This window comes from Perca fluviatilis, chromosome 17 (assembly GCF_010015445.1).
Source record: "Perca fluviatilis chromosome 17, GENO_Pfluv_1.0, whole genome shotgun sequence".
In the NCBI taxonomy this organism is placed as follows: Eukaryota; Metazoa; Chordata; class Actinopteri; order Perciformes; family Percidae; genus Perca; species Perca fluviatilis.
In genome coordinates, this window is record NC_053128.1 from 26,551,277 (window position 1) to 26,676,415 (window position 125,139).

Sequence of the window (125,139 nt, forward strand, 5' to 3'; positions counted from 1 at the left end):
ACAGACTCTCAGTCTAGTCAGTTATCTGGCTTCTGAGGAGCGCATCTCCTAAAAACCAGCCGCTGTCAGCAGAACACAGGATACTAAGGCAGGAAGGACGTCCTTCCTCTGTCCCTATCTCTGTCATTCTTAGATCGCAACCAGTGTACAGTGTACTGTACATCTCTTAAACATCAGAAATTGTTTGGGGTGTCAGAACTATATATATATTTATAATAGATATGAGATATATGGGTTGAAGTAATAGGTGCAGATGTGAGTGTTACATCTGGATGGTTGGCTCTGTGATGGTTTCAGTCTTTATAGCACCAACAGGTTTATAAAAGTTGGCAGAGTTGCTATGAATTCGAAAATGCATGCTCATGTGTGCAAGTGTAATCTCCAACAGCCTGTACAGGGGGATGAGATGAAGTCAGATTTGCGATGAGAAGTAAAAAAAATAAGCAGCAGGATAACTCTTAGTTTTAGTTTTCCTGTAAAATATCTGATTTTATTTATTAATTTGACTTTGCTTGGGGTTGAGGTTAGAAGAGCAAGTGTTTTTACTCTTTTGTAGGCAGCTTGGCATGGTGAACCACTTTCATTGATAAAGCCACCTTTTGTCTCCTAACTCACCAAAGGAAACATGGGGAGGGGAGGGTGGGACCACATCTCACCCCTAGGAGTGTCTGACCATGCTCATAGTTTTGATTATGAGTGCACAAATGTCGAGATTTCTTAAAGAATGTAAAAATTAATATTGATGCAATTATGCTGCTCCAACACCACTTCCTATACACACCAATGGATTAGAATTCATCAGCCTATAGGGAATGCTTTTTGTTGTTTAATCTAACAGTAACATTATCACAAAACCAATAGTGTTGTTAGGCCATCAGCTGAGCTTTCAATAAACTGCAGTCAAACAGACGCCACAGTATCAGCCGTGGGATGTTCATCTGGTGTTTAGGTTACCATCAGTCATTTAAAAGTTGCCTGCTATTTAAATTATAATTTATTGTTAGGTAATGGCTCTCTATAGTTAGAAAAACACACATTTACAGAAGTTAAACCTACCGTTCTACAGGAAAAAGCGACATGGACCTCACTTCTCATGTTAGTGCATATCTCACTGTTGATGTATACTTTAGCTATACAGATGGTCGATCTCCTTTCCCAATAATTTGTTTCTATTTCTTTGGTTTTTCTGTTGAAGAAGCTTCTTTGTCTTTTTCACTGTGGCTGTCCCTGCTTTAACTAAGCCCCCGGTTCTTCTCTTAATTATCCAAAACAAACATCTATTAATGCTTCTGCAAACATGGAACAAAACATTTCCTGTGTGACTTGAGGATTTTCTTCCTGGGAATATCATAACTGGCACTCAGTGCTTAGAACAGCAAATATAAAAACGGTCATTACACGTCTGAATCACTACATGGTATCAAAAAGCAAAATAGACATTTATACTGTACTAACCCATTTTCAGCCATCAGTTGACAGTAATTGTAATAACACTTGTGCATGGCAAAGGAAATGTAGTGCATGGTCTTCCAAAAAATGTGCTGTGTTAGCAACAGTGGAGCTTTCCTCTCTGGTTTGGACTCTTCTTTCCCCTCACTCTGTCTACACTTAGAATATGTACTCCTCAGTGTACATAACATTTAGATGATATGAATGACCTTTTTAATTTGAAAGTCATCCAATACTGTGGACCCAGACCCACCATGTTGAGGAAAGGTGGGATGTATTAATGGGTTTCTGGTTACCAAGCACAAATGTTGAGCAACAAGGAATCCTTGCTTCATCTCATCTTCAGCATTTGCCATTTTCTAGCCATTCTGACCCCTTACACAAGAGTCATACGTGCTGTCTTGAATATAACAATTTAAAATGAAAAAGCTAACTGCATATTTTTAGACATTACTTAAAGTAATATGCACCTTTTTTTCTATTGACCTATTTGCCATACCCAAATGGAAAAGCTTATAACAAAAGAACTGCAAGGCCAAAATGCATAAACAAGGCTGCATTTGAATCATAAATTCTTTTAGTTTCTGACATTGTGATTGCTTAGCATATGATTAAAACACTACATCAGTTCGCACATGGTTCAGAATGGTTTTTGGTCCTCAAAAACAAGCGTACCCAGTAACCCGGTGCAGGAAGAGGAGTCGGAACAAGTTCGCAGACAGTTAGCAATGGACTCCATAGACGTTATTCAGAACTTGGATTCATTCTTATGAAAAACCCTTTCGATTCTTTTGATTGGTGGACACATACGACTAGATGAATATAAATTAGGCAGCAATGGACCCAGATTTAGCATTTAGGACTAGGTCACAGGTAGCCTTGCTTCGCCCTCCTACGTACTTCCGCTCAATTTTCATTTTCCTTCAGTACTACATCTGGGTTTGTGGTATATTCTTGGGTTTTCTCCAGTCAAATCTTTACCGGTTCAATCAGCGAACAGAGGGAGTGGCTGAGAACGATGATGTTGAGGTTGTGCGCTAGTTTGAGTAGTTCCGTAACGGCGGCGGAGAAAGATGCGAGCGAAGCCATTCGATCCGTTGTGGCAACGCTGCAGAATATCCAGAAGTTAAAGCCCGAGCAAGAACAATCTTTGCTGAGTTTTGTTGGTGGCCATGATGTTGTGGCCCTCCTCCCCACTGGGTTCGGGAAAAGTTTGATTTTCCAGCTCGCTCCATTAGTGGAGAATGAGTTGGCTAAGGCGAACACTAGCAATGCTAAGGCGAACGCTAGCGATGCTATGCCGACATCACGACCAAACGTTAGCGATTGGTTATGGCAGATCCAGAGTGGCTCTGGGCAGATCCAATAGTTTTAAACTTCAACAGAGTACCCGCCTTCAAGGAAGTTAACACTTGTCAATGGAGAGTGGCCAGACTCTCTGTACAAATGAAATGTACGAAAGTGTGGTAGAACCAGGCTAGCTCACAGGTAGGGAATTATCATGATTTCTAGTCGGAGAAGCTAAACGGTCTAACAATGTGTAACAGTTAGCATGTCCACATTGAAACAAGTTTTACACTTTTTTCTTTTAAAGTGTTCATATTGTGCTTTTTGGCTTTTCCCCTTTCCTTTATTGTGTTATATACATTTTTGTACACATTTTTGCCTAGCTGCTAGCATGGCACTCCCTCTTACTCTGCAACTGACAAGCTAGCAGTACTTACTGCGCATGTGCGACTCCCAAAAATGGTGGTACAGAAGTGAGATGTCTCACTCTGTAGCTAAAACAGACAGCTCAACACACAGGGTGAAAAGAGGAGCTGCAGCAATGTGGGTACAACAAAAATATGGTGTTTTCTGAAAATTAAACCACATAAACCTATTCTTGTACAACCTCTAAATACAATTATGAACCTGAAAATTAGCATAATATGAGCACTTTAATACTTTACTGTACTTTACTTCACTCACACACACACACACACACACACACACACACACACACACAACACACATCTTATTTATAATGCACAAATTAATTAACTAGCTGGATTCCATTTCACTGGTTCAAAATTGCGTTATATTTTATGATTAATGTTACATGTGCCAAATACAATTGATTGTTTGATCTGTTGTTATATGTATTTTTGCTGCTTAAATTTGTGATGTCAAATCTCTTAAACATCTCTTTTTTTAATTTAGTAATGAGACCACTGTCTTGATGAAACCCAACATTTTAAAATGTTTTAAAAAGTGCAAAAATCGTAGGAAAGCAGAGGTTGAAGTGGGGATGGAAACAGGCCAGAATCGTTTAATAGTGTGTTGTTTAAAATAAAATAAAAAAGCAAATGAATCAGATCTATTTTTTTATGACACAACATTTTTCATGACCCACTTACTGTGTAACGTTAGGCTATATGACCGATGGTGATATTCTCTGACTAAAACGTGAAGAGCCCGCCCCTCTTCCAGTTGAAATCTGCAGTGAATTAGGTCTGTCAGCCAGTGAAGGGTTAAACTGGGAGTTTGCAGCAGTTTCTCCTTTCTGTCCACGGCAGTTAGCGGAAAACATCTGACTGCTGCTCGTTTTCCGAAAGCTGTGTTTGGTTTTACTCGTTTGGTGCCGGAGCCGCGGAGGCATCACGGGAACAAAAATCACTGTTTCGAAAGCAGGATTTCAACATCTTACTGCGCGCTTTCAAACAGGTAGGTCCCTGTGTTGGTAAGATTTTCCATCCATGCATTAATTAAGGATCCACCAAAGGATTACAGGTAGTCTCTTTTTAAAGTAGAGCTACAAAAATGCTGGTATTTGAGTTCGCCCATAAAAGCCACAATAAAAATGAGTTTTAGGTTTGTGGGAGTTTCTCTTCAGTCTAAAACAAATCTACAAATCTATTGGTTTTTCAGTAACTGTACCTTCCTACACATCTCTGTGGGAGGTAAAACTTCACTCCATGTTTTCATGTGTACTCATTTCCTTTCCTGTCTCAACTGTTGGGATAACAAACAATATAAATCACTTTTCTCCCCCTAAGTTTTCTTTCCAGAACACACTCTTCTAGCTGCAACCATGTTAACAAACATGGTTTTATTTTTTATTTTGAGAAAATATATGATGCAGTATGTTTTTAAGTTGCATATATACCTATCCTAGTTTTAGTGCAAAGCATTTTTCATTTAGTATGAAAGTGTTTGCATGGCCTTTGTGTTCATAGTTGGCCATTTGGTATTTCACCATCTCATTCACTTGCAGACTGAGTCATTCCCTGATTTCCTCCAGATGTGCACTAGTTTACGTTTCCTGACGGCCCAGGATTGTGACATTTCTGCTCTTGCACTGCAGTTATTCTGCTGACAAATATGAATTTACACTTGTGCTCTGTGGTTAAATGTTATTTGTGCCGTGACACTGGTGGATGCTGTAAAAAGCTCTTCTTCTCATCCTTGATCTGGTGGTAGTGACTTCCTTTTGAGTAAGTTGTTAAAATGTAATCCTTTATCTCAAATCTGCAATGAACTGCTGACATTTGAAACCTTTTTTTTTTTTTATTAGCCTGTCCTGCAGCTAGTGTGACTGTGACACCACCGTTTACTGGACAAGTGCAGTCATGTGTCACACTCGTGTAAATGGAGCATCAACAAGTGTTTAGGCTTATGTCTGGTTTTTCTACACTTCTTCGCACAGCAACAAAAACCGCATGCGTGTCTCTGTGCAGTTGCAGGAGTTTAAATGTCATCATGACGAACCAAACATACAAGGGCTTACTCACCCTGCTTGTTTCCTTGACTTCAAAACTGGTACTGGTGGAGGAAAGGACGTTTTTATTGGTTTACAGCTGCACAGTACAGTAGCTCTTGTGGTGCAACCCTCATTCCAACAGCAATTAAAATCATTTCTTGAATAAAATCCAACTTTCCCTTCTATTTTAAATAGCCTTTTTTTTATTGTTTTGTTTTTTAAATAGAATCTCTGTAGAGGCAACATGTGTCACTCTCTGTTATGGTCAATGTGATGTGATTTATAGAGAGGTAACACAAACCTTGAACAAACTCCGTGACCTGAAAGTTCCTATCTGTTATCTCATCCTGTATGGCTCTCATTTCCTTTATGGATCAAACAAATGACCTGCCTGATTGATTTCATCATAAACAGTGCCTTCTTACTGTCTTAAGATGCAAACTAATGAATTTGCATCATCACTCAGTTTTTTTTGGGGGATTGTTGTCCTTGTTGTTGTGGATCATTTTGACTGATTCCACATCATCAGTATATTAAGTGTAGGTTTTTTAAGTCGCTTGAAAGCACTCTGGGTAAATGATCATTCCATTTCCAAAAGGCTGCAATTTCCGTTTGTAGTTACTTTGCTGGGCATCACAAGATCTTTTGCGTTGCTAGCGTAAGATTAACCTCAGGTAATTGCTCAACCTTTGCCCACTTTCAACCTTTGGTCTGTCCTACAATACACAGCCTCTTTACACTGTTAGTGCAGCCAGTGTAGCCTCTGGTACTCTTTCCGAAAGGTATGTACGTATGTCCCATGCAAAGCCATGTTTGTGATGGTTGTATTCCAATTGTTGTGCAGAGCAGGAGTACTTAATTGCCTTTTTTGTATGTCTGAATGGTTGTTGATGCTGTTGTTGTTGTCGTTGCCACTTTGTTGTGATCGTTTGATTCATTGAGTGACTATATTGTGGTAAAAGAAGTTTGTTAGTTGAGGAGATGTGGGTGAATCTCGGCTGCTGTGGCGTCCGCTTCACTACTGTCCACTGCGATGTTGTTTTTGCCTCATGTGGCATTTGAATGGGTGTGACAACAAATCACGTGTGTCAAAAAAAATTGTCTTTCTTTGTCCATCTGTGCAGTTATAGTGGTACGTAGTTATTATCCACCCTTAATAAAGCCCCCTAAATTAATATCTGGTATATTTATTTGTAAAGAGGTGACTGTGTGCAGGACCTTCTTTATATTTAGGATAATTCACTCCTTTACAGGGCTAAACAACTGACACAGCATGTGTAAAGGTGTGTGTGTGTGTGTGTGTGTGTGTGTGTGTGTGTGTGTGTGTGTGTGTGTGTGTGTGTGTGTGTGTGTGTGTGTGTGTGTGTGTGTGTGTGTGTGTGTGTGTGTGTCTGTCTGTCTGTTTTCTCGTCCTTATGGAACCATCATGTGTTATTGGTCATATGTCTTGCTATAATTCTGTGTCTCAAGGGTGTTTCTGTGGTTGTAAATGTTTACTGTGGATTGTTAACATATTTGATTCTTTATGATGTGCAAAAAAATCGTTTCAGCAGCTACGTACAAAACCTTTTTAGCACTCACTTTAAACATTTACAGTCCAATATTTTGTTTACAGTTTCACCAAGAGAGTGCGTATTGACCTTTTCATCTCCTCCTTTTTTTTGTCTCTTACCACACGCATGGTCCCACTTCACTTTTTCTGCTCCAGGCAGATACCAATGAAAGCATGTGTGGGTGTTAAGAGTCATCTGTTTGGTTGACCTTGCTGCCCCTGAACACGGAGCTGCCGCTTGCCTTACCCCCCCGACTGTCCACTTGTCCAGTGAGACTCACACCACAACATGTCTGCAGAGGTGGAGAACAGCGTGCCCGTCCCTCCCAGTCCCAGCATCGCATCCCCATCTACAGCCTCGACCAACACCCCTCCCACCTCCCCTACATCAGCCACATCCAAGGTCCCATTCAAGAAAGAGAAGAAGAAAGGTTAGTGATGGAAGACGCAATGACATGATAATGATCATGCTGGGATCTAGACATTGAGACATTGGATTGACTATATCATTTTTGGGGTCTGATCTTGTAGAAATCATAATGTTCTCGATTCCTTTTTATTTTACAGTCCCAGAGAAGACAGATGAGTACCTGCTGGGCAGGTTTCAAGGAGATGGCGTAAGGTACAAGGCCAAGCTGATTGGCATTGATGATGTTCCAGAGGCCAGAGGAGACAAGATGTGTCAGGACTCCATGATGAAACTTAAGGTGCAGCATAGGACCTCCGACTGTGCCCTGCTGTCTTTAAAACTCATTTTAAAGCTATATATCGCTAGCGTTTTTCAATTAATAATTCATCTCTGTGGTGGGTGTCATAGACACATTTGCGGCTGGGACAGGTCGTCTGCATCGCACTGCAGAGGGTGACAGTGTGCACAAACTTAAAAAATATTAGCTTTGAATCACAAGTAATGATGTGCTTACTCACAAAATAGGAATGTGCAATTAATCAAAATTGTTATTGCGGTTACTTTATTTTATTTATTTGTTTATTTAAAAGGGACAATGCACATCAATTGACATTTTTTGTTTACACTCAAAATGTAAATGTGCCAGAGTTAGCAAAAAAGCTCATTTTCATCTGTAGTCCCTTGGCAGGTCAACACATCATCATTTTACATTAATAAAAAAGAATGCAAGAAGGATAGAAAGCAAATTAAGAGAGAAAAAAATGAAATAAAAAATACTATTCCGGCTCCTAATGATGATGAAAAAGATCAATCGAAAAAAAAAAATTATTTTGCACATTATGTTTTAGTAAACTCTAATTTAGTAAACTCTAATTTTGTCTTGTGTTCTGAATGAAAAGTATGAAAGGAAATGTCCCATTTCAAGGTGTTTTCACTGTTAAGTTGTCAATAAATGCAACATCTTTCCAAAAGTCAATGAGGAATTGTGTTAAATAATAAATTTAAATATTGACCAAAGTAATCGTGATTCCATAATCGAGCAGCTCCATTACAAAAGATAGAAAATCAGAATGGTATGTATTGTATTATTTTATGTGCCACCAGGGTATGGCAGTAGCTGCTCGGACCCAAGGCAAACACAAACAGAGGATCTGGATCAACATTTCCATGTCGGGAATCAAGATCATTGATGAGAAATCGGGAGTGAGTTCTGCCTTTTTTCTTTCCATTACTGTCCCGTGACACGGTACTGTTCATTCGATTTGGTTTGGCCCGCTAATAAAGCTTTTGTCCTTATGACTCAGGTGATTGAACACGAGCATGTGGTGAATAAGATCTCCTTCATCGCCAGAGATGTAACAGACAACAGGGCGTTTGGATATGTGTGCGGAGCAGAAGGGCAGCATCAGTTCTTCGCCATAAAGACTGCACAACAGGTAACCCTCCCACATAAACAGACACGCAAACTCACACATCGGCACTCGCCAACAAAAACTGCATGAACGACAAAGACTAGTGGGCAACAATGGCAGTGTCTCTCTGTCACCATACAGGCAGAACCCCTGGTCATTGATCTGAAAGACCTCTTCCAGGTCATCTTCAACCTGAAGAAGAAAGAGGCAGAGGCCTCACAGAAGGTAACTGCTTCAGAACGAGTTGACTTTAAACTGGAAAAAGGTTTTTATTTATTTATTTATTTTTTTTTTTTCTCAAAAGTTGGACAGTGTGAACATTTTCTTTCTGAAAGAAAAGCATGTTGGTGTGGTCATCTGGCAGGGCAGACAGGGTATATACTGTACATACCTCTGAAATGTCAACACTGCCTCTTTGTGTTCTTTCAATAACTCACATCTTTAGACATTCCATTGAAATGACGCAAAATGACACATGCCTCATCGAATTAAGAAAATAAGTATAGTCATTAACAGTCTACCTCTGTTTGCAGGGGGAAAGTGGCAGCACTGTAGTTGAGGTAAGCAACTTGGAAGCACTTGTTTTCTTCACACAGCTTCTCTAACTCCTTCCTTAACCTTTTTGCTTTTCTACCTTGTTTCCAGAATGGAGGTGGTGCCTCGCTAGGTATGGACGGTGAAGTGAAAACTGCTCAAGTAAGTGTTTCTGCTCTGTTGTGTTGTGCAGCTTAACATTAAAATAACATACCACTAATTTATAGTAACTGGATAAATACAGTATGTTTCTTTTTCTCTTTGACATCCAGCCAGTGGAGCAGCTTGACCTGTTTGGAGCCATGTCGACCCCTCCAGACATCCAGGCTCCAAATGTAAGTGTGGTGCCATTAAATGTTCCCTCTATCTGGGCAACATCGTGGAATTGAACTTAGTCAATGAAGTGTAGCTGGGTATTTTACAGTATTATACTTCTAATGCATACTTTATATGCATCATAATGACTGTTAATGGACTGTTGAAGACTTATCCAAACCTTTCTTTTAATGGTTAGATTTTTTTGAAAACCGGAAAATAGTAATAATGATGAATGTAATTTGCTACATGCAGCCTCTTGTCAAACATGTTTCTAATATGTGATTTAGAAGGGGAAAAATCATCTCAGCTCCTCCCAGATAATTCTATGTGTGAACTCAATTCTAAAAAGGCCACCATTTTTGTGTTTAATTATTGTGTGTCAGATTTTTTTTTTTTTTTATATAAATTTAAAGTTTTTGACTTCAAAAGGATCTTTTAAGAATTGAGTTTGAGCTTCTTGTATACCAATCTCATTATTATTCATCAAACCTTTAAAGCTGCTACAAGTAGAATCTATAAAAGAGACCTTTACATTGGCTTTGGTGACACCTGGAGGGTCATACTGGTAGTGTTTTACAACACTGTTGCTGGGCCAGTTCACTAGCTGAGTTTCAGGTCAACGAGTTAGTGCTGACTAATGCATAGTTATGTGCCTTGCTGCTGCCAAAGGCATGTAAGAAACAACTTCATTTTTCAAGTTGGATTATGGACTGTAGACTTTGCTTCACCATAAAGTTTAATATGGCATTGATTTTTAGGTAAATATTCTACAGGTAGCAGCTTTAAATTGTCTTTTCATACCATGTGATTCATTTTTCATTTTGTTAACACGTGTGCGTCTCCTTCTGTGGAATTGATTCATAATTTTTTTTTTCTCTCTCTCTCCAACTGTCCCTCTCATGTTAACCAGGGCTCTAATGATATTCTCTTGCTGGACTTTTCTGCTGAAGTTGACAGCAATCAGAATTGCATAAAAGGAACCTCCTTTGTAACTTCCTGTGCCCCTGACCGTAGGGCATCTCCCCAGACAGAGAATCCTTTTTCCTCAACATTTGGCTACTTTCCAACCCCAGACAGTGACCCTTTCAGAGACGACCCCCTTTCTAAATCACCCACTTGGTCGGAACCCGATAATTCACAGATCTCCCTCAGCACCACCAATCACCTAAACAGCACTGCTGGCAACACTTGTAAGACAATTATTAAAGGTGGTTTGAATGGAGACTCTGAACACCTCAGTCAGCAGATAAATGACTTATCCAGTAAGACCATGATCCTCGCTCTCAGTAACGGACAGTGGCCACTAGGGGGAAAAATAACTCAGGGCAACCCAATTACCATGATGGACGGGAATGAATCTGGAACAGTTCTCTCAACCAAAAACCCATTTTTTGACTCCTCTTTGAAAACTGTTCCTGTCTCTAATGGCATAACTCATCACCCACAACCCCCAGTGACTCATAGCAAGGATTCAGTTGTCATAAGCCCGCCTCCGCAGAGCTCTAAGTCTGGACGAGGTCGAAGGAGCGCAAAGGTGAAATTCCATTGCTAGATGAACCATAGTAGAGTTGCATGCATGATGCCTAAAAATGGGTTTAATGCACATTTCCCAGAGTATAATGAGGTTGCTAACATCTCCCTTTCTGAGCGTATATGTTTTGCACTGGTGTCTGACAGGATATGCCAGAGGATGCTGTTGGTTAAGGGCCTGTTGTTTGTATCCATTCTGTCTTCATGCATGCACTGCTGGTCGCATACTTCTCTAACTAGCTTGCATAAATGGCACTTTGACTGTGCTGCTGAACAATGGACTGTACCTTCTGTCATCACTGCTCTAAATCTATTTTCTAACACCGTGCTTCAGTGATAAAAGCACTGGTAAGTGGCAAAGCATGCATATCTGTCAATGTTAATGTAATACTGTAGTAAGTATGTCTGGCTACATAATTATAGAAAAACATTGTTAAAGGTTGGTATAATTTCTAAGTACTGTGTAGTTTATTTATAGTTATGTATACATTTATGTCAAAATGTGCAACAATACAGTAATATATATTTATTGTGTATATATATATATATATATATATATATATATATATATATATATATAATATAATATTTCTGTTTTATTTTCTGTGACTAGTCCACAGCAAGTGACCTGTTTGGAGCAGAGCTATTTGCTGCTCCTGGTCATTCTGAAGGGTCACCTGCCTCAGGGGACCTTTTCAACAGTACACCTGCCAACGCCACTTCCTCCTCCATAGCTGCTCTGGGTAATACACAGGAGGGGAACTTTGTGACTTATCCAGATATTACGATGTTGTGTAGGCTTTACATTCCATTCCCACTTTCATATTCCTTTTTCTTTATATTCAGGGAATCTTCAGTTAGGTCCTCCAGCCAGCACAGGTATCCCTGCTGCAGGCATGTGGGGAGCCTCCGTCGCTGCACCTTCCATGTTCCCCATGCCAGGAGTGACCCCTCCCGCCCCTAGACCCACCTACCCACAGCCATCTGCCTTTGGTGGCCTACCCATACCGCCCACAGCCTGGGGCCAGCAGTTGCCCTCTCAGTACAGTTCCGCGCCCTTATCCCCACCCCACCTCAACTGGGTCCAGTCTCCACCAGCTGGTCCACTTGGTGCTCCAGGTTGGGGTCAGCCCGCCATGACCAATCCTTTCCAGACTGGCCAGTTCCCTGGAATGGTTGACCAGCAAGGTCCGTCGCGCCCCCCTCCTAGGCCACCTGTTAAGGAGGCCCCTCCAAAGGTGGAGAACAGTGCCTTCACAGCTTTGGATCCTCTTGGAGATAGAGAGAAGAAGACTGGAAAGGACATGTTCAAGGACTTCCAGATCGCCAAACCCCCTGCCATCCCAGCGAGGAAAGGGGAGCTGGTGTCCAACTCTGCTCCAGCCCCCAACAGCAACGAAGCCGGGGCATTTGATCAGTACTTTTCCAGTAAAGTGGGCCTGGCTCAGGATAATGCAGATCATGATGACTTTGATATCAATCAAATGTCAGCAGGTGTTAACGGTAAACCATCCACAATTATGCAAGTTGACGTGTATGTGACTGTGAGATTTGCCGCTAACAGTGTCCTCTGTCGTAATGTGCCCGTTTAGATGTTACTAAACCAGCTCCTGCTCTAGCTGCAGCCCCAGCTCCATGCTTTAACCCTGGCCTCCTCGATGCCTTCTCTTCTGCTCCCATCGCAAACAATTCGGCACCGGCCCAAAGACAAGGCCCCAATCAGGACATGTTTGATAAAGCATTTGGGGCCCCAGATTCCAGTCTTTTTGGAGTGCCACCTGTAGCCATGGTACAGAGATTCACAAAGACGCATATTTACACCATATCTAGTGTCACGGTAATCATTTGTAATTTGTGGCCTTTTTCCTCAATCTTACAGCAGACTGCTGCTGTTGGTCAGACTTCTGGTTCAACCGCTGCTTTTGGGGATCCTTTTGGAAATCCCTTTGCTTGACCATAACTTTGTCCATAAGTAAGTATTTGTTCATGTTTGTTTATTATTTTACTGACTTCTTCTAAACAGGCTAACCACTATCATTTAAAAAAAATATTTTCTCTTCTCTCTGCCCTCACAGTTGAAATGGAGCAAATGGAGATCTTCACATCAAATAACATCTTTGGGACAAGCTGCTACAACGTGCGCAAGACAATCCAAATGATGAACTTTTCTCACCCTTTTTACACCTCCACCTCTGATGCTGTTTTTTTTTTCTATCCAATCAGTAGTTCCCTTATTTTTAAAGACCACTGATCTAAGAAGTAAATGTTATGTCCTGATCTGCTGAAGAAAGAAATATGGTGTGTGAGAGAAGGCAAGTCCAAAGAGGTTCACTGCTGATACTGTCTGTGTTAAAGAAATAAAATAATTCAATTATAACACTGCAAGATGTTGACAAGTCCATTGCCTTCTTCAGACTGAGTTAGTGAATCATCAGGTGTGCAGGAGGTTCAACGGTCAAACAGATATAGATGATAGATATTTATGTCAAACACATATAGCTGATATATATTTATATGGGCTATGTCTATGATTACTAAAGTTCCATATCATTAAACTCTCTATATATAACATTATATATATATATATATATATATATATATATATATATATATATATATATATACACACACATACTGTGTATACATAAATCTGTGCAGTCAAAATATGAAGTAAAATACATTAAGTATTATCAGAAAACTGTATCAAAAGTAAAAGTAATAATAATGTGATTGATAACTGGATAAATGATTAATGTGCAACCACTAATCACTTTCATAAATTGTTCAAGTGGAGCTAATTTGAAATACTTTATATTACTAGTTTCATGTGTAACAATGCATCATATTTAATAAGCTCATCATTGATATTGTATTTACAACTTTACTCTAAAATCTGTGGAGCAAAAAGTACAATCTTTGACATAACTGAAGCAAAGTATAGGTATAAATTAGCATAAAATGGGAAAACCCAAGTAAAAGTTTAAAGTATAAAAAAAATTGCAGTAATTTAATAGTAGCTTACTTGAGTAAAATGCACTCACTTAGCATACATTCTACCACTGGTCATTATATAGGGCCTACAATCCCACACACATAAACAGACAGATGATGATTATGTTTAACTAAGGAAATAAAAATAAAAAAGTCATTGTAAAAAACACAGGAAATAATGAACAAAAAAAAAGAATGAGTACAAGTACTTGCATACAATTTTGAGGAAGATCATCTAGGCGGGGTGGTGATGGCGCAGTGGATATGACACGTGCCTTTGGTGCGGGAGATCTGGATTCAATTCCCACTGCAATACATCAACCAATGTGTCCCTGAGCAAGACACTTAACCCCTAGTTGCTCCAGAGGCGTGCGACCTCTGACATATATAGCAACTGTAAGTCGCTTTGGAGAAAAGCGTCAGCTAAATGACATGTAATGTAATGTAATCTATACGTTATACTTTATACACTCAATGGCGTTTTAAGCCCCCAACCAAGCTTTCATATACATTGCATTTCACAGAGAAATATTGTAATTTTTACTCGACAAATGTCAAACTTACTTTATCTTACATAAAAACATATGATCAGCTTATAAAATGTGATTGGTTGTTATCAATAAAACTACCTATTAGCATATCAAGAAATCCAATTTAGCTTCCCCTTGACCAGCTACAACATCACAACCCAAAATTATGCTCGTCTTGATTTATCAGTAGTGTAAGATTATTTACAATTGACGTGTTCTTCGATTTCTGAGGACGAAGGAGAGGCTAGGGTCGAATTTGAAAGATTAAGCAAGATGGTTTAATAAAACAACATGAAAAATGACAGTCAACAGAAAACACAAATATTACACTGCAGCTGACAGCGGACTGCTCTCATGCTTCTCTTGTGGAGTCACAGAAGAACAGTCCTGAATCATTCTTAAGATCACCCATTTATTCCCTATGGAATTGTGGGTGTTTCCTTGACTGAAAAGTCTCTCAGGTTAAGGACACACCTTAATTCCAGGTCACAGACAAAGGTCAATTATCATGGTAGTGCTGATTCTACTCAAGTTTACAGAGTTTGCATTTCCTTTGTTCTAACCCAGACTAGAACACCAGGAGGGTGGAGACTGAAGGAAGCAGAAGGTTATTTCATGCTGTGTGGCAAAAGGTTTCTCTTAGTTGGGTTTAACCTAATCAATTTAACCAAAGACAGGAAGAGAGGGGGAGAGAAAATCTCTGTCTTTACCTTTTGTTTACAGAGACAAAAGGTGGTGATTGTGATAATCAGGTCAGTCTGAACCTATTCTTTTCAGTCAAATAGTTTTCATTCCTATTTTCCTAACCTGACTGCAGCGTACAATTTATTATTAAAAACATAATACATAAGCATAGTTTTATCTTTTTACAACCTAACAGTAGCCTATTGTTAATTATATATATTATAATTTAACATTTGAAGTACATTTTATTGCTAATGCTCCTGTAGTTCTTCTACTTAAGTCAAATTATGAATGTTTTTACTTTTAACTGAGTGTTTTTAGATAGGCGTATTGTTGCTTGATCTTGCCTCAGCTCTTTGTAGTGAACGGACTACATTTCCCACGACCCCTTTCACTCACGAAAATATCGCGTCATGAAAAACATGGCGGATTAGTGTGTGTGCATGGGGTTCGCTACTTGTCAACCGTCGTCGATAAATGAAAGCTTATTTCTCCCAGCAAATTACATATTTTTGAAAAGGTACGTTGTTACAAGGTAAATAACATATGTAGACGTAATGAAATTATAAATGTAGCTGCCTCAGGTTCTGAACATTAACAATAGGACGGTCCAAGTTGGGAAGACTCGCATACTAAAAGTGTTGGCAGGCGAGTTTAAGCCCAGCATTGTACACTTTCCGGCTTATTTAGTCAATTATTGAAGCTTTTGTATGTCTTAAATGTGTGTTAAGGTGTTTACTTATTAAAAGTCTGGTGCTATTTTCTTTTACGGCGAGATTTAACAGATTCTCAACTGTCGAAGCCACTGGTCCTGCCAGTTCAAAAATAGCTGAGGATAGCACAACAGTATATTGCAAAAAAGAAGGTATACTTGCTAAAGTTAGTCCTACAGCAATAAGTGATAGTTCGCATTGCTAACGTTAAGCACTATGTCGCAGAACATAACGTTACACCTAAAATGGTCATTGTCAAATAAACAGTAACTAATTTTCAGCACAAGTCTGCGGTTGTCATTCTCTCAAGAAGATTATACATATGGCAGCCAGATTAAAATGTGCACATTTACGCAGAAACCTGTATTTTTTTAATGCTAAATGGTAATCTAGATAATGTAGTCTTTACACTACATCCTACATTCATAAAATGCAAAATGATGATTGGGAACGTACTTAAGGACATCAGTTCACCTTTTTCTGTTATGTATTGACTACAAAGTGTCGTTCTTATTTCCAAGACACTAAAAGTTAAGTAATCTAAAATACAGTAAACTACACGTCGTGGAGCAGAAAGGTTAAACCAGGCTCTGCTGTGATTCTGAAGAACATATAGGCCTAACATGAAACCACAATTTCCACTCCTGCAGTACTCAACGCATTGCAACCTTCTGACAGTAATAAAAGGATAGTAATTAAATTTATTTTTCTTCCAAGTGGTGGTGAAGTAATAAGCAATGATGTTGAACACATGATGCATTGATTCAGTGATCGGAATGCTTAGAAATATTGAACAGTAACATTTGTGCTGATATGATATGAGGTGTCTGTATTCTGAGGACTTGAACATATGATTAAATGTTTTGCACTCTTTATGTAAATGACATCATTTTGTGCTTAAATGTAAGCGTTTAGCAAGTCAGTTTGGCTCTTTGCATTGAGAGTTTTGCACATTGAGACTATCTTGTATGTGAAAACACATTTATAACTCCTGTCAATATCCATTCTGGGAGAATTTTTGTGTGTTTTTGTTTTGCGTTCTATCGGGTATTAAATGTTCTGGAAATATCTAAATTGAAGAAAAAATGATTAAATTACTGATGCAGTCAAATATGTTTATGATGTGTCAGTTGTACTATGTAAAGCATGTAGGTCAGACCCCTGCTGTTTTCACAGAACCGGAGTACTAAAAAAGTAATATTTCATTTGCAGCTGGTTGTCAGGTTTTGCTGTTGGAATACTGATGCAGCTTTGACTTTCTGTGTGTTTTCAGGTCAAAATGTTTCGCCGGTCAAGATTTAGCATTCGGCCTAATGTTGTTACGGCAGGGAGAACAGCAGCAGCACCTCAGGAAGCCCCTTCAGCAAATCAGGAGGCCAATGAGACCCCCAAGGACGTCAGTGAGAGCAGCAGCACTACTACTGCTGTGACAGATAACAAGTCTGTTGTGACCCCATCAGAAAAACCTGCAGCCCCAGGGTGAGTGACGAGCACTAAATGGCATGGCTGGCAATGGCAACTAGTTTTGTTATGTATAACAAAAATATAATATTCTTATATTGTTTAGGGATGGTAATGACCAAAATGGGGAAGGTACCAGCTCCTCAGCAGCAGTCCAGAGAAGGAAGCGGTTTTCCATCAAGCCTAAAGTGGCACCAGGTCGCCCCTCCACCCTTGCTCGGATGCCAAAATCCCCTCTCAAGGCAGTCTCTGAAACTCCTATTGAAATCCCTGTCTCAGACCTTGACAAGCCAACTAAATCCACCCTATCTGGGACTATAGCATCCCCTCAGAGACTCCAGTCCCCAAGGCGACGGAGGCCTTCAGAAGACAGCAAGCAACCCAAAACGCAACCTAAATCCATCATCATCCCTTCTGACAGTTCAGAACCTTCAGCTGTTCCTACAGCTAAGGACTTTCTAGAACAAATCCATCTGCCGACAGACAGTGGCAAAGAATTGGAAAGCACTTCAGGAAGTCAAGTTGAAGAAGTTCCTTCAAGACTACCGGATAAAGTCCCCCCGTCTCTCCCAGACAAAGAAGCTATTGAGATATCGGAGAAAGCCAAGAATCTAGTGTCATCTAAGACTGGGCTTTCACTGTCACAACCAGCGTTCTCCTTGAGTAGGCTCCTGAATGACCCATCAGACTTACAGAGGATAGCAAAGGCCCAAAAACTCAGAGAGTTGCTCAAACAGGAGATGCACAAAGAAAAGGTAAGCTCAGATTTACAGTAAGCATACTTCTTCTCATTTGCTTCCTCTTCATTTAGTAACATGATAATTATAATATATAATATTTTCAATTCCTTAATTCAGTGTATTAATTGATGTTGCAGAGAATCAAGAGAGCTAAGGCACGTGTAAAGGAATATACCCTAGATCCTGCTAAAATGACCATGAGGGACCTTATCCGTTATCTACCACTGTCTAACCCCATGACGTAAGTGTCTCCTCTGCAATTTAATCAAGCTTGGGTAATGTTTAATCCTTACCTCTATTGGTGCTGTTTTATATTGATTATATATTTAAGTTTTTTTTTTGTGGCTCTTTGTCTTATGTGACTATAATTTGCAATCGTTTATTTTTTTAAATTTTTTATACAGATCTAGTTTAGAAGACGCAACTCGAGAGAATGAGACGGTGGTCCCACCTTCTCCAGTAAGAGAAGAGTAAGTTTATCCCGTCATCTTTCTAGAATCTCTTTACTTTCTAGTTTTGTTGATGTTGTACTTTGTGATCATATGAATGATAGAAACAGTATTAACTTTATTCTGACTTAGAACTTAAAAATAAATGTAAATGATTTTTGATCCCAGCTGACATTGGGCGAGAGTGGACATACAGCAGTAACTTGCACATGTTTCAAAATTAACATCCACCAGCCAAACGGCTAGTGAATGTTCAAATTGTACCAGCCACTAAATAGATTACCGTTGTTTTTGGGCTGGTGAGCAAAGCAAATCTACCAACCACTATTTTTCCAGCATTTGGCTAGTAGATGTTGCTAATTTTGAACCCTGAACTTGCAATTTGAGAATTACAGTTTGCTTGTATACTAGTCTTGCGTAGCCAGACCTATCTTAGTGTTAGGGCTAGAGAAAGGTCTGGAAGTACCTTTTATCATTTTGACAGATGGGGGGGGGAGGGGGAAGAAGATATTCTGGCTTTTTCGTATTTCTTTAAATCACAATCGTCTAAGTGACGGTGCCCCTACAAAATAGATAGCGGAAGGGGAGGAGAATGCCGTCAAAGCCAGCCAATGGCGGGCTTGAACCACAGTATACATCCTGTGAGTCAGATTACTTGTATACTAGTCTTTATCCTTTGGGTTCCACTTCCGGGATTGCTCCAAATGCTATGTGGAGTAGCCAGACTCTGCTTCAGTGCGCTTTGGAGGAGAGTCTGGCAAAGCAAGACTACTTGTATACCAAACCCCTTCTTCTGGCTGATGTTTGCAATGTAATCCCTGCAGTTCCCCAGAGAGAGCACAGGAACCTGTGGTCCTCCCTAAAATAGCAAGCCCGAGGGAGGAGGCAGCGGCAGAGGCCGAGGCAGAGGAAGATGCAGATGCAGATGCAGAGGAAGAGCAGGATGATGCCGTAATGGTTCCTCAGGTCAAAGTAGCAGAGGATGGCTCACTGATCATTGATGAAGAAAGGTCAGTGGACGTCTATAGGTTATGAAATGCATACTTTCATGTTTATCTACTTCCCTTTACTTGTTTATTATAGATAACATGTTTTACGACTTGAATTTTTTAAAACATTGCTACATTATTGTAATATTGAAGACACTGGAAGCAATTGGAACTGGAATCATAACCTCTCAACCTGTGTATTAGCTTGACAGTGGAAGTCCAGCGAGCCAAAGGGCCAAACCCAGCACAGGATCGAGACCCCATCTTTGAGCGTGGCTCCACTACAACTTACTCAAGCTTCAGGAAAGGGACCTATTCGAAACCCTGGTCCAGTGAAGGTAAAACCAATATGGATTATATATATATATATATATATATATATATATATATATATATATATATGCCAAATTTATCTTTACACACATTTGCTCTGATGCTTTGTTCATATTGATTTTTAATGTCATGATTGTTTGCGGTTTTCCATCAGAGACAGACATGTTCTTCTTGGCAATTAGCATGGTGGGGACAGACTTTTCAATGATTTGTCAACTGTTTCCTCACAGAGCTCGATCAGAGATAAAGGTTAGTGATTAATACAGACGTGCATATATTTATGGAACATGATATGAAGAAGCAACACATTGCTAAACTACATACACAATAAAATGCTTGTGTTAATTGCATTGATTTAAACTTTCAGAACAAATTTAAAAAAGAAGAGCGAGAGAATGCCTGGAGGATTGACAAAGCTTTCAGTAAGTATTCAGTAGGACAGTATATTTAGCTGGTTTAATATAATCAATTATTAAAGTTCCCTGTGCAATTGTTGCGTATATTTTGATGCAACATTAAGTGCTGATTATTTTGTAGGAGAGAGGCGCAAACTGGACATAGAGTATTTTTCTAAGCTGCTAGAGAAGATTCTGGAAGTTCAAAAAACCCGGAAGAAACTAAAGTCACTCGCTGAGAAGAAATCTCCCAAGAAGAAAGAAAATAAAAAGACAAAGGGTAACTATATCCTTCCATGTGTTTTATCATGTTCAAGACTCAGTGAGTGGTGTATTATTGCTACATAGCTTCAATATTATTCTGGAGTAGAGATTTTAACAACTGTTCACCCTGAGTGTGTCTCAATTCAACAATCCTTGTGTGTTCTAATTCCCTCTACAGGCAAAAAAGCTTCAAGGAAGCTGAGTGTCGTGGAGGAGGGAGATGAGGAAGAGCAGAATGAAATTCCTGACTTGGAGGAGGAGGGAGAGAAAGAGAATGACGACCTCTGTAATGAGGGAGGAACCACTGTTGCTAAACCTCAGAAGAAACGTAAAAGAAAGAATAAACCGGATGCTTCGACTAAGGAACCAAATGACAAGAAAAATAAAACGGGTGAAAATGAACAAGGTACAGGAACATTCAGTTACTTTATCAAAATATTAATAATGAAACTTGTGGATTTAAATAAAAAAGGTATGTTTGCGCACTGACATTGCAATCTAGAATGTAGATCCATTGGAGCTGCCATTTGTTTTTGCCTGATTTAACATAAATTCCAGAAAATGAATGCATCCAATCCTATTTGCCCTTGATGATTTCTGCTTTTGTTTTGCTTTTATATGATCAGATGAGGCCTACATACCCGGAGACACTGAGGCAGCACTTCCTGAGGACTGTCCAAAATCAGACATGTAATGAAACTTAAAAAACATTTTAAGTAGAGTATTTTGCATATTCAGTTGGCATTAAAATTCCTTGGTTTGTCCTCATATTCAGGTCTGAAAAGACTGACAATGTGAATGAATCCAAGGACCACATTATCAAGCCAGCTAAACTCTCCCGAGGCAGAGCACCAAAACCACTACTACCTTTGGGCCGGAAGTGGGGTAAAAAAAAAACACCACCCTCCACAAAGACCAATGATACGGCATCAGATAAAGAGGACGAGAGTGAGATTGATGGGGCCTCTAAAGACCAGGTTATTACTTTTAGTTTCAGTTTCGAGTCATCAAATATTTTTTACATATTTTTACTTTGGCTTACTGAAAGTTATGCTAACCTTTTAGGTAAATAAAGATCCATCACCCTTAAAGCAAGCCACTAAGAGGAAGTCAGCCAATGATGACATTTCCTCTGGTGAAGAGGATGTCACAGTTCAACCTCCGAGACCTACCAGGTACAATATTTCATGTTTTCATGCAAAAACATTCCTATTCCCAAAGAAAATACTTAGGATATAATATGATAGGAGCAGTTCATCAATGTGTGATTGTGTTTTATAGGTATGGGAGAGTGCCTAAACCCACCAAACCCTTGAATTACCCTGGGAAAGAGGCTACACACTCATCTGAAACCACTCCTGCCTCACCAGCTGGGTCCACTGCTTCTGCTGCCATGCCTAAACCCAAATGCACAGCTAAGAGGGGACGATCATCAAAGCTACAACCAGCCCAAGAGTCCAAAAAGCCTAAACTAGTCACCCTCCGGGCTTCTCAGTCAGAATACAGTGATGAGGAGGATGAAAAGCAGCAAGAAGAGGAAGAGGTGGAGGAGGAGCACCCTGCATGTAGCTCCAGTAATGACAGCACTGCCCCTGTGTTTGTGCCTGCCAGCCTGCGCTCCCCACATCCTGTAATTTCAGAAGTGGAAGAGACTATGGAGGAGGTGAGAAGAGTTTCTTATCATGTATTGCACAAATGCACAATATCCTTTTTTTCTTTTTTTTTTTTTTTTTTCTTTTTTTAACACAATTCTTAAAAGCATTTTGGTGTATTTTGCATTAGTTTTCTTTGTGCATGGTTTTCCATTCCATAATTCAAACCCTCCACTCTGACTCCCCCCACCTCACACATAGCTTGATATCTTGGCCAATATGCCTGATGTGTTGGGCATCTCCCAAGATGTACTGTGCCGTGATGCCTTTTGCGAGCGGGCACAAAATGAGATAGGCACAGCTGAACCCTGTGAACATCAGCTGGACCTGCTTGTTGTAAGTGTCCTATGCATACATTTTAGAACCAATGAAATGAAATCATTATCCCCAGTTACACTTATGATTTTAATATTATTTCTAATATCTAATCTTAAAGATCTGATGTAATCTATCCACATAGTTTTATCTACAAAAGGGCCAACTTTTATAAAATGCAACCTTATTTTCCTCCAATATCTCCCTCTTTTTAGTTTAAGTGCATTTATTTTGTTTGCGGTTGGATTTGATTAGATTTTTTATTTATCTCGAACAAACAGTATGTTGTAAAAGAAAGAAACTAAGCAAAATAAAAACACAAAGATATAGACACACACTCATATTGTGTCTTGCCATTATTTCCAGCTAAGCTACACTTTAAATGAAGAAGCGGAGGACATTTGAGTTTGAACAATGTTGCATGCCATCTTCATGCATGAGCTGGATGAATTCAAAGCAACCTTTTTGTATCCAGATGTAATCAACTGACAAACACAAATGACAAAGAAGTGTAACTGGGGCTACTGTAATACATGTTTTCCACATACATCACGTCCTTTCACAACCAGTCTAGTTCATATGGGAAGCCTCTGATGTGACTTAAAATATATTTGTTTCCCTTGCAGGATGTTATCGACTTCCTTTCTGTAGAAAACACAGAAGGTATGTTGAAGAGGTATTCTAAGTAGCTCCCAGGGAAATCATTGGTCTCAAAGTCTCATACATTTTTTGTGGTCTTTTTGTTTTAGTATCTGAGGACGAGAGCTACAACGAGGCTGCTCAAACCCTGTTGACCATCGGCAACCTGGCTCACCTCTCTCAGTCAGCACAGAATCAAATAGCCACTCAAGATGACATAAAAGGTTGGAGACACAGGAGCTAAAAAAATCCTTATATTGGAATTGGGTTGCTTTCCTTGTAGATTAAATTGCAGTGCATTTAAAATTGCCATTATGTTAAATTGCAGGGACAACACCAGTCAGTGTGAATGAAACCAGCCAACATCTGGAAGAAGAGATTGCCTACTGCTCAAAGCCTGCTGCACAGGAGGAAAACAGTGCCACTCTTATGTCTGCAACTTCTGTTCATGGAGGCCCAGGAAATGTTACCACTGTGGAGCTACAAAACCGCACAACAGACACTGATGCCATCCCTGTTATTCAATCCAGTGATCAGAGGACAGGTTCTGATATGGACCCAACCCCTCAATTGCACTTAAGTCAAGAGAGCTCAAAGACCAATTCTCCACAAACCAGAAGAGGATGCTTAACCAAGGTAAAACCAAAACCTAACCTAGGCCAATCCTCAAGAACTGCTCAGTCAAAGTCCCAACCAGAGACTTCAACAGAAAGGACACCTGAAGAGAGCCACACAGTAGCTCCTGACCTTTTTCAAACCACTGAGACACTATCCGCTGCAGAGGAAATCCCTACAATAGCAGACTGTAGTAAAACAAATGTAAATGTTGAAATTTCTCATTTTGAAGTCAAACATACATCTGCATCTACAGATGAAGTAATTATTTATCATGTTGGGACAACTGAGAGTAGCTGTAATAATCAGGTGACATCCGACTCAGCACTCACAGAATCACAGATTGGACAATGGTCAAACATAGACTCTGCCCCAGTCAAAGAGAGCAGCGACCATTCTGCACCGGTAGAAGTGTTACCTGTCAGTCAGAAAGAAGAGAGTGAAGTCCCATCTACTAGCCAGACCAGGAAGAGTCGATTCCAGAAAGTCAAACCCAAACTCAACCTAGCACAGACATCAAGGACCGTACGTTCTAAACTTCAAACCACAAAAGACACTGTAAAGAAAGACTCCAACCCAACTCCAAACCTCAAATTCACTGAAAAAACAGGAGCAGATGTTGAAGCAGAGCCAACTTGCATCATCTCTTCAGAAAAACAAAGTCCAAGTCACTGTCCTGCTTCAGCTTTTATACCGTCGTTGGTTTTAGGGACTTCTTTTACACCCACAGAGGAACTGTCTACAACGGAGGAGAAAAAGACAGATGTTGGAGTTGTTGGTCAGGTAGAATCAGGTGCAGCAACATCATATCAGAGTGCTTTAGAAAACCAGAACCTCTCTGAAGCTCAGTTTGTACCCAGAAGGGAACAGGCTACCAGAGACACAACCCTAACATCTGAATCCACAGATGAAGTACTGATGTCTCATGTTGGGACAACTGAGACTAGCTGTAATAATCCGTCGCCACCAGAATCAGCAGTCACAGAATCGCAGATTGGACCAGAGTCAAACATAGACTTTGCCCCAGTCCAAGAGAGCAGCAAATATCCTGCTTCATGTGTTTTGCCTGTAGAAGTGTTACCTGTCAGTCAGAAAGAAGAAAGTGAAGTCGCATCTACTCGCCAGACCAGGAAGAGTCGATTCCAGAAAGTCAGACCCAATCTCAACCTATCACAGACATCAAGGACTGTACGTTGTAAACCTCAAACCACAAAAGAAAATGTAGAGAAAGACTCCAACCCATCTCCAAACCCCAAATTCTATGAAAAAGCAATAGCAGAGGTTGAAGCAGAGCCAACTTGCATCACCTCTGCTGAAAAACCAAGATTAAGTCCTGGTCCCACTTCAGATTTTATACCATCAATGCATTTAGGGTCTACTCTTACACCCACAGAGGAACGGTCTACAACTGAGGAGAAAAAGACAGATATTGGAGTTGTTTGTCAGGTAGAATCCAATACAGCAACATCAGATCAAAGTGCCTCAGAAAACCAGAACCTCTCTGAAACTCAGCTTGAACCCAGGAGGGAACAGGCCACCAGAGACACAATGCTAAAATCTGAGTCCATAGATGAAGTACTGATGTGTCATGTTGGGACAACAGAAAGTAGTTGTAATAATCCGCTTACATCTGACTCAGCAGTCACAGAATCACAGATTGGACAAGAGTCAAACATAGACTCTGTCCCAGTCCAAGAGAGCAGCAACTATCCTGCTTCATGTGTTACACGTGTAGAAGAGTTACCTGTCAGTCAGAAAGAAGATAGAGAAGTCGCATCTACTAGCCAGACCAAAAAGAGTCGATTCCAGAAAGTAAAACCCAATCTCAACCTAGCACAGACATCAAGGGCTGTACGTTCTAAACTTCAAACCACAAAAGGCATCGGCGAGAAAGACTCCAACGCAACTCTAAAAAAAATAGCAAAGTATGAAGGAGAGCCAACTTGCATCACCTCTCCTGAAAAACCAAGTCAAAGTCCCTGTACTGCTTCAGATTTGATACCATCGTTGGATTTAGAGACTACTTTTACACCCACAGAGGAACTGTCTACAACTGATGCAAAAAAGAGAGACGTTGGAGTTGTTGGTCAGTTAGAATCAGGTGCAACAAAATCACATCAGAGTCCCTCAGAAAGCCAGAACCTTTCTAAAGCCCATTTTGAACCCAGTAAGGAACAGGCCACCAGAGATTCAACGCAAACATTGGAGTCCAAAGATGAAAAACCGATGTCTCATGTTGGGACAACTGAGAGTAGCTGTAATAATCCGCTGACATCTGACTCCGCACTCACAGAATCACAAGTTGGACACGGGTCAAACATAGACTCTGTCCAAGAGAGCAGCGACCATCCTGCGCCATGTGTTACACCTGTAGAAGAGTTACCTGCCAGTCAGAAAGAAAAGAGTAAAGTCGTATCTACTTGCCAGACTACAAGAGGCCTATTACAAAAAGTCAAACCCATTTTACCACAGACATCAAGAACCGTGCGGTCTAAGGCTCAAACCACAAAAGACCCTTTCACTCCCTTGCAACTCCCGGAGATACGCTCGAGCCCTACATTAACGTCTGAATCCACTGACAAGACAAAAGCAGAGGTAGAAGCACAACCAACTTGCAGTACCACCCCTCCTGAAAAACCAAGCCAGCTTAAAAGTACTGGCTCTCTCTTAGTGTCAGTACCATCATTGGAATTATGTTCTACTCATAAAAGCACAGAGGAATTATGTTCAACTGAGGAGCAAAAGATAGATGTCAGATGCAGATTAGACTCCAAGTCAGAGGGCTCAGAACAAAATGTTCCTCAAAGAAGGCGACACTTTCCAAAGGTCAAACACAAACCCAATTTAGGATCCGCTCCTCGAACTACATTCACAAAACTGCCGTTAAAAGATGTCAGTAAACCTTCAGAACAGTGCCATATGGACACTTCTTTAACCTTTGAACAACGGCCTGAGGACAATAACAATGCACAAACAGAACTGGAACTCGCAGAGACAGACAGCAGGACATCAACACATTGTTCATTACATACAGAACCTCTCAGCTCAACAATGTTAGAAGGACCTGCAGAGTCAGAGAAGTCACTAGACAACACAAATTATAAGGGTACGTCCTCTGATAACGTCGTCATAGCAACATCTTGGGTTGCTGAGAATCAGTCTGTGTTGACAAACTCAGTTCTGACTCAGAGTAGTGAAAAAGCCACAGTTGAAGGGGAAACCACAGGGGGCAAAACGTCAAATAATGATGTGGTGGCTGGACCTGCTTCACAATGGGACCGCAAACAGGGCATGTCCATTAGAGATACAAATACCCAACCAACCGATGATCCAACTGCCGTTTCAGATGTCCATACTTCAGAAGATGGTTCAACAGAGTCAAAAATTGAATTTAAACCCCCGACTAACACACAGTCCACATCAGATCCAAAAATAAGCACTCAGCAGCCACTTTCAGAGAATGACTCTGAGGCACAAAGTCAAGATGCAGTCCAACTTTGTTCTGAAACCACAGATACTAATCAAACAGCTGCCCAAAGGTAAGAAAAAAAAAAAATCATGATTCATCATTATATGCTCAAAAAGACACAAGACAAGTATGCTGTTGTCATGTCTCATTTACAGCCTCATGTTCTAAATGAATTATTAAAGAATTATTAGTTTTTCTTGTAACAGAGTTTGTTTTCCACTTAAAGGACTGATGATAATCAGTCAACGCCAACTGACTCTCCCTCAAGAAAAGCTCCCCAGACTTGTAGAGGCCAGCTTATTAAACCAAAACCCAACCTGGGACGCAGCAGCCGACCTGCACAACCTCAACAAATCCAGAAAACAAAACAAGCAGAAGCAGGTTTGTTTGACATCTTGGAAGTTCCCTTACTTAAAAGAATGCTGAGCAGATATTCAGGATTACTGCCATAGAAAGCACTACAGTACCTTTGTTGATCACTAATGTATTTTTTATTTTTTTTTAACCCCCACAGATTTTGGTACTTGCTCAGAGGGTGTGGATTCTTCGGTTTGCCACAAACTTGTGTCTGAACGTCGACCTGACATCCAGGAACCAGTAGAGGGAGCTATTGAACAGTGCAGTAACCAAAATCCCTCTCCAAGTGATGCTGGGTCTTCGCTGGGATGCTTGACACAAGTTATTGAGCAACTGAGTCAAGATGACCCCCCTCCAAATGTTGCTGGATCCTCTCTGGGTTGTGTAGAAAATGTTACTCAGGTAAGATAATAATCAATATGTACAGGAGGGAGGTGTATCTATTGAGCATTACATGTCTTTTTTTGTGTTGAAATTCCTGTTAAGCTTAATAATTGGCCTTTGCCAGACATGTAACAGCATGCTCATAACATGGAGCAAGTTATGTTGTAACATGTGTCACCGAACTGAGTTTATATTGAATCGCAGTATACTTGTACCCCATTTGGTACTTCTGCAGTTCCCAGTAGGTGTTGGAAGAAATTGTAGAGTAGCTCAACTAATTGGGAAAAAAAAGAAAAGACATTGTATATAAAGTAAATACATTTATTAAGTCAACTGTAACAACTGAACACTAAATGTTGCATTTGAGAGTGCATGGAAACTAGTTAGGAAGCAAGCAGTAAGCGTAGTAAGCTAAGTAATGGATAAATGTTTGAAACGTTCAGAAACTCCAGGTGGTACGTCTGACAAGGTTGGGAACAACTGTTGTATAGTACCAGCAAAACTACTACACCAAGTTATTGCTCTGACTAAACTATCTTTGACTAAGGGTATAATGTAATCTTGGTAAAGAAGCCCTAATTTAAGGATTTATCCTGATATTTGTCACTGATTGTCTTCACATTTCCAGGATGCATCAACATCAAGTACAGGAGGGACTAAAAGTCATCCAAGTCTCAATACAATATTGCCAGACAGTAAGTCAGTTTCCAGGTGATTTTGTGCTGTAAATTATATGCAGTATTTGCACCATGGTTTTGGTTAAAACTTGTCTCACTCCCACTGTCAGTGCTGTTGCAGCAGGAGCCTTTAGATGCAGATGAACCGTTCTTCATCCTCTCTCTGACTGAGATCCCAGTCTGCTCATTAGGGGAGGTTGTGGACAGTGTGCCTGAGCCCCTCCCTTATCTTCCTGTAACAGAAGCGTCAATAGAGCAACAGAGGTTAGTGCCTACCTTTTTATCAGATGGTCATCCCGTTCGTGCAGGCGCAGATCTGTTTTGGTGTCTGATTCTACAACTTTCGCTTACCCCTCATCAGTGTTCCCGGAGAGAGTTTGGCAGCAGCTGGCGACGGGCTCCTGTCTAATGTCGCTGTGCCTGTGTTCATGGAGGAGAGTGGTGAGACAGGCCTCATCAATGCAATAGATATTGGGCCTGACCCAGCTGCAGATATAGTAAGGGAATTTCCTAGAAACCACTTGTAGTGGCAATGTGATAAAATGTCTGTTTTTGTCACACTTTTAGTTTTTTTTCTCACCCACACTAGGGTTCGATCATGGAGAATCCAGTGGATCCACATGGTAGAGTGTTAGCATTATTCTGTCATTTATTTAAGCTAATTAATAATGTCTTTCTAATGGCAAGTCTGGATTGTTTGTGTTTAGCAAACAGATATTACAGTCCATGCATCTGAATTACCAGAGAATTTTCTTTAGTCTTTATTTATTTTATTTTTTTTTGCAGAGAAAAATGATGAGACTGAAATTCCCCCTGCAAAGCAGAGACTAATGGACACTCATAGAAGAGGTATGTATTACATTAATACTTATTCATCACATGCACACTCAGCAAATTGGACAAATCTTTTTAATCATGTACTCGTCTTTCTTTCTTCCAGCCAAACTGCAGATTAAGCCCAATACTACCAAGAGGAAACAAGTCTGCAAGACCCTCGCTGCCAAGGAAGCAGAGTCGATCCCCATTCAGACAAACCCCACTCAGCACTCGGAGCTTCCTGGGCCTTCTGTGCAGCCAAAAGTCTTTGATGACGATGTCATGAAAGGAAGTGATGATCATGTGGACGTTAAAAAGGAGACTCTGACGGGTGGTGAGGACCCTGAGGATAGCAGCTCAGGAGCACAAACTACAAGGACTAGGCGGGCTAGTAGTCGGAATAGGTGAGGAAAAATGGTTAAAATAAATCCTTGGTTGAAATCCACCAATTCATCAATTTGAAGAAAATGTTCATTTTTATTTTCAAAATCTGACAGAAAAGCCAAAGGCTCCCTTTCCCTGACTTCTGAGACGAACAACGCTGCCCCTGCAAGCGATTCTCCACCTGGTAAAGAGGCTCCCAAGGGCCGTAAGGTCAAAACTCCAGGTGCAGCAGGAAAACCATCTACCCCAGCACCTGGTGCCTCAACATCGTATGATGTCGCTCCCACACCCAGTCAGACACAGCTGACCCAGGAAACCCGCTCAACATCTTCTACCACATCACCAACACAAACAGAGGTGGATGCCGAACAGACTTCTGAGCACAGCCCACTATGCTCAGACACAAGTCCTAGCACTTCTCTGTGTCCTGCTGAGGTAAGAAAGGTACAAGTACACAGGTGGATGGAGAAGCATTCTGATTCAGTGGAGATTTAACACACCTACGTAGAGTTGATAACAGCTGATCATTTGTTCTTCTTTGTTGTAGGTCTCAGCTTCTCAGCAAAGTGTGGAGAGCAGCTCTATAGAGGAGGAGCCCACCAGTGTGTCTCAGTACTTCTTAAGTGACATTTTTACAGACGTGACTACAGAGAAAAATGATGAGACTGAAATTCCCCCTGCAGCGCAGACACTAATGGAAACTCAAAGAAGAGGTATGTAGTACATTACTATTTACTCATCACATGCACACTCAGCAAGTTGAACAAATCTTTTTAATCATGTACTCGTCTTTCTTTCTTCCAGCCAAACTGCAGGTTAAGCCCAATACTACCAAGAGGAAACAAGCCTGCAAGACCCTCGCTGCCAAGGAAGCAGAGTCGATGCCCATTCAGACAAACACCACTCAGCACTCAGAGCTTCCTGGGCCTTCTGTGCAGCCAAACGTCTTTGATGACGATGTCACTGAGCCACAGAAAGGAAGTGATGGTCATGTGGACTTTAAAAAGGAGACTCTGACGGGTGGTGAGGACCCTGAGGATAGCAGCTTAGGAACACAAACTACAAGGACTAGGCGGGCTAGTAGTCGGAATAGGTGAGGAAAAACGTTTAAAAAAAATCCTTGGTTGAAATCTGAATAATTCCCCCGTGTTTTCATGTTGGCATTCATCAATTTGAAGAAAATGTTCATTTTTATTTTCCCGTATCTGACAGAAAAGCCAAAGGCTCCCTTTCCCTAACTTCTGAGATGAACAACGCTGCCCCTGCAAGCGATTCTCCACCTGGTAAAGAGGCTCCCAAGGGCCGTAAGGTCAAAACTCCAGGTGCAGCAGGAAAACCATCTACCCCAGCACCTGGTGTCTCAACATCGTATGATGTCGCTCCCACACCCAGTCAGACACAGCCGACCCAGGAAACCCGCTCAACATCTTCTACCACATCACCAACACAAACAGAGGTGGACGCCGAACAGACTTCTGAGCACAGCCCACTATGCTCAGACACAAGTCCTAGCACTTCTCTGTGTCCTGCTGAGGTAAGAAAGGTACAAGTACACAGGTGGATGGAGAAGCATTCTGATTCAGTGGAGATTTAACACACCTACGTAGAGTTGATAACCGCTGATCATTTGTTCTTCTTTGTTGTAGGTCTCAGCTTCTCAGCAAAGTGTGGAGAGCAGCTCTATAGAGGAGGAGCCCACCAGTGTGTCTCAGTACTTCTTAAGTGACATTTTTACAGACGTGACTACAGAGAAAAATGATGAGACTGAAATTCCCCCTGCAGCGCAGACAGGAATGGACACTCATAGAAGAGGTATGTAGTACATTAATACTTACTCATCACATGCACACTGAGCAAATTGGACAAATCTTTTTAATCATGTACTTGTTTTTCTTAGAACCAGACAAACTGCAGGTTAAGCCCAATACTACCAAGAGGAAACAAGCCTGCAAGACCCTCGCTGCCAAGGAAGCAGAGTCGATCCCCATTCAGACAAACACCACTCAGCACTCGGAGCTTCCTGGGCCTTCTGAGCAGCCAAACATCTTTGATGACGATGTCACTGAGCCACAGAAAGGAAGTGATGGTCATGTGGACGTTAAAAAGGAGACTCTGACGGGTGGTGAGGACCCTGAGGATAGCAGCTTAGGAACACAAACTACAAGGACTAGGTGGGCTAGTAGTCGGAACAGGTGAGGAAAAATGGTAAAAAATAAATATTTGTTTAAATCTGAATAATTCCCCTTGTTTTCATGTCGGTATCCATCAATTTGAATACAGTGTTAATTCATTTTTATTTTCCCGTATCTGACAGAAAAGCCAAAGGCTCCCTTTCCCTAACTTCTGAGATGAACAACGCTGCCCCTGCAAGCGATTCTCCACCTGGTAAAGAGGCTCCCAAGGGCCGTAAGGTCAAAACTCCAGGTGCAGCAGGAAAACCATCTACCCCAGCACCTGGTGCCTCAACATCGTATGATGTCGCTCCCACACCCAGTCAGACACAGCTGACCCAGGAAACCCGCTCAACATCTTCTACCACATCACCAACACAAACAGAGGTGGATGCCGAACAGACTTCTGAGCACAGCCCACTATGCTCAGACACAAGTCCTAGCACTTCTCTGTGTCCTGCTGAGGTAAGAAAGGTACAAGTACACAGGTGGATGGAGAAGCATTCTGATTCAGTGGAGATTTAACACACCTATGTAGAGTTGATAACAGCTGATCATTTGTTCTTCTTTGTTGTAGGTCTCAGCTTCTCAGCAAAGTGTGGAGAGCAGCTCTATAGAGGAGGAGCCCACCAGTGTGTCTCAGTACTTCTTAAGTGACATTTTTACAGAAGTGACTACAGAGAAAAATGATGAGACTGAAATTCCCCCTGCAGCGCAGACAGGAATGGACACTCATAGAAGAGGTATGTAAGGCAAGGCAAGGCAAGGCAGCTTTATTTGTATAGCACATTTCAGCAACAGGGCAATTCAAAGTGCTTTACATAAAACATTAAAGAGCAGTAAGAAAACAATTAAAAACAATTTAAAAACATGAATAAACAAATTAAAAACATTAAGACAATAATAAAATTGATAGTGCAGTATAAGAATAAAAGTTACAGTGCAGTATAAGTATAAAAGTTACAGTGCAGTATAAGAAATTAAAGTTAATAAAATAGATTATTTAAAGAAAAGCAACATATAGTACATTACTACTTACATTACTACTTACTCATCACATGCACACTCAGCAAGTTGAACAAATCTTTTTAATCATGTACTCGTCTTTCTTTCTTCCAGCCAAACTGCAGGTTAAGCCCAATACTACCAAGAGGAAACAAGCCTGCAAGACCCTCGCTGCCAAGGAAGCAGAGTCGATGCCCATTCAGACAAACACCACTCGGCACTCAGAGCTTCCTGGGCCTTCTGTGCAGCCAAAAGTCTTTGATGACGATGTCACTGAGCCACAGAAAGGAAGTGATGGTCATGTGGACTTTAAAAAGGAGACTCTGACGGGTGGTGAGGACCCTGAGGATAGCAGCTTAGGAACACAAACTACAAGGACTAGGCGGGCTAGTAGTCGGAATAGGTGAGGAAAAACGGTTAAAAAAAATCCTTGGTTGAAATCTGAATAATTCCCCTTGTTTTCATGTTGGCATTCATCAATTTGAAGAAAATGTTCATTTTTTTTTTTTTAAATCTGACAGAAAAGCCAAAGGCTCCCTTTCCCTGACTTCTGAGACGAACAACGCTGCCCCTGCAAGCGATTCTCCACCTGGTAAAGAGGCTCCCAAGGGCCGTAAGGTCAAAACTCCAGGTGCAGCAGGAAAACCATCTACCCCAGCACCTGGTGTCTCAACATCGTATGACGTCGCTCCCACACCCAGTCAGACACAGCTGACCCAGGAAACCCGCTCAACATCTTCTACCACATCACCAACACAAACAGAGGTGGATGCCGAACAGACTTCTGAGCACAGCCCACTATGCTCAGACACAAGTCCTAGCACTTCTCTGTGTCCTGCTGAGGTAAGAAAGGTACAAGTACACAGGTGGATGGAGAAGCATTCTGATTCAGTGGAGATTTAACACACCTACGTAGAGTTGATAACAGCTGATCATTTGTTCTTCTTTGTTGTAGGTCTCAGCTTCTCAGCAAAGTGTGGAGAGCAGCTCTATAGAGGAGGAGCCCACCAGTGTGTCTCAGTACTTCTTAAGTGACATTTTTACAGACGTGGAAGAGGGTTGAAATCTCTAGATAGGGAGAGGATGAATATGCGTATGGCTTGCCCTTTTTAATTCCTTGTTGTGTTAAGTTATGTCTGTAAAGGTTAATTTATAACAAAATTATTTTTTGTTTTTGCTGTCAGTTGTAATTAAGTGAAGCTAAATTGATTATACTTTTACAAGCACTTTCAATATGTCCAGGAGTTTCAATTTACTGAAATGCTTTTTTAAAAAGCCAATAATTCAAATAAGTATTAAATTGTACACATCAATAACCAAAACACTGGCAAATTACAGGTTTGATTCAACAAGGGAGCAGCATTTCCCCAATTATTCATTATGTTTAAAGCCTCAGATTCCCCAATTTGGTTATTTATTAACTGTGAGAATGTAAATATTGTACAATGGCAAAACATTTTTTCTTTTCCATATCTGTTCCATTTCAATACAGACCACAACATTGGTCTCAGGAAGAAAGAAAAACATAGCTGGATTACTTGACATCATGTACAGTTGTATGTTTAAATGTATTACCTTTTTATAATGCCTCTTCTGTGTATTTGACAATTTCTAATCATCCTTTCTAATCTGAAACTAATTTTGGTTGTCTTATTTACAAATCCAATAGACCGTAAAATTGCATCATTATATTCTGCAAATTCAGCCTATACAGAGAAGAGAAGGGTAGTCATACTTTATTGAAGGAAAATGTTATATGAGCTAGCATTTGTTGAGACATTTTGTTGTACTGTATATAGTGTTGATTAGTTCAATATTCAAAGAGTTACTTGTACAGATTTGCAGCATTCATATTATGTTTGATACTTGGAACAAAAACACGTGTTATCTTTTAAATGTTCATTAAAAGTAACATATGGAATTCTGTAAGATGTGAATAAAATGTTTTCTTCCATCACCACTTGGTTTAGTCTTCTGTCTGTGGATGCTAGTTTGCTAGTTGTTTTTTTATGTTGAGGTGACCAGTTTCCATTTTGGTACAGATTTATATACACTCTAGAAACACCAAGTACTGCATGTTTTTGTAGAGTAAAGTAAGTAATTTTATTACAATTAACTGTTCACGTTTATAGTAACTACCCATGTCATTTTAGCCTAAATACATGTTTTCTTTTAATTCCTGTGTTTTATGATGCTGTGAATATTATGTAGATATTATATAGTATTCTTATGAATCACTGTATATTTAGGAATGCATTGTTTCATGTGATACAGCTAAGAGACTAAGGTTTGAGACTCCTCTAATCCCTAAGGCTGCAACCTCTTGTAGTGAGGCTTAAGACTGTTTTGATCTCTCTGTTGAGTAACTAACTTCTCTGTCCGCAGGTCCACTCACTCGCTCAGTCAGCTGTGAGATTAGTGGCTCCACTCACTGTACTGCCTGCTGACTGCACAGAGACTGGAGCAGACCTCAGAGGCACTGCAGAGAAACAACATGAGCAATAACACCCAGGTAAGTGAAAGAGATTGATTTTTGTATTTTATACATTTCTGAATAATTCATTGCAGGTGTTCATATCATGGTTCAGTACAGGAATGTGTGCATTAGGTTTTGTTTTTATTTAAGGTAGGTACCAAATACAATTTTTTTTTTTTTTAAACATGTTCCTATCTGCAGATCACAAAGCATGAATGATTTGTTCTTTAACCTGGGTAGTTAAAAGATGCCCTTTACAATCATATCCTGTGTTTCTATGAAAAACAAATTCAGTTGATCACAAGCAATTTGTGTCATAGTCATTAGTTTGCCCATTTTATACTATTTAAAAAGGTATAATATGGCACTAATTAACAAATGTAAGGTTTTGTGAGAACAGTTGAGGGAACTTCAGGTTATGTAATTATTTTGGATCTATTCAGAATAAAATCCCAACATATGAACACGGCTTAGCCTCAGAAAACTTGACTGAACTATGCAACAACCTTCTGATCCCTAAAGCTTTACTTCACCTAAAACCTATGGCTTGTTAATGAATGGTAAACCTCAAATGATTGCCCAATTAACCAACAAGGTAACACTGTAATGATGTTCATTGTATTGAGGCTGTGTTTATTATATTAATAATGGGAAAAAATGTTATAGAATAATCACCTGAAGTATAACAACTCACTGATCTGTTAAGTCAGAGGACCACCTCAAATGCATGTCTAATAACAGATCTACCAAATTACATGCACACATCTTTTCTACGGGTCACTCATAGTGTAAAAAGACCAAAAAAAATTCTGTTATTCATCATGACAATTCGTTATATCTACATAATAATAATAGTGTATACTTTATTAATCCTGTAAGGGGAAATTGATTTGTTTTACTCGGTTATGTATTCACACACATGCCCAAATACACACATAAACAAACAGGGCACATGCACACAATACACTTGCATTATGTATAGAAGGATGTCGGAACGAGGGGGCTGCCTCACAGTGTGTTATTCAGTGTGTTTGGTGTCCAGGAGGTGAAATGGCACCTCTCCAGCTACCAGTCCCCACTCCGTACTTGATCCATAAACAGCAGTTCCAACTGGAGCTCATTAGGAAACATGCGCTAAGTGGATTATCAATAAAGAATTCCATCTAATGCATGTGGACATTGGAACTTTCCATTGCTCCAAATACAGTATTGTTTTTTACCTGGGTCAGATAACAAATCTGTTGTTTCAAGCAAAGACAATGGTAACATTGTCTATTGTGGGGAATTCATTTCCACCAACATGCACCTTGCCATGGCTCACCTGAAATGAGTTCAGTCTCAGGGCTCTGACAGCTGGACTACATCCAGGGATTAATGTGATGCACTAATTTAACACTGCCGCCCCGTGGTGGCTCGGCTCTTGCGTAACTGGTCTGGCTCAGTGTGTTTGAAGCCTGTTGCCAGAAGGATCAGCGGAGTGTTTGAAAGTTACAAGACCGATTATAGTGACTGACACCTGATAATGTGTAGTCATGTTTATTACTGTATATCATCAACAACACCCGGAAAATGGAATTACTTATCACGCTCTGTCACTTTGTGACACATCAAATACCACAGGAACCACAGATGTAAATTAGCTGTGTAGCTAACTCTGGTACAGGGCTGGAACTTTGCATGGTCCCTGACAAATAAACTAATAAACTAAAAAAAGTAAAAATAAAATAACAAGTCTAAGTCCACAGCATGCCTAGCAGTTCCAATAGGCACAGTAATGCTTTGGGCTAAATGGTAACATCCATGTGCTAACATGCCCACAGCGACAATGTTAACATGCTGATGTTCAGCAGGTATAATGTGTACCATGTACACCATCTCAGCTTTGCGTGTAGGTATGCACTTAACACAAAGTACGCCCCAGGCTGATGGGAATGTTGTTCATTGTGCCGATGTCTGGTCATAAACCAAAGTATTGGACAAGGTACATTTTTGACCTGATGATGGCATGTAGAAAAGTCAGGAGATCACCAAAGTCTTTTATAGATTAAAAATCATCCTGGGACGAACATAAATGTTTGCGTCAAATTTCATGGCAATCGGTCCAATAGTTTGTCGAGACATTTTACTAAAAACAACATGGTAAAGTTAGAGGAAAAGTCGGGGGTTCAATCCATAGGATGCATTGTCTGGGAACCATGTAAATTTAGTATTTGTTTAGTATTAGTATTTGAGCGGATACAGGAAGACATGCTGGTTGTGCTAGATGAAAAATCAGTGGACAACTGAAGTAATGAGGCTTCATCCTCTGGGGACCATGACATCAAAGTTTCATGGCAATCCATCCAATAGTTATTGAGAGATTTCAGTCTGGACCAAAGTAGGCTAAAAATGCATCAGACTTTGACTGTTTGACTCTTTTGTTCATAGACATCGGATCATTCTCAGTACCAGCTTCCAAGCACTCTATGCTGTAAATTTTTCTTTATTTTTAATCAAAATAATATGAATATTGATAGTTTTGGTAAAGAGTAATCTTCTTCCACTTATCTCGGACAGGAGGAAGAGGTGCTGAAGCAGATTGAGATGGAGGTGCGAATGCGGGAGGGAGCCAGTAAGCTACTGGCAGCTTGTTCCAGGAGAGAGCAGGCCCTGGAGGCCTCCAGGAGCCTGCTAACCTGCAATGCCCGCATTCTGGCCTTGCTCAGCCAACTACAAAGGATGAGGAAAGCTCAAATACTACAAAAAGTGGGACGCAGGTCAGATGGAGTGCGAGGATATATTGTATGTAAGGGTAAATAGACAGATACTCTATTATAAGCAGGGAGGGATAAAAGAATGTATTGCAGAGCGGAAACAAGTGCAGTCTTTGTGGACGTTGCCATGCCTCCTACCAGCCACTAGAGGTCAGACAAGTTCACTTTTTCAACCCCTGGAGTCCCTTAATTCCAAAACAAACATTAGATGTGTGGGTTTACCTGATTTGTTGTGTTTATAATGTTGTGTTTATATGTGCATACATTACACATTTGCATACAAAATTTACAACCATAGGCTATGTATGTAATGGTGGACAGGACACTTTACCTACAATATGATACAATAGAATGCACATATCTTTCAGTTGTTCTTGTTGTGTAACAGATGTGTTGATAGTGTTTTTTTTCTTCTTGAGGCTGTCATTTCTGCTTTTGTACTGGATTGCATAAGTGTTCCTGTACTGCACAGCATGTATGTATGGTGTATACATGGATAGTTGGATAGATGAACTATCTCTTTTAACTGCAGGCCATCTGAAGATGTTGTGCCATGTGTAGGAAAAGTATCCCTTTCAGGCGAGTTTTAACAAAATGTCTTGACACAGATTCATACAAATACTTGAACCTGGCTTTTATATTTCTAACTTTAATATTTTGTACTCTGTAGACTTGCGAATCCCACTGATGTGGAAAGACTCCGAGTACTTCAAAAACAAAGGAGGTAAGTCAGGATGTTGTGATCAAGGGGACCTGTTGCGCTAATGTGAATGGATGAAGTTTGATTGCATGAAAACCTTGTTGACCTCACTATAATACCTAGTCATTTAGCCAGATATCAGTTCATAAAAGTGCACTGAAAAGACTGAAATTATTGGCCACCCTCTCTGGTACCTGACTTGCATGAGTGCATATTATTACATAAGATAAATATGTGTCAGCACCTTTAGAATCAATTGCAGTTTTCACTCTATTCTTGTACTTGCAGAGCTACAGCGCTGCGCTGTTTTCTGCTTGCTTCACTGTGGTACAGAGATCTATGACACTGATCTGGTGATGGTAGACAGGACTTTAACTGACATCTGTTTTGAAGACACTATCATATTGTAAGTCACACAGTTTTTTTTTCGAGGTTCAGTTTTTGTCTGATCCCACTTTAAAGACATTTCATTCGTCCTTGTTTAAATGTGTATAAGCAGCAGCGAGGTAGGCCCAGGGTTTCAGCTTCGCGTTGAACTGTACAGCAGTTGTACGGTCGAGGATTTCTCCCCGGGGGCTCTAGGACCCAGGAGAGCGAACCGTCTGGGGGGCTCAGTGGGATGCTCCTCGGGGAAAAAGATCCGTGCTGCGTTTGAGTCTGCAGCTGTTTGTGGATCCAGTGGAGGAAATGTAGAACCTGGAAGAGTGTCCCCGCCTTTATCCCCTGACCTGTCTACACTGTGAGGATGATAATTCTCCCTAAAACACACACACAATGGAAATATTTTATTTTATAACTGGGTGTCACGTTGATTTTCCCCAATGCTTTCTCTCTGAAGGGGGCCTAAGTATAACCTGCTGGCTCACACAACACTGAGAATAGAACACGTCCAGGAAGGTTTCAAGACGCATGATTTGTCACTGGCAGCAACAGGTGAGTTACAAATCCTCTTCTTTCTTCTTCCCCCTCCTGTCCTCTTATCTTTTTGTCCTCTTCTCATCTTCTCCTGAAAGTGAATCCCTAATCTCTTTGTTTTCCAGAGAATAATCCATTCTGGTTGCCCCTATACGGCAACATGTGCTGCCGTCTAGTTGCTCAGCCGCTGTGCATGATTCAGCCAACGATAAGTGGCCAACTCAAGGTTAAGGTGACTTGATTTTCATATATTATCCTGCCTTGTAATTCCTATATTGTTATATCACATTACCATTCATTGTATCATATTATTCCCTGCTCTCATTCAGCTTGGAGAGGACCTTAATTGCTGGGAAAATGTCTATGGAGTCCTCAGGGAGCAAAGTCTTCTCTGCTATCAGAGTCAAGAAGACCTGGAGTCTGAGGACAAGCTATTACTTGTAATCCCCATCAAAAAGGTTGGTTCTAAGTTAGCAAAGTATTATGAATAAATAGATGGATTCATTTACGGTTTTGTCAATATTGATTACAATAACATGCCGAGGCTTACAGAGTGCACTTGTTAATTAATGAAAACATATTCGGAAAGGAAACCTGTTCTAATGGTGAGCATTTGAAGATTGGAATAGGATGGATGGATAGATGGATGGATGGATGGAGTCATAGACGTATTATATACTCTAGAATTAAAAAATGTCAGTTAATCCTAAAAATAAATAGTACCCCTATACTAACATTGTATTACAGATAGAGACTTTAATTCTTTTATATGAATTTATTCATGTATTTTGCTATTATTGATACAATTCTTTCCATTACATGTATCTGACAGCTATAGTAACAAGTTACTTTTTAGAGTAAGATTTTACATCAAGAACACTTAAAAAAAACAAACATCTAAAGTACAACACATTGTTAGTCATTAACCTTTTTGGCTTGTGTCACTGTACAAAAAGACAGCATCTACTCGGTGCCTCTTGTCACATATTTCAATTGTTTATTAGCAGTGATTTCCCCTCTTCACTTATCTGAATGTGTTGTTTAAATAACTGTTAAAGGCTCAAAGAGTTAAAATAATCTAATATTTCACAAAAACGTTATTCTTTCCTGCCGCATTAATCATGTCACAGAGACCCGTGTTTATCTTGTGACCTTTTGGAGAGGGTTGAGAACCATTGGATTAACTATTGATATATGAAGTAGTTGGTAGTCCGTACCACAGGGCCATATTAAAATGTACTCCCACAGCTGATTTATTTGTAGAAGGATGTTTTTTCAGCGGCAGATTTACCATGATCTTCTGTCAACTGCAGTTAAACCTGTTGGATTATTTTGTCAATAGACTGAATAACTAACATGAAAATGATTGAGTGTTTGTTTGTCCCGCAGCATACCCTTGTCTGTGTGTCAGAGAGGGATCCTGTCGATCACCAGAGTATATATATCAGCACACAGCATCAAGGAGAGGAACTAACCTTCACGCTAACCACGCACACACCTGAAGACACGCAGCGCTGGACCCAGGCCATCTGGCAGCACGTCTACAACATGGGTGAGGCCTAGATGAAAAAAACAAAATTCCCAGTCCTGTCTGTAACACCAGCTACATGCAAAATGTGTGAATTTAAGCCATGGGCCAAAGAAAAAGCAATTAGTTTTGTTGTATTGACAAGCACGGTATGTGGACATGACAGAACCAACACCCTTTTAATTATGGAGAACACTCTGAGTTAATACTTATGCTGAGGTTGGTTAGTCAGGAAATATGTTCTGATTAGTGTTATTATTTATTATAGGAACAATTTAATTGAATATTGTTCTGCCCCAGAAGATCCAGAACTTCTGGAAATCAAAATACACACCCAAGGTACAGTACAGTAGTTCATGGATATCCACCTGTTATGTTCTTGGTTTATGGATGCTCGTGAACTCCCATCAAACTGTCAAACTAGGCAGCGTTGATCAAATATGAATCAATAGTCTGTTCTGCCGTAAAATAAAAACAATTGTGCCCCGGGTTACATGTTACAAACATGCACCGCCTACCTCTATCTCATTTTTACAGCGAAAACGTACACTAAAACATGTTTCTGAAAACATTTGAGGCGGGCAATGCAGTAACAGAATCTTGATCCATATTCGACCACTGTTGCCTGGTTTGACAGATACTGACGCTGTGTTGGACAATCCTCGGCTCTGATTGGTTGTTTTTCCCCTCTGGAATCTTGCAAGTGCCATTAGGAGCACCAAGAGGTGGCAGAGGCAGACTTTTTTTTTACTTTTAATTTTTCTCAGGATCAGGATATAGTCACAGTTTAAGCAAATATGACAAAAGATTATTTTTATTAAAGTTACCAACTGTAGCTTTAAATGGATTTAAGTAGTTTGGCAAGACCCTGCCTACTGCAACTAATACTGTTACATGACAGTCACAAAATGCACCATGCATCTCCAATTTTCTTTAAACAGTCAACAGTTTTTGCAACTACAAAACAGCTGAGCAGTGTTAAAGTCATTATAAGAACAAGAGAAACAAATTGCGCTTGATTACAGCATTGACTCAAACTCCCAACCCAACCCAGTCTCTATACCTGGAAACAGTAAGGCTTTGTGACACATCAGGCTTTGTGTATGTAGGACACAAAATACACCTGCTGATACTGATACCTGCAGGACAGCATTCTTTAATGTTCGTGGCAACCGTGAACTATGCATGTCATTTTATGAGTGTGTCACAAAGAAAATATTTGTCCGTTGTCTGGCTGAGATCATGCAATGTTTATTGGTCTGTAGTGTCTGTCAACTTTATTTTTATAGCACATTTCCTATGTAATAAAATGCTACACAATTTGCTTTACATAAAAATAATAATGAAACAAGTGCCACACACACACCACACACACACACACACACACACACACACACACACACACACACACACACACACACACACACACACACACACACACAGAATATAGCCTCTCCTGCTTTGATGGATGGTTAAAAGACCTCTGCCTGTGGACCTGATGGTTCATGCTGGTTTGTGTGAATAGACCATTACAGTAGTCTAGTCTGATCGTTATAAATGCATGGATTAATTTCTCAGTCTGATTTTAATAGCAAGCCCCTTAGTTCTGAGATGTTTTTTTATAGAGGTGATCTTGTGAGATCATTGATATGGCTCTTGAAATGTAGATTACAGACTATGATTACACCCAGAATTCTAGCTTCACTTTTGCTCTCCAAAGACAATTTTCAGTCTCTAAGCCTTTGCTCCAAAGATGAGTATTTCTGCTCTTTTGAAATTTTTTAGTCTTTGTTCAATTGCAAAAAGTTCTCTGACATCCGAAGTAAGGCTGCGCAATTAATCACAATTTTATCAAAATCGCAATATGGACTACTGAAATTTCCAAATCGCAGGGGGGTGGCACAATATTTGTTAAAGGCAAAATATGTGTCAAACCATTCTGAATTAAGTATTGTCGTGCTGCAGAAACGCCCCAGTTTACAAATCGTATCCTACAGACTAAAGAAAACATCTTTGTTTGGTACAGATCCTAAAATAACACTATAATCATCAATACACTGAGTCAGGGAGCTTTCAGGGAGTGGTGTTTCCTACTTTGATTATAGAGACACCCAAAGATAATGATCTTCTAGCCAGAACTAATTTTGTACAGTCTTTTGTGGAGACATTGAGACATTCCAAAGTCCTCCAGTGGATGATTAGATTTGTCACACAACAAACTACAACAAAATGCAATAGTAAGTTGTCCCAAAGCACTATCCTTCAACAATTGTAGTGCAATGGTTTCATTCATTTCAGTTTTACTTTCCCTACAAAATGTATTCGACTTTCACCAAATTTTGCTGAGCAGCTGCTTTTGTTACAAAAAAAAATAAAAAAATTACTACCTCATAAGATAACAGACAATAAACAATATATACATTTACCTTTACTTTAATAATAATAATAATAATAATAATTTATACTTAATTAATCCCACAATGGAAATTACAATGTTTTCACTCTGTTGTTATTATACACCGTATTACACACATACTCAGTACCTATACGTGCACTAATGGAGAGATGTCAGAGTGAGAGGGCTGCAGCTTTCGGTGGACAGGCGCCCTGAGCAGTTGGGGGTTCGGTGCCTTGCTCAAGAGCACCTTGGCAGTGCACAGGAGGTGAACTGGTACCTCTCCAGCTACCAGTCCACTGCCATACTTTGGTCTGTATGGGGACTTGAACCAGTGACCCTCCGGTTCCCAACCCAACTCCCTACAGACTGCTGCCGCCCAAAAAGGTGCTAAGCAGTGAGAATGATCCAGAAGAGTGAATTTGCTGGTCGTATAAACAAAACATTGAGCTGGAAGAAAAATTGCAAAAAAAACTGCAGAATTGGGTGATAAGTAATTGTGGGATCATCGTTACGGCCGACATATTTTACATTCAAGTCTTGGGATCCATTTTAAATATAAAAATGTATTCTAGGAGCTTTAATTAAAAAGACCAAGCCCTTTCTCCCCATAATAATTGAAAAACAATATACATATTGTATTATAACTATACCATAATTACTATATAATCATTGTTTCACATTGTGCTGAAACACATACTTGTGTCAGGTGTGTTAGGTACTACGTAGTAGCACATACATCAGAATAAAAAAAGTACACAGAAAATAGATTTTATGATCAAAACCAATACATATTTTTAAAATTAGAAGTGGCAAATTCATGCTCTAGCTCCCCTTCATAGTAAGATCATTCCAATGTCATGACCAATACAATGTTCTACATTGGTGTTAGATGTCTCAGTGTTGTTAAACAAGCAAAGATGATTGAGTTAGCCAACTGTATGAATCAAAAGGATTAGTAGGTAAATTGTTTTTATTGCACACACCCCTTTACAATAATAAATTAGAAAATAATAAATGACAGCTGTGAGACTGTTACTAGATCTTTGTCTGAAGCTTATAAGATGATATAGGAACTATGTCAGGTGTTTATGTCTGTCAGTGGCCAGATCTTTGCACCGCAATTACATCACAACCGGGTAAGATATAGTCCCGTAACTTGACAGGTGTTTTGAGTCAAAATAAAGGCTGAGTTGTGAGATGGGTTTGGTCCGATCAAGGGTGCCAGAAGTACGGGGGTTAAAAGTAGGGAAGAGACCTTGGCCCCCCACTTTACACCCCTGTCCCTATAACCGTGCAAGATACAGTCACAAAACTTTACATTCGTGTATCTGGCATCAAACTGAAGGCAGAGTTTAAAGGTGTTTATGGTCTGAGCAAGGGCGCCAAAGTAAAGAGCTAAGACGTGGAGAAGGGGCTATTAGCCCCCTCCCCACCACTTTACGCCCCAGCTTGATTTGGCGTTGCAGCTGGTGTGATCCCATCGCATGGTCTCTAGTTTCAGTTAAGCAGTTAACTTTTCTGTATCCAGCATAGACAATTAATCTTTATATTGTGTAATGCATTTACAACATTTACTTTAGCCTTGCTTTGCATCAAGAAACCTGGGGCCTGTTGCACAAAAGTAGAATAAAGAAATCCAGGATAACTGAAAAAGCGCAGCTTGACTTAGTGTGATCCGCTCATCGCGGCTTAATCGGTTGCACGTTTGCCGAGCCAGGATGAGAAGGTGAAGCTATGTCAAGCCAGGTGTACATAGCTGGGATAAGTGCACGTTCATTTACTGATTTACTGATGCAGAAATGGAAAAGACGTGTGCAGCACATGTTTCACCCGCTGAGCAGCAGCTTCTAATGGAAATTTACGAGGAGGTGAAACATATAATATGCAAAAAGGGAAATATGGCTGTTATCAAACGGGAAAAAAAGCCCGAGAGACAATAGCGGACCGACTGAATACGTATGGATTTTAAAAAAAAATCTACTTAGTCACTCCACGTTTTAATTGCTTTAATATGCTTGTTTTATGTGTTGGTTTTATTGCTGTATCTGTTTTTATGCGCTGGTTTTAGTGTAAAGTGTCTTTGAGTAGCCTGTAAAGCACTATATAAATAAAAATTAAAATCTTGTTCCTGGGAAATTTATAAGGACTAGGCTTAATTTCGAAGCTTATTCATAATGCGAGAATATGTTTTACAATCATATGCACAAATCTCCATAAGCTATGTCTAATTCTAAATATCTTTCTACAATTAATGTTCATACAGAACAAGCATGACTGGACAAAAACTATAAAAAGAAGTGACTTCAATACACACTGTAAGCATATCTGTAAAACAATGTAGCCTGTTATTATTCATGTTTTTTTTTTCTCACTCCCAAGATGACAAGTGACAGCCCCAAAATGAAATGATTAAGAAGCTTTGTGGCATTCCAACACATTCTCACTCCCATTTGGTAAAAAAAAGGACGTTTGATCAGGTGCCATTGTCGTCGTTATTGATGCTAAAAGTCCGCTTTTAGAGTCCGTTGCACTAGGGCTGAACGATTAATTGCATTTGCGATAATATCGCGATATGTTAAAACGCAAAGGCTGCGATTTGGTCTCGATTTGATGACTCGCAAGAACAAATCAGTCTGCACTACGCAGAGAAAGCATCAACTTAGCACGCTAACGCTACACTGTACCTTGAGCTGATCTCTGTCATTCAAACAATTCTGAGTTGAAGTTTAAAACTTTTACAGCCATTTTAATAAAATGAAGGGTTTTGTTTGGGCTCGAGTCCATACATGCAGTTAATGGATACAGGCACGCAGAACTGAAGGCTCGGTTGGCAACGAGCTAGCTCTGATTAGCGGTTAGCTCCGGTTAGCGGTTAGCTCCGTTATAAAGATATAAAGATATGGGTGGAGGAGCTGCCACTGAGAGGGGTAACAATCAGACTGATAAATGACGGTTTGGGAGCTTTCACAGCAGCGTTCGCGCGGTGTTTCAACGGTTTTATTAGTACAGTTAATCCCACGGCAAGACCACAGCTACTAACGTAAGATACCCTCTGAGCAAGTGCAGTGTTGGACGGTGTCGGCACGCAACTTCACGAGTGGGAGGGGCTGGAGGCAGCTCCTCTCTGTGCACTGTAAAAAAATATATGTATGTGTGTGTGTGTATGTGTGTGTGTGTGTGTTTGTATGTATATATATATATATATATATATATATATATATATATATATATATATATATATGTATATATGTATATATATATATGTATATATGTATATATATATATATATATGTATATATATATATATATATATATATATATATATGTATATATGTATATATATATATATATATGTATATATGTATATATATATATATATATATATATGTATATATATATATATATATATATTATATATGTATATATATATATATATATATATATGTATATATATATATATATATATATATATATATATATGTATATATGTATATGTATATGTATGTATGTATATGTATATATATATATATATATATATGTATATATATATATATATATATATATATATATATATATATATGTATGTATGTGTTTTTACTTATTTAACTGTCTAGTGTGTAATTGTGTGTTGTTCATACTATACAATGATTTATTGTTTGTCTTTGTTGAATAATACAGAAGACAAAGAGCTTAAAAAAATAATCGAATATCGAATCGCAATCGCAATATTTGGGGAAAAAATCGCAATTAGATTATTTTCAAAAATCGTTCAGCCCTACGTTGCACGGTGTGGGAGGATCCCCCCGCCTCCCCGCATTGCACGGGCGGGGGCACATTTCACGGAGACAGCAGCGGAGGAAAAGCCCATTTCCTCCGTATCGTTCCACTTTTTACCATTACCATCTCAACAACTGCAGTAGTAGGATTTAAATCAAACTCGTGACAGCAATAGTGACAAGTAATGCATGTTAATAAAATGAAACAGAACACATTCAGAAGACAACGGAATAACTGTTAAACACATTTATTTCAGATCAGAGCGTCAGCTGATTTAACACATAAGACTCCAGGATTAATCTTAGCCTGGCTGTTAGCCTGCTCTGGACCAGGCTAGCTGCAAAGAATAAATCGCCATGGTTACTTGGCTGGGTTTAATTCAACCTGCTTTTGTGCAACCAAGTCAAAGCTAAATTAATCCAGGATAACCTGAATATCCCTGCTTAATCCCTTATCTTGGTTTTGTGCAACAGGCCCCAGGTGTGTCCCTGAATTGAATACTGTGTACCTTGGGGCTATTGTTGTAACTTATTTATGCCTTAGTGCATTTCTGAGAATTAAGATATGAAAAAAATCTTCTTTACTAAGGCAGTGTTTGCACGGAGCAATTGCAATATTTGTGGTAAAGTCCGAAAAAATGAGCTCTTGCTGTACGGAGAGAACAGGTTTGAGAATGTGTCTTTGAATGTGTCATCACAGCAATATTGTGTATGAACAAGTGAATGTGTGATGTATGCCACTCCTTGGTGTTAACAAGGGTGGGATGTTTGGCAGCAGTCTTTTGTTGCTAAATCTTGATCCTTTCACTCATCAGTTAATCTCCTGCAAAGATCACTTTTCTTGTATGACGGCGAGTATATTCCCCATTACAATGTTCCTTCATTTGAATTGATTCTCAATTAAAGGTCCCATGGCATGACAATTTCACTTTGAGGATTTTTAACATTAATATGCGTTTCCCCTGCCTGCCTATGGTCCCCCAGTGGCTAGAAATGGTGATAGGTGTAAACCGAGCCCTGGGTATCCTGCTCTGCCTTTGAGAAAATGAAAGCTCAGATGGGCCGATCTGGAATCTTGCTCCTTACGAGGTCATAAGGAGCAAGGTTACCTCCCCTTTCTCTGCTTTGCCCTCCCAGAGAATTTGGCCCACCCATGAGAGAGAGACATCATGGCTTTCAAACGAGCATAGTGGCAGTTGGTCAAGGTATTTTTACAGCTGCATACTTGCAGCATTCATTCAGGCTTAGTTGTTATTGTGAAGTCAGGGAAATTGTTTAGTTAGTTATGAGGCTGCAGAACCGCAAATATGACTCGATGACAGAAGCGCTGCACAAACACAAAGTTATTCCAGTCATTACTTCATCAAGAACCCAAGAAATGTCTTGTATTTACATACTGAGTACACATGGAACGTCATAGCAATGTCTAGAGCTTCCTGGTATTTGGTTTGACAGTTATGACACTGTATTTATTGCAGAGATGGCAAAAGTACTCACTTCCCGTACTTAAGTAGAAGTACAGATACTTGTGTTAAAAAATACTCTGGTAAAAGTAGAAGTACTGATTTAATTTCTTTACTTAAGTAAAAGTAACAAAGTACAGGCTTTGAAATGTACTTAAAGTATAAAAGTAAAAGTAGCCTTGCGAATGACAACCACTTTTTATGCAAAGCTACCTGGACCACACACGTTACTAGAGTGCAAGATGAGAAACTTCAGTGGACATAAAAACCAGGCTCTTTATATGCCATTGTCTACATTTTAAATGGATGTCTGCCAAACATCCCATATATGATTATTGTTACAGAGACTGGGACTCCAACTTAATAAGATTCTGACTGAGTAGCAAGATATGTATTCAATTGTGATTCTGTGAGAATTCACAGATCAAGTTTCTCTTTTTTTATTCGTCCCCTTAACATGTAAAGGAATCTACATGTGTGTGTGTGTGCTCAAATATAAAAAGAAAATAAAGGATACAATATGAATTACTAAACATAGATTAATTAAGAAGTTCCCCATACTTTTAGAGTTACGCAGCACATTGGTCAGGAGTCATACTTGATGCCTTCTAGCCTATCTCAAACATCTCTCTCAGATAAGGCCAGGGATGATTGGGAATGTCTTGCTGCTTGTCTGCCTAATCTCTGGGATCTCTGTTTTCTTCATTTTCAATCATGTTGCCGTCCATACTACTAGTGCTAACGTTACCACCATCAAGCTGCAATTATTTGCCGCAAATGAATGCAGAATGCGGCCGAATCTGTCGAGTCGTCTTGTAGTGGTGCGTTACATGCATACAACGTAGTATCCAATTAGATTGAATTCGGTAGCCTATTGATGACACGAAAAATAATAACGGTAACTCCAGTGAAATTATTTGAAACGTGTTAGTGAGGACTAGATTAGGACCGTATTTAAAGCTGATGCTGGTTTCCAACTACGCATATATTGTTGACATATAACAGAAAAAGACTTAATATTAAGGTCTGAATGGAACCCATTTAGGCTACCTATGCGCATTAATACATAGAGGCAGGAAGAAGTGCTTTAAACCAGCATTTATTAATTAGCCTATTATTGCAGAGATGGGGTTTGGGGCTGGGTCCGTGGGACTGTTTCTGGGGGTTACATTTTTTGTGTCCTACCTTTTGTCTTCTGCATTCTCCTTACCTTGTTCTTCCCTCAGACTCATCCCCCAGAAACAGTCCCACTGACTCAGCCCCAAACCCCATCTCTGTAATAATAATAATACTGGTTTAATACACTCAATAATCAATACTGGTTTAAAGCACTTCTTCCTGTGTATTAATTCTCATGGGTAGCCTAAATGGGTTCCATTCAGACCTTTACATTAAGTCTTTTTACTTTTACATTTTCACCTGGCTATACCCAATGTTTAGATCTGTTGTGCTATTTATGCAAATTACCACATACGTAATTATATTATGATCCGTTTATCCGTTTATTATGAATGCTATAACGCAGCTAATATTACGGAACGTTATACCTCTTACATGGGAATACTACGCATAATTAGCATTATTAATTAACGTTGCTAGTAAACCTAAAAAGGTGCAGTTACCATCCATACTAAATACAGGCTCAGTGACCACCGACCGGGTCAGACAGACAGGTCAGAGAGAGACAGGCTCAGTGACCACCAACTGGGTCAGACAGAGATGCACTTCCTCCTCCACTGGGAAAAAGTATCTTCACTAAGAGATTTACACCTTGGAAAAATAGCCCAAAACATAAAACTTCCCAAAGTTAACACCAGAAGAGAAGCTGATAGTTCTCCTAGGAGAGGGAACAGCAGCTCTACTGACAGCTAAATATGGATCTGCCTGCCACAGCCTGAGGGACTCACAACCACTTAGGATCCCAAAATTACAGATTGGTTTAGTATTTTATAGTAATTATAGTAGAATAGTATATAGGTGACACCCACATATTTAATATATGACATGTTGCTAGGCTATGGATTTCTGTAAACTGCTGAGAGAAAAAAAAAAAAAGAGAGATTGATTGATTACCTCCGCTGTCTGAAAACTCCTGTTTTCTGAACGATAGTTGACACATCAACGTACTATGTGAAGACATTTCATCATCTGCTGTCTTAGTGTGTAATCCCCTGTGTCTTCTTGCTGATAACAACTGTTTTCGTCTTCTTTGAGGTGATTTTCGACCGTTTTCGACGCACTTCCTTGACATTCTGAGCTACCGCGGAAATGTCAGAGCGCGTCACGTGACCATTCTAAGCGAATCACGTTGTCAGAAATTGGCATCAGCCAATGAGATTGCGCTTTTAGAATCAAATAATCCCCCTTTGACTTTCAAGATTGGTTGCTGATGAAAAGGAAATGACCATATTTGGTATATGAGATGACAGGGGGCAGACAGCGATCACCGGGAAAAGTGTGGGTGTTAAAACCACATCCCCACGGGTGCGACGCCCCTGGTCAGCGCTATTCTCCGACATTACGACCTGTTGTACAAAACTAAAGTAACGAGCCAATTTTTAAAATGTAAGGAGTAGAAAGTACCGATATTTGTGTTAAAATGTAAGGAGTAAAAGTAAAAAGTCGCCACAAAAAAAGTAGTAAAGTAGAAATATCCGAAAAATCTACTTAAGTACAGTAACGAAGTATTTGTACTTCGTTACTTCCCATCTCTGATTTATTGACATAGATTCTCAGGATGACATGAGTGATGAGCATGACAGTGAGATGCATCACATTGGTACTGCCAGCTTGTCAAATGTTGTATATGATAGCCGTGTTTCCCACAGGTTGAGAATTTACTTGTGGTTTTGGGTGGAGCAGGATGTGATGATGTGATGGCTGGGTTCAGTAATTAACTAGTCAAACAAAGGTTTATGAACTTATTGATAAAAATGACTACGGGGTAGCTCACCTGGTAGAGCATACACCCATGTACAAAGGCTCAGTCCTCGCCGCAGCAGCCGCTGGTTCGGTTCCAACCTGCATCCCTTTGCTGCAAGTCATTCCCTCTCTCTCTCTCTCCCCTTTCACGTCTAAGATGTCCTATCAAATAAAGGCCTACAAAAGCGCAAAATTAAAAATCATCTTTAAAATCTTGTTGGTTTGGGTGCCTGGGTAGTTTACCTGGTAGAACGTGCGCCCATTTATAGAGGTTTACTCCTCGACTTGTGGCCGTGGGTTCGACTCCGACTTGTGGCCCATTGCTGCATGTTATCCCCTCTTTCTCCCCTTTGATGTTTTAATTACTTTTATGTATTTCTTATTTTTTTTTGGTAATGTAATGTGTAGTTAACTATTGAAACTCCAACTCCACTTGGGCCACAAAAGGTAAGAAATTTATATATATATATAAATATATATATATATATATATATATATATATATAAATATATATATATATATATATATATATATATATATATATATATATAAATATATATATATATATATATATAAATATATATATATATTTTTTTTTATTTAGCCATTGCTTCGCTACTGTGAAGTAATTGTAGTTTACAAAGCTATGCTTTCAAAGTAGCTTCCCCATCACTGGCTTTGCCATTTACATGCTATGAAAATCGCTGGATATAATATTTGTTGCAGGCCAGTGGAAGCAGTGTTGTGATCACCTCATGAAGATTGAAATGCCGAGCTCCAGGAAAGCCATTCCAGTGAAGCAGGGATCGCTATACCATGAAATAGGTATTGTAACACAAGCAGAGTGAAACACTGTTACCTCTCACTGATAGAAGGAGGAAAGCAAACCAGAAAACCAGCCAAATCAGTGGTTTGTCTGGTTTCCTTCCAGTCGCCTAAATCAAAGCACATAATTTTGTACAAAAAATGATTCTGCATGTAATGTTTGCAATGGCCCTTGATTTGTTTTTATGCATTGCTGTACATATTTAAATCTACTAGCAGACTCTTGAATCTTGCTAACTGTTTGGTAATAAAACACGTCTGTAATAAAAATGCAGTGACAACTTTTCAAATCAAGCAGCACTTAAACTGCATTACTGATAAACTAAAGCTGCAATAACTGATTTATCTGGCCACTTGGGAGCAACATCAACAAGCTGTAAGCATGACATAGCAGCACCTTTTTAAGTTGATACAGTATTGTTAGCAAACAGTTGCAGAGTTACACCTTCAGCAGATACTGTGCTACATTAGCATTGTTTTGGAGTCGTGTTTGTGTCCACCTGAAACATTTAAGTCCAATATTGTCATTATGTTTTAGCTCTGTTTTGTTCAGCCTGAAGGAATTATTCAATAAAATTTTATTTATAGTATCAGATCATAACAAGAGTTACTGTATCTCAAGATACTTAACATATAGAGTAGCTCTAGCCCACACTATAATTTACAAAGACCCAACAATTTCCCACAAGTAAGCATTTGATGCAACAGTGGTGAGGAAAAACTTCCTTTTAGGGACTGTTCGTTATTTATTTAAGGGGCCACCGGGGAAGTTTTGGGACCTTTAGTCAAAATAGACCTGACCCTTCCTTCATCAGCAATATATTTTGGATGACCCTCCAACATGATCAGGAGAAAAAGGATGACCTTCCCCAACAATTTATTGTACTGATTTGCGCTTGGCAAAGCTGTACAGATTTCCATAGTTTTTTTTACAGCCATGACATAGATGTCTAAACGGCTGCATTCTCATCTGACTCATCACACTCCTCTGTTATGGTGTGGTGGCCATTTCAGTAGATTTACTCACTAACGCTGTAAACACAATAAGCATGGAAACTAAATGTACACTTCCTGCGTTACTTCAAATACTAAGTTACTCCTCTAGTAAACTAGTATTCACATGAAATAAAACAATAAAACATTGAGACCATTCATCAAAGCACACTGGGTAATTCAACACTGGTTGCTACCTCCCGTCTCATGCCTTCCCGGCTGCCGGCTGGTGCTATCCGCGGCGCGAGTTTTGACTTTTTAAAATAAAAGCTTGCGTCTGTTCGTACGGTGTTTTGGATGTTTTTGAACTAAGCAGTACGGCAATCATGCTAATGAATACAATTATTTTTTTCAGCAGACAACAGTTACAACACAATTGAGCTAACAAAGCAGTTTTGTGTTTATATGTGCCAGCGGAATTTATTCAGTTTGGGAAATCCCACGGTCTCTAAGCTACAGGTCTGGCTGACTAAATAGGGAGGGACCCATCTGCTAGCGATAGGGGCCGAGACTGAGAGAGCTACATGGAGCTACATGGATAAATATGCACCAAACAAGCCACTTTGAAATTTTGCTCTTCTCATGAATACAAAAGTTAGGAGACCCTCCCCTGTAGACAAAAAAAATTGGATGACCCTCCCATCAACAAAGAATAACAACACATGACCCTCCCCTATTTTCCTCCAGTGGTGCAGTCCATAAATACCGAACGGTCCCTTAGGCAGAAACCTTGGACAGACCCAGGCTCTTGGTGGGCAGCATCTGTCGCTGCCGGTTTGGACACAGACACTGATCCAGATATACAGATATATATCGGTCTCTTTAGCTGCTAAATGCTCCACTATGTTCACCAGGTAGCCTTACTGTGGATTTCTAGATGTTATTTACCCAAAATAGTTGCCTACTTCTGCCAAAGACTAAGCTGATAACCAAAACAGTTGCAGGCTATAAAACCAAAACATGAAATACACTTGCTCCTTAGAGCTGGGGGGGGGGATGCAGAATTGACTGATAGTTCTCTGTGGGTTCGTCCCCCACTGCGACTGACTGCACAACTCAACAACTTTCATGAGTCTGCTACAGTAATTGACTTCCATATCATGTGGAATTGAAAGGAAACTAATGGCTGCATCGAACAGCAGGAAAAGTCAAAATAACGTGATAGGATATGAAGTTAAAGGGGTGATAGAATGCAAAACCGATTTTACCCTGTCATAGTTGAATAACGACAGTTTGGTGGGTAAATAGGACATACATAGAAGCTCAAAATCCCACTGACACCCCTTTACTATGAAAATCTCATATTTTGAAACTGCCTCTGAAAACGGGCGAATCCCAACAAAGCTGAGTTGCTTGCGCAAGCATCTCAAAATCCGGAACCTTAAGAGAACAGTCACCCCCAACATTTACATAGGCGCCACAACTGACCTGAGATCAGGTAGTTTTCTGAATCTAGCTAGGTCACGCAGATCTCTGCTATTCCATTACAAAATTCACTTCTGAAACTTTTTTTGCGCGAAATCAACCATATAAAGCTCGAATATGGGCCGCTTTTACGAAAATGGATGGCTAATTGCAAATTTTTCTCTGACTGTGTGGCGGAGTTTAGCGCGGTGTTGGTGCTGCCTGGGTTGCACATCACGCCCTGACCGCGCAGTGTCAGCGAGCTTGTTACGCCCCGCAATCTTTTACCGCAGCCCCGAGGTTCCAGTTAATCTTATAATGGGTATGTGTGTTGAGTTATTTAAACAAACAATCCGGAAATAAACGCCTCTTGTCCGCGAGTCTCATTGATAGAGCGCGGGGTGAGATGGAGTCCATCAATGTGGACGCGCTAGCCTCCTCCTAACTCTGACATTCACAAAAATACATTCAATTGAAATCCGAAATCGGACAAGTGTTAGCTAAGCTTTGTAAGACCTTGAGGAACCTGTAATATTCATGCCGTGGACGAAATTCAAACTGTAAATATACTTTAGTTATGCCGAAAGTGAGCCAAGCGCTCCGGTATTTCCACATTGTAATGAATGGGACATAGTAGCACAGCTGTTGTTCGCTACAAAGACGCCCGCGTTCATAAAAATGCCTTAAAATCAAATCGGACACAACGGTTAGCTTTATAAGACATTGGGGAATGATGTTGTATAAGTGGCGTGACGAAATTCAAACTGTAAATATAGTTTAGTTATGGCGACAATGTAGCTAGCTAGCTGCGGTATTTCCCCATTGTAATGAATGGGACATATAGCAAGCAGCTGCTCGTCCTACAAAAGACGCAAGTTCATAAAAATGCCTTAAAATCAAATCGGACACAACGGTTAGCTTTATAAGACATTGGGGAATGAGTTGTATAAGTGGCGTGACGAAATTCAAACAGTAAATATAATTTAGTTATGGCGAAAGTGTAGCTAGCTAGCTGCAGTATTTCCCCATTGTAATGAATGGGACATATAGCAAGCAGCTGCTTGTCCTACAAAGACGCCTTGCGTTCATAAAAATGCCTTAAAATCAAATTGGACACAACGGTTAGCTTTATAAGACATTGGGGAATGATGTTGTATAAGTGGCGTGACGAAATTCAAACTGTAAATATAATTTAGTTATGACGACAATGTAGCTAGCTAGCTGCGGTATTTCCCCATTGTAATGAATGGGACATAGCAAGCAGCTGCGCGTCCTACAAAGGCACCGCGTTCATAAAAATGCCTTAAAATCAAATCGGACACAACGGTTAGCTTTATAAGACATTGGGACATTCAAAACCGTAAATGTATTATTTATAGATATAGTTATGCCGGCAGCTGGCCGCGGAGCCCCGTATGCAGTATCCACAAAGGGTGACTTTTCCCTGGGTATGGAGCCCAGCAGGCTGTCGCTTTCTCGTCAGACTGTGTGGAGCTCCTAAAGTCTGACACGTCTTACCAAATTTGCAATTAGCCATACATTTTTGTAAAACGGCCCATATTTGAGCTTTATATAGTTGATTTCTCGCTTAAAAAAGTCTCAGAAGTGAATTTGGTAATGAAACATTGCAGTGTCTGGAATATGAGATTCTGTCGCTTCTCTAATGTATGTGTATTGGGGATTCGCTCAACCAATCAGCGCGCGTCTCTAATGTCTGCGTATGGCAAGTCGCTCAACCAATCACCGCGCAGCTCATCTAAATATTCATGACCATACCATATTTGGAAGAAAAGCTCTTGTTACAAATAGGGCCAAAACACAGGGATGCATAAGGGCCAATAAAATATCAACCAGGCCATTTTCAGCCCAACCAATGTTACATACCCCATTAGGAGACCATAAGGAACAGTGTGAAATACCCTATATAATCATTCTATCACCCCTTTAAGGAGTTAAAACTTGCAAACATACATATCCATGGATGGATCAGATTGTCATGGACAACATACACTTGTACACGTGTCTCTTCATGAAGGCATTCTGACAATATAAGGAGGCTGTCTTTATCTGCAGGAATCTGGAGTGACGCCAGGCCTAAAAGTACACAAACGGGTTTGAGTAAATGCCAAGCTCGGAAAGAGATAAATAATTCTTCCCAACAATGACGTGGGCGTCAGATACTGTCAATGTTAATAGGTGCAATTATCTTTGACACCTGTTGACAATGCGCCAGTCATGCTAGAAAAGTATACATTTGGGCTAACCCAGGGGAACAAATATGTCGCACCTAAAATGTGGGTGTGTTTATATGACAATGTTCGTTTTTCATTTCAATCATTAAGACAGGCTGCGTGAACGCAGTCAAGGAAATAAGAATCCCTCTGGGAAATTCCCGCTTATCAACCACAAAAATGTTTTCAGCAACAAAGAGATAAAATATCTGGTCTAGAGTTTGATATCTTTTGAAATGGAATAATAAAGTTACTCCTCTTCCTGTTTGTCTTCTTTTGCCCTCTTCTTTTTCAGTAACGCCCTCCTCTCCTGGAGAGGGGCTTGTGGTTCCGGATTTATCTGCGGAGATCCGCACTTTGCTCTCTTCCTACTACAAGGAAAGGTAGGCTTTTCTTGCCACAGCAGACACTCCCTCCACCATGTACATTCCAAATCCTCGCCTTATGCCCACCATGACACGCTTGTTTGTTGTGATAGTCCACTGCATTGTAACTAGGGCTGTCAAACGATAATTTTTTTTAAATTGTGATTTCTATAGTTAATCGCGATTAATTACGTTTTATCACATGATTAAAATTCTATTATTTTGCATTTCAGAACTGTTTTTAAGTACATATTAACAATAGAAAGCATGTCTTACCAGTGTATCTTGATTGTATCAAATTAATGCAAAGAAAGTGACTTTATGAACTTGATTTTAAGATTTGTTTATTATTTATTTACTGTAAACAAAAGAAAAATGTGTGAATCTAGTCACACATTTGAATCTAGAGTCAATATAGTGTGCAGTAACTCCTAAAAAATTTTGATTACTTACGGATGTCCAGTGATCACCTTGCATCACTTTACAGCAGTTCTAGTTTGGCTGCTTTCTCCGTGTCGTACAGGCCACCCATTTAGGTAGTCATTTTTTGGGATTTGGTTTCATCTGCAGGTCGGCAACTAGCACTCTCCAAAATAGTGCATGTATGCGTATCGCGTTGCGATTAACGCGTTAATGCTGACAGCCGTAATTGTAACTGGAAGAAGTCTGACAGAAATGGGACATGCTATGTACTTTGAAGCATGAAAATAAACACTGAAAGGACAAGCAAAACATTTTAAATTAATAAATTAAATAAATTTGACCCTCCCTGATGGACAAAAAGCCTTTGAGTGAAAAAGCAAATTCCTGCCTACATACATGTACTTTAACCATGTATATTTTTCAATGCATATTTTTCTGTCAACATTTCAATGGACAACATATGTCAGCAAAGGTGAAATGTGAGGGATGAATCTTTAGTCATATCTGACAGTTTCTTGAGATTTCATATCTTTAAATATTTCACATTGCCTGCTGTTATCAGCAAGTCCTCCAAACCATTCCACCGTATAGGCCGTTTATTCCTACCCTTTAAAGGTGCCGTAGGTAGGATTGCAAAGATCCAGGACTTCCATTCCCCCCCGCTTTCCGCTAAAGCCCAAAACTGTCTCCTAAGCCCCTCCCCCCACAAGGGAGAATGAATGCGTGTGCATGAGCAGTGATTGACACGCAGTTAGAGTTAGTTGGGTAAAAGTAAAAGTATCTCACCAGAAAATGACTTTGGTAGGGCACCCAGATAGCTCAGTTGGTAGAGCGGATGCCCATATATAGAGGTTTGCTCCTCGATGCAGTGGGCTCGGGTTCCACTCCGACCTGCAGCCCTTTGCTGCATGTCATTCCCCCTCTCTCTCTCCTTTCATTTCTTCAGCTGTCCTGTCATTAAAGGCCTTCAAATGCCCAAAAAATAATCTTAAAAAAAAAGAAAATGACTTTGGTAGAAGTTAAAGTCAACTTTTAGAATGGTACTGGAGTAAAAGTTTTAAAGTATCAGATATTTCCTGTACTTAAGTATCAAAAGTAATTTTCTGATTTTGTACTTTGGTATTAGAAGTAAAAGTAAAAAAAACACTTTGATTATGAACTTGATTGTGGCTTCTTTATAATAAGGCATAATATTCAGGGTTTCCATACTGTCAAATTCAAAGTCTGACATTAACAAAGACAAAAACTGACAGATTTATTTATTTATATATATATACATGTATGTGTATATATATATATATATATATATTTTTTAGTGGGGAAGAATCTTTCACTCCAACGTACGAAAACAAATACGGCCACAGGTGTATAATGTTATCTTCATCACCACACCATTCACCACTGTCGTCGGGGTGGTCATCATCTGTTACCATGGCGGCAGAGCCTGCAGCAGGTGCTTCCATGACGCTATCAGTTATTATGCTTCCTCCTCTTCTTCCTGAGTTTTGCCGCTTGGCAACAAACAAACCAGTCAGCAACTGGAATGGAGCGTGCATTAACTTGCCATCTATGAGCAATGATTCGCCAAACTGCTTTTTTGCAGTCTAACAAATTTCTCCTGATTTTATTTTGTAGTAACGAGTAACAAATATGCTTAAGGTGAAATATAGTGAAGTAAAAGTATGCATTTTATTTAGGAAATGTAATGGAGTAAAAGTAAAAGTTCCCAGAAATATAAATAACAAAGTAAAGTACCGTATTTGCACTTTGTTACTTTCAGTGGCGGAATGTAACAAAGTACAAATACTTTGTTACTGTACTTAAGTACATTTTTCATGTATATGTACTTTACTTAAGTACATTCAATAGTGCATACCTTTGACTTTTACTTTGTTACATTTTGCAGCAATTATCTATACTTTCTACTCCACTACATTTCTACAATGTTCCGTTACATTTTCGTTACATTTTCTGATCAGTTTTTCCCCCTGCCAAAACGTCTTCCTGACCGTCACACGTGTGCAGTCCGCAGGGAAGCCTTCAGCAGCGGCCGTCGCAATATTACGAATCCCACTATGGCCACGCCAAGACCGGCCCTTCAACAGCATTTATGGCCATGCGCGTACCGCTCCCGGTACTACCGCTGCTCCCGTTACTGCTGCTGCTCCCAATACTCTGCTTGGTCATATCATATCATATAAGATAAGATAAGATAATACTTTATTGTCTGTTACACAGGGTTCCAGAAAATTGTCTTTGACAAGGCTCCAGTTTCAAAGAGACATTCATACGGACATATAAAAACAAGACATGGAGTGTTGAGGTATCGGCTGACTGTGGTGTTCATTTGTGTTTCATATGTGAAGCATCCGTTCACCTAGGGTTAATATACAACCGTTTATTTATCTTAAAAACGCTCCTGGTCCTCCTCAGCTGTGAAGCCACGTATTTGTTGTCCAAGCCTGTGTGTTCTCGCTAGATAAATGTGTGCAGCATTCACTGTCCCATGGGAAATAATGCAAAGTCAAGCTTGACTCAGATCACCCTGATAGATAACCAGAATTGTAAGTCACAATGTAAACCGGGCCACAGATGGTAAGCACAATTACATTAACCTAAAACTAACTAACAGCCCATACTGTTTTTGTTTTTTAATTATTAGAATATAGACATTAAGAGAATAAATCGTTATGCAAGTACTTTTACTTTTAATACTTTAAGTACATTTAAAATCAGGTACTTTTACTTAAGTAGGGTTGTCATTGTTGTACTTCTACTTTTACTAAAGTAAATATGTCTCTGGTTATTTGTACTTTTACTTAAGTACTGAGATTCAGTACTTCCTCCACCACTGGTTACATTACAACACTGCCTACAACAAAACAAAATGTTTTATTTTTCTTTATTTATTTTGTATTGTGGGTTAAAATCAGTACATTTGTCAGGTGAATTCACTTCCGGATGCATGTGGCACCGAATGTGACGTAGTTCCGTGTGTTCGGTAAAGTTAAGAAAAACTTTTTTTCAAATGGGACACGAACAACGGCCCCCTGGGTAAAAGTGTTTGTTTGACTCATTCACCACCACAACTTACTAGGGGCATTGAAATGAATCACTGCATCGAGATGCGGGCCTAGACCATTCTGCATCAAGGCAGTGACAGACCATAATCGATTATTGCCTAATGATGTTACTTGTTGATTTTCCGGTCGCTGCTGTTTTGTTTTTGCCTTTTGTCTGTGATGTTCAGAATTTACTACATTCAGGAAGTATCTTTTATAAGAGTGGATGCAGTAAAAAGGGGAGTTCATATATATCTGACAGCTTGAATTTGTTGATGGAAAACCAGGGGTAGCAATATAATTATTATTAATATATATTGAGGAAGTGGACACATCGTAATATCAAATTTATTCTAATCGTTGACAGGATCATCGTAATCGAATTGAATCGTGGGACCAGTGAAGATTCACCCCTAAAACTTACCTCCTTACGCAGAATTTTACTCTTATACTTCCTGCTTTGCACCCGTCATAATTACTACGGCAACTAGAGAACGGCGCAGCAGAACAATAAAATGTTAAGTTTGTTTTTTGGGGTAGGACAGTCTTGCTATTTTAGTCTGTTTTACTTAGTAGTAGTAATGAGAACGGGTCGTTGAAATCACGTTAAGTACCTCAATTACTGTGGGAGGCTTATTTTTTATATTATGGAGCTCTGGAGTGATTCAGCCTTTATAAGTTGTAATCACATATTTCTAGTTTGGTCAGTTTGTTCACTCTCATGGAAAAAGCAAATACGACAAAGGTGACCTGTTGAGGTCAGCAGTGATGTGACTTAACACGGGGCATCACAGCTAAGCATGATAAACACCTCTTTGACTCACATAATGGTCCTCTTATACAATGTTGGCTATATCATCAAACACTGACTGCTTTCAAGACAATTTGACTTCTTAGAACCGCAAACACTCACAGTTACAAGTTGAAGTCTGCACATAATGCACCTGGGTGTCAAATGCCACAGATATTGTTTGTGAGTGTGATGGTTTGTGTACAGAGAAAGGCCAAAGATTGGTCAAAAGATCTCCTGGAGAACAGGTTGTGCTGGAGATGTTGATATATGGGAAGTAGCAAAGCTAAGAAGATGACAGGGCTTTCACAATGCTGTCTTTGTGTAACTTTGAATGCTTCATGTGTGTTTCCAGCAGTCTGGAATCCAGTATTCTAGCATGACCATATTATATGCAGCGGTAGGTTAGACTAGTTAGATTTTCTAGTTAGATGCCTTGTTGATGTTGTTTTCCTGTAAAGAATGGCAGATGAGTGAGCCACTGCTGATTTTCTAAATTTTACGGATTTGCATTGAGAATTTGACATCATCTTACATCTCATTTTCTTTGAGAATTTACAAGCAGCCTAATCGTGCCACATGATTCTTTAATTTCAAATGAAGCCAAGAAGAAAAAGAAGAAGAAACTTTTTTAGTATTCGTTACATGCAATCGTGCAGTAAAATGTAGTGAAATTCAATATCTGCATCTAACCCATCCTAAGCATTAGGAAATTAGTCGTATAAAAATGCTGTGTGACCTAGGCACTGTATTTTTGTAAATAAGTTAGATTACTGGGCAAAAACTCAAAAACAAATGTATGTGATCCAACAAATATTTGATTGTGCTTGTTCTGTTAAGTAAAAGGATCTCATCCTCATACCAACGCATCAGAAATTGGAAACCTCACAGCCTGAGCTGCGGTTTTAACTGCTACATTTATAATTAGGTTCAACTGTCAGGAAGATGTGCTGTTCTGGTTTGACAGACATGAATGTTAATTTGGGTGTGTTTGTGTGTCACATATAAAACAAATATACCTGCCTTGCAGTTAATTTTACACAGACGATTAGATACCGAAACAGATTGGAACTGTTAAAGTAAGGCTTATTTGATGCTATTTAAGAACACTGGCATCCCTATTTTTAGCGAGACACTTAATTAATTTCCTTGAGGAAGTTCAGGATGTTTGACATTGTACTACAGTTTTCTTTGTTTCTCTTTTGTACAGTTATTGATGACGCTGCCACAGTCGCACTGGAGGAGTGAGAAACTGTTCTTATTTTATTCGTTTGTGGTTACCACGCCTGGTCAAGGAAACGGACATGGACATGATAAATGGTGCTATTTCAAAATTTTACCCAACCAGCAGTATTGGTAACAAAAAAAAAAGGGAGTGAAAGATGACAAGTGTGAGTCGGAAATATCTACCCCAAGCTGACTGTACATTTTAAATGCGGAAAAAACTCCCTGTACCATTGTCTCGCAATATTGTACATTTTGTGCATGTAAAGAGAGACCAGTACACGTACCAAGTTATTCTGTTCATCAGTTCCAGTACAGTATATTGATGTGATAATTCACTGAATTTGCCCAGTGTTTGGAAGACGTCTGCAGTGACGAATGGAAGACTATTCTGCCACTAATGTGTTGCTCATTTGAATTTCAAGTGTTATAATAAAGCCATACAAAAGAAATCAACCTGCTTTCTCTCTCAGTTTGATTGATGGGGCATTTAATACAGGCAAGCACTAGACAACACATGAATACTAGTTTCGTTTAAAAGGTTATTTAAAGTTTTATTTTTTTTTATTAGGATCAATTCAACTGTTTTTTTTTTTTCTTGATAGACATGCTTTTATACTGAAACCACAGAAGCAGTTTGGTCTGCGTGCACCTCTCTGCTGAGTCATGGGACAAATAGTCTCAGAGCACAACCTTCTTTGAGTTGACAGTCCCCTTCACCAGTGGGTTAATGCTGACATGATAGACGTTGACAGTCTTATGGCCACAGTTACTGGAAGCCTTTCCAACTTGATACAGTGTATGTAACCTCCTGGGGTTTACCTGACACACAGCAGTGGTGGTGTCACGTATGACGACTGGAGAGGAGGCTTTTCTAGTGCTCAATTTGTGTTTTTATTAACAAAAATGACACCAAACCATACTCCAAACCAAAATACAAAACAAAAATATTAAACTGAGGCCAAGTACATTTAATCAAGTTCTGTACTTAAGTACAAATTTGAGGTACTTGAGTCTTTTCTTTTCATGCCACTTTCTACTTCTACATCACTACATTTCAGAGAGAAATATTGTACATTTTACTCCATTACATTGATCTGACCGCTTTAGTTGCTAGTTACTTTACAAATTAAGATTTTGTCACATAAAACCCATGTAATTTATAAAATAAGATGTATTATAAATTAAACTACCCAACAATATATGGGCCAGCTGAAATGTTTAGACGATTAAACACTTTTTATCGTTTCCTGTTTCTAAAATGTGAGGATTTTTCTGCATTGAGTACTCTTACTTTTAAGTACATTTTCCTGATGATACTAACATACTTTTACTTAAAGTGTTCATATTATGCTTTTTGGCTTTCCCCCTTTATTGTGTTATATATCTTTTTTGTGCATGTTATCGGTTTACAAAGTGAAAAAGCCCAAAGTCCACCCCAAAGGCACTTACCATCTCCAACAGAAAACACTGTTCACCAACTGCTCCAAACAGCTCTATTGTAGTCCAGCCTTTACTTCAGAGACAAATGTGCGTCACTTTGTAACATACGTTATAATGCTTGCCTAGCTGCTAGCGTAGCACGCCCTCATACTCTGCTTCTGATTAGCTAGCAGTACTTATCTAGCTGTGCGACGCCCAACAAAGATGGAACAGAAGTGCGATGCCTCACTCTGTAGCTAAAACAGAGAGCTCAACACACAGGGTGAAAAGAGGAGCTGCAGCAATTTGCAGTACAACTAAAATATGGTGTTTTTTGAACATTAAACCACATAAACCTATTCTGGTACAACCTCTAAATACATCAACCTGAAAATGAATATAATATGAGCACTTTAAGTAACCTTTTCAATGCAGGACTTTTACTTGTAACAGAGTATTTTTATAGTGTGGTATTTGTACTTTTACTTAAGTAAAGGATCTGAATATTTCTTCCACCATTGACCCACAGCTACCTCCCTGCATATCTAAAGAAATATGAGTATATGAATATATATGTTATTAGCTTTTAACAACCAAGGTGTTTAGGTTCTATGAATCTTCTGAATCTTCAGCCCACAACTAGGATAAAACTGAAACACCAGCAAACTGCTCAGGTTCAGAGTCAGTCCAATAGCAACACACTGCTTGAGTTCAGTTATCAGGGCCACTGCGTATAGACTGATAGGAAAAAGCCAATAAATGAAATCAATTTCAATATGCTACAAATTGAGTTTTCAACACCAAATCTGCAGAAAGGTTAAAGGGGGTTTGAACACTTTCAAAATACACTGTCCGGTGATTTCTATTGTCTTATGGATTTAAAATGACTTACAAATCCATAAACGTATAAGTATACTATGTAAGGTGCTACAGACATTTTCAGGGTAGTGTTTTGAACCTGAGCCAGTACTTCAGGTCTCGTGTCTAGCCATGTTAAAGAATGTTTTTACAATGTAACCTCAGTCTTTTCAAAGCAGGAATTCCAACGGAATCCACTGCCTTTGATTATTTCTCTTTGCTAGACAATATCTGCATAATGCGAGCACCATATTGTCCATGGCATAAGGGCGTCCTAGGCCTAAAGGCCACTGAGCTCAGTAAATCCCTTTCAGTGACTTCTAAAAACTAAAATGCTTTTGGCATAGTGTAACTCAATAGTTGTTGTTACCCCGGATGACAATAACAATAAAAATAACATAATACTAGGCTGCACATGTAATCTTCAAGCATGTAGGTGTCACAAACAGAGCTTCCTAAAGCACAATTGAGTTATCTGTTTTTGACGTAACCGTTTTTCCGGTGTTTTATTCATACTGTATGTGTATGTCCCTGAAATGTCGACAAAGAAACACATTTATATTTGAATATAAAGGATTAGAAACAAAGTGTCTCCCTGCTTATGAGAAGAAAAAAAAGAAGAGGGAAACAATCCGAGACTGCTCCCTTCCCACAGGAAACCAAATCACAGATTTTCATGCACAAGCTATAAATAGTATTGGAATATTTTTTACTGACGTTAAAGGAACACATACCTTTACATTTTAAATGGAACAGATTATAAGGAAGTGAAACCTCTTCCTGAATAAAGCTCGAGGCCACTATCTCTGTGCAAGGTGTAATTAATTATTTTCTAAGGCGTACAAATGCAGTAATGGTGGTTAGCTTGATGAAACGTAATTGTTTGGATTCATGTAGAAACACATAGTAGTGGGATGAGAAAACAACAGGATCACCCAACAAATGAGTCTCTCAAATTTCTATTTTATTTATATGAATTTATTTAGATTTATTATAATTAAGGTGCTAAATTTATTATACAAGCAATATTTCTGTACAGACAAACGTCTAAATAAGATAAGATAACATAGACTTCATTAATCCCACACTGGGGAAATTCCTGTGTTACAGCAGCTCAAAAGAAAACAAATGTACATACATCAGAATAACACAAATACACATTAACTAGACATAGGAGAAAAATATACAGAAAGTATTATAAGAAATAGAAAAAAATTAATTAGTTATAATAACAATAGTAATAATACAAACTTATTTACACGATAAACACCCTTATAAACAGACCATATATATATATACACAGATACTGTATACAGATGAATTAATTAATCATTAGATTATCTTTTTTGGTAATTTGACTTAATATTGAGAGACAATACAATTGAATGATATACAAAACAGAGAACTACAGTATGAAACTACATGAAAGAGGAATGTAACGTGGTAAAGCTTTAATGTGGTGTCGGACTGTCAGTGTAATGATCTGACTGCTCTTCACGATGAGTTTGACCAAATTTTCTTCAGCTTCATCTCCTCTTCATGGGTGAGGTGCAGCAGAGAAGACGAGCTGGAATTCAGCATTAGCGCAGCTGAAGGGCCCATGTCTAACTCCTCTTCCCTCACTGCAATGGGTTTCCATTGTAGTACACAGAGGCTGTAAAGTCTTGCTGAACTGTGCAGGGACTAGAGTCCGTGTTGATTTGGATGGCGGAAGCCTGGCTCACTTTGTAGGCATCCCAGCCAATTGTGGGTTTTGAGCTGTATGACTTCTTAATTCCCTGCGGATCAAATGGATAGACATCCCGGCTAGCTTTCAGAATATCACCTGAAGACAAAGGCTTGTAGGCGTTAAAATAGTTTTGGTTTGTGTTGTAGTGATAACTGCTAGTATGGGTGGTTGGTATGGGACTTGGCAAATTACTTCGCCACAACCGAAGATCCTCAGCAGCTAAGCTCGGTTGTTGGGGATTCATTTTAAATGTCAGGTCAGTCGGGAGGACTTCTACGTCCGAATACTTTGTTTGTTCGGAGAGTCCTTCCGGAGGAGGAACAGGAGGTAGCTGCTTAGCTCCATGCTTCAAGGCTGAGGACCCACACTGCTTGAGCCAGTCATGGAACACATACAGCGGTACCTCAATTTCCATCTTGCCTCCGTTCTGTTGAGTGATGCCGGGCAGTATGTGACTCAGATTGAGCTCAATTACTTCTGGACTCCCCTCCCAATTTTCTTTTGGCCGGATTGTTAAATCTGTCTTCGGAGAGCTGGGTTTTTGTGCCATTTTGGGGGCGCCTTCGTCTGTTCTCAGTGTCGGAGCAGACTCATACGTGGGGCTGATTGACGCTGTTGTAGCTTCGACGTCGACGGCATATGCCTCTCTGGCGTTCGCAGGATATGAATGTGGTGTGTCTCCTAAATCTGCTTCACCATCTTCCGTCTCACATCCGTCATTTCTCACCACCTGCGGGCGATGAGGACTGTACAAAGGGGAGGGTTTGTTCAAGAACTTTGGGTTCTTGCTGGATGAAGGTGGGGTGAACGATGAGGCGGGGCTGCTGTCGGTTTCCCGTCCTGAGGCTTTATTAACGCTAAGGTTCAGGGGCTCAGTCAATCCAGATGTTGTCTTGTACCGTTCTGCCAGGAAGCGTAGCTGCTCCAGTGGCTCCTTAACCCTGTCTGTTAGGTCGAGATGAGATGGAGAGAAAAGAACCCAGGGCTTCGGGGCAGGGGGGCTATGTGGTGTTAACATCAAGGAGTCGATAGAGACACGGGGGGCCAGAACTGCATTGTGTTGTACTGCACGGTAATGGCGCTGCAGAGGGAAGACACACTCATGTGGAGGTTGGAGGCTGGAGGTTGGCTGGAGGTTATGAGGGTTCTGTTGGAAAGATAAGTGGATCGTCAGTGCTTTAACTAACTGGAAATATGTAATTATTGGGATCTTAAGTAAGCTTTTTTTTGCACCAGAACCAGATTATTAACAAGAATAAACTGCTTATTATTATTATTATTATTATTATTATTATTATTATTATTATAAGTGTATCACATCATACCAGCTAACATGCATTTATAACCAAAAAGCCACTTGAGTAATTATTTACTACTTATTGTAATTAAGAATTTTTATTGAATCATAATCACATGAGTTAAAGTTTGTGTTGAGCAACTCTGCTGTCTTTCCAATCTTCTTTGAGTGTAAAATAATACCAACCTCAACCCAATGCATTGAGGGCAGTTTGCGTTTAGCCGCCCTCTGGCCATCAACATGTTTTTTGCTGTAGTTGGCAAAGAGGAAGTGCTTTGGTTGGCTACGAGGCAACACGTTCACCAATGTGCCCGTCACATGGCATTCGAATGGCAGAAGCAGCCTGCACAAATAAAAAATGTGTCAGATGAGTGAGTCTGGGAAGAAAACATAGCAGCCCCACTCTCCTGTACCATTTAACTCACTTCTCGTAGTGTCTGCGGGTGCAGGTGGCTGCACTTGTGCTTCGAGGGTTTCCTCCCAGCATGTTGTACACTTGTTTCCACAGCTGCTGAGCAGTCACCTGGAAGAGTGCAGGAGGTTTTTAGTGGCTTTTACTTACATCACTTCATTAATTAACAAGGGCAGTATAAGCAGTATTAGAGTGAGTGTTAGTTTTGACAACAATAGCTAAATAAATCATTATTCCATTGTTTTAAAAATTTAACATATTTTTAATAATAATAATAACAATAATAATAATACTGATAATAATACTTATCCGTGAATATGTGAAAAAAATTGAAAAATATTTGATTACCTGGTGGTAGCCACCCAAGTCTCTGACAACCTTGTACATCACAAATAGATCGACTGAAAATAGGGAACATATACATAATCAAACACACTTCATAATTAGAATGTAGGGTTATTATTTGATCAGTTAATATTGAGAATTGATTGATTGATTTTTAAAGGGTTGATAGATTATTAGACAATTTGTGGATTCTTTTTCGTCAACTAACCAATCAATTATTCGACTATTCGTTTTTAAATCAGAATCATAAACACAATTACAACTACTCATTTATGTCCGTATACATTAGTAGGCAGATAAATAATATATTCCTAATACCATATACTTGTATTATATAAAAATGTTTGGTGCATACAAACAAGTGAAATGCATTAAAAATCAATGTGTGATAAGATGAATAGTTATAAGTACTTTGTTTGAAGCCCAGATTTGGGATTCTTTCTATGGGTGTATCTTTCTTCTTCATGAACATGTAGAGATCGCTAAGGAACTGTTCCTCTGTCATCTCCTCCACCGGCTCTTTGGTTCTCTCCTCTCGGATCTCTCTGTGTGCCATTTCCATGTGTGCCTGAGAACACAAACGGAACACAAAAGATGATGTTTCACAACATTATTGGGATGTTAAATTTAATAAATTTAAAATTCATATCATATGCCAGTTTTTGACAAAATATAAAATCAATGTACAGTGCTACTTGACTAAACACATCTCAGGACCTGAGGTTCTCTGGTAACAATGCCTCACTGTTTCATGCTCACGTCATCTTGAGTGATGGTTGTCAAACACATATACTGTAGGTTTCTGAGCATATATCAATTTGTATCCCATGTCTGTACTTGCCTCATTCGATTCAACCCTCTCACTTGAGACAACATTGATATGACAGTCAAAAATGTCATCAATGCCCTCATTCATTCCTTCATTCCATTGTTTTGAAATACGGTTATAAATTAAACTTGTAAACATGTCAGTATACGTGTGCTCACATTTTTCTAGTTTGAGTTCAGAATCTTTGTTGTTTTCATTTAGTTCTTTTTTTTTTTTTTATCATTTACTATCTTGCATTTACTTTAATCGTGTCACCATCATCATATTAATGCTTTTTTTTATATTTTATTTTCAAATTTTTCAAGTTTTATGTAAACAAAGCACAGCGACAGAAAAGAAAAAACAACAACAAAATAACAAAAAAACATAATAATAATAAAACAGAGCTGCCAGATAAATTAAAAGCGTGTCTTGAATGAATGTAATATTGCCGTTACCTACATGGCCAGGTGTTACAAAAATACAAGTTGCAATACAGTCAAGAGCACATCTCTACAGAAAAGGATTACATGTCTTTAAGATAGTCAATGAATGGTCCCCAAATGCTCAGAAGGCGGTTTTGTGTTTTAGAGTTGTGGAAGCGTATCCTTTCCATCTGGATAATCCCAGTCATTTTGTTGAGCCATTTTCGAAAGCAAGGGGAGGTGGGGGACTTCCAGTCTAGGGGAATAATTTTCTTTGCAGCAACCATGCCAAGCATTAATGCTTGTTGTCTCTCAGGCGAGATATTAATACTTTTTAAACGTGGATATAATTATGTGAATATGATAATGCTTTTCAAAATAAAGCAAACACTTCACTCCCCCGATTTCTTTTTTTTTTTAGAGAATAAAGAGCTACTGCAACTTAAATGCATGTTGACCGAACGAAACTGACAATTGACAACATGGACGGAATATACAAGACAGTAAACCTTGGCAGCATATTCTTTTATTCTAGCATAGAGTAGACTTTATTCTATCATAGATACTTAGATACAAATAGATACAAAATCATAAAGCAATTCTATTCTGGATTATATGTGAAATAATGTTCCTCACCTGTGTTTCCATTGAGAGAGTAAGGTTGGATCTTATCTCATTGCCCTGATGATCAGAAAACAAGCTGTTGCATGTACAGTTTGTTCCCTCCGGTGTAGTAAAACTAACAAATCACTGCAGCCAGTTATTCATGTTGCGTCTGTCACACACCTGTCCTGAGTAGCTTTATGACAGTATGGGTAACTGACAGAAGGGGTGTTTATTCCAACCTCTTCCTGCCTAGATTGCTATCGTCAGACCAGTTGAACCTGCTCTTGAGCATGTTCCCAAAAACTGCACTGAGATATTCCACACAAAGTTGGCACAATTGGGAGAAAACCAGTGGAAATATGTGTTCCTATTATTCAAGTAAAAATAAGTCAAATTTGAACATATATACTGTATACTGCTCTCACTAGAGCCCCCCAAAAAACATTAGTTGCTATTCATCGTGTCATCATTAGGAGATGAGTATATGAAGAACTGAATTTTACACTGAAAGCACTACAGCAGTGTTACTGTGGGTGTTTAATTTAGCACAGTAAATAATATTGCATTATAATGTTTTTAGTATGGAGTATGTTAGCATTGGCAACTTATTGAGTATGGTAAATGTGGAAACAGGAAATGTACATGGCTGTCTAATTGTACCAAGTGTTTGGGACATATTGCTTACAGGTAATGAGCCTGTTTTTAGAGTTTCAATGCAGAGCAGTTTTTTATTTAGTCATAATTAGCTCAGTTTTAGAGTTCCATTTATAATGGGTATTTTTGGGGATCCATTTATATATAATTGCCTTAAGTCTCAAGTTTTATTCATATAATTAGGCAAACCCAAAATTGCAACAAAGTCTTTTGTGTGAATCAATAAACAGAAGGAGTGGCAGATTAGCCAAACTTCTCATTGGGGAAACCATCCAAATGACAGAAAAAGTTATTTAAAAAGTAGTCCCAACTAGGTGGTAAACTGCCATCAACAGTGCTTGTAGTAAACATTCTGATTAAAGCTTATCATAAAAAATGTGGGCGTTGCCTCAGAAAATCAATACATTAAAAGAAACAATAATTATTAAAAGACATGCATAAAGACATGCATGCTATGCAACTAGGACTACAGTTGAAAATTAGCTGACTGGCTAACACTGGCGCATTTACAGAAATGTTCATTAATGTGCATTGTCCTAATCAAATAAAATAAACAAATTGTTGAATGATGAGTGCACTTTCTCTTTCTCAGCATTGTTGGAGACCGCAGTGTGTTTTGATTGACATCTGTCTGCGATGTTGTTAACGTCATGGGAGTTGTCTACGTGTGGCAATGCCCTTATCAAAACACAGAGCATGATATCACTGTGTGTTCATTGTATGGAACTTGACCTTGACCCTGTCACGTTTCTATTGACAGGGATGATGGAAGAAAGAGAAATGGGTAAAGGTTATGTTAATCCTCCTCGGCTTTGGGTGATGAGAATTCTGTGCTGTGGGTAATCTTTTGGTGTTGAGGTATGCTCTCACTTCTGTCTTATCGGATTTCAGCTATCACAAACAATATACATGCTGAAACCTCATAGCAACACATTTACTTCTCTATATTTGAGCCAATATTTAGTAGTAGTTAGAGTGAATACTGATGCATGTGGCCCAAAATATGTTGGTTTTGCTAAAAAGAAGAAAAAAACAAATGAATTCCAACCTAACAAAAAATAGAAGGAAGTAATGGAAAGCTGTTGATAAGCATTCAAAAATAGACCTGGACACATTGTACAGGAAGTGGCTGCTTTAATTTAGTGTAGTCAATGATAGGCTGTATAGATTACAGCTGTATTAAGTTTGTTTATATGATGCAAATTGATCATTCTGCAGCTCCCCATGGGTGGTTATTGGGAAATGATACAGTAGCTACTTTTACAGCCAATGGGATGACATTAGACATCAGATCAGATTTGACATCAGCCTAATAATCTTCATCTGCCCTTTGGTAGTTATGACAGAGACTGTACACACACTGTACATGTATTGACAAATTCAAAGTTGAAAAACAAATTGAAAAATGTATTACTGAAAAAAAGTAAAAAAAGTTATCATCAACAGGGCTTGTTGGTAAGAACGATGCTTGATGCTCAACTTCATTTAATATGTTCTGTGATATTTATTTTGCAGGGTGCAAATGTTTCACCAAAACAAGTTCCTTCCCGAGACCATTTTGCAGAGCCACCGTCTCTGCGACTGGAGCTTAGCGCTGTCCAAGATGATTGTGATTGGTTTGAAGATATACAAACATACAACTATACATACTATCTTGGAAATCTATTTGTGGTGTAGCCAGACCTAGTCTCGCATTGCAAGAGCTTCCTCAACAGCGCTGCAGAGGAGGGTCTGGCTAGTCCACACAGCATTCCGGGATGGGAGAAAAACAGGCTCTGGTTTATTGGCATTTCTTTAAACCAACAACAATCGTTTTGCGCCGGACGAGCCCCGGTGGTGCTGCAAAATAGTCTTGGTAAGGAACTTGTGCGTACGTTCAAAGGTTGTTTTAGTCGTGCAACAGAAAACTCAGACTGGACAGATAGTCTAGCAATCTGTCTGGATTTACCCTGCAGAGGAGCAGGACCATAGTCCTCATAAATCAACTGAAGTTTAAAATTCCAGCACAAAGAAAGCGGAAGGTACCGAAAAGAGTGAAATCCAGTGGAATTTCCTGCAGTAAAGGAGCAATCCCGGAAGTGGAACGTCGAGGATATTGTATAGTCTAAGCCAGACCTTACTCAGCAGCGCTTAGAAGATAGGTCTGGCAGTGCGGGACTAGAAGTAAAGTGAAGAAGTATAGGAGCGCCATTTTCGGCGTAGGCAGGTTAGGGAGGTGCAGTCTTGTATAAAGTACTTGAAAGCAATACTTGAGTAAAAGCACAAGAAGTAGCTTACCAGAAAATGACTTCGGTAGAAGTTAAAGTCACCTTTCAGAATATTATGTCGGTAAAAGTCTTAAAGTATCTGATAATTTACTCTACTTAAGTATCAAAAGTAATTTTCTGATATTAAATGTACAAAATTATTAGTAAAAATGAAAACAACTTTGATTATGAACTTTATTGTGGTTTCTTAATATTAAGGCATAATATTCAGGGTTTCCACACCTTAAACATCAAATTCAAAGTCTGACATTACCAAGGAGAAAAACAGACACAGAATTAAAAAAACTTTCACTCCAACGTACAAAAACATTTCTTGCAAATACGGCCACAGGTGTATAACGTTATCTTTATCACCCTGCCATTCACCACTGTTGTTGAGGTGGTCATCGTCTGTTACCATGGCAGCAGAGCCTGCAACAGGTTTTTCCATGCCACTATTAATTATTATGCTTCCTCCTCTTTTTTAAGTTCTGGCCTATGGTCTTGGTGCTTGGCAAGAAACAGGCACTACGGCAGCAATTGAAATGGAGCGTGCATTAACTTGCAATCTACGACTAATGACTTGACGAACCTACTTTTTTTTTGCAGCCTAACAAATTTATTTAGAGTTTTAAGTAAAGTACAGATACATTCAAATTCTACTTAAGTACAGTAACGAAGTATTTGTACTTCGTTAAATACTTAATAACTTAATAACATTACAACACTGGGGCGGTGGATTTTTCAAACAAACACAGGACTTTCACCCAGGAGAACAGGGTTCATGTCCCCTCGAGTTTATTTTTTTTAACTTAATGGAATAACATTTAAATAGGACTTTTTTGTGCTAACATACAAGCCAAGTGAACTAGATAAAGGCTCAATGCTGGGTGTTTATTTTGGGATTTTTCCACCTAGTCGTCAAAAATAATGGATGCTGCTTTAAAGTTAGTTGTTGAACGACACTTGCTGCACCACGGTTTATGTGCTGATAAAAAAATGTAAAAGTAAAAGAATGGAACAGGACTGTTTTATGGTATGTCAAGATCACAGCACACCTTTACTGGCACAATGCATAAAGAAAAATGTGTTTACATGTGTTTCCTGGAATGGCAACTCAAGGAAGTCTGCAGAGTAAAAAAAATAAAGGCCTTTTACATATCAGCATGCACTGTCTGATCTTACTTACACGCCATGGTATTATAGCCGCTGCTATGTAGGAACCATAGACTGTATAATAATAATAATCAACAAACCGTCCGGGCCTGAAAAGTGAAGCCTTAAACTTGTATCTAATATCCAGCAAGGAGAGACTCCCCAGTTGCAAAAAGAACTCAGTGTCTATAGAAGTTGATGGGAAAATTACCCTACTTCCCACTTAATTCATTATCTCAATAAACTAATAATTTTCATAAAGAATTACGTAAAAACATGTCAGAGCATATTAACAGATAAAAGGTGAGCCCGCGAACAGGGCACCGCGAGCAAAAAGTAAGCGTCATGCAGTGACGACAGTTAAGTTTAGGCATAGAAAAGTGAGCGTAGAAAAGTGAGCATCATGCAGCGACGACAGTTAAGTTTAGGCGTCGAAAAGTGAGCGTCATGCAGCGACGACAGTTAAGTTTAGGCGTAGAAAAGTGAGCGTAGAAAAGTGAGCGTCATGCAGCGACGACAGTTAAGTTTAGGCGTCGAAAAGTGAGCGTCATGCAGCGACGACAGTTAAGTTTAGGCGTCGAAAGGTTAGCGTCATGCAGCGACAACAGGTAAGTTTAGGCACCAAAACGACTAGTTAAGTTTACGAAAAAGATTGCGGTTTGGATTAAAACGCTCCCAAGGAACACACGTTTCCTGGGTGAAAGTCTTTTGTTCTCCGCCGCTTAATGGGCGCTGCGTGACGCTGCGTTCTCATTCAGCGGCAGTCCCTGGGGTATTTACAGCAACAAAAACAACATGGAATGCTTACAAATTACAGTGCATTACTTTACGTAGCTTTTGTGCGCATGGTTCATGAGAACAGCCTGCGTGACGGATCATTGGCACTTTGTGGGAACTAATGAGATTCTTTCATGTAAGATACACCTGGCAAAGTTTTTAAATTATTCTTATGGTGGTGTTACAAAAATAACTATATCCCAAAGTTGTTTCTATAACTATCTCTTCAATGAGCATTTAGTCCCACTACATCATCACTTGGGTGAGAAAATATGTATAGATATTCACAAGGTATATGAGAGCATTCAGGTTTACTTTCTTTGTTCTGCTCAAGAATGACTACCAAGCTTTACTAAAATAATATTAAACTCTCCTGAATAAGATAACCTTGGAGGAATATTCACAGCACATAATAACACAGAGACATTGTATTATAGATTTGTATCTTATAGATATTGTTAAACAAATCCCAGCATTTATCTATTTCTGTATTTCTTTATTTCAGTGTCACAAAATATGTTTTGTGTACTGCAACCATGTCACATTCATCCATCTAAGCCAAGCAGAACATCAGCTGCAGGTGTGACTGATTATGTGAACAATAGCTCTGCCTGAAACTGGCACAACGATCTTCACTAACGGCACCTGTGCGTTTCCTGCTTGACATGTCAAAAGGTCTGCAGTTTGCCAGTTGCAGTTTTTACGTCTGGTGGCAAAGAAGACAAAACTAGAAGAATGTCATCCATTTATAGTTGCAATTCATTAATATGAAAAAGGTGTCAAAATGTAAATGTGGAGCTTTGGAAACAATATAGGAGCAGTAGTTTGGTGGACATGTTTGTGTCAGTGATCTTAAATGGATTTGTGAAAACAAAAGTTGCCATTGTTTTCAAAATCTGGATCCATAACCATGCAGTTGATAAATTATCTCCACCTTCGGATATCATCTTGGGATAAATAGTGAAAATAAACAGATAAACAAAATGAAAGCATGATATAAAGAGCCGAAGTCACGGCCTTCCAGTGGACCTCATGGGACCTTAATTTGGAAAAAATATGAACAAGAATCAATGGAGAGATAATAATTATTTTTTTGATCCCGTTTGAATTGAGCCATGGATTACAAATATGTTCGTCAATTTAAAAGATAGTTTTTCAACCGAAGAAAGTCTCAGTTAGCCGTAGGTTTGTCATAGTACCACTGTCGTGGAAGTTTCCTTTGCAGCAGGGGGTAGAGTTTTCAGAGTTTAGTAAATTGAAACAAATAAGACAGACTGAGACTAAAACCAAGTTGGGTTTTTGTATTTTATTAAAAAAGATATATTTGCAAATAGGAGCAACATGATTTCACAAAAGGCCGCAGACCAGTGTGGAGTCAGTGTCTCAAATGAGTGCACAAGAACACTAGGCTTTTATGCATCTTCAGAGTGACAACACATACGCACTTGGATTATTATGACGCTACAATTTTGACAGGCAATCTGATACACATGAAGACAATCAGAGGAATACAAGAGACATCTTGGAGACATCTCACCTCCTCCTCCCTGTACGACTTTCACCCCCCAGTTACATCTTAACTGGCATGGGAAAACATGATAGTTTTAGGGTGACCTTGTACCTTTATCGGTTCAGGCTAACAGTGCTCACATAATGTTCCAGACTGCATGTCTCACAAAGTTAGAATATAAAGCTGCATGTGGGAAATGAGATAGACTCTTTAAGCATTTGTGAGAGCAGTAAAGTCCGAAATAAACATAAAAATATAAGGAATTGTGCTTAAATGTAATTTTCCCATTACATTCCACCCTTTTGATTACAACCTAATCACAATACACAAATTACTTTAATGATTACATATATTTTTTGCAGATAGCGTCTTCCATGTCCATGTCTTCTATATTGTCAGAGGTTGCTAGCACTTGACAAATCGTTGGAAACAATCTTTACCATTGTTTCGGGTGTGTGTGTGTCAGTGTGTGTGTGTCAGTGTGTGTGTGTGTGTGTGTGTGTGTGTGTGTGTGGTGTGGGTGTGGGTGGTGTGTGTGTGTGTAGTCCCCTTCTTGGCTGTTTTGAGCCTCTGTAAGAAGGAGCATTTAAACACACTGCTTTTCAAAGTTTGATCTATGTCATCATTGATTCAAAAATATTGTTACATTGGGGTTAGTCAATTAAACAAGGTTCATACAGATAGTTATAGTAAACATTTTCTGTTACCACCAATATTCCATTAAAAATATGTACTTAAGGTACAAAAAACCGGCAATATCGAAAAGTCCTCACATTTTTTGAAACTGGAAACAATCAAAGCAGTTTTCTGTCAATCAATTAATTGATTTAGCAACTAATCATTTCAGTTGGACTTGTAGGCCTATATATTAGTCGGGCAGTTTGATGACAATAAAACATTATATTTCCCAAACATATGTTTTGTGTACAAAAATCCTAATTCTTTTTAACCCAAATATGTCAGATTACAGTAGCATCTGTAAGCATTTGACAAAATTCTGATACAAACTTTTTTGTCTTTGAAATCCAAATTAGTTATTCCTAAAAATGACATAATTTGTCTTTGAAATCAAAAACCAACTGTTTGTTTATCACCTAAATGAATATCCCCAGTGTGGGCTAAATTCCCTCAGATGAAAGCAAGAAGTAGATCAAATATAATTGACTTCCGATTGAAAGTAACTGTTAAATTTAACTCCTATACAATCCAGCAATAGGAAACCTATTATCCTAATTCAAAAGTACTTTTATCTCTCTGGTACCAGCAGGAACTGGCCTGAAAGGCAACTTCTTGTTTTTTCTAAACTTTTAGGCATTTGAGTCAATTCAAGTTTTTATGTTGGTGAAAAAGTTGCTGAAAGCTCAGAGACAGAAGGTCTTGTGGCAGACTCCTCCTCGCTGGACACGCCTGCTGTAACCTGAGTCAGTCTGTCATAGACTGTCATCCAGTGCACTTCTCTAGCTCTCTAAAGCTCTTGTTTCCTCTAAGCTTTTCCTGACTGAATTGTTATCCCTTCTATTTATAAAGTATACTAGTATATTATATATTATCTTTTACTTGTTTACAAGTTTTATCTTTAACTTATATTATATTTTACTTTTCGTGTAAACATATACATATGAGAGTAAATATTAAATGAATATGTGTATACCATTGTCTCAGTACATTACTCATAATGTACATCATTAAGCAGTCACATCAACATTAAACATTTTCATTTAGATATTTAGTCTTAATCATATCTCCAAGTTGTTGATACATTTAATCATCATGGTTTCAAACCATCTCAGCACTTACCCAAACCTTACACAACTTACACAGGTCACCAGGAAAGATGCAGCAAGTGCAAGAGTCAGAAAAATACAAATTAAGGTATTCCCCTTTTCAAACCAGGTTTCTAGGAAGTCTTTGAATGGATCATTTATGCCTGTATTTACCCAAAAATAGTTTGTTTTATGTCCGACTTTACCTAAAGCCAAAGTTATTTCTATCAAATTTTCATCAATCCAATTCAAATTCGAACAACGAAACGTACTTTAAACAAACAAAACACAATAACTGAATACTTATCTTAAAAGTAAAAATAAGTACTTCTAATTATCTTCTCCTAATAATGTTTGTATTTTCAGAATGTGAGTCTGTGTGCTACTTAACTTCACAATGTGTCAGAGGTGTCAGAGCAGAACGGTCTCTCGCTCCCCCCTCCCTCTCTCAGTCCGTCTGCTGGTCCGTACCTCCAGACAGTTTTCACCGGTCCTGCAGCTGGAGGGGGAGCAAGATGGACCCGACTGACACAAATGAGGCGCCGTGTGGCACAAAACAGAACTCCAAAAAGCATTATTTGTTCTTTTATCAATATTATCACTTGGAAAAATGTCTGCTTATTTTAATGAATATCAATAATTATAAAACCGCATTTCTTTCCCTCATGCTGGTTTAACTCTATAAAATCCATACAAATTGTGCTAAAAAGGAAACACTGCTTTTGTAATTGTTCTCTTTTAGATTACTTTAAAGGTTGTGTTTCAGTAAATAGTGAAAGTCAATCAAAACAAAACTAAATTTTCTTTTGAATAGTTTTTAAATTAAAAAATTATGTGAACACCCCATTCATTAAACACCCTATTTATTATTGCTACTATATCCCTTCTATTTGAGGCATGACAAGCTCATGACTCAAAAAAAACGCAGCACATATAAATAATCTGTTCAGTGGTTTAGCCATTAACACTGTCCTGTGTTACACAGCAAAACCTGAATAAAAGCAACACAAAATTCAATAAATCATTTATTTTAAAAGAAAACCATTCACCAAAGTGTTTTCAACGTCAACATCAATTAATTTAGTTTTAACCTATTTGTGATATAGCAAATCAAAATACAAACAAAGTCTTTAGTGCAGTTTTACTGAAAAAAACTCACTAGAGTACAATATTAAATTAACTGTTTTTAGGTTGAAATCTCATATCAACCTGTATTGGTTTCAATATAACCAATAAACTAAGACGAATTAAACACAATTATGTTGTTTATTTTCTTTAGTTTCTCTAGTTTGCAACCCAAAGTTATACTACCCGCTGTCTGGTAGTTCTAAAAATCATTACAAATTAAAGTTTTTAGGCCTATAGAACAAACCTAAGTACTTCTAATTTGACATCTATTCATCCAATTTGTTACCTGATATGGGAAACATATCACATTCTATAGTTTATGACAAAAACTATATCAAAAATCATTGCTGAACTGTGCATGCACAACTCCTGTTTCTCTCTTATCTCTGACTATGTGTGTGTGTTGCTATGGCCTTGCTGCTCTGTAAGCTTAGTCTACAGTGAGTGTTAACCAATCACCTCACTGAGTGTCTCTGCTGCTCTCATTGTGGTTGTTAGCATGTCATCAGGAATTTGTGCCTTTTGCAGTGAGATATAATACGTTACCAGTTGGTCCTCACACAGTGGTGTGTCTGGTGGGTGTCCTCTTTACCCAAGTCCAATGTGTGGAGGTGCTGTACACAAAATCTCAAAGGGTGACAGGTTAAGTCGCTTGCGCGTGCACATTCTATACCTCAGTACAATAAGCAGAGCTTTTGTCAAATGTAGGCATGTTGCATTTTGAATGCAAACCACTATACTTGAGATTTTGGTAGGAATTCTCCATTTTGGAATTATTTCAGTGAGTAGGGCTTTGGCTCCTACACTGGCTGACAGTAGTCCTGATCCAAAAAAAATCATTTGTGAACCAATGTTGTTTCACCATTGTGAAACAATTGTTTTTCCCTCAATTGTATTTCCATCATACTAATCATCCCCCCCATTTTACACATGGTTTTTAACCCATGTGTCAACTTTGCAAAATTTAGGAAAGAAAAGCTGGATAGCCTTCTGTTAGGAAGAATAAGCTCTACTGCTTGTACTGAGAGATGAGATGGCAGAGGTCCAAATCGGATAGCATCAGAAACACCTACAACAGAGAAGCCCACACGGTTAGGCCACTGCTAGAGTCTCTGGAAGAAGAACTGTTAACCTAAAAAAAAATGAAATCAGGGTTAGTGAGAGGTGTGTCAGAGAGGTCAGGTCATGGTATTCAGACCACCTTTAGCTCTGCAACCCCCTTGTTTCTCTCTGTCAACTGGTGTGGGGAGAAAATCAGGGTTAAGAACAGTGAATCTGTTAGAGTGACATTTTGCAATGTAACAGAGTAGTAATATCTAATGTACCTGGCCACAGATAAATAGAGTTTTTCATTCTGTTCCCACAAAATGTGTGACACAGAATGTGGAACAGGGCGTATTTAATGCTTCGAGCGGCAGAATCAAGTTTAGCAGAGAAATTTGCAACCGGACGGAGTTTGTCGCCGTGGTGTTGCAGCAACACAGAGTCACGCAGCTCTTGTGCTTATCAACGGTCTGCATAAACTGTTTTTAGGGATCTGGCAGTCCCAGCGTTGGGGAAGCCAGTTTCATATTCACGAACGCTTCATTAGCTTCGGCAGCAAAAAGTCTTACATTGACCTCGGAACGTGTACAGACATTTTACGTGACAGGCTCAAGTAAAAAATCCTAATCGTTAAAAACTAAACTGAAAAAGCTGCTATTCTGTTCATTTTACATGAAAACAGCACTGTACCAAAAAAAACTCTCTCGAGGAAGGAGAAAGCAAATGCAGCCTTGAGAGATGTAGACAAAACACAAGCTGGGCACTAAAACAAAACTATATTGGTTGTCAGTCAAGCTACAACACAGTCAGTATCAGTCCAAATTAAATGTGAGGTTGTCAAACTGTCATTATGTCTCTAAAGAACCGTTTTGAGCATTCTTCATCAGACCCTGTAGTAACATGAGCTGTGTAATGCAGGTTGTCAGGTTTCATGCAGTCAGAGGCAGGGCTGATTACAGACGCTGCCTCAGTGAGGTCATTTTAGCCACACTGGAATTAACAAATGTGGTTTTGTTAGATGCATCATTATGAGAAATTCTCAATCCATCAGGTGTTGAGGTTAAGCCAATGTTAAAAGTGCACATTAAATCACTACCTAAGCAAAATATGTGGACATAAATCAGACACCGAAAAAAAAAGTTTCCCATGTATATGAGAAAGGAACAGAAAATTGTTCTTTTACTGTTTAACCTGTATTCCCAATTGACCAAATAGAATGACCACTGCACTTCAGTGTCAAATCTTTAGCTCTAATAATCAAGTTATGTGAGTGGAACCCTTTTAACTTTACACTCAGTAGTAGGCATTTTCTTCTAGGTTTCAGAAGATAACATACTATAATGGTTTAACTGATTAGATTCTTTTTTCAGTACTTTCTAACCTATCAATTGTCCCTAATAGCAAAAACAAAAAAAACTGTGTATCAGTGCAAAGCATTTCTTCATTGCATGAAGCAAGTGTGTGTGTGTTAGCACTACCTTCCTCATCAGCTTTTGGACTCAGTCAAACAGAGGGGCTAGTCTTGTTCTTTGTCTTAAGGTGTTTTTTGCTTTTTCTTCGGGCATTTACATGCCCAATGTCCAAAGTCCTTGCAGTACCAACACTGGTCTGGTTCGTTGGGCTCATCATTTTGCCCACGGTACCCGCCTCGGCCTCTTCTGACTCGACCACGTCCTTCGTGGGAGCGGCCTTTTTTGGGTCCGCGCTCCATATGTTGCCCACCAGCCTGTTGTAACATGCAGACAAATCGCTTCAAACATGGTTTTCTCACGTACTCGTTCTTTAGTTGAGTCTGTGTCCTCTTCGTCCCTCCATTTCTCCAACTTGTCTTTCTGAACTGATGAAGAGGTTATTGGTGTATGTGTGTGTTTTTGCAATCTTTCCCTGAATCATACCTTTAGTTTTCTTTTAAATAATAAGTTAAAAACACTCCTTATTTTTCTCTACTTGTTCTAAATCACTCATCTTAATTTTGTCTTTCTTTCTCAGTTTTTTTTCTTGTTCTCCTAATTCCTGTTTGAATATTTTCAAAAGGAAAACCCAAAATTTTTCGACATATACGGCAGACACTCCAGGCTTTTTTTTTGAGCCGTATTCTCGCACCATGTCACCCACCACGGTTCCCCTAGGGACGTGTGACCCGGATCCGCTCGACCCGTTACCCATTACACTGGGAAGAAGTACTTCTATCCTACTTACAATCGTCACTGTAAGGCCCGGTTTCTATCTTATTTCGGAAAAACCAAACACAAAAAAACCTAACAGTTTCTGAAAAACCGTTTATTAGATTTACTTCAAAACCTAATTAGATTTGTCCCCCGAAAATCTACAAAGCAAAGTCACACCCGTGCGTGGATCAGTTTTATGGTGCAAAAACACTGCTGGAGTGATCACAATTATGTATCTATCTATACAACCTTAAAAATACCAACAAAATCTATGAAAACAACCCCAATGTTTATCCTATCTCAGTGTCCAAAGTCAGTATTTGTTTCTGGAAGTTTTACTTCAGCCAATTCAAATTACTCTTAATTCAATTTAAATTAGAGTGTGATCTTACCCTGCTGCGTGGAATTGCTTCCGTCTTAATAGATCAGTGTTGGGTCAGTAGAGGCCTCCGTGGTTTCTGATCCTCTCTCTCTGAATGCTTTTTGGGCGAGGTAGAGGCGAAGATCGTTGGATCTCGGATCGCGAGTCCTCAGTCAACCACGGAGTCTCTTTTATCTGACCCCTGCACATGATCTCCCATCTCGTCGCCATGTTTGTCGTGGAAGTTTCCTTTGCAGCAGGGGGTAGAGTTTTCAGAGTTTAGTAAATTGAAACAAATAAGACAGACTGAGACTAAAACCAAGTTGGGTTTTTGTATTTTATTAAAAAAGATATATTTGCAAATAGGAGCAACATGATTTCACAAAAGGCCGCAGCCCAGTGTGGAGTCAGTGTCTCAAATGAGTGCACAAGAACACTAGGCTTTTATGCATCTTCAGAGTGACAAGACATACGCACTTGGATTATTATGACGCTACAATTTTGACAGGCAATCTGATACACATGAAGACAATCAGAGGAATACAAGAGACATCTTGGAGACATCTCACCTCCTCCTCCCTGTACGACTTTCACCCCCCAGTTACATCTTAACTGGCATGGGAAAACATGATAGTTTTAGGGTGACCTTGTACCTTTATCGGTTCAGGCTAACAGTGCTCACATAATGTTCCAGACTGCATGTCTCACAAAGTTAGAATATAAAGCTGCATGTGGGAAATGAGATAGACTCTTTAAGCATTTGTGAGAGCAGTAAAGTCCGAAATAAACATAAAAATATAAGGAATTGTGCTTAAATGTAATTTTCCCATTACACCCCTTAGTTTTGTGTGAAACCGCTCAGTGAACTACTTCTCTCGTCTCACACAATTTACGTCACCTAGCTTGATGCTCAACTTGCTCGCTAGCTAGCTATCCTCTGCTCATTAACAAGTAATGTTACATCCCGGGTACGATACACACAGACATCGTAGCTTCAGCGAGACGTCATCCATGCGACATTGAAGTTTGTAGTCTTTGTAATTACGTATTTTCACAGTCTTATACTTCAACAGTTTATAAAAAAACCAAGACTTTCTCCGGTTGAAAAATTACTGTATCTTCTAAATTGATGAACATCATATTTGTAATCCATGGCTCAATTCAAACAGGATAAAAAAAATTATTATTATCTCTCTATTGAGTCTCGTTCATATTTTTTCGAAAGATAGGTCCCATTGGCCGGAAGTAGAAGGGCGCGACTTCGGCTCTCTATAGTAAGCGATCAATCCGTCTAAATCAGATGGATTAAGTTCAGGGATCTGTTTATTTAATTGTGCATGAATCGCTAAAATAAATATTTCAGTAATAGATAAATATTTTATTAAGATTGAGCTTTACTGGTGCTCAGTGTGGCTGTATTCTTTGTCATTGACGGGGTTTAAACTTACCTTTTATCTTTATTTGCACAGTTATAAAATGCAAAAACACAATGATTGAAGTCAGCTATACTAAATACAGACATCTCAGCCTAAAACAGATCAATCAAACAAGCCAGAAAATGAACAATATTTTTTTATTTTGTTCATTGTGGGGCTTCCCATCACATAGATTAATTTGCATTATTCAGGAACGCAGCAGTAGCTTTCTATAATATTGAGCAACTTAAATCATGCAATGACAGTTCACGTACTATAAATCATTAATGAAAAGTTGTTGCATGCGCACATGGCTTCATGACGGAGCTACATTGTGATCTCATCTGAAAGTGTTATTATTATCCCAACTCATGGTTTTTGTTGCCATCCAACCAGAAAAAGTAATTGTAAATTAAGGACATTTTTACCAGAAAGTTAATCATCATATGATGGGTAATAGAACATGAAAGAGATTTTTTTTGTTCAATCTCCCCTAAATTTACATAACAAAGTTTGTTTTTCCTTAGGTAGACCCTTAAACCTGGCTGTTTCTGTAGCTAATGGCAGTGCACCTGAATCTAAATGTGTTTAAAGATCTTTGACTTTTAGTTAAAGGTCTGGTCACAACTCTTACAGTAAGTCTGACCTAAAGCATTGGTTACGTGCCTATCTGAACATTTAAACCGGTTTTGCTTGCTGTAATCATTCCTCCTGTTCCGATTGGCTTGAGGCACTTTCAGTGGAATTTAACTGTGAGCCTTAAATATAGAAAGATTGGTACACGCCACAACAGATGTCTTTCATTATTTTTTCTTTCTCAAAATGTTAGCCAAATAATTTATTTCACTCTTACTCCCTGTCCCTCAATGTCTTTCTCTAATTCCCTGTAATCCAATGTCCATTGACTCAAACAAAGAAAGCCGTGTTCAGTGCTAAGAGGTGGAAAGAAAATGCATGATGTAGGCTACCTGGTAATGGTGCTAAATGATACGATGCAATTTGATTTCACCCTGCAGCTCAGACTGGAAACCTGTATGTTTGTCTATCCTGCTTCCGTTACAAATTTGTGGGAACCAATCACAAACTGGCTTACCCACCTGGCGCGCTATTGGCGGGTTTAACATGATGACCATAGAGAAGCGACCAAGCAGCTTTTTATTTACATTCAACCAAGGGGGTAGGCTTTGCTTCAGAACTCGAAACTCCTATGGCGCCATTTTGACGCTACAAAGAGATTACCTCCCGTTAGCATTCCACTGACTAGCATACATTTTGGCCCCACTTTGACAGCGAATACTTTACATCTGAAGTGTTTAAAGACTCTATTTGTCCATTGTTTATTTCTAAAGAAACACGACAATGTATAAAAGGCTCCATTACCTTGTACCTCATGTTATGGCTCCATAGCAGACGTTTTTATAAAAATAGGCTAACGATTGTGTCATAACCAAGTGACTTACTGTCGCACAGTAGAGGAATTACCGTATAGTACAGGAGAAGCTCGCAGGCAGTTTCGACTTACGTTAGCTGTTTAAGTTTAATTACTAATGTTAACTAGCATGTTTTTGATCAATAATTAGCCTGTGCCCATGTTATCTCCTTACATATACATACACTCTCCATCTCTGTAAGATTGGGAATGATTGAGATTTCTCTTGGCACAGCTACCAGAAGACTTACAACTTTCAGACACGTTGCTCACGTCACATTTACGTTGTCTCTGTCAGTTGGAGGCTGCACAGTAAAGCAAGTGATCACCGGAAAAGTGCTTCTAATAGCCTTCACTGGTCTCCGTCCAGAGCAACGGGATCTGTTGGTCCATTTTATATATGTCAATGCATTCAACATGACGGCCACCGAAGCGCAGCAACCCTTTGATGCCGCCGTCGCTGTTATGTCACCCGGATCGTTGGTCTGATTGGTTGAAGGACTACAGAGTCATTTGAACTGTGCCTGTTGATCACGCCTCTTGTGCAGTAGAAATACAGAGCAGACTCCCCAGACTAATGTTCAATCTTAAAAGATTGAGCTTGGTCTGGTGATAGCCAGACTAGCCAGTCTCTGCACTTTAGATAAACAGAAGAGCATAAAGTTAGACTATCATCATCATGACAGGGGTAAAAAGTTCACGCAGCTTAAAATAAAAAAATAAATCAATAATCAGATATGTAATTTTCCATTACAACTTAAAGTACCAATGATGAAAGAATCTAGCCGTGTGGGTTGAACCGACCACACCAAGGCATAACAAGCTGCAGTGTAAAAAAAACATCCCAGTTTCCTCATTTATGTAAAAGTGTCCCTCAGCAGATGTCGGCCTGTTCGTTTGATGAATTATGTCTTCTAGCTACTGTGACTGGGGAGCATAGTAATTCTGGGATTTGTCACATGAAGAGAACGAGAAATTAGATAATTATACATCTGGATAGCTTTATTAATGGTCACATGCGTTTATTGGTGTTTTAAGCCCCCAACGTCTCCTTCCAGGCAGTGCTGCCTGGAAGGCACTAGGATTAGGCAATGGTTAGGGTTAAGGTTAGGTGCCTTGAAGTCAATGGTCGCAGTGTTGCCTGGAAGGAGACGTTGGGGGCTTAAAACACCATCGAGCATCACATGCAGGCATTTTAAAATCATGTGTTTTTTTTCCTACAGACAGAGAGGAGTATAAATACAGAAGCTTTAAAGTATTAAAGCTGGCTGGAAAACTGTGAATGCCATGCTTTCATTCTGTGCCTTTTGAGACCGAATCTTTTAGAAATCATTGCCATTGAATTGCCATAGTAAATGTAGATCCTGCACTCTGCCTTTGGATAGCATCCACAAACAAAATGTGCTCTTTTAGCTTTCTTGTCCATTTAAAGCTTTAGTGTGTAACTTTTTGAATCCTCTGAGGTCTAAGCCATTTTTTCCCATATTTGGTTCGCCTGGTCTCCTTGTGTAATAATGCTTGTATAATCTCAACCCTGTGATGCACAATCAAGTTATATATATCATTTCTTTCAGGAGAACCAGGGCTATTGGGATATGCATAATGCAGGCATGCTACATTAATGTATAAATTGTTCTATGACTATAAAGACAAAAGAAAAGAAAATGGAAATGAAATGGAAATGAAATCTCACAGAAATGTATTGAAATCACACAGAGAACAATAATGACCATTACTTTTGGCTTTTGAAAAGTGTTCTTCTAGGTGTTGACAATCAGGGGAAATAGAAATAAACTCTGTATCTAACAAAATATAAAACTAATTTCCCCAGAAAAGTCCATACGCTTTTATTCCAAAATGTTAGTTGTGTCTGCATCTCTAATTCATTTTCTGCTTGCTATTAGACATCAGTAAGCCAAATCACAAGTCCCTCCTGCTAGGGGTTTCTATTGGCCGACTAAACGCCCCATTCAGCTGACAAACTGCATGTAATTGGTTCATAGACCCGTCAGTCAGCACCATCTTGGATCTTAGGCAAATGGAGCGAAGTAAATTATTTTTATTTTCATACATTACGATGACTAAATAGCCGTTCGCATGGATTTATGGCTTTGGAATTACTCGTGCAAAGTCTCCAAAAAGTGACGCTGGACTGAAAGGTTGTGGTCGCGGAGCACAATGGAGATTTGTGATTTGATTTTTGGATTCATAATTAGGATTTATTTGTTACAAAGACACTGTAATTCCATGATGGATTAAAAAAAGCTTGTGGATGGGCCACAATTGTCAGAGGAGCTTGTTGAAACAGCGGATTTCTCTGCTTCTAAACAAAAAAAAAGTAAGTCTCTACATTGCATTGATCTGGAGATATTAAATAAGACATGAAGTACGTGTTTGTATCGCCAGCGATCCAAGTGACTTACATGCGTGGTGGAGGGGTGGTGGCGACATATGCGATCACGGAAGGCTGTATCATGTGGACGCGCCGACAGTGTTGTTGTCATTACTTAAAATTCTTCAAACTACGCACTATAGCTTTAAGTAGTTGATCTAAGAAAATAAACTATTTGGAGTATTTAATTTAAATGAATCTCTCTCACATCAATTCTGGAATCAAAAGCTGAGATGGTTACTGCTACTCCTCTAAGCTATACTTTTAGCAGGAGCTAAGCTAGGTTTTCTTTTTCCATCATGCGTGGATTTAGCTACTGCCTGTTTTAGTTATGTGGAATAACAAACAAAAATACCAAGATGTCTAGTTGTGATGTTGAGTTGATTTTTTTTTTTATTATTATTATACATAACAGCTAGCGGAAAATCAAGGTAAATTTATTTTAAGCTTTTGGTAAGGATAGCTAGCTTTAATTTGATGTAGCGCTTTTGCTTTAGCTGTTTAGGTGGCTATTTGTCTCTGGCAAAGTGCAGTACTGCAACCTGGGTAGCAATGTGAGCATACTACATTTTTACTGAAATTATACATTAAGATGGCATAATATTTCATATTTCTATTTCATAGAATATATTCATAGTTGACTGAACAGACATAAAAATAAAGTCCTAACTCATTTTTGACCAATTACTGTGTTTTGGCTTAGTGTATTGATTTTACACTAGAACATCTCCCAACAGGACATACTCACTGTACTTATGAAAGGAGTCATAACTTAAGTAAACTGAACATGATTCAGCAAAAATACTTGTTTTACAAAGAAAGTCTCAACATAAGGTTTACCTTATCTGTGTATAATGCACGTTCGCTGACATGGAACCCCTAACCCTAATATAACACATGATCAAATAAATCATTATTCATTTTAACATAACAACTAAACCATCTCCATGACAACCGCACAACTCTTTTTTTTTTTTTTTTTTTTTTTAAAGGTTCAAGCTTAGCTGTAATATTTGTTGTTTCATGAGTACAAGGAAGTAATCTGAACTGTCTGACTATCTTCTGTCAGACATAGCTGTCTGAGGCGTGGCCCCTGTATGTCTTCTTCTAAATACACTTATCAGGTTTTCATTGTGTCTTTTAAATGAGAATGACATCCGTCACAATGCATAGCTGCAATTTTGAAATGCAGGCATGCATGTGTGGGTGGAGTTTAAAGAAGACCATGAAGCACATTCACACTTGAGCTCATTCAGAGCGTTATCAGATAGAAAGTGTACCAGAAAATAAAATGGTGTTTATCATCTTAATATTGGCATTTGTCTGATTGATTAATATCTTCAGATGTACATGCGTACGTGCAGCAGTGCTGTGCAGAGGATACAACCGGTTTCAAGGGTTTATGAAAACAAAGATTGAGCGGCTGTTTGTGATACATTAGTTAATTGGTAGTTTTAATAACAGCAAAATTTTTACAGAGAGAAATTTGTCTTAATACTAGCAACAAATGCATGTTTCGTGAAACACAAATAAAAATGAGATTTGCAAATGTGTGATGATTTGTAAGTCATTTATGGTGTTCACAAATGTATTTCATATTCCATAAACAAATGGCAACTAAATAGCATTAACTTGCTGTAAGCTGTAGCCTACGTTCACCACTTTTAAACAGAGGCAGAACATAATGTAATCAGAGATTATTCCTTCACAGCGCTGTGCAATGCAAGAAAATCTCAGAGCTGAAACGGGCAGACACATCAGTTTTCATCAGACTCACCCTGCGTTAGGTTAATTAAGTCTACTGCTAACTTACAACACGAGTAACATACCGTCGCCAAAATACCCCCGTCAATCAAATCCCCTACTTCACCGTTAACCGTCAAGCCACTAAACCTGTATGGAAATCAACACCTCTGCTTGTTAACAATCATACGACACGAGACAAAACCATCTCTCTCTCTCTCGCTCTCTCTCTCTCTCTCTCTCTCTCTCTCTCTCTCTCTCTCTCTCTGCGTACTCACACACACAAACAGTCCAGTTCTGGTGGTTGATGAGCTGATGAAAAGAAGGAAATGGTTCCAACATTGCTCTTTAGATGTGTGTGAATTTCCCACACCAGGCGTAATTTATATAGTTCTATTTTATAGCGATCCATTATCTGGACATCATATCATTAACAAAGACACTCATGCAAGATGTCAGAAACTCCACAGGAGCCCTTTAACAACTTTAAAGACAGCCAGATACATCAATTAGTATTATAATCTTGGAGATTTGTTTTTGTAATCACCACGAAAAAAATACCAACTGATGTTATACTTTAATGTGTTTAGAGGTGGTGCGGTTAAGACAATAAGCTAAATTAAAGGGTGTGACAAATTTGACTCATTCGAATCATCATCAACAGGAAACCACACAACAGGTGATAACCTGATTACCTGCAGTACATGCAACACTTGACTTCCTGGTACATGTAATGTGTTGACTGGAATACCAGGATATTCCATTACAGGACCTCATCGTATCAGAATGAAAATATGCATACTGCCGCCCTTTGTGCAACATGATAGTGTTGTTGCCTCTGGGAACTAAAAGTCATATGGAATGTGGATATGAAGAAAATGTGCCTTTCTTATTATTTCTTTATAATACTGTCAGTCTGTGTCTGCATCAACTAGTGCAGTGAGTAGCGGGAATTATCTGTTTCCCAGGATTGTTTTAGTCAATAAGTGGATAGGAGTTGACAGTTAGTTTGGATGACAACAAATTTGAAGGTGTGTGCATAACACCGCCATTACTCATGTCAGTAAAACTGACGTAAACACAAATTGAACTTTCTGGATATAAGAATTTGGTCAACACACAGGGAAAACCATGCCTGAAATCAGTTTAGTTTTATTGAACATTTGCACGGAATTGGTCGTAACACAAGTATAGTAAATTGTGTGCTTTATGGTTCTTCAGCCCTTTTAATCTACCAGAGGTTTTCAAGTGTGACTCCCTGATGTTAATAATACTACAGTGGTTAATGTGTTGAAGGTCCGTTACTTCACCACACAGTGGCGCTGTGGCTCAGCTTTCATATTGCTTGGCCGAAAATGAAACAACGGCAAGCTGTATAATTTGTAAAAAGGCGATATCGGCCCTGAACTGAGTGTGGCTTACACTTAACTCTAAGCTAAATTAAAGGGTGTGATAAATTTGACTGATCATCTTACTGAGTGCTACACATAAACAGGAAACCTCACACCAGGTGATAGCCTGATAGCCTGATCACCTGCAGTACATGCAACACTTGGCTTCCTGGTACATGTAATGTGTTGACTGGAATACCAGGATATTCCATTACAGGACCTCATTGTAGCAGAATGAAAATAGGCATACTGCCCCCCTTTGTGCAACATGATAGCATTGTTGCACCTGGGTACTGAAAATCATATGGAATGCAGTCTGTGTCTGCATCAACTAGTGCAGTGAGAAGCTGGAATTATCTGTTTCCCAGGATTGTTTTAGTCAAAAAGTGGATAGGGGTTGACAGATGTTAGTTTGGATGACAACTAATTTGAAGGCGTGTGCATAACACCGTCATTACTCATGTCAGTAAAACTGACGCAAACTTTCTGGTTGTTAGAATTTGGGCAACACACAGGGAAAACCATGCCTGAAATCAGTTTAGTTTTATTGAACATTTGCACGGAATTGGTCTTAACACAAGTATAGTAAATTGTGTGCTTTATGGTTCTTCAGCCCTTTTAATCTACCAGAGGTTTTCAAGTGTGACTTCCTGATAATAATACTACAGTGGTTAAAGTGTTGAAGGTCCGTTACTTCACCACACAGTGGAGCTGTGGCTCAGTGTTCATATTGCTTTGCCTGCATTGAAATGCCTGTGACATGACATAAATGTTAGGCTGATTATGGCATTTATTATTCTGCATGTTTAATCTTAAAATTAAAACCTGCTACCCATATTTGTGCATGGATTTATATTTGATACTGTGTCCTGTATGTGTTGCTAGTGATCATACTTAGGCAACAAACAAATGTGTCAACCAAGGAGAGGGTTCTTACAGTTTTTTTCGATTGCTAAACAACAGTGGGCACAACTGGAGTCACATGGGCAAAACTCTAACTACAGTCTGCACAGCAGCAGTTCATGTGGACCAATCTCTAGTTCGTTTTTCATTGCTTGAACACAGTTTTCAAAACTCTACACACTTATCCCATGACTTTAACCACAATGTGCACAACACTGTAGATTTACAGCACTTTGTTCAAATGCTAACACACTGCTGTCAGAACTATTAACCACACATTCAAAACAGAATAGATTTCAGTCTGGTGCCTATCAAACACTGCTGATTGCAATTTTAGCTGAAAGCCTAAGCAGGTGTCTTGTTTTAGAATAGTTAGTGAACATATACGGTATTTATACAGAGAAAGCTCAGAAAGCCTTTTTTTGTATACAAACACCAAATAAGAATGAAACAATTATACACTGTACCGTTTGAAAGAAACAGGTAAAAGAGCAAAGATACCAATATGTCCAGGTAAGATCTGAGATTATGTACACAGCTATAAAAAAAGTGAAAAACACTATATCTTTACAATAGTAAAACTGCGTTCTTACTGTTTTTCAGAAAGTAATGGAGGTGAAAGCAATAGAAACACCACATTCATTTGTATTTAGAGATGATGCAGACATCCAATGTGATGAAGAAAACTTGCCACATGATGCTGGAGAGAGGCAGGATTAGTCACACTATTCTTTGGTACTGTTATGTACCTTTAGTTTTTTTCCCCAGTAATTCCATAAATTACTAGAGACAAAATACTATATTGAAGAAAACTGCAGATTTTCACTCCTTCTTTACCTTACGTAAAAATTGGTATGTTATACAATCTATATTTTTTCCTTAAATAAACTGTTGAGTTGTGTCGAGTCACTCAAATTGTTCAAACTGTAAAGATGAAAAAGTTTGTAATTTCTGTATTGGTGTTTGACGCTAGTGTTTTTACCCTCAGTGTGTTCTGAGTGACAGTGTGTGTTATCTCAGTGAGGATTGTGCATAGTGTTTGGCTGCACTGAGCCTGTTTTGAGACGTGTGTTAAGAGTTGTGTTGCTTTGAATGAGTTTTGCAGGTGATGTGAACTGTTTAGCTCAGGTGACTGTTGGTAGTGCAGACTGTAGTTTGAGTTTTGCACATGTGACTCCAGTTGTGCCCACTGTCGTTTAGCAATCGGAAAAAACTGTATTAATCTTGCCATTCATGTTGCTGATTTTATTTTCTGGTCATAGATAACATTTTTTCATTTCTGCCATGTTTCTGCCGCAGCATCAATAGAAGACTGACACCAATGCATAAGAAATGAAGAGTGATTTCAGATTTACTCTGTAGTTATGTTTTTCAGACCTTGTCATATTTGTAATGGAACTTTTTACTGACAACATGGTTGAACCTCACTTTTGTTCTATGGTGACATCTATAAAAGCAAAAGCTAAATCCTGCTGCTTGCTCTGCTTCCCTTCCGCAAGTCAACGGGAAGGTAAATCATAATTTCAGAGGCAAATGGTTAGATTGACAATAGATATGTTTGGTGAACTGCTGCAAAGGTCATGCCAAAGAGGGACTCCAAATGTCAAACACCCGTCTCTGAAGTTTAAGCCTTTGTAAGATCAGACGTATTGATATTCTTTTCCAGACTCTAAAAATGTCATTACTGATATTTTGATGCGGAATATGCATTGGCTTCTCCGATAATGGTAATTGAGCATTGATGGATGTCTGTGGAAGATATGAACTTCCGTGTGTGTGTGTGTGTGTGTGTGTGTGTGTGTGTGTGTGTGTGTGTGTGTGTGTGTGTGTGTGTGTGTGTGTGTGTGCGCGCGCATGCGTTATTTTGAGCAAATACCCCTGACCTTTTTTGCCCTTAGTGCCCTTTCAAACCAAGATCGAATTTCTAAGAGTAAACCACCAGGCACTATAAACCAAAAGGGACATATTCACAGTTTGGAGGACATTTATAATGTATCAAATGTCACTATTTGCATGCCAGTGAGTGTCTAAGGCAAGCTTCTTCACCACGTGAAACCATACCAATAAGAGAATGTAGTTTTTCACTTGACAATATACCAATTTTTCTTTTGGTAATACAAGGGCTTCCCTAATTGGGGTAATAATACAGTCATCCATACGGTACAAATGACAAACACAGATAAATTGGTGCTGACCATCTTATGCCAATTTTGAAACCATCTGTTATGATAACAACATCCTAAGCCAGGAACAAGCTGAAAGAAATTTTAAATTAGGCCCATAAATAGCCAACAAGTGGGCTCTTCTCATTTTTCTAATGTGCCTACTTGTGTCCTCCGTCATCTTGCATGTGACCTGGAAATCAATCTCAGCACACCATCTAAAAGGATGTCTCAAGTCCTAAAATGTATCTCGAGGAGAGAGGAAGCTTGCCGGAGGAGCTATGAACAAGGATGTACAGGTGTATCCTTTGTGGAGGTCTTTTCGGCACCTGTGGCGTATAATAAAGGTGCGACACACAGCTTGAATATACAAACCACAGCAGCTGTGCCACACGTCATATTTAACTGTTGCCTCGACTCCTCTCTCCTTGTGTCTCTGCCTCGCCTCCTACGTTAGCATCTCAGGTTGGAGGGACTAAGAAGCAAGGAGAGGAGGCGAGGAAAGGAAATCGAAGAAAGGAATCAAGCATGTATAAACTGAGAAATGAGAAGAGGGGAGAGTATGGTTGCAGAAGAGGGAATGCAACCTATGTGCACCAGGAGCATGCTGGGAAACAAGGGAAGCAATCTGGTTTGGAAGAGGGGCATGCTTGAAGTTCCAAATCCATGTTTTTGGTCATAACTGTTTGCAAATTGTTCTGAAAAAATATGTACCAAAAAAATTCTGGTGTGTTTCAATCCTTCATTCTCTGTGTCTGCGTCAGAGAGGGGCGAGTTGCCGCATCCATTGCTCTCTGCCATAGTGTCCTTTTTGATGTTACCACAAAGGGGCGACAAGTCAGAAATTTTCAAACGTTCTACACATTAGGGATTTATGAAATGCCCCATAGACAGCACATGGCATCTATGGCAGGATGTGGTAAGTGGTGACAGCAGAGCAGAGTTCCCTGGAGCCCTTAGTTGTCCTGGATGGAACTGTCAGAAGAAGTCAGATTTGTGGAAGCTACTCCTGGCAATACAAAAATCTAAGCAACAGTTTACACACATTTCCATATACAAAATAAACTCTAATGGTCTCCAGTGCTGTTGAAGGAATAGTTTGTAATTTCCTAAAATGTGGAACCATGCCTTAAAAGTCAAGGACTACCTGAAAATGGCTTTCAAATGTATTGGTTATTACTCTTTTTTTTCTTTTTTTATTGAATAATGCCAGCTTAAAAGGCTTATTTGTGGATTTTCAGCCTGTCCACTGCAGATAATCAGTTTGTTTTATGACATTTAAAAAGAATATAATAGTTGTATAGCCTGCAGTACATCATGTCACTGACAATATGTGTGTAAAGGCATCTATGCAATGTAGAAATAAATAAATAGTGAATATTAAGCTCATTGCAAGTCAGACAGATAGATAGGATCACACTCTGGCATGTTTGCACTTTTTTTTTAATCAGGCAAACATCAGGAAACACTTGCAACAAGGTGTTCAAGTGGTGGGAACGCACATGAAGACAAGTTCTAACAATTTCAAAAATCTAACTCAAATGTGACAATTGCATTGATTTATAAGACGTGTCCAAATGGGTGTGAAGAAGAAAATGTAGCTCTAGCTCAGGAGCCTTGCAGTGGTGGCATTGCACTTCTTAGACATGAAACAAATTGTAATAGGAAAAGGAAGAGTGTAACTGTTGATTAATTTGAAAACATAAATTAAACATAAATTAACAAGACAACTTCTAAACACCTCTGCAACTCACACTGTCTTCTGTGTGTTTTTTCTGTTAGCTGATATATTTATTTTGTCAGAAACGCAGCATGAAGGAAATAGTTATATACTTCAAGCAGAAAATGAAAGCGCTGACTGGAGTGAAAATGAATTCAGAAAAACGTGCCATAATTTCATGAGAAACTCCATTTGTCTATGATGAGATGTCACAAGAGTAGATGTCTTCATGATTATTGATGGATGGCTTATGCTATCCAAAAGCTAAATTTAGTTAAAGAGATATGTAAAGAACAGCAAAATGTATCATTGTTAGGCAAAAATCCACTAATCTACTGCGACATAATAGTAAAAAGAAATTCAGCGGTGCTCATGCATCTTCGTTGGTTGTCATATTGGAAAGTTTGAACCTTTCCTCCATCTCTTCATCCACTTCTCCTTCTAAATGATATCCAATCATTAGCTGGTAGATCAGCACACGCACCACTGCACCCAAGAAGGGTGCACAGATGGATACAAAGAACCAGAAGGTGTTTGCTCTGGAAGAGAATAAATGGAAAGAACTGTAATGCATGTTGTCATTTTAAATATTTCATGCTTTTACCTAGCAGGCCTAAATAAAATATGAGTGCATAGAAAGCATGTCAATATTGAAACATCCTAATTTTAATTTGAGTAAAGGGGCACTAATCTAACACGAGAAGTTCCATTTTTATCATTTTTTCACAAGATACTACAATACAATTATGTGTGAAGCGTGTTTTATTATTATATTTGCTTGATTGACAGGTGTCCCAAAATATCAAAGTCAGCCTCGGTGGTTGCTGCTCGCCATGTCCCTCCTCTACTCCCTCTACTTTGAGTGTATTAGAATTGACTTGCTGCAGTAACTGACAAAAGCGTGGCAAGTGATAAACTTGCGTCCAATCTTCTTTAAATCTCCTGAGCCTCCTATGGGTGATGTCACTGTTACCTACAGTTCAGTTCTCTTTTTACTCTTTTTTAAATATTTCTGTACTCACGTGAAAACCTCTCGACCCCAGCCGGCGAGAGCTGTGAAGATGCGTGGCCCCCAGGTCCCTGGCTGGGTTGACGGCATAGCCAGAGTTGAAGCCCATTGACAGGCCGATGACCGACACTACAAAGCCTACAGTGAAGGGCTCCAGACCTCTGGGGACTGGATTGTTGTGTGGATCGACTATGGCCAGGATGCACACGATCAATGCAGCTGTTCCAATAATCTGAGTAACAGTTTAGAATGATCACATCAAGTTAATGTGATCCTTAAATATTTTCAATAATAAGAAAATGTAGTCCTGCTGATGCATGAACAAGCTAAAGAGTCTTCGAAACAGCTTTTTGATATGTCTTCGTGGAGATGTTAACAATTTTTTAATCAGACACAACTATTTTGAAAATGTGTTCCCCTTGTGATTCCTGTGAGATATGTTTCATCACCTTTAAGAAGTTGTGATATTTACAGTGGATTAGTTCTGACAATGTTCACAAGCTGTTAAACTTTCTTGAATAGGAATAAATGTGAAATCTGGCAAATGTGTCAACGTTTTCATCAGAAAACAGCACTTCATAGACCTTCCACTGTCCACTAATGTATTCTGACATCAATGGATAGCGGAAGCACCACAAGGAGCAACTGGACGTTAAATGAACATTGGGTGTTTTCTTCAATTGACATTGTTGCATAACAACAGGGCTGGACTTAAGACCACTCCGTTTCACAGCATATGTGCACAGTTGAAATGATATAGAATACTCCACATGCTGTGGCATGTCAGGATCTATTTGAGTGCTCCAGCAGCGGGGCTGGCTGGTGGCCACCCTGGCCAGCAGGTGCCATGTTTACTGCAGTTCTTGTGAAATTGCATTGCTGACACCAGCACAGAGGACGTACTGTTTCAGCGTCAACAGGGGTCTCGAAAAGGTAAACTGGAAGAAAAAAAACAGTCAACAAAAGAAAAGAAGCTGTTCAGTGAGTGAGTCTGTACATGAAAATATAAAGGTGTATATTTCCAAAAATGCAATATTAATTTGTTGATGGTTTTAGGCATGGTTAGCATTCAGCTGTTAATGGTCTTCTCAGCAGTTTGGTAAAGCACACATAATACGAGCAAATTGCGAAGGCAAAAGCTCCTTGCATATTGTTCTTGCGCATGTTTTCTGGAGTTTCTGTCTGTTTAGACAACTTATCAAACAACTACTCAGTTCCACTTCCGGGATTGCACCGGTGCTGCAGGAAATTCCGCCGGATGCATGTATTTTCCGTTTCCTCCCGCTTTCTTTGTGTTGGAGTTTTAAATTTGGTGGATTCATGAGGACCATTGTTGACTGCCCCTCAGATCTATGCATGGTAAATTGAGACAGCTGGCTAGACTATCTGTCCAATCTCCGTTTTCTCTCGCACATCTATTTTGCAGCGGCTCTGTGCAGAGTTTTTTTTTTAGACATATACTTGTAGCCATCAGCAGCAGGATTATGTGCGTTGCATCTGCAGTGTCCAGATTGTTGATGCACAGCGCATACTTTTACGCACTTGCAGGGTGCCTTCATTAATTATTTGAATTTTTCAACAGAGCAGGAATCTAATTGACCTTCCTTTTTCACACACTTTCAAGCGGTTCCACATAGATTCCAAGTTTATACAATCAGATGAAATGAATAGTGACACTGTCCTGCTCATTACACTGACTGCTGCTTTTTAAAAAAGTTAAAGAGGATGAGAGCAGCCTATGTGATGTGATTGGCTATTACTGGAGTGCCAGATTTCCATGCGATATCTTCTGAGCAATAATAATTTGGGGCTCCAGCAGCTGGAGCCATGCAAGTCCTACATCCTGCTATGTCTACAGTACACTTCACCTCAGCCATTTTTTTCAATCATCCATCTCTTACAAATTTCACTTTGAGTCAAGTGTGTTCAGCTCCACCAGCAATGAATCACTGTGACCTCAAGTATCTAAGTCTGTGATTGTGTTCTTTTCTACTTAAACATTTGAAATTGAGGCCTAATACAACAGACAATGGACACTGATGGAAAATGAATGTATGTGCTACAGCACTTGTGCAGTACTTTCACTGGAGTGTATGGCCTCTGAGTAGAAGCTCTACACTTAAGAAATCAAGTCACTGTTACCTGATCAAAGAACCCATTAACCAGGGTGAGATGTCTGGATGGATATGTGGCAAAAATCCCAGCTGTGGCATTTGTCCCCACCACGATCAGCTCCCCCTGGCTAAAGTCCCACAATGCATCTTGTGGAAGAACATACAAAATCACTTTACATTTCTTTTCTTTATGAAAATGTAACCTTTTTATAATTTGTTATGTATTCTAACAGCACAAGAAAGCTTTGCCAATGTTTTCGCTTAAATATCTTAACATGTACTTAATGGATTGGTACAACATTTTGTAGACATTCAGGTTTCCAGACACTGTTTCCTAATGACTTTTTCTGTAGCACCATCATATGGTTGACATTTATGTTTTTTTAAATTTTTATTTTTGAGGGGCATCATATTCCTTTATTAGATTGTACAAGGAGAAAGATGACAAGAGACGAGTGAGAGACAGAGCGAGAGAGAGAGAGAGAGAGAGATGCAACAAAGGTCAGACCCAGAACACAATTACATTTTTTTCAGCATTCAATACCACTAGTTGAAGAGTAAGTGTGTTAATTAATCCCTTGTGTAAGAGATTCAGTAGAAAGCCACCAAATGGGTTGCAAATTTGTCAAACGTCTTTTTTTTTTTAAAAGGTCAAAGTATAGATACTCATTTGTTCACTGACGTGTTTCCTCAGAGAAAAAAAACATTTGGCTTTGTTCCAAGTGTCAGGCAGGTAGCTACAGCAGGCTGTAAATTTTTAATTGTCACCACCGAGCTGGTGTATACTGAAGGAAATCAAAGGTTCAAAATTGTTCTGGCCCTCGGGTCTAATCCATCTTGTGTTTCCCCTCCAACGATCTGTAACTACTACTCTGTACCACTGAGTAGACGACAACAAACTTGATTTGTGTGGTATGTTAAACTTTAACAATTTTCATTAATCTGATTATTCCTCTTCAGTTTCACGTACCAAAATACATGCCGAATACAATCGCGGAGAGTCTGGCAGAGAAAGAACAGCGGGAACTTCCTCCAGGGCTCTCTCCCAAGTAAACACATTGAAAAGGTCACGGCTGGATTTAGATGACCACTTAATAATGATAAAAAATATAGAAAATATATAGAAAAATATAGATGTCTTGGTATATTTTCATATATATATATATATATATATATATATATATATATATATATATGTGTATGTATGTACATTCAGAATGTGATTTTTTTTTTTTTACACGGGAAAACAAACACATGGAGGCTGTTTTATCTCTACTGCATAGACCCTCCCCCCCTTTTCTCAGTGAGACAGAAGGGCATTGTAAGCCTACTGTATATTCAGTAATTGCAGTCTCAGTAAAGTCTTGTTGGGATGGCAGGTCTCTGTGACACAAATTAAATTGGAGGGGATGAAAAGATTCAGAAAAGTATCCCTTTTTCCACCCTTAAAGGGGAAAATAACTGCTCTGATGGCACACTCATGTGGGCGCCTCGCTTCTATTCACACCTTAATCGTGTCAGGGTAGGAGCTATCTAATTATAAGAGCTTATTTTCTCAGCTGCAATGTGTGTTAGAGGTGGACAGCCTCATTATAAAGGCATTGAAGAAGTGAGTATGAGTGAACTGCGGAACCCTTTATAGTGTTGCTGCTTCTGACAGAGGATACTATTGGATTGAGGATTGACTCTCTCACTTTCCTTTCAATTACAGACCACACAGTTTTGAAGTTCAGGGGTAAGTGCCCCCTCCTACTGTGTGTGTCTCTTTTAAACGTTGCATTCCTCTGTCCACGGCTTCCTGTTCTGCTTCCCCCGCTGCCTTTAGCTGTCAATCGTCTGGCGAACACATCAGTGTAGTAAATACTGCACTTCTGATAACTGCCAGGTTACCCTTTGCTGATATTTAATGTCTGTCAAGCCATCAATAATAATGACTCCCTGGTATGCTGATGGAGGTTGGAGAAAAAAGCTGAGTCCGTTGGAAACACTCTTTGAAGGATAGGTACTTCATGACAGCGATGCAAATGACTGTACCTCTAAATGAGGTACAGTCATCCTAGAGTCCTAGATGGTTATTGATGATAATAAAGTTTTCGTCCCTTTCAATAAATTAACTGTTTGTCGAGATTGGCTTTACTGCCTCATTGTTGTTGCTAGTATGAATATATAAAAATAGGCACAAAATCAACAATTGTCCCTTTAAACTGGCTTTTTCTTCTGACCTCATTAAAAATATAGAGAAAGGCATTGAAGTGGTAGTTTTTTGCACATTTAATGAAGGTAACAAAATACAGAATTGGCCACAAAGCATTGTTATTATACCTAATAAGGAAACATATGTTTCATATGTTATTATGGGCTATTTTGGAACAAATATATATTTATTCTGTGTACCCAAAAGTAATTTACTTAGAGGGATTACAAATAAAACTCCAATAAGAGAAATTCCAAATAGTCTTATTTGGGATTTGGGAGGAGTAATGCTGCGTAAAAAGTGCTGTCGCAGATATGGATGTATTGTACTAAACCATGTTTTACAGCTAAGGTCACAAACAGAAGTAATGTGTCACTTTCTCTAGCAGACTTCTGAAACATGTCTTCACTTCAAGATCACATCTATAACCAATAATCATAAAACTGGGGAAAGTCATGAAGTATCAAGGTGATAAAATGTTACGTATGTTTTATTAGCTGTTAAGGAGGGCTTGGGGTCACGAAGAAGAAGTGAAGAAGATTTTTTTTTAAACAACGAGGCACCTGTAACCCTTAAAGCAGCGGTTCTCAAACTTTTTGACATCAAGGACCCCCAAACTGACACAAATTAGACCACGGACCCCCATTTGATTAGTTTTTTTCCCCAGGGTCCCAATCTGATAGGATTTTTGCTTTTAGATGTTGTATTACAGAAAGTCTATGAAAGCCATGACCAAAATAGTCATACATTCTGTCACTGTGTTACCTTTGGATGGAATTATAGTGAAAATACTTTTTGCTGGTGACCCCCTGGAACACCCTCAAGGACCCCTGGGGGTCCCCAGAACCCACTTTGAGAACCATTTCCTTAAAGCACAATACGGCATATCCTCACCTGAGATCTGTCCACTCACAAGGATGCCCAATGTTGCAGCAAAACCAAAAGCAAAGTTGACATGGGAGCCGCCGCTTAGCACCAGCTGTGCTACTGCACCGCAGCCAAACATCTGGATAGAGGAGAGGGTCACACCATAGACAAACAATGTGGAATTATTTAGTGAACACATCTTACCTTAAATGTCTTCTTAACAATTCCTTACCACACACTTTTTTTTTTTTTGCGAGATCCATCCAGACATAAGCAGTGAAGTGGAAAAAGACAAACCCTGAGATTTAGTTTTTGTTGTTGTTGTAGATGGACAGTAGTAGAAAAACTTTAAAGAGAATAATAAAGCCCCACAGTGGCCTGACCTCGAGTCAGGTGTCTAGCTGAGTCATGCTTTTCGTCGTATCCAGGGTATCTCACTGACCCCAGAGTTCATGTGTATGTTACGGTCGGAGCTTTGTGTGGGACTATTGAAGCCGACAACAATCTGAGTCCACCCGCAGAGCCTTCATCCGCGGAGGGCCAGCAAGACCACCGAGGGGACTAGACTGCCAGCAGAGTGAAAGGTCTCCTGGAATTAACAGATCAGTCACAGCTGGGGAGCAAAATAACAACTGGCCTGGCGTTTCATCACTGGTGCCCTCTCCTGATATTTGTGTTGTCTCTGGGCTACCATGAGACACAGAGGGACTCCAGGTTGTTTTGCACCAGCTAAAAACATTTAGTTTTCAATTTTGAAAGAATCTTGTGGCTTCCTGGTGTGTTGAATAGGTTCCATTTGGGGACTATAGATGACGTCTTGTATCATTAGTAAAGAATATGGATATAAAATATGGTTTTTGTGTAATTTCAGTAGAAGAATAAAATAACAGTCTTAGGTGCTAAAGTTCTTCTGAATATAGTTGAAATTATTCAGGCTTTCTTCGCTTCAGTAAGAAAGGGGCAATTAAATGAGAAGAGAGCATCAGTTTGACTTTCTTTTTACCTTTTAGCACTACTGTAAAAGTTTCCTTTGAACGTCATGTTAGGGTTGCAGAAAACACCTGGAGAACCTAAACCAAAAACCAAATTATTAGCTATTTTGTCATTTAACAACTAACACAACTAAACTCTTGCCAGACACGATATTCACCCTCACCTCTTTCTCTACACAAACATGTTGAACGAGAAGGAGACAGAATCCCTTGGGGCATTTTTAAAAGATCTTTTTCCTCTTCTCACATCAGCTTTTCAGTTCAAAGCAGCTGGTGGAAGGCTTCAGGATATGTTCTTCGTGAGAAAATCTGGCAACCTTTTAACCATGTATTTGCTCACCATCTCGTATCTTTAATTCTAAGTTAAGAATTATTTTGTTTTTCATTGACTATAGTCAACCAAAAACTATCCAAACTAACACTGTGAGTTCAGGTGTGATGAAAAAGGTGCATTTACATTTTTATTTAGGTGAGAAAGAATAAACAATATGAGGTGTGCAAATTGTTATATTAACCATGCAGATATTTCAGATTCTTGTTTAAGCTTAACCAAAGACATTTAAGTGTAACTAAAGGTTAATTTATTTCCCCCCAGTTCCTATAATTGCACAGCTTACATTCCCTTTTTATTTCATTTAATGGAATGGCAGCAGATAATAATCTGAAAAACATGCATTCAATTTTAAATTGAGTTAATAACCAGTTTATATTGAGTTATGTACACATCTAGCAATTTAGTCTATTATCCGTCTTTACTTGAACAAAAATGATCCACTCAGCATGCTGCAGGAGGGATGCAAAATATTCTGTACTCACCACCAGAATAAGGGTTCCGAGGCACTCTGCCAGGGCCTGGCGCAGGAGCACGTGTCAGATCTGAAAGGCCCCTGCCAATTTCTCCAAAATGTCTCTTTGTTTTCCCATGATGCACTTATTATAAGATTACCTTGAGGTAGGCTCTGTAGTCTAACAACAAATGCGAGTCAGTGGCTGCACATCAGCTTTTAGGGGTCTCATAGGATCCCTCCCTTGCCACTCCTAAACCCATTTCCACCCATCTCTTCTTCACTGTTCTGTGGCTGCTGTTCTCCTGCTCTGAATTGCTTTCAGAATCCCTCTCTCCACAGTGCAGCCAAATGTGAAAATAAAGCTGTAAAGTTGCTCATTTACTCTGGAAGCTAACTGATGATTTTTCAGGGTTTTTTTTGCCCTACTTTAAAATTATACCCAATTAAAATATAAGTCTTTCTGTACATAATTGTGTACATTCATCAAGCAAATGACTTCATCCTGAGGGACATAAGACGACGAAGGCCCTTTCCTAAACCGATCCCTCTTCACTTACACTTCACAAGTCAACACTCACAGCTGCGGAAGACCCTCCACATAAGGAAGGAATGTAAAACAGGTAAACTGTGGGACGCACACAACACTCTAAGTAGGAAAGATCCATCACCATGGATACTGATAGATGCCGTGCTCAAGCAGCTGTTAGAGCTGTATTGTGTGAGTTGTCACAGTAAATGAACTGAAGGATTGAGAGTCAATGTGGGCTTGAACTATTGTCCTTTACCTAATATGATTTAAAAAAAAAGTTTGTTTAAAGGTCCCATGGCATGACAATTTCACTTTATGAGTTTTTTTAACATTAATATGCGTTCCCCCAGCCTGCCTATGGTCCCCCAGTGGCTAGAAATGGTGATAGGTGTAAACCGAGCCCTGGGTATCCTGCTCTGCCTTTGAGAAAATGAAAGCTCAGATGGGCCGATCTGGAATCTTCTCCTTATGAGGTCATAAGGAGCAAGGTTACCTCCCCTTTCTCTGCTTTGCCCGCCCAGAGAATTTGGCCCACCCATGAGAGAGAGACATCATGGCTTTCAAACGAGCAAAGTGGCAGTTGGTCGAGGCCACACCCCCACCCTCCACCTTGCCCCTACCTTGAATTTCGGGAAAGAGACTTCAGATACAGTATTACGGGACCACTAAGGTCTATATAAAAGCATCCAAAGAGCACCATGTCATGGGACCTTTAAAGGAAAGGAGAGTGTTTTACAGGGATGAATGTCCTTGTGAGGCAGACACAATTTTTTGGACGGGACAAGAAAGATGTGCAGGTGTTTTGCACACTCATTGTTTTAATAAAAATAGGCTAAAATGCCATCAGTCTGAGCAAATGATTAGGCTTTTCTAAACACGGTCAACAGCTTTCCCTCAAAATATTTACAGTTTTTATCCTTCCATACCCTCCTGTCTGTTTCATTAGTTGCACTGCTACATGCGAAGCCTTCTTGGCATATTTCCACCTTTCCCACCTCTCTTAAGTCAGCATCGGTTTGAGCTAAAGACTACAAGCAGCTCGAGGCTACATTAACAGCTGGCAAAACACATTTCTCTGATCAAACTGTCGGCTGTTGAGCAGCATTGTGGGTAATGTAGGTGCCAGATTTTGACAAGGAAGAAGAATGTATGAAATTAAAAAGATGATGTCTCTGATTTCGCTACATCGTTTTTGATTTTTAAGCTGTCCAACGTGAGTCTGACTGTGTTATAGAAAAGTAATGCTAAATCAATGCAGCACAGTTTATATTGTTTGTGCTTGCATAGCACATAGTCCTAAATGAAGCTGTGCTCAAATTATCACAAACTAACTGACACAACAGCAAATAATCGGGCCATATACAGTGCATCATGGTTATCTGCGCAGAAAATCAGGGCTGGGGATGACCTTTTTGCCAATTTGTTTTATTTAACAAAATTAAAGTGTTGGACCTTTAGCTATTAAATTACCTTGTCAGTGTTAATCTGTGAAGAAAGCAGGAATAAAGCACAACGAGGTGTTTACTCAAAGATGTTTTCACCTTGCTGTAACATTCAACCACTTGCCAGTGTGTGTGCGTGTGTGTGTGTGTGTGTGTGTGTGCACGTGTGTGTGTGTGTGTGTGTGTGTGTGTGTGTGTGCGTGTGTGTGTGTGTGTTTGTGTTCAAGCTTGTCTTCAAGCAGGCTAATGCAACTGTTATCATTATCTCCGAGTGCAGAGCAATTAAGATGTTCACATCTCGTGCTTCGTTCAGCGTATTAGTGTGATGGGAATGGCCAGAGGAGAGAACTTTGATGGTTTATCTTAGAGGTTAGTTAAAATCAGGCTGACTCGCTGTTTCGGCACAATGCAGAAAACAACCTCCATGATAACCCTGATTAACATGTTTATTCAAATACCAATTTATTTACAGATGGAGCTATTTGTCTAAGATTTTCCCTGACCACTCTTTTCACAATATGTTCTCTCCTGAGGTTGCCGCCTTTATTTTTGCTTTTCGTGTATTTTGTGCACCTTTGCTGAGGAAGGAAGCTATCAGGGGCATATGAATATTTACCTAAAATAATTTCTTGACATTTTTCAACAACCAAAGCAAAATGATATTCCCCTGATAGAACTTCAGTGAGCTGAAACCAAACACCATTTTTTACTTGTTTTTTTTTTAATTCCATGAGTTTGAATAGCAGACATCGGCTCACTCACAAAAATATATAACCAAACACACACACCTACACACCTACACACACACACACAACGTCCTCCATCAGGGCATATAAGACACAGCGCGCCCCAACCAGCAGGCTGTCACTTCTACTAAAATGCTGGGTTTGTTTAGCTGAAGCCTCATGCGTGGAAGATAAATTGATTTTTAAAATAAAAATCACAGTGATGCTCACTCTGGTTACCCCAGTGAGGCTTCTGTCACACTGATTACAATTGTTTGTCTCTCCGATATTGACCTTTCACTACCAACCACAGTGAGGGCAGTGAGGGCAGGGTTCATCTTGTCTTTGCACACACATGCCGATTTATATTTTTTATCTCTTAGCTGGATTCATAATCCATTATGTTGCGCTCTGTGTACAAAAATCAAAGATCATATATGTATCGCTCTTCGTTAAATAAGGTGAGATATGTAAGAGACAAAGATGGATAGGTATGAGCTTATTATTTACATTGACATGATTATGCATAGTGTCCTCCACAGCTTCCTCTGAATAAAATGAGTTTCTGTTATCGGCGGATTGCATGAAAATTCACGGCTAATGCTAGGAGGTGCTCAGTGTGTGTGGACACAGTCAGGAGAGTGGCACCGCATTAGCATAACATCAATGTCAAGCTTACATCCCTGAATCGAGCTAATCAGTATTCCTCCTGACATATTAGCGTGGCACTCAGAATCTAAAATATACAGGTATCTGGTAATATCACCAATCAGCCATGTTTATATATGCTGCTGTCACACTCCAGTGGAATTTTAGAAAAGTATGAAAATGCACCTCTGCTGTCCACAAGGGTGAATCATAAACGAGCAAAGGCTGGAAAAAAAAAGAGATGTACCGTAATGAGAGTGCACATTATCTCTGTTGTGAGTAGGACAGTGGTTATGTATCTTGTAGTATATCGTGTAAGAGGCCCAGCAAAATGTTCTGTATCCAGGTATGAATTCAGGTACAGCACAAGTACGGCTGCAGGTTTTTTTTTTGCCTCTAAAGTGTTTCAAAGGGCCTTCACTTTGCCGCTATCTTCTTTCACATGTTTCATTTGGAAAAGTGAGCGAGTATAAATGCTAATAAATGGCTTACATCGACAGCAAAGAACCAACTTCAAAAATGAAATAGTATGATTATCCTTGATATAGCCACTGACCAGTGAATATATCTCTAGATTTGTTGATTTTTTAATTTTTTCAGATAAACTGAAGAGTCCCTTTTTGGGTTGAGATTGTTTCCTTGTTATCAAATACAGGTGGTACTAGGGATGTTTTTCTTAGCTCACAGTTTTTCACGAGACAGTTATGAAAAATGATGGGGGCAAAATCAACTGGCAAAGGAAAGATGATGTTTAAAAAAAAAAAAAAAAAAAAAAGTGAAAACTCCTCCAGCTAATTCTGTATGCAGAAACACGCATGCTGAGATCCATCCCGCGCATATGCAGAACAGTAATGTCTCTCTGAGCTTTCAGCATGGACTAATAAAACCACTAGAGTGCCATGCTATGCTCTCTGTGGAGAAAAAGTATACTTCGCTCAGCATTGCTTCAGCGCCGTGTTTGATTAACACTTTCTCCGCCTCTCCTGACTCTTCATTATAAAGCTCTAAATGGACTTACAATCCATATTCCATATTTTCAATAATGTTTTATGTAAAGTCAAAATAAAATAAGCAGCACATTCACATATTCCCAGATCACCATTGCTGATTTATGATGCATAATTAATATAATATTTTATATAACTAGTAGAAGCAATGGCAGAAAATGAAATGTGATAATGTGAAGAATATGACGGTAGTATGTTGGTGTCGAATCATAGTCCATGTATAACAACACTCCTCAGAAGCACTTTACTGTATGTGGGGAAGTAAGTGACCAAATTCCCATTACTTTCCCATAGGCTGCACATTACAGTATGCATGACAATGATTTGCAATTACTCCTTGCACAGAAAGCAATGCGAGAATAGCCTAAGACACATATATGCTGTACCCACATAAAGCATGTTCAGCATGTTTATGTCATTATGGTCGGTGCGGTAAAAATAATGTATTCATATAGCATTTTAAACATGCTGCAATAGTGCAACTTTACTACATTGCAGCTTGTAGAAATGCAAAGCAGCACATTCTCATGAGACTCCTGAATCATTACGGCAACTCTTCTAAAGAGAGCATAGTGACCTTTTAAATGATATGCTGATGTCAGTTAATCACCATTCTGAAAAAGAGTAACATGCAGAATGTGATTAAAAAAAGAATAACGGGGGGTCACCCGATTGTAGGTGGTCACCATCCACTACCACACTGATAATACTTAGCATTTTACTATGTGCACTTATTTATTATTGGAAGTCATAGTATTAGTGTTTTTTCTTAACCCATTTTTTCCTACCCATATATGCCTACTTTTTATTCACCCCTAAGGGGATGGATTCATTGATTTGATTTAGCTTTGAATTGAATTAAAGTTCTAATATATATATATATATATATATATATATATATATATATATAAAAGCAGTGGCAGTGGCATTAGAGAGCAGTGACAAAAATGAAAAGCAGTTTTTCACATCTGCCAGCTCTCTGTGCCACTATGGCACATTTTAATGGTCATCTGCAACTTTATCACAAAGGAATGATGGAACAGAGAAGCAGACTTAATCCAATTTTTTTTTTTTTATCATGGAAAGGAGAAACATCCTCTCATGACCAATTAAAAGAAATTAAGTTATATGATGCATCATGCATGATTTATTATTCTATTATGTGATGTAGTAACAATGATTTATTTGAGCTTTTTCACTTGCTTTTGTTGCTAAATCCTTTATATTTGGCTAGTTGCATAGGCTACATGTACGTGTAATTTAAAATGATGAACACATTCATTTACAATGAAAGGCCAATACCCCAGCTTAATGTTTTACCACATACTAATTAAAAATGCTCATGTTGCCTGACCACGTCTTCCATTCATAAGAATAACATAAGAATAACAGAATCAATGGAATCTGAGTGATAATACAGATACAGAGGCATTTATACATATGCTTATTTGATCTGGTTACTATTTTGTTGAATGATCTGGAATATTTTAGTTACTGTGTCATCTTTTCTTTGATTTTTGTCTGGTTGGGAGGTAAAGATGGAAAGGGGTGGGGGATGGGGGTGATTTGTTCATGTTGCGAGTTGTTTGTTTTGTATTTTGTTTAAAAATGAAAAATAAAAAATTCTTAATCACAAAAAATAATACAAATACAGATCCAAAAGCCTCGTGTTTTGGCTAATAGCTGCTAAAATCGATGTGGGACATGCCCCCTTTAAAAAAATAATTCACTGTAACTAAATTCACCTCGCTTGAGTATCTTAATCTATAATAATAAGTCACCCTCCAAATCATATCAATTTCCTACAAACCCTGCGTGCCTTAAGGTCCCTCCAGCAGTCATACTGAGACCTGTGTAACAGCAGACAGCTCCTGCACAGCTTAAAGAATCTCAAATAATGGTCACGACATTTCCAGGCTGCAAAGCATGCTGGGACAGAGCACTGGGCAGCAAAATGACACGTCAAGCCACTTTGCTGCCTAAAAGGATCAACAGCTACTTGTCTGCCTGCCACTTGCACAGCAGCTTTGCCTCCTGGCAGACAATGCTTATTGCAGCATTCTTTAAGCTGTCTAGAAGCTACTGTATATAACAATGTTTGGCTGTTTGCAAGGCGCAGTCTCCTTTTGGTGCTTGGCCGAGTGTCGCGCCATATTGTTTTGCTGCTTGGCAGGCATCTCAAATATCTACAGAAGCCTTGAAGCTACAGTATATGTATTATTATCTTTTTCTGTGGGAGATTGGGGTTTTGTTGTCTAGTAAGCTGACTAGTAATACTTCACTGCGGACATTGTGAAGTAGTCTTTAGGTTGACTCGAAATTGCTTCAAAAGCTAAAGAACATTCATAGAATTCATAGGATACCATGAGAGAAATAAAACTAAATATAACATTAAATACACTGTTCATTGACCTGTGTTCTGAATTATATTGAAACTAAACTACTACTACTAAAATATGCAGGTTAAATGGGATGCTCAGCTTCCTAACACTAATTCTTCTGTTTTTTAGCTAACCTCTTGGCAACAAATGGAAATCATGGTTTATTTTCCAAAATGTTGTACTATTCCTTTAAGACACACTCATAAGGTGATAAAGGTGAGGTGAAATACATTTGTTCCAGGAAATCACTGTGACATTATGTGTTGTTGGGACTAGTTTTATTATGTGAATCACATACTGTAGATATGAAAATATGTGGCCAAATGTTTCCCCCCCTCTCTCCTCTCCTTCTTAAAGTGAGTTTGTGCGTCAGAAAAACAAAAACAAATATTTTATTCTTTCAACATGTCCTTGCAAATATTTCACAAATACTGTGTTCACACATTGAACAAGTAGCATAGTACAGTATTTTCCCAAAGGGTTTCATTATAAACAAGTTCTATCATCATCGTGAACGTAAATGTGATCAGTGTGTATTTAGGGGGATCTAATCTCTAGTATTCATAACAATGTTTTCATTAGTGAATAATATCCTGAAATCAAGAATTTTTGTGTTTTCATTAGCTTAGAATGAGCCCTTCATAAGTAGCAGGTCCTCTTCAATGAAGCCTGCCATGTTGCACCGCATGTTTTTACAGTAGAGGGGCTTTCAAGGTTTTTTTTACGTTACCTTAAGGCCACCACAGGTTTGGGTTCTACTACGCGCTTGCAAAGGGAGGGGTGAGGGCAGGGGTATGCAATCTGCAACCTCACCGCTAGATGCCACTAAATCCTACACACTGGTCCTTTAAATTCTAAATGTAGATGCAAACCCTGCCCCAGTACTGTGCATTATTTTTTGATAACATATCTTGTCATGGATTAAATTCTTATAGCTTCCTATCTATAGAAAACTGTTTCTGCCCCCCACAAACTTGTCCAGTCTACATTTTATTCTACATTCTTCCAATACTTTTGCATACAGAAGGCTTTAGAGGTAAAATTGAGTGCATTATTCTCTTTGAACAGCCAGTCACAGCTGGCCAGCTGTTAGCCAACAACATGGGGGCTGAGAATGACCTCTTTCTGAACTCCATCTACATAATGTTACTGCACTGTAAGCCTCTGTGTGTCAGAGCTTTATCTGCCCTCTAATGATCAAACACAGTCTGAACATGTCCCTGCACTAACTGAAGTCACTTAGAGGTTAGATTATTTCTAACCTGTGAAATCGACTGAGGCAGAAAGGCAGGAACCTGGATAGATGCTCTTCTGCAGAGGAAAGAGACTGTCTGACAGCCAGTGTTTAATCTGTCTATGTCAATCCATCACTGTCAGCCATCACTGTCACCGGCTTATACCCGGGGAGGATGATAGAAAACAACAGTATGGAAACAATAATGTGTTGGGAGCATCACATTGCAAATTTAGCTCAGGTCACAATTACAGTATGGATTCGGTAACATTTGATCTGATAGATATTATTTTCATTTTGGATGTTTTATTTGTGTCCTGGTAAACGTATACCCTAATGTCTAGTAAGATTTAATTGAGGGAAAAATCACATAATATATTAATAATGTTGCCCTGTCATTTGCATTCTGCTTTAGGACTCATCTTCTTTAATGTGTTTGCTTTTTAAGTCTAAAATAACTCAACTTTATCATTTTAGTTAATAAAGAATAGAATTGTGTTGATTGATGAGCAGAACTGAGGAAAAAGGTTTAGACCAATACATTTCCAGTGCAGCAAATCTTAATGCAATCAATGAATGTGAATGGCAATCGATAATTTACTAATTTTAAAATAATCCCAGTGACTTGAGATGGTCTTTACTTTAAAAAAGCTTTTGAATAGCCGCTTATAGCATTAGACCGCAATTGAAATGAAGATAGTGACTCAAAGTCAATGTCTGTGCATTTCAGCTTGGTCTACAATGTGCAGTTTCAGATGCTATTACTGAGACCAAACTGAGAGGGGCAAAAACACTATTGAGTTAAACTGTCCTCAGCAAATATGAGGATACATTAGAAGCTTTTACCTTGTGAGAAATCACATTATAAGACCCATCAGGGTTTGATGGGAGGGTGTAGGGGAAAGTGAGATGAATCACCTTTTACCTGAGGCATCTTTAAAATAAGTTGAAGACAGTAATGTCTCCAGTGATGGTTTTAGGTCTGTAATATTCAAAATGATCTATTTTAGTAAACTGTGTGATGAACGTCTAGAATTCCATGTAGACTTACAGTAAAATAACAAAGCATCCAGCAATTTGGATGTATAATTGTGCTGGGTTAAACTCGTACAGGGTTAAACTCGTACTGTAGCTTTTTATTTATTTTTATTTTTAAGACAATTGTCTCTTCATATCTGGTTTTGAGCCTTGCCTTTGAAAGTATTCAAGATTCTTTGAGGCTCAGTAAAAATGACCTCAGATTTTTTTAATTAGTGTGTTGGACAGAATGTTCAGAGAATAGACTGTATATAATGATGGACAGCTTGACAGCTCCCCAAAAGTTAGGCCAAAACATCTGGACCGTGCTGGATGGCTGCATGGCTCCCTCAATGTAAGCGGATGGGACGTGGGCCAAACAAAAAAATATTAGTGCTGTCAGTTAAACACGTTATTAAAGGCGTTAACGCAAACCGTTTTTTTCACATGCTGTTGCAACAACTAGTAACATTAGAAAAACTACAACACCACACCGGATCTAGCTAGACCGGAAACAAAACAACAGGCACGCCGCACACACTTGTTTGGGCTTGCGAGCCGGCCAAAGAGTAGTAGGCTAACCAGTGGCGGCTTGTCAATAGAGGGCGCTGGGGCTGTGCCCCCATCAAAATTCCAGAAATATAAATGTATACAAAAATGATATAAAAATGAAATAAAAATAAAAAATAAAATAAAATAGTTTACTCATACGATGTGCCGGCTGGTAGTAAGAGCCTCAGCATTTAATAAAAACTGGCTTTAATCGGTTAACTATTTTCTATGTTTCAATATGTTTCCTGCGGTTTCATGGCTGCAGGGACGCCGGCCAAATGGATGTGTATGTCATGGATGTAGTGAGTCCTTAAACTTTCGGCCAGCGTGTGACCTGAAGCTGGTCTCTTATTGGTTTCTTACGCCGCCTTCACACTGGCAGTTGAAATCAGCTCCGTAATACGTAATATGCCCCCAGCGGACGTCGTACTACACCGTTGAAAAGCTTCGGAAGAGACTCACAAAAATGGCGGAGAGACTAGAACGACTGATAAGTGTCTGAATGTACGATTCTCTATGACCTCTCTTATACAGATATAAATAGAAAGGCTGCTGCGTGGAGAAAAGTTGCCAAGGACGTTGACATGTCAGGTTGGTTAAATGTGAAAAGCAAAGTGAGTTAAAAAAAAAACTCAGTCAGAGTCACTATCTTCTTATGTTTGAAAGTTAATTCTTGTATTGTCTTGCTCTTTTTAAATACATAGTTGTTTAAATAAAGTTGTGCTGGTTGTTTTGCCCAGTTTCATTTATTTGTATTTATTTGCCCCCCCCAAAAAAGTGCCCCCCCCAAAAAATAATTAGCACCAGCCGCCACTGAGGCTAATGTTACGTTTTGAGTGGTTGGCAAGCGCAAGACGCCGAAATGGATGCCAATAAGATTCTGAATGGAAAATGTACTTTTAAAAAGTTGCCAAATGGTTCCACTGACAAGACCAAAGTGATCTGTGTGTTTTGTCGTTGTGAACTGAGCTATCATCACGTCCAGTCTGAAATACCACTTGATGGCCAAATACACAGCTGATGCAAATTCTCCGGCCCCTCGTCAAAGCCAGGTGACAATGGATGACTTCAGACAGAAGCACATGGATACCGCAACTAAGAACAAACTTACTGCAGCCATAGCTAAATGGGTCCAAGTCAGAATGTTAGTGTGAAATTGAACACTACAGTATATACCAATGTTGTTTTCAATAAAAAAACATTTGCACAAAGCAAGCCGATCCACTTTTCCATGTTGATAAGAGCATGAAAATGAGAAAAAATAATGGGACAAAAAGAAATCAAGGGACATTTAGAATAGATAAAAATGTGCTATTAATTGCGAGTTAACTATGACATTAATGCAATTAATCGCGATTAAATATATTAATTGTTTGACAGCACTAAAACATATTTTTGATCCAATGATGGTTTTGGTCATTTTAGGTAGTTCCTATCATGCTGTTTGTTCAAGTGTTCATGTGTCTGATATGTTTGTTTTAAATGCTTCAAATATTACACATCTTTCATACATTATTGGTTTTATTAACTGTTAAAGCCAGCAATCCAGTTTAGCGTCAGCTTTTCAACATCCAGCATTCACTTCTTTAGTTCTGGTCTGTTTTTTTTCACTCCTTGTACATGCACATTTCAGGAAGACATCGTTCGTAAACCTGTGTCCTTTTCACCGCACACATTTGAACTCGTAGTAGTATAAGCACAGGTGTTACTAATAACATTAGCAATGGCTCCGTCTCTTTGAAGTGTAAGCCAGCCATGTCACTGAGCTGACATACACAATATCAGGGCCCTGGAACTGGGTCAACTATATGGAATGGAGCCATCTTTGCTCCATCTGCCTTAAACAAATATATTGACCTCCCTATTGTCTTTGTGTGTATTTGTGTGTCAACATTACTGCTGCCCAATACCTGAATTGCTACAGTAAATGGGTATTGTCAATCAATCAATATTTGTTACTCGTGGGTAATTCAAGTGTGTGTTTGTGTAGAATAATATGTTAAAACTAGTGGTGGCAGAAGTATTCAGATCCTTTAGGGACCGTACGGTATTTATGGAATAGACCACCGGAGGAAAATAGGAGAGGGTCATGTCTTTTTCTCACCCAACTTTTTGTATTCATGAAAACAGCAACATTTCAAAGTGGCTTGTTTGGTGCATATTTATCCATGTAGCTCTCAGTCTCGGCCCTCCTTCGCTACCAGATGGGTCTGACCCATGAGTTGGCTGGGGGTGCAGGGGGAGCACTGGGTAATTGCATTGTTGAAAAAATGAGTGGAATAATTACGTCTGGCATGACCAGATATTTTATAAATATTTTAAATAACACAAAACAACTAAATGGTGGTAGGTAATACATCTGATTTCATATGCTGCTTTAGTAAAAAAAATATTACCTGGCTGACGATGGGAGAAAAAAGTGTGGACATCTTGCCGTGCCAATGTTGCAATAAAGGTTTCCTAAATGCCATGTAAATACATTTGATGTTAACTTACTAATTGATTGCAGATTTTGTGCAGATCTGGACTTTTATATGGGCTGAAATATGTGCCACCAGAAACTGAATTTGAATCATTTATATTTGAATTTGAATGGCTAAACTTGAATAATGCATTGAAAAACTGAATTTGAATCACATAATTTGAAATTGTATTGTTTAATTTGAATCATTGCATTGAAAAATTGAATCTGAAAAGTATAATTTGAAATTGAATTTATTCGTTTGTAACTGAAGTCCAATAAAATTTGATCTTCAGTGAAAATTCAACTCTCTATATATCCTCACATTCAGTTCTCACTATTCAGATTCAGATCAGCAAATTAAATTTCAAGTTACTGAGACAGACATCCGGGTACTTGGAGGATGAAGGAAGAGCAATCGAGCGCAGATCGATAGGTAGAGTTCAGTGGTGCAGGATTAGCACTAAAGATGCCAAACTGTTTTTGGATGTTGGAACGAAAGAAATGACAAAAACCAAACAGCAAGGGATAACAGTTCACAGGTGAGAATGTGTTTTATGATATATATGCCGCCTTGGACCTTCAATCTGAGCTCCGGCGGCAGCGGGAGGTGGAGAGTTCCATGGCCGGCGACAGCGTCTCTTTCCCCGGGCAGGAACACCGCTTCGTCTCGCTGCTGCGCCGGTCCCCGCTGATCCAGATCGGACCGGCCAAAGACAGAGTGGTGATCGGCAGGATCTTCCACGTAGTCCAGGACGACCTGTATGTAGATTTCGGTTGGAAGTTCCACTGCGTTTGCTGGCGGACGGAGAGAAGCTAAAACGGGGCAGCAGAGTCCGTTTGCGGCTGCAGGATCTGGAGCTCACTGCCCGCTTCCTGGAAGCCAAAACCGACACCACGCTGCTGGAGGCCCGGGCCGTACTGCTGGGACGGCTGGAGGGAAGGGAAGCCCGGGAGAACTAGAACCAGGACTCAGCTGAGCGGACTGTCACAGCCTGCTGAAGTTTAAATCAGAGGTTTCCTAAAGGGAGTCTGGCGGGTCTCGGACTGTGGACGACAAAACATGATTTTAAGTCTCGTTAAATAAATAACTACATGCAGAAATAAATGAATGAATAGTGGAGGAGTGAGCCTGGACATTTCAGTCTGTTTAAACTTCACTTTGAAGCAGAACCTCTTAGTTCAGAAGGGTGAAGTTTCTGTTTGGACTGATTTATAATAAATATTCTTTTTATAAACACATGAATTAGTCTCTTTGTTTTGTTTGTTACTGCACATGACGATAAAGCTACACTTTTAAATCACAAACAAAACTAACTTTAATATGTATATAAACGCTCTAAGGAAAGAGACACTCGATCAGATATTAGAGTTGATTAAAAATAGTCAAATAATAATTTACTATTTTGCGTTTTAATGTGGAAACATCTTGTATAAACTCGATAGAGCGATAGTTCATTTTAAGTTTACTGAAGTGGAAGAATGTGACTAATAAACCTAGGCCTACTAACACCAGGCATTACATTTTGAACATTGTGAACAGGTAGATTATATTCTCTATGAGTCTCTGGGTCAAGGCGAGGCTGTGCTCCAAAACGTATATGCTGGCCGAAGAGGAGTCCTGTGTATCTGCGCCACTGAACTCTACCTATCGATCTGCGCTCGATTGCTCTTCCTTCATCCTCCAAGTACCCGGATGTCTGTCTCAGTAACTTGAAATTGAATTTGCTGATCTGAATCTGAATAGTGAGAACTGAATGTGAGGATATATAGAGAGTTGAATTTTCACTGAAGATCAAATTTTATTGGACTTCAGTTACAAACGAATAAATTCAATTTCAAATTATACTATTCAGATTCAATTTTTCAATGCAATGATTCAAATTAAACAATACAATTTCAAATTATGCGATTCAAATTCAGTTTTTCAATGCAATTATTCAAGTTTAGCAATTCAAATTCAAATATAAATGATTCAAATTCAGTTTCTGGTGGCACATATTTCAGCCCATAATACTAGTTTACCAGATGGGTAACTTAGTATTTGAAGTAATGCAGTAATGCAGGAAGTGTGCATTTAGTTTCCATGCTTATTGTGTTTCAAAAACAACTTTAGTGAGTAAAGCTACTGAAATGGCCACCACACCATAACAGAGGAGTGGGATGTGTAAGATGAGAAAGCAGAGGTTAAATCATGTATGTCATAGCTGTAAAAAACACAAGGGGCAACTGTACATCTTTGCCAAGCATAAACCAGTACAGAAGGTGTCAATAAATTGCTGGGGAGGGTCATGTGAAAGTACTAATACCACACTGATAAAATACTCTGTTACAAGTAAAAGTCCTGCATTGAAAACGTTACTTAAGTAAAAGTAAATATCATCAGGAAAATGTAAAGTATTAAAAGTAAAAGTACTCAATGCAAAAAACATCCTCACATTTTAGAAACTGGAAACGATCCCAACAGTTCTGTCAATCAATTAAGTGTTTAATCGTCTAATCATTTCAGCTGGACTTGTAGGCCCATATATTGTTGGGTAGTTTAAATTTATAATAAATCTTATTTTATAAACTACATGTGTTTTGTGTGCAACAGCTAACTTCATTCCTATAGCACTTTTCTTAACAAGGTGACAAAGTGCTTTCCAAAAAAACAGCAAATAAAACCAAGAACAACACAGCCAACAACAATGAAGTAAAATGCAAAAGTACAATCTTTGCCTCTGAAATGTAGTGGAGTAGAAGTAGAAAGTGGCACAAGTACATATAGTACAAGTACCTCAAATGTGTACATAAGTAATTCTTAGTTACTTTCCATCACTGGTTTAAACTTAAAATGATTTGTGCCAAACAACCACCTGACACACTCATAAATAGGCTTCTGAGTTTCCCACTTTTGCTTTTGAAGTACTTTACCTCATGGAATACACTGGAATATGCTAGCCCAGGTTTTTTGGTTACTAACCATCCCTGCTGTGGGCAAGACAGTGATGCAAGTTAAGTAAAAACCTCTTCAAAGAGCGTTTGCCTGGTGCTACCCTGCTGTGTTGGGCCAAAGCTGTGTTCATTAAGAAAAGTCACACTCTGCTCAAAGTACTGAGGAATTGACAAAAGAAAAGTAATTCTCTTTGTATCAACAGTTCAAGCAACTGCTATCCTCATCCTTTCGAAAGAGTATAGGATATCACTTGGTTGTTCATATTTTTGTGTGATATGTTGGGGAATGTTTGATACATCTTTAACAGCAAAAGTAGCTTTTCTTCAATAATACACAGCTGCTTAAAATTACTTGTGAACAGTTTCTATTTTGCAACATATCACCCCCTGAATAAACTAGTGCCATCTGCTTGCACACAAGGAAATGAGAATGGGACGCTTCGCAGATTGTTTTTTCTCATTCCTTGAGTCACACAAACTAACAATGTAATCGCAGGTCTGTCCTTTGCATATGCCATTCTTAGTTTACTGTTATTGCGCTCTCAGTCATTACATTATGCTGCAAATCATAGCATTGTTTACCATTAAAAAATGTCACAGGAAACGTCAGCACCATTTAAGTTGTGGAAGCGAGCCAAATAGTTCACTTAAAAGAAGAAAAAAAAAATCAGATTCACACATGCATTATATTACTGACATTTTTGGCATCACACTGAAATATTGCACCAATAGACTCCCAGGAATGATAAATGTGTGATGATGGGAAAGAGGATTAAAATGAAAAATGTTTGTACACAACATCTTTGCGTGGATAATTGTCGGTTGAACAAAAAGCCCAAACAGCAGATGTTTCATTCCCGAGATGGAAAGCCTCATGGCGATGATAATGAAGGTAAACCCAGAAAAGAAAAGAAAAAACACACACACACACACACACACACTACATCTATTTTGAAGGGGTTTAGCTTCTTCTAGTTCCTGTGTAGGGGTTATAGATGTCGGTTAGTGCTCGCTGAATTACCATAACAACAAGTGAATGGTCCATCAGGAGACAGGTGTTTGCAAACTGTCAGGAAGAAGGTTTTCAGTCACTAAACAACAGATTAACATCAGCCATCAGAGACGAATGGCTGCCGCCTGCGTATCCTTCCCTGTTGCTGCTGCTTTTGAAGAAAGGTGTGTTTGGTACAGTGTCATTCTGAGTCAGATGTGGCATGTAAGCATATTGAACTTCATAAGTGACTTAGTTATGCTCTGTGAAGAAAGAAACATCTCTACTCTATGCTTTGTATTGAGTGGAAACTAAAGATATCTGAGTCTGGCAAGGCTAGGTCTTTTAAAACATGTAACTGTTGTGAAATGTGACACGGAATGTATGAGTGCTGGTGCATTTTTTTTATGAAGGATATATTTATTCATAATTCAAATTGAAAGTCCAAAGAGAAAACGAAAATTTAAAATATTATTTTACCACGCTACTATGAAAAATCATGCCATAATTGAATATGAAAAATAAAAAGGAAACTAAAAAAGCATAGTTGAAATGTAAAATGATCATTTTAAATTGTAAAGTGCAATGTAAAAAGTCAAATTTAAAATGCAAAGCTTAAATATAAATGCTTAAAATGAAATCTTTGAAATCTTTTATTGATTGAAAATCGCAATGAAAATAAGAAAAGTGAAACTCAAAATGTGAAATGGAAATACTTAAATTAAAATCTCACAGTGGGGTTTCAGAAAAATTGAATTTAGTGGTGAAATAGCAGACGAAAATTGTAAAAAAAAGTGTTCCAGTTGTTGGCTGCTGCTACTACGGCAAACTCCTGATCTAGATTCTAGAATCGATTGGTTTTTTACAATTTTTGTCTAATATTTCACCACTAAATTCACTTCTGAGACTTTTTTATGCGAGAAATCAACTGTGTAGAGTTTGAATATGGGCAGTTTTACAAAAATTGATGGCCAATTGCACATTTGCTCCGATGTTGTCGGACTTGAGAAGCTCCAGTCTGACGTGACAGCCAGCTGGTGGCGGCCGGGATTGCCTGCTCGCCGGCCGGCCAGTGATGCTCACAGACCCCGCTGTCAGCTGGAAGTCTCTGAATAGAATCATGGACAAGTTTAATTCCTGAAATGTAGCTCATTTACTGTTTGAACACATTAAAATGACCAATTTTTCAAATTTGTATATCGTTTCAAATTGAATCGCATTCCCGCAAGCTGCAGCGAGATGCTCCTCAACTCAGAGTGCTTCCCAGCAGTCAGCTCCCCCTGCTGTCCATAAAGTGTCTCTGTACCCCTTTCGTTTCAGACCCTCCCACCAGCCTTTGGGCCACACCTCCGCTTTTGACATCTGTGAAGTCCAAATGGAAAAGCAAATGTTAAATCGAAATGGAAAAGGTGAATCTTAAAATTGCAATGGCAATTGCTAGATGTAAAATTCAAAAGATACAATTTTAAATTGAAAATTATAAAGTGCAAAGGCTAAGGCTTTTTTTCTATTTGAGATTTTAATTTAAGTACTGTATTTCCATTTAATCTTTTCCATTTCACATTTTGAGTTTCATATTTGATGTTTCTCTTTTCTTATTTCCATTGCAATTTTCAATTAATAAAAGATTTTGGTTTAAGCATTTATATTTAAGCTTTGCATTTTAAATTTGACTTTTTACATTTCAACTTTGCTTTTTCAGTTTCCTTTTTATTTTTTAAATTCAATTATGGCATGATTTTTCCTAGTAGCTCAGTAAAATAATATTTTTAATTTGATCTCGCTTTGTTTTCTTTTTGGACTTTCAATTTAAATTATGAATAAATATATCCTCCATACCTTTTAGTGTGCTGGCGTGAGTCAAAAGTACGGGGATGTGTATTTATTCACAATATGTCTCTGCCTGCCACCAGTATACTGTGAAAAAACACATGTCTTGGGTCTCTAAAGACTTATGAACTTTCTTCACAAACATTAGAAAAAACAAGTGTTTTCATTAAGTTTGACATGAGAATCAGGAAATGGGAGTTGAGGCCTTAACTGTATAAAATGAATGAATTAGATGGAGGTTAATATGGTCTCAGCTCTATGAAGACCTGAGGTGTGCATTTACTCACTCAGACATCGACCCTAACCTTCTTATGAATGGATAAATGACTACTGATAGATAACAGAATGTCATCTTCAAATAACACATATTGTTGTATAACTGACAAAACATAGTGAGTCAGTTTGTTGTTATGCATCTACTTGTACTACTGTTACACTACATTTCAGCATTTACTGTAGGCTAATTGCCATTGGTGGTAACAGTGGCTGCTCTTTAGCAAATATTTGAGTTTCACTTTGAGGGTATACACAATGCATTTTGGTGCGAAATGTTAAATGTGAAGAAACATATTGTTTGTTTTTTATATAACAAAAGGGCCCTTTTTTTTTTGCTATTAGCAGCTAATGTAGCCTCCACCTGCCAGCCTGAAGGAGTGATGAGGAGCAGGCTACAGTGGTTTGGTAAGCTCGCTTCTTTCTAACTCCATACCCCCAGATTTTCTTTTACATTTCAAATTTATCAGACTTCACGCAGCTCCCTCTGAAGCCACAACAGGCTTTATACAACGCATTCACATATTATGCAGTAGCACTCCCCAAAACCTGTAAACAGACTTTGATGTGAAAATCGGTGGTGCTCCCCTTTAACTAAAGCCATCCAACTGCCAGAGTTACTTGGACTAACTGTTGCACCATGAAACAAGTTAATCTTTGATGAAAGCAGCACATTTCTGGACTGCGTCAACAATTTGCTCTTCAACGCCTAAAAATCAGGCTTCCAATTTTCCTTTACCTATTTTTTTGTATTATCCCTATTTAGGCTGGTTTCCACCTCAACCTTGGATAAACCCCCAGCACATCAGCACTCAATCAAGCTTAAACCGACGAGCCGAAGAGTTCCACTGCAATATTTGGAATATGAGTCGCACACGTGAAACTGAAGTGAAAATCTGCAGGGTATGTGACAGTGATGAAAACACAGTCAGACAATTGCTCAGAGACAAAGGCTTTAGGTGCCATTGGCAGAATAAAAGGACACAATTCGCTCACTCTTACGTGAGCACTCATGGAACACAATGTATTTCTAACCGTAGTCTCTTCAATAGCTCTGTGAAAACACTCCAACTCTGCACTGTTTGATTTATGGGGGGAAGCCAAACTAATGAGCAGGGACTGAAAATGGCATGGAGCATAGGAAAGTGGGGAGAGTGAACGAACAGAATGTGTCAAATGAACAGTAATTAATGTTGAATAAGGAAGGCTAGAAGAAAAGACCGGCACGTTTTCCTCTCAACCAGCCTGGCACTAATGGGAATATGATTGCATTCTGTCTTTTTTTCTCATGAGGGTTCTTTGTCTAATTCAATCAATACTTCAGGGCATTCAATGCACTCTGAGTGGATGCTCTGAATGAGCTGTATCAAAGCAAAGCGATTTAGACAGCAACCGCAACCAGTTTGACCTGTGGTCTAATTTAGCAAAAAGCTGGAAAATGCTGGAATGTTTTCTTCTAAGAAAGCTGGGCAATCTGAAAACAAAACTTCACAGCAGTGTTTTCAGAAAAATCTAATCTATACCTAAGCTGTGTTCGAAATCATTCACTCCTTCACTCACTCACTATTCCCTATATAGTGTTAAATAGTGAACTATATAGGGAATGGCCAGACGAGATTTTGGACACTCACTGAAAATATTGTGGCGTCAGTACATGCGCCGGTTATTCTGTTCAATTTTAATTTTCCTTTAGAACTCTTTGCGGTACATTCTTGGGTTTTCTCCGACCAAATCTTTAGCAGTCCAATCAGCGAACAGAGGGAGTGGCTGAGAACGATGACGTTAACCTTCGGTGATTTCCATAATGGCGGCTCCTCCCCATGGGGTTTGGGAAAAGTTTGATTTTCCAGCTCGTTGCGTTAGTGGTGAAGGAGTTGGCTAAGGCGAACGCTAGCGATGCTAAGCTGACGTCACGACCAAACGTCAGCGATTGGTTATGGCAGATCCTGAGTGGCTCTGGGCAGTTCCAATAGTTTTAAACTTCAACAGAGTACCCACCTTCAAGGAAGTTAACACTTGTCAATGGAGAGTGGCCAGACTCTCTGTACAAATGAAATG

General features: G+C 39.0%; 4 protein-coding genes and 1 pseudogene across 19 annotated transcripts; 3 read left to right on the forward strand and 2 right to left on the reverse strand.

Annotated features, from left to right (window-relative positions):
- Positions 1 to 3,950: 3,950 nt before the first annotated feature.
- dab2 (DAB adaptor protein 2) lies at positions 3,951 to 13,331 on the forward strand. 4 transcript variants are annotated; one of them, XM_039780505.1, is made up of 15 exons: positions 3,951 to 4,155; positions 6,900 to 7,174; positions 7,311 to 7,450; positions 8,257 to 8,355; positions 8,457 to 8,588; positions 8,706 to 8,789; positions 9,098 to 9,124; positions 9,210 to 9,260; positions 9,371 to 9,433; positions 10,327 to 10,950; positions 11,560 to 11,689; positions 11,793 to 12,449; positions 12,539 to 12,735; positions 12,826 to 12,918; positions 13,022 to 13,331. In XM_039780505.1, the coding sequence occupies exons 2-14, from the start codon at positions 7,033 to 7,035 to the stop codon at positions 12,898 to 12,900; spliced, it is 2,421 nt and encodes an 806-aa protein (XP_039636439.1). In that variant the 5' UTR covers positions 3,951 to 4,155; positions 6,900 to 7,032; the 3' UTR covers positions 12,901 to 12,918; positions 13,022 to 13,331. The 4 variants fall into 4 exon arrangements, with proteins under 4 accessions (XP_039636439.1, XP_039636442.1, XP_039636440.1 ...); XM_039780506.1 differs by lacking the exon at positions 3,951 to 4,155 and adding an exon at positions 4,809 to 4,925; XM_039780507.1 differs by lacking the exon at positions 3,951 to 4,155 and adding an exon at positions 5,928 to 5,973.
- A 2,241-nt stretch (positions 13,332 to 15,572) lies between these two features.
- Positions 15,573 to 34,937, forward strand: zgc:162472 (uncharacterized protein LOC553495 homolog). Of its 9 annotated transcripts, none has more exons than XM_039779805.1 (39): positions 15,573 to 15,671; positions 17,138 to 17,343; positions 17,432 to 18,080; positions 18,203 to 18,306; positions 18,470 to 18,535; positions 19,339 to 19,524; positions 19,708 to 19,841; positions 19,991 to 20,085; positions 20,204 to 20,258; positions 20,374 to 20,511; positions 20,674 to 20,901; positions 21,122 to 21,185; positions 21,271 to 21,472; positions 21,561 to 21,670; positions 21,777 to 22,158; positions 22,349 to 22,483; positions 23,089 to 23,125; positions 23,212 to 23,325; positions 23,430 to 25,887; positions 26,425 to 27,255; positions 27,412 to 27,566; positions 27,700 to 27,944; positions 28,555 to 28,621; positions 28,714 to 28,867; positions 28,965 to 29,100; positions 29,193 to 29,226; positions 29,390 to 29,452; positions 29,544 to 29,823; positions 29,917 to 30,238; positions 30,351 to 30,516; positions 30,608 to 30,896; positions 31,016 to 31,346; positions 31,450 to 31,615; positions 31,701 to 31,995; positions 32,118 to 32,439; positions 32,552 to 32,717; positions 33,094 to 33,382; positions 33,501 to 33,831; positions 33,935 to 34,937. In XM_039779805.1, exons 2-39 carry the CDS (start codon positions 17,144 to 17,146, stop codon positions 34,040 to 34,042), a joined length of 10,107 nt encoding a protein of 3,368 aa, XP_039635739.1. In that variant the 5' UTR covers positions 15,573 to 15,671; positions 17,138 to 17,143; the 3' UTR covers positions 34,043 to 34,937. The 9 variants fall into 9 exon arrangements, with proteins under 9 accessions (XP_039635739.1, XP_039635740.1, XP_039635735.1 ...); XM_039779806.1 differs by having other exon boundaries at positions 23,430 to 25,884; positions 26,422 to 27,255; XM_039779801.1 differs by having other exon boundaries at positions 15,573 to 15,686; positions 23,430 to 27,255.
- Positions 34,938 to 35,370: 433 nt separating this feature from the next.
- Positions 35,371 to 63,683, forward strand: LOC120546038 (rhotekin-like). 5 transcript variants are annotated; one of them, XR_005636776.1, is made up of 15 exons: positions 35,371 to 35,491; positions 37,883 to 37,925; positions 38,012 to 38,211; positions 38,741 to 38,787; positions 38,879 to 38,932; positions 39,197 to 39,314; positions 39,405 to 39,647; positions 39,747 to 39,841; positions 39,949 to 40,055; positions 40,153 to 40,281; positions 41,213 to 41,375; positions 52,637 to 52,735; positions 57,659 to 57,746; positions 60,390 to 60,474; positions 63,214 to 63,683. XR_005636776.1 is itself a non-coding variant. In XM_039780785.1 (13 exons), exons 1-13 carry the CDS (start codon positions 35,474 to 35,476, stop codon positions 63,218 to 63,220), a joined length of 1,368 nt encoding a protein of 455 aa, XP_039636719.1. In that variant the 5' UTR covers positions 35,371 to 35,473; the 3' UTR covers positions 63,221 to 63,683. The 5 variants fall into 5 exon arrangements, 1 of the variants encoding a protein (XP_039636719.1); XR_005636774.1 differs by lacking the exon at positions 37,883 to 37,925; XR_005636775.1 differs by lacking the exon at positions 37,883 to 37,925 and having other exon boundaries at positions 39,408 to 39,647.
- Positions 63,684 to 66,288: 2,605 nt separating this feature from the next.
- Positions 66,289 to 71,325, reverse strand: arid6 (AT-rich interaction domain 6). The gene is made up of 6 exons (XM_039778854.1): positions 71,160 to 71,325; positions 69,702 to 69,858; positions 69,294 to 69,346; positions 68,959 to 69,056; positions 68,720 to 68,876; positions 66,289 to 68,383 (listed from the first exon to the last, which is right to left on the reverse strand). Exons 1-6 carry the CDS (start codon positions 71,169 to 71,171, stop codon positions 67,127 to 67,129), a joined length of 1,734 nt encoding a protein of 577 aa, XP_039634788.1. The 5' UTR covers positions 71,172 to 71,325; the 3' UTR covers positions 66,289 to 67,126.
- Positions 71,326 to 97,460: 26,135 nt separating this feature from the next.
- Positions 97,461 to 105,190, reverse strand: LOC120545677 (annotated as a pseudogene).
- Positions 105,191 to 125,139: the final 19,949 nt, after the last annotated feature.

Bases quoted from the DNA above. Each gene is read 5' to 3' on its own strand.
- dab2 (XM_039780505.1), top strand. From the start codon at position 7,033: ATGTCTGCAGAGGTGGAGAACAGCGTGCCCGTCCCTCCCAGTCCCAGC. The intron at 7,451-8,256 runs GTGCAGCATAGG...ATGTGCCACCAG, and splicing joins ACTCCATGATGAAACTTAAG to GGTATGGCAGTAGCTGCTCG. The intron at 9,261-9,370 runs GTAAGTGTTTCT...TTTGACATCCAG, and splicing joins GTGAAGTGAAAACTGCTCAA to CCAGTGGAGCAGCTTGACCT.
- zgc:162472 (XM_039779801.1), top strand. From the start codon at position 17,144: ATGTTTCGCCGGTCAAGATTTAGCATTCGGCCTAATGTTGTTACGGCA. The intron at 31,347-31,449 runs GTACAAGTACAC...TCTTTGTTGTAG, and splicing joins GTCCTGCTGAGGTAAGAAAG to GTCTCAGCTTCTCAGCAAAG. The intron at 31,996-32,117 runs GTGAGGAAAAAT...CGTATCTGACAG, and splicing joins TGGGCTAGTAGTCGGAACAG to AAAAGCCAAAGGCTCCCTTT.
- LOC120546038 (XM_039780785.1), top strand. The intron at 38,212-38,740 runs GTCAGATGGAGT...TTTTAACTGCAG, and splicing joins CTACAAAAAGTGGGACGCAG to GCCATCTGAAGATGTTGTGC. The intron at 40,056-40,152 runs GTGACTTGATTT...GCTCTCATTCAG, and splicing joins GTGGCCAACTCAAGGTTAAG to CTTGGAGAGGACCTTAATTG.
- arid6 (XM_039778854.1), bottom strand. The intron at 69,347-69,701 runs GTACTTATAACT...CCCTATTTTCAG, and splicing joins AAATCTGGGCTTCAAACAAA to TCGATCTATTTGTGATGTAC. The intron at 68,384-68,719 runs GTTGGTATTATT...TCTTTCCAACAG, and splicing joins CCTCAATGCATTGGGTTGAG to AACCCTCATAACCTCCAGCC.